At 34.7% G+C, this 144,179-nt stretch overlaps 6 protein-coding genes across 14 annotated transcripts; 4 read left to right on the top strand and 2 right to left on the bottom strand.

Annotated features, from left to right (window-relative positions):
* The first annotated feature begins 71,400 nt into the window (after nucleotides 1-71,400).
* Nucleotides 71,401-82,313, top strand: LOC113495763. Its single transcript, XM_026874683.1, has 6 exons — nucleotides 71,401-71,722; nucleotides 77,442-77,596; nucleotides 78,993-79,209; nucleotides 79,605-79,729; nucleotides 80,364-80,544; nucleotides 80,930-82,313. Exons 1-6 carry the CDS (start codon nucleotides 71,680-71,682, stop codon nucleotides 80,980-80,982), a joined length of 774 nt encoding a protein of 257 aa, XP_026730484.1. The 5' UTR covers nucleotides 71,401-71,679; the 3' UTR covers nucleotides 80,983-82,313.
* On the bottom strand, nucleotides 81,026-105,197 carry LOC113495761 (centrosomal protein of 164 kDa). Of its 2 annotated transcripts, XM_026874681.1 has the most exons (24): nucleotides 104,950-105,197; nucleotides 104,502-104,615; nucleotides 103,862-103,973; nucleotides 102,783-102,930; nucleotides 100,024-100,474; nucleotides 99,455-99,668; nucleotides 98,750-99,069; nucleotides 98,200-98,385; nucleotides 97,733-97,925; nucleotides 96,703-97,600; nucleotides 96,292-96,469; nucleotides 96,033-96,190; nucleotides 95,184-95,381; nucleotides 94,476-94,576; nucleotides 93,924-94,101; nucleotides 92,560-92,650; nucleotides 90,854-90,925; nucleotides 90,185-90,254; nucleotides 89,317-89,450; nucleotides 88,360-88,517; nucleotides 87,610-87,744; nucleotides 86,062-86,203; nucleotides 85,490-85,554; nucleotides 81,026-85,414 (listed from the first exon to the last, which is right to left on the bottom strand). In XM_026874681.1, exons 2-24 carry the CDS (start codon nucleotides 104,560-104,562, stop codon nucleotides 85,328-85,330), a joined length of 4,350 nt encoding a protein of 1,449 aa, XP_026730482.1. In that variant the 5' UTR covers nucleotides 104,563-104,615; nucleotides 104,950-105,197; the 3' UTR covers nucleotides 81,026-85,327. The 2 variants fall into 2 exon arrangements, with proteins under 2 accessions (XP_026730482.1, XP_026730483.1); XM_026874682.1 differs by lacking the exons at nucleotides 81,026-85,414; nucleotides 87,610-87,744; nucleotides 88,360-88,517 and having other exon boundaries at nucleotides 104,502-105,196.
* A 3,550-nt stretch (nucleotides 105,198-108,747) lies between these two features.
* LOC113495567 (26S proteasome non-ATPase regulatory subunit 8) lies at nucleotides 108,748-110,417 on the top strand. The gene is made up of 5 exons (XM_026874335.1): nucleotides 108,748-108,932; nucleotides 109,007-109,182; nucleotides 109,375-109,582; nucleotides 109,787-109,957; nucleotides 110,220-110,417. The coding sequence occupies exons 1-5, from the start codon at nucleotides 108,825-108,827 to the stop codon at nucleotides 110,361-110,363; spliced, it is 807 nt and encodes a 268-aa protein (XP_026730136.1). The 5' UTR covers nucleotides 108,748-108,824; the 3' UTR covers nucleotides 110,364-110,417.
* Nucleotides 110,418-110,653: 236 nt separating this feature from the next.
* Nucleotides 110,654-124,730, bottom strand: LOC113495565 (nuclear RNA export factor 2-like). Of its 3 annotated transcripts, none has more exons than XM_026874330.1 (20): nucleotides 124,498-124,730; nucleotides 123,742-124,055; nucleotides 123,568-123,647; nucleotides 123,048-123,170; nucleotides 122,506-122,679; nucleotides 122,207-122,224; nucleotides 121,862-121,924; nucleotides 119,747-119,965; nucleotides 119,073-119,217; nucleotides 118,421-118,592; nucleotides 118,175-118,246; nucleotides 117,911-118,006; nucleotides 117,224-117,464; nucleotides 116,685-116,808; nucleotides 116,249-116,465; nucleotides 115,808-116,006; nucleotides 115,256-115,428; nucleotides 114,699-114,899; nucleotides 110,902-111,017; nucleotides 110,654-110,820 (listed from the first exon to the last, which is right to left on the bottom strand). In XM_026874330.1, the coding sequence occupies exons 2-20, from the start codon at nucleotides 124,044-124,046 to the stop codon at nucleotides 110,712-110,714; spliced, it is 2,847 nt and encodes a 948-aa protein (XP_026730131.1). In that variant the 5' UTR covers nucleotides 124,047-124,055; nucleotides 124,498-124,730; the 3' UTR covers nucleotides 110,654-110,711. The 3 variants fall into 3 exon arrangements, with proteins under 3 accessions (XP_026730131.1, XP_026730132.1, XP_026730134.1); XM_026874331.1 differs by having other exon boundaries at nucleotides 123,742-123,901; nucleotides 124,498-124,729; XM_026874333.1 differs by having other exon boundaries at nucleotides 123,742-123,826; nucleotides 124,498-124,729.
* LOC113495566 (nuclear valosin-containing protein-like) lies at nucleotides 111,101-114,132 on the top strand. The gene has a single exon (XM_026874334.1). The coding sequence runs from the start codon at nucleotides 111,237-111,239 to the stop codon at nucleotides 113,835-113,837; it is 2,601 nt and encodes an 866-aa protein (XP_026730135.1). The 5' UTR covers nucleotides 111,101-111,236; the 3' UTR covers nucleotides 113,838-114,132.
* Nucleotides 124,731-126,913: 2,183 nt separating the features above from the next.
* LOC113496051 (insulin-like growth factor 1 receptor) lies at nucleotides 126,914-137,522 on the top strand. 6 transcript variants are annotated; one of them, XM_026875121.1, is made up of 8 exons: nucleotides 127,203-127,235; nucleotides 130,694-130,922; nucleotides 132,126-132,339; nucleotides 132,681-132,821; nucleotides 133,398-133,603; nucleotides 133,905-134,051; nucleotides 134,559-134,736; nucleotides 135,107-137,521. In XM_026875121.1, the coding sequence occupies exons 2-8, from the start codon at nucleotides 130,903-130,905 to the stop codon at nucleotides 136,940-136,942; spliced, it is 2,742 nt and encodes a 913-aa protein (XP_026730922.1). In that variant the 5' UTR covers nucleotides 127,203-127,235; nucleotides 130,694-130,902; the 3' UTR covers nucleotides 136,943-137,521. The 6 variants fall into 6 exon arrangements, with proteins under 6 accessions (XP_026730917.1, XP_026730922.1, XP_026730921.1 ...); XM_026875120.1 differs by lacking the exon at nucleotides 127,203-127,235 and adding an exon at nucleotides 127,249-127,391; XM_026875118.1 differs by lacking the exon at nucleotides 127,203-127,235 and adding an exon at nucleotides 127,249-127,649.
* The last annotated feature ends 6,657 nt before the right edge of the window (nucleotides 137,523-144,179 follow it).

Here is a 144,179-nt window from a genome sequence, read left to right as displayed (position 1 = left end):
ATATAATAGTGTAGAAACAAAAATTAGCCGTAATGTTTTTTTTTTAACGTCATCTGTCTAAAGATACTTGTGCTGCTGAGACTCTAATTATACTACAATTATGTGAATTATTTCATCAGTTCAAGAGAAATGTACTAAAGAATATTACATACATACTAGATTAAATAACATAACACAGAGTAGGTTCTTACTTCAACTATATTCCAGTGTAATAAGGTGTCAGTATTCAAAACATTTATACATTAAGAAAAGCTTCGCACTCTAAACAAAATGCTTTTTAGAAAAAATGTATGAAACACCCAAACATTTTACTAGTCAATACTGCAAAGCAGTAGTAGAGTGTATGCGCTAACACTAACGTGTGTCAGTTGCCATGCAGTTTCAGAACGCGCTCTTGTTTTCAAATCGATTCAGATCCGTGACAGATTTGATGCAAAATGCAGCGGCTTCGTAAAAATGTGTCAGAGAACCTTTTATCGGCGATACACTCTGACACTACCGCTTTTAGGCCAGATGACGTACTCGTAGTTTTAAACTTGATTGTGTATTTCGTTTAAAGGACTAAAACCGCGTAGTTGTCGATTTAAAATATAGTTCGTATACAAAAATCTTTCAAATTAAACTTTTTTTTTAATTCATGAAATCAAGGCCAGGAATTTGTTGTTGGTTTCATTAAACGTCTTTAAAAACAGCGGAAAATGACGCTCGCGTTTTAATATTAGTGTTTTTTTTTACTGATATAAAGGAGCTGATTTAATTAGACTTATTATTCGTACTCTTGCTTTACAAGTCAATTTTATTAGTTTCTTGTAAGAACAAGGCATATAATTAAATAATTTGAATACACGTATTATACGTGTCGCGGCAATCAACGTCCTTTAACCGCATTAGAGAATTTAACTAGCGTAAAACCGAAAATGTGGGAAATTAGGTCACGACTCATTTTCGCCCACTTTTCACAAGCTAAATGCTAAAGTGAAAATCTTGCTACAGTTTTCTTACAAGTTTTCTTTTTATTTTTTACTCTAAGTTTTTTCTTGGTCCTTTAGTGCATAATAGCATGCATTTACGTTGTTATAAAAATTTTATATTCTACATCGGAGCTAATAAAAAACTCGGTCTGTTTTGAGGTTGTATTTAGTTTACAAAGCTGGTAATCTAAAAACGAACTTTAGTTGTTTTGTTCAACAAAAAAAATGAGTAATACGTGGATTAACAATATAAAAATAGTACATAAAAATACTTACTACGTATTGTATTTGTAACTCAATAACTGAAAGATTTTTAAAAAAAACTCTGAATATATATTATTTTTATGAGTAAAACCAACGGAGTTAGCATGTATACTTATATATTAACTAGTCGCTATTTAATAAAACGTCCATGAAGCCGAACAGATAATAAGTTCTTGATTAAATTCTGTTCTAGACAAAAACCTTCATTACTCTAAGGCCGGCAACAAAATTAATCAAAAAAAGTATTTCATTTAGCCGGTATACAAATAGTAAGCTTATCGCGCTGTTTAAAATAAGAAACCGTTCCTCAATTTCTTTATCTGACCTAGAAAAGTAACCGTGACCTTGCCGATGTATTTCCACAAATGAGAAAGCGGAACGCAATGACGTGCTTTTGTTTATCAACCAATCGTAACGAGTTATTTTCGTTCAGATTTAGAATAACGGGTTTTACTAGTGATAATAATATGTTATATTAACAATAATAAATGGATTTTAAAAGTCTAAGAACCCACATCATTAAATGCCACTCCATTCAATTTTTATCAAAATCTGTCCAGCCGGTTCTATAGCCATAAACTACATTGTCATCGGGTTCGAAGCTACCCTGAAAATTTCAAGCCAGCTTATCGGAAAGACCCTCAAAATTAAAGAAAATGCCAAACCGGAACAGCGAACAAAACAACAATCAAGAAAACTCAGTGTATAAAACGTGGGAAAAATATAGTGGAACTGACTAATATCCAGTACTAGTTCAAATGTACCTCTGGTTTTGTCCAGAGGGACTACTATTAACTCTGGATCTATTCCGTGTACTGCACTATTTTGCTTCCAAACTCGAAATAATTAACCTTATAATCACGTGAAACATTATGTTCGACTAGCTTCGTACCCAACCGAAGTTCTTAATCATGAGCTGACGCAGCACAGTGGTAAATCGCGGAGGGTCGCGAGTCCAACAATGGATAACTTAATCTTTATGATACGAGCTAATGATACTATTCTTAGACTGGCAAGACTGTAACTTACCTAAGATATCTTGAAAAAGATACCCCTATATGTACATATATCCCTGTCCAATAGACTCTTGCATTACAAACAACGTCTATACATTTAGTACATAAACTACTCAAACACTGCTTGAATGTCACATTGAGAAACAAAAATCATTCTCAATTTGAGATACATTACATTTACAACAAATTCCAATTAGTTTTCTCACTTCGATATTTAACTTCTACACTCCACTCAAATACTAATTAACATGTCTAAACAACCTCTTTCGATATTAAAACACATCGGAAAATATTACAAGGTTTCGGAAAATTGAGAATCCTTAAAAATGTTCTCGTCTCATATGTTTAACGTGACTTTTCACCTTTAACAATGTAGCATGTAGTTTGTGTGTATTACACTATTATAGCTACCTTGAAAGATATCACGTACCAAATTATTGTGTGAGGGTGGATTCCACAGGTAACAGATCTCGAACTGTTAAAGATAATCTGGATTTTTTAAAACGTGTTTAAATGTTATTTTTTATTTTATCAAATAATTCAATACGATCTGCCCTTAGTTTATAGATTTAGTTTTATATGATAAAATACTATAAAGAAGTATAAAAAAACCAGCTAATGTTGTTGCGGTTTAACGACAAAAATATTACCATATACAATTTTACATTAAATGTCAATTTTGAACTTATTTTAACTAGGTTTAAGATCTTCTGTTTAAAAATTTGAATAAGTCATAATAAACTAGTAAAATCATCCATAAATTGCACGGAACCATCCGTGTGTAAACAGATGTATTGCGATGACCTAGTTACTAGGTTTTAAGCATAGGATTTCACGAATATAATGTAGGAGGCTTTGTGTAACCGAAGAAAAGATGGCCGTGATATTTAAGCTGTCTATGACAATGGTGTTGTGACGTCATGTGAAGCATTCAAGTGTGATATTTATACGATTTGAGCAACTTATGAAGGTTTTTGCTTGTCCTACTGTCGGTTTGAATACCCCAACCACAGCCATTGAAAGCGCCTCAGGAAGGTTTATTTGAAGTAAAAGTAAATTAGTAGATGTTGAAAAAATAATCATAAAGACCATTGAGGAAAAGCGTGAGAGAGAAGCTGAATGAGATTAACATTTCTTAGGTCAAAACTAGAGAAAAAATATGTGTAATCAAAATATATTATGTCTTCACCTGCAAGGTGAATAACGACATTAATATGTATTTTTAGGAACACCGGTTGATTTCGTTTGAAATTGTACATTGAAATCAATCTACATAAAAATAAGAATAAGGCACTCTTCGAGGAGACCTACTCTTAACAATTTACTAATTATAATTTTGGGAAACCAAAAAACTTTACAAATCACGGAGAAATAAAAAGTAACGAAAGCATGCAACAGAGTAATTTCAGACAAACAGCTCGAATATAAATTTGAATATCTCACCATCATATCTATTCGAACCAACTTCTCAGGCAGTAATTTCAGACATTTTCACCTCGTTCCTACGTTAGTCTACCTCTATCGTTACATAACATCGTGTAAGTACTCGTTTCATATTGAAACTTCAGTTTAATATAATATCCTTCGTATCTCTGAATTTTAACATGATTATCTTAACTTAGGTTACAAGTTAAGTACTCGCACACCTTCGTTGAATTATATTATAATAATAATAATAATAATAATATAAATTGTTTATTCAGATAACTAAGATCCATACAGTACAGTAAGCGACACATGTTAATATACAATAGTGAGCAGGGACTTAGTCCGCTGTACTAGTTTCCACATAAGGGGACAATCTATTCTATTAGCAATAGCACCCAAGACGCTGTGTCGACTTCCGCGCAGCCGACTAACAAATGATGCAGTCTTTTTGCGCCAAATGGCTGCAAAGCCATCCGTGTGTGCATCAGCAAACATTGCTGACGCACTACAGAAGCGTGGAAGCCGAAACAACGCCCTGAATGCATTGTTGAATTGGACCCGCAGAGCATTGTAAGCTCTTTGCGTATAGTTAACCCACAGACTTCCCGTGTACAGTGAGGTACAATAGGCTTTAAATAAAGTTAGTTTGACTGCATCTGTACATCGGGAGAATCTGCGAGCCAACATATTAGCCCGTACTGACAATGCCCTGCGTTCCCTCTCCATGTCCACATCGTCTTTTAAATCATCTGTGACCCAATGTCCGAGGTACTTGAACTGATGTACTCTTTTTAAGGACTCACCATTGAGGAATATTGGTTGAACCGGTGGACTTTTGGGTCCCGATTTAAAAACCATGTAAACAGACTTCTCGACATTATATAGGAGCCCGTGTGAGGCCACGTAAGACTCACAGACTGCAAGCAACTGACGAAGAGCACTAATCGAGGGGGCCAGCAGCACCATATCGTCTGCATAGCTGAAGTTGTTACAGCAAACACCATCAACATAGCAGCCGACACGCATGCCGCTGAGCTCCTCGATCAGCGCATTCACGTACAAGTTGAATAACAAGGGTGAACTCAAACCCCCCTGTCTCACGCCGCACTCCAACCCGCTCGCATCCGAAAGTTCACCCGCCCATTTCACACGGTTCTCCTGGTTAAGATACCAATATCTCAGGAGTGATGCCAACTCCGATGGCACCCCAGACTCTGCTAATTTCTGCCACAACACATCATAGGCCACTAGGTCAAATGCCTTACTCAGATCCAGGAAACAGGCATAGACAGGTGTACGCCTATCCGTATAATATTTGACAGTGTGTTTCAAGCTAAATATGGCCGTCTCTGTTGATAGCCCAGGTCGGAACCCGAACTGAGCATCATTCAACTTTACATGTTTGGTAAAATGTGAGTTGAGCACACTGTCAAGTACCTTGGCAACGATGGTAGCCAAGGAAATTGGTCTATAATTAGTCTTATTTGCCATGTCCCCTGTCCTGTTTTTAGCTATAGGTACCACCAGAGTCTGCATCAGTCCATGAGGAAGGTATGCATGGCCTATACATAAGTTAAATAACATGGCCAACACGCGAGGTAAATGGATACCAGCATATCTCAGATGTTCAACACTGAGACCGTCATGGCCAGGAGACTTACCTCCTGTCATCTTTTTAATGGCAAGTTTAACATCTTTTGCAAGAATGAGTGTTGAAATGTCAGTATGACAGGCATCAATCTCCCGACATGGCGACCCCAGCGGAGACTTAATTGAGTAATAATCTTTAAACATATTGGCTATTCCTTTCGGACACGAGATACCATCGATACTTACAGGAATACTAGGTTTAGTGTTAGCAATATTTGTACACTTCCAAAAATTCTTAAAATCGGTCTTTGCATGGTGCTTGGCCAGTATATCCATCTTAATCTGTTCCTGATTATTCTGACACCACTTTAATTTACTTTTAAACTCTTTACGAGCTTGTGACATTTCATTAAATGTATCTGTATGCATTGGTTTACCACTGGATACCCATATTCCGAACTTTAGCCGAGCATTCCTATAGGCATCGCTCACGTGTTTATTCCAACCCGCCAGCAGCTTCTTACGTCTAAATTTGTTGGTCACAAAGGAGGACCGCGCAGCCTCACATAAAATATCTATAATATTTATATACATCTTATCTATAATTTGTTTGTGCTTATATACATTACAATGTTTACTACTACAATACTGAAACTCTTCCGGAAAATCTACATATTTTAACTTAGAATTACATATATTACGATACATATTAATTTGAGATTCATTCCTATTTCCCCAGTATATTTTATTACTCGGCGGTGTTTTAATTTGCGTTTTATGCAACACTATATTTAAATTACATTTAATGACTAGTGGATAGTGATCAGACCAATATATATCATGTTTAACATAAATTTCTTTTATACAAACAGCTGCTGCCTGAGTAACTACACAATGGTCTAACCACCTCTTACAATTATGTGCCTCACTTATAAAAGTAAAAGTGCCTTGCAAATTTTGGTGATTGAGATCTGCGCAAATCCATCTTTGCTCGTGTGAAAAATTCAGGAGCTCATCACAGAATCGCTCACCTGGATGCGCGTTAAAGTCACCTAATATAAACACTGATTCTACATTACTGTCCTGTATTATTGCACTAATTGCGCCTAAGCAGTCTGTAAACTCGGGTAGGTTGTCACTACACTCTACGGGCATGTATACACTGAATACCAACACAGAGCGGTCATTCAACGTTACACGTATTGCCGCGATTCGCGGATTTGCACACGATATCATTGATACACTTTGAAACACTGATTTGCGCCACAGCAGCGCAACACCTCCATATGGCCTGCCTCTCAGTACGCCAGCTGTAGTGTCAATCGCCGATGTGCCGGTACTCCCAAAGTCTGCGTGAATTGTATCAAGGAAAGGTAAGTCGTGTGGCATCAGCCACGTCTCCTGTAAGGCTATAATATCCGCGGAATCGCATAGTTCCTTGACCCCTTCAAATGATCTTTTTACATTTTTGCAATTGAACGATATGAGATGTGAATCGTAAATATCCATAATGTAAGAGTTAATCTATTCGCCGTCTGGTACGGTAGTTCTGTATGGCCTAAAACGCCTACAAGTGACGCCTTCGGGCCAAATACTCTCATTATTTAAAAATATATCTAACGCATTTCTATTTACGGTTATTTTATAAGCGTTATAAGGTTTTTCCGTTTTCATCTTAATTTTTTGAAGAGATATCTGTTGTTTTGTTTTGGATAATATGTATTCGGCAATATCATTCTCAGAGGTGTCTTTATGAACGTTCGACAAAAACATGTATGTTTTTATTTCGGCTGGTTTAAATTTATCATCTGGCCCGACAACTGCCTTCCCCTTAACTCCATTCTGCCTATTTCGATGCTTGCGTCGATGAAACTCCTTCCATTCCTGATCAGGCTCTGTCGCTTTCCATTCTCCTCCTTGCCGAACTACGTCCGCCATAGAGATTTTATTCAAATTATAATTGTCCAAAGTTGTGTTCTGTTTACTATTTCCATTTTGTGACAAACATTTTTGTTCCTCAATACTAATAATTTCATTTATATTATGAATAACGGGATTTGCATGCGCAACAGTGCAAATTTGTTCTTCTGCGCATACACTTGCACGCATTCCTGCGCTTGGGGGCGGGGCCTCCTCGCTCAAGCGCCGTACGAAGTTCAAGGTCGTGTCACTCGAAGCGCGTGCGACGTCAAATTTATTTGTAAATATTTCATTTTGTAATTGCTGCGGAGACAAATGCGATATTTTATTTCCAGATTGTTGGCTTCCAGACTTTATGTGATCTATATCCTGTTTTATAATATCCAACTGCTCTGTTGTGGCACTGAATTCTTTAAGATATTTTACCTCAGACTTTAAAACAATAATATCTTTTAACAATGCAGTGACATCAATGTGATCAAAGGTGATCGGAGGCAATTTATCCAGTACTCTGGCCACAAATATAGGTGTTTGGTCAGGATCTGTGGTCTTGAACATCGTAATTATGTCTTCAATCTCCTTTTGTTCCTTGTTTTTACGCCGCGAAACATTACGGGTACTTGTAGAAATTGACTCGAATAATAAATTTTTCGCATTCGTTATTTCTGCCGTGGTATATGCACTCACGCACAACCTAATTAAACTCTCTTCATCCATAATGCATATTTTGTTTTGCACAAAACACAACAATTCATTTATTATAATATTGCACTGCGTGCACTTTAACTTTTCGGAAGTCATTTTTGTATCGACACCCGAACGCTTCCGAGTTCGCGCGCTGACTGACTGACTGATTATAATGTTTAACAAGTAATTTGGAAGTTTTCGTAATTTGCCTCTTAACTTAGCAATTAGGTAATTTGTGATAATGATATTATCCTTGCGCATTTTCTGCTACTTATTAAGTGTTTTTTGTAGTACATATCAGACGAATACAAAAACGTTTATTAGTTTGGATCTCTATAATGTCTTTATTGTGCTGTTTTTAACACATGAAACTATAAAGAAGACATACAAACATTAACACATATCTTGAAATTTTGGTATTTCGGTAAAGTCTCCCGTATTCGGTCGGTGTATGGCAATGCATAGCAATTAATTTTATAATTTTTCATTATTATGAAACTTGACCTGCCAAGCATCTCCCACTACCTGAAGCGTCGACTCATCAAATCCACAAGAAACTTTATTACATCACTGATACTGTTATATGTGGAGAAGTGTACTGGTATGGATATAATAATGTTAGTACTAGTTAACGCGATCGTAAACTTATCGGTGATCGGAACAAAAAATCCAATGACCTAAAATAAACCATGTGCTGCAAAAATTTACTGCATTGAGAAAGAGATTCTGTGAATATCAGTGACGTGAGATGATACCATGACATTCACAACAACCGGGTTCAGGATAAGTTTAAAACGACCTCAAAATAAAATCTACGGTGTTCAGCTTCATATATTTTCGTAGGCAGAAATGTGGAGCACACGTCGAACAGGTATTACAAAAAGAAGAAAGTGGTAGACTTTTCCAGATGTAGGTCAGAAAAAAAAGTTTTTAGTTATTTTTAGACACTAATGAAAGCCTCATGTAGAGTCCAGACATCTCTTTCTCTCTTTCTCTTATAGATATAGTCGATGATTCTGTCTTGCAGACACGTAGAATAAATGAAAGGTCCTATTAAGGTACTCTTTTGAAATAAATACCACTTTATCTTTACCCAAGTCTGAAAACTTCAATATTGGGATCATTAGTTCTTGAATTAATTTCCTAACAGTGTAATATGAGTAGGACTCGAACACTAATTTCGTTTCATGGTTAGTTAACACGCGTTGTGGTTTTAACTTAGTGAGCGTTTTCCAATATTGCCTAATACAATTTCCAATGTAGGTGTGTAAACCATTCGCTATTAGATTCGAATTTAGCGTTCTATTCTATGTTTAGTATTAGGACTATATTTCCCTGGAGGGGTGATAGAAATGTGGAATAGTATAATTAGGTATCATTAAAACCTATGTCATACTTGATAAAGGACTGGAATTTGTACGTATTGAGATAGTAATACAATCTGGTTAAGCACGAGATGAGCGAGCCTTGTGTGAGCTTTTGAAGCAGAATATTTGGTAGAGCTAAGCATTGCCATGCACCGACCAAATGTGGAAAAAGTAGAAAGTAGGCGGTTCAAATTTAGTAAATAAGAGTCTGACACGAGCCGCTGTAAGACTGTATCGTTTTAGTTAGTCTAAAAAAGTTATTAGAAATGACATAAAAGATTGGATCAATGCTGGCTCTATGTTAGTACTAAAAATAGGACTTTCGCCCAAAGGCGAATAGATATGATAGAATCGGATTTAGTTGCGGTTTGGGGTCGGCTTCTGGTCTTACCGGATTTAACTGGATATCGTATTTTACATAGAGTGGTTCTTCCTATATAACCTATTTTGCTGTAGCACAACAATCAAATTTAAATTCAATGGAAACTAATACCTGAATTATATCGACTCTACAATGTAAATCACGATACAGCTGTGTGACGCGATAGACAATTAAAATATTCAAGTTGACAGCGTGACGCCCATGAATATTCAATAGTCAACTGTCACGAATTATTTGCGACGATTTTACAGAACCACATGTAGAATTTAAATTTTGGTATAAATACCAAAAATCTAAATAAATTAGATAAATGGCAAATCAAAATGGGGTGATCAACATTAGTTTTGAAAGAAAAAAGTCTGTGTTCTATAAAGGTTTTCGAGTTATGACAACTAATCTTGGAGTCTATTCAACTAAAGCCAAACATACATTTAGTTTTAAAAATTATTCATTTGTTTTCTAAAACAAATAAGTAAACAAAACTTCAAACGCAAAAACCTCTTTTACTTACATTCTATTTTCAAAAGCTTCAAAAGGGTTCCTAAAAATATTTAAACTCTTGAATTAAGCCATGTTCAAAGGAAGCAAACAATATCTAGTCGACTAAATCGACCACTTTACCTGAACTCTACTTTACCCTGAAATTCCCTTTCAAATTTTCCCTTTTCTTAAAAGTATTAGTTTGGGTAGAGGTCATAGATATTGGAACGGAAACTTATGAACAATTTTTTAGAAAGCTTGGTCCATACTTTCCGTATTTTCCGTAGAAAGGGGATGTTTTCACACAACATTTCCTGAGTCATACTTAAATTACACAGCGGAATACTTACTAGTATTTATTGAAATCGTCTGACTAGTTTCGGACCCAACCAAGGCCCAAAGTTTTAAAATCCAGGATGTATCTCATTAACAGTGGGATGATATATTGTATAGTGTGTTAAGAAACAGTTGACGCAGTCATATGTATGTGTTTTTTTTGCATATAAGTGACTTGCACTTTACTGGTTTATTCATATATAGTCAAGATAGAGTCCAAATAGCAAAATGCGTTGACTACGTAGAAACGAACAATTTCTATCTCAGCAACAGAAAACAGGTATTTTTATTCCAGCTGAATTAAAGATTATATCACAAAGAATCTAGACGTGTAGACTGTAGGCTCATGAAAAGTTTCAGAAACGATGGCTTAGCACACTTCTAATACACTTTCAAAAAAGTCTTTCTTCTCAAAGGGATCATGGTAATGTAAGACTACTTAGAAGCTGCTCCTCGTTTATTTATTAAGCATTATGCCCACAAAATGGCAAGAAAATACTTTGAAAATATAATGTTTTTCGTCGCCATTCTATAATAACCTTGTGCTCTCCTTTTTATTAGTACGCACTTAAGGAGGAGATTATCGTCGTAAGTATTTCTTATTCAGTTGAATTCAATTATAAAAATGAAGTGAGAGTTGTAATAAAAACGAATACATGTTAAAATTTCTTAACATTGCGATATTATTAAAAAGAAAAGTGTAACTGAAAATGATTATGAAGAAAAATAAATGGAGCAATTTTCTTTGTATTTTTTTTTCGAGATACGAAATCCCGTCAAATGCGAGTTGGACTCGAACACTTTGCTTCGAACAAATAGGCTAAAGAAAACCAAATTGCAACAAGAATTAGCCACCCATCAAATCTATGGCAGTATTTTTTTTAGTAATAGCCATAACTGGAATACCTACTTGCCTAAAGTCTATAAACCAAACAGATAAAAAGGCTTAATGTTTCTAAAATTTCTATAATTTTTGTAATTTATAATTGTTCCTATTGAAACCTTGATTTCACCACTATCATTATAAAAGTCACATAACCACAGTCTGAATCTACGCATGACACCTCCATATAGAATCCACAAGCTACTTACATCTAAAACATGTCTATATGATGTCCAGTAACAGGTGGTGCCACCTGCCGACAATTTACAGGTTCATCGAAACTTTTACACGAAGCTACTTGGACGGGTTTCGGTATCCTTTAAAACAATTTTCTACATGACTTGTTTTTATCTTTAGCGGAGAGTATCAGTTCGGGTGAAGCAACGTCTCGTGTTTTAAAATAGCTTCATACAAGTTTGTCGTGATATAGTTATTGGAGAGTTCAAAAGAGTTAATATAAATTTAATTGATAGTTCGTAACTGTTTGTAATGAAGTCAAGTGAATAATACGCCAAATCTCAAAGTAATATCTTTGCGATTGTAGAGACGTAAGAGCTCTACATAGCATAGAGTGGCGTCCTTCTTCCACAACTGCAAGAATGGTGCTTTAAGACGTTGTGCTAGGCCAGTAGCAAGGCTTTTTAACTGCCTTTTTTTCATGAAACTAAGTTGGTTTTGTTTTCTGCTCATACCGGTACTCTATAATACTCTACATGCATTTAATATGTGTTGATATTAAAAACGTTGCAGTTTCATTTTCTATGCATCGTTAAGTTTATGTATTGCATTTTGATTCAATAACCATCAAACTTTTTTGTACTTCTATTTTATAATCGTGAATGTTTGTAAGGATGTAAATTATGTTTGTTATTCTTTTACGCAAAAGCTGATAAACGAATTTTGACTCACAGATAGATTAAAACCGAAATTATTTATAGAGGATAGGGTAAAAAGCAGGGTTATTCTCGGCTCTGACATTCCTAGAAAAATATATTTGTTAAAGTAAAGTAAAATTGTACTAAAAAAACACAACACAAATGTTTCCCATTCGTCGCTACTTAATTTCGCATTGACCTTGACCAGTAGTAGAACTGGAAAAACGTATTATCAAACCTCTTTCGTGCTACTAATCGTTTAGAATAACCCTATTTTCTTGCTTTCTAATTTGGTTAACTGCATAGCATTGTTGATATCAGCTGGTTCTATTTTGAATGTAACCCAATTTCGTTACTGTTTGTATTAAATTCTTGGTGGAGATAATAAAGTTCAGATACGTAAATAATAAATTTATTTAAATACATAAATTATCTTAAATTTTCCCTAAATTAATGATTAACACAAAGAGACACTACTACCTAAACTTAAATGTTTATTCTGGTTAAAAAAAGACTATATTTAAATTAGTGTCTCTATTCTATTGTCCCTGGGGTCTATTATCAAAGCATTTAGTTGTACGTTAACTGTAAGTGTTTTTCCCGGCTGGTGAAATTTCGATCGAACCCACTAAACACTCAAAGTGTTAAAATAAACCTTTCTTGTCAAAGGAAGTGGCTCACGACGACATCATTTTTCTAAGAATTCTTACAATAAAAACCTTTTTACCACATTTTGTTATTTGAGAAATATTTTTAATTTGAGATTATTTTTCTTTTGAGTTTACTGTACTATTTAAACTCTTAATTGTGTTCAGCGACAGTGGAACTTTCACTGTAATAAAAAAAATGTTAGCCTTTCATACTGTTTGCTTAATTTATTGTCCATTGCGTAGTTTAGCTTGAACCACTCTTAGGTAATCAATGACGTCTTTCAGGGTACTTGAAAAAAAACCTTAACTATGTTCTATGTTCTAACCAAAAAAAACCGAACAAACTTGCAACGAAAAAACTAGATTCATCGGTTTATATAGCAACGAAATTCTGACCTCCTCAAATCTTTAATCTACACAAGTACACAACTAATCACTCCTATCAAAGTATTAGTTAAAACTAGTTAGATCCAAACTGTTACATGGGCGAAGGCAAAAGTTTAGGCGCGCCAATTAGGCTCACTTTATTGACAGCTGTGCGGTACATACGATCTAATTAACCGCTCTAGGTTTACGTTAAATTAGCAAGTGTTAATTAAATGGGATTTTTAATTTGTTTCGTGACGTATATGGGAGTGCCTGGGAATGTAACGTATATGGGAAAATAAGAATGATACGATTGAAGAGAGAATGGAAATTCCGTTCCAATGTTGTGTCAGTAGTTCATTTGATGTAGGTAAATATATTTTTGTCGATTTTTACTTTGAAACCGAGCTTTTAGTCTAAAAATACTCACAGAGCAGAGTACCACTAGGTACTTTTTCCTAACTTATATTATTATTATTATTTATTTATCAGGAACAATATACATTGTGTTTGATACATTACATTACATACATCATCATTATTAATATTAAAATAAATTCTCAAGTGAGCATGCAGCAATAATATTAAATGAAAAAAGATTAATATAAACAATAACAAAATAAAATAAAATAAAGTGATGCGATCACAGGTTAAGCTATGCTTGACGCGGTTGGTCTGTAGATGGGTGACCATCTTTGTCATAGCGAGTTTCTCCGTGTTTCGGAAGGCACGTTAAATTGTGGGTCCCGGCTGTTATTCCTATATCTTTGACAGTCGTTACAGGTAGTCAGAAGCTTGAAAAGTCTGACAGCCAGTCTAACCAAGGGGTATCGTGTTGCCCAGGTAACTGGGTTGAAGAGGTCAGATAGGCAGTCGCTCCTTGTAAAACACTGGTACTTAGCTGAAACCGGTTGGACTGGTAGCGGACCCCAACATAGTTGGGAAAAGGCTAGGCCGATGAATAATGGTAAACAAAATACTTGAAAAGCAAAAGAATTCTTAAAGTAAAACTGTTTTTGCGTTTCTTAACCCTTTCTTTGAGACAAGTTCAAGTTTCAAAACAACGAATTAAACGCCGCTGGAGGTTGCAAGGAAATTAACTTGGAATTGATTTCGGGCCGTTAAGTGCCTTAACTTTAATTTAGCCTATTAATACTTTTGTTTGTTGCCACGTTATTCTGAGTACCATGACGAGTATTGCTTACTTTCTACTGAATTTGGTTATAAATAGGATCATCAAAATTTAATTATTGCCGTCTTAAAAATATCGTAAAAAATAAAAAGTGTAACTGCACAAGTTATTCGGTGACAGGTTAAACTACGCTTTGGTAGAGTCGGACCGTAGATGAAAGACCATCTATGTCATAGCGAGTTCCTCCAAGCTTCGGAAGGCACGTTAAAATATGATTCCCGGCTGTGATTCACACATCTTTGACTGACGTTACAGATAGTCAGAACCTGAGAAGTCTGACAACTGGTTTTACTAAAGGGTATCGTGTTGCCCAGTTAACTGGGTTGAAGAGGTCAGATAGGCAGTCGCTCCTTGTAAAATACTTGTGCTTCAACTCAGCTGCTGGGAAAAGGCTGATGATGAATATCTAAGATTCAGAATATTAAATCTGAGTCTTTTGCTAAAATTTATTTGAAGGCTAACGCCGACGAATTTCTTGAATGTATTGAAATGTAAAATCAAAGTCACGTTACTTGTGACGAGAAGGAATGTCATTCCGGTACATTTGATGTCTTCTATTCGTATTGTAATCAAATGCGTTGTTACATTTTAAAGTCCTCTGATGTCCTTATATCCCTAAAATAACCGACACTAAAGTTCTTCAATGATTATATAACATTTTACAGAAATAGAAATCCATGTTTCAAATCAGCGCTCGGGTGATTTTTTTTGCCCGTGTGCCCTTATTTTGTGTCAAACATTTTGTATATTATACCATATTAAAGTATCATATATTATACCAAAGTATATTATTTTAAGGTCTGAACGGTACCCTCTTCTAGTTGTATTAGTCATGTTACTTCGGCCTTGCTGTGCCTCTACGCCGAAAGTTTATTAGTCACTTTACATGCCCTTTAAATATGTATACATCAGTACTTGAAGTGGACGACCATACATATCAAATTAGTTTTTAAAACTTACGACGGGAGAGCCTTTACCAACTTGAGAAATTAAACACGAAAATGGACTTTAACTGTAAAGGAATAAAGCGCAATCAAATTATTGACATACTGAGATTTATCTGCCTAACAGAAAACTTCATATAAATTGTTAAGACTAAAAATAGTATGAATATCAGTAAACATTGTCAATATACTGTCAAATTAATAAAAAAAGTTAATACAAATTGAACTAGTAATTGAGTAAGGTCTGCCTTGACAGCTATTCCCATAAGTTGCCCCTAACTTTTTTATTTACGTCAAGCCCGGATACAATTGTTTATTGAACATAGTTTTTCTTATCGGCAAGATGCTGAGTAACTGTTATTATTTATTGAAAGACGTTTCAGAACTTTATTCATTATTTTTTGGGGAAGGGACCTTGAAATATATACGATTAATGGTGTATTGGTCCCGTTGTTGCTTTTACCTTGGAAATATGAAAGACTGATTGAACAAAGAAAAGAGTATTTGACAGAGACAAAGAAGTCAGACAGATTTTTAAAAATGAATACGAATTTTTCATTTTTCCCATCACTAAAAAGTATTAAAGATAACAAGCAGTTATGTTTGGTGGAGAGGGCTAGTCACTAGGCTTCTTTCCTAGGCTTTTCCCAAAACTATATTATCCGGTTTCAATCTTACGATAGGTACATGTTGTATGTTTTGTACATGAAGCGAATAACAAAGGTTTGGTGCACATCGACATCAAATCCATAATTTGAATTGATAAGTACTTTTACTTCAGACTTTTTGCCCTTTTCAACCTACTACCTAAATATTTATAATAATCGTCATCTTCTACATCTATAAAAGTGAAAGCCGGCACCCCGCAGCGCTGCGGCTTGCTTATTTATTACAACGTAACATCATTCCACACCGGGGCCATTCGTTTTAATGACCTATTTCTACCGAATAACTATAACGCACGCATTTTCCATGTATACACGAAGAATGAGGAATTTTTAATTTTTTTGTCAAGTATATTTTGGACGTGGTGTGAGACTGTTATTAAAAAACGTAATAGTTTTTAAATTTTAGTAGTTTGGTTATTTGGGGTTTCGTACCTGAAAGGTAAAATAGAACCTCCTTATTAAGGCCTAGAACATTGCCAACCCGTCCGACACCAGGCTAATACTTCATGGAGCGTGATAGCAGGAAAATTTTAAATTTTCCAAGATTTTGTATTTTTTTTTACTTCACTAAAAACATTTTTTTAAGCGGGGTTAAGACAAAGTTGTAAAACTAATTAATTTTAAAAGTGTATTTTTTATACACTAACGTCGGGAACTAAAATTAAACCGCGAAGAAATCCGTAAAAGTAGTTTCATTTCAATGTCTAACATTCGCGTAAACCTAAGAAACCACTATGTATTTTTTATGTTATTACATTATTTGTACGGAACCAATGCCACGAGTCTCACTCGTACTTGACTGGTTTTAAGTCAAATATAATGTTTAGGATGTGACCGATATACCTCCATTACAACAACAACGTAACATGTTTTAAAATGTTAGTAAAAGTGTGTGTTTCCTTATTGTGGGTGTGTTCGAAGATTTTTATCACGAAGTCACTACAATCCTCTGTGGGGTAAACACAGGTGTGGACTTTGTTTACCAAAAACATCGAGTTTTAAGATACAGCATACTGCTTCGAATTCAAAATTAAGTCAGGCATTAAATATTTTTTTAAATGAATTAAAATTACTGATTTTGAAAGTAAGATACTCGTATATCACAACATTCGCATGTCATTTTAATAGTTCGCTAGGGTCGGACTACCTTGAGAAGGAATATCAGAGTTTTTGAGGTAGGACGAATGGACTCAGTTTGGACTTCCCGCGCTCGGTTCATGCAGCTTACTGCCATATATCTAGCAAAAGCGACTGCGAACAGAGCATATAGGTATGATAGGTATAGACCATACCAATTACCTATTACAATCACCACGCAAAAACACACTAGGCCAGATGTGCCGCAAATCAGACCTCACTTATAACAAGCCTTGGCACTTATTCTAAGGTTGTGACTTAGACCTTATCATATTTATTGACTGCAACTCAACGAAAAATAAAAGCAAAAACATAATTTGATTATAAATTAAAAATAAATACTTACTGCTGGGTGTTTAAACGATTCAGCTGAATTTAAATAATTAATTATTTATCAACGGCGGATAAACTTGCAAAATTAATACACTACAAATAGGCAGAATGAAAATACGGTAACTTAATTACAATGCAATGAATTTCAGCCGAACAAAAGAACCTCAATACGAAACAGCACAAATGTCAAATTACATTTTGAATAATTAATTCTAATTGAGCACTGGTTATTATAACGATAATTACAAAAATATGTCAAAATTACATCCAATTATTTCATACTGGCCAGTAATAATATGTCAGAGAGCGGACGTATTGACAGCTGGTATCGACGTTCGTTTGTTCTATTCCTTTTTAAATGGCCGGCTTTATGGCTTCTTTTGTTTCGAAATTTGCGGCGGATTTAATTTGCTGAATGGGAACTTTGTGCAGCATTTCAATTACACTAATTATTGTGCTATAATGTTAATTTTGGAGTATTACTATTCAAGTATTTTTCATAATTCGACTACGTAGAATGGCAGTTTTACTAACGGCTTCCGAAGTATGGCTTTGTATCCTTTTGTCGCAGAGGGTTCCGCAAACACTCAAGCACAAGACAGCTAGACTCTCAACAAGCATTCGTCGATCACACATTATTGCTAAGCTGACACAGTTTACCTGGCTGTTCGTCAAACCTGCCATGATTCGTACATATAAACAAATTTCATAATTTCTGATTATCAGAAACCATATTTAAAATCGGACTCATACATCCCATATTCATCCGATATTTAATACGGCAACCAGTATCTAACCATAAAAAAACCTAAGTAAATAAAACCAACATAACTTATTACAATACTAGCTGTTGCCCGCGACTTCGTCCGCGTGGTTAGAAAATATAAGTTATCATTTATACCTGCCCTGTTTTTTCCACATTTTTCATTGTATCTTCGCTCCTATTAGTCGCAGCGTGATGGCTTATAGATTAAAACCTTCCTCGATGAATGGTCTATTCAACACAAAAAGAATTTTTCAACTTGGACCATTAGTTCCTGAGATTAGCGCGTTCAAACAAACAAACAAAGTCTTTAGCTTTATATATTAGTATATATAGATTTGTTCCGAGAGTTTTATATAAAAGCGTTCTGTAATCCGTATTACCAATGTTGCTATAAATAAAAATGGCTAAGTATAAGTGGTCGTCCAATGATAAATAATAAATGACAAAGTAAGTGCAAGTACCCACTTGTCTCTTATCCTAAGCTTTGCTAATTTAGAATGAGCTATTTTCGTTTCAATACCGAAATCTATTAGGTCCATAATAAGTTATAATTTTGTCTGATCAAATATTTTAACTTATATAGAAAGCACATAGTGAGTTAAAAAAAAGTAAGAAGACTAAAATTTTGAGGTAAATTACGGAAATAATAAACCTAGGGCGCTAAAAAAGGTAGGTATCCGTTAGGTAGATTTAAAAAGAATATTGTAAATTATATCATTAAAAATTACAAAGATAAAATTATATAATATATAATTATATATATTAATAATTATACTAATAAGTCGTCAACAACGACACACAAAGATTGAACTAAATGTTTTTAACTTTAATTTTTGTTACGATTTCTTTAGACAAATAACCAAATCTTCAGATTTCTTTAATTTGAATTTTGTTTAACGTCAACAAAAATATATCAGCAGCATCTTCAAACAATCTAACAAGAATCCAAAATCAACCACTGGACTTACTGAAAACAATACTGCCAATATTAAACCGAAATATCAGTTACATGGAAACAAGAGTTAGATATTAAATATCGATTAGATTATCGCCATTCATTCGAAACGATTGCTCTTTGAAGTCTTACTGTACGGTTCCCAGTAATAATTACTATGTTCCGTAGTATTTCATAGTTTACAATTAAAAAGTCTAATTGAACGTGGACTGGCTGAAATATTAACTATTTGGTACAATTTAAAAAACATTGATTGTAAGAAAAAAATATAAACTTATTTTTTTAACATTAACATTTGAAAATAGAATCAAATTGTTGTCTTAAGTACTTTATCGAATTTGGATACGTTCAAACAATTAAAAAATAAACTAAATGGTACAAATTAAAAACACTGGTTGAAAAATAAAAGAAAAGAATAATTTTCACATTTGAAAATAGAATCAAATTGTTGTCTTAAGTAATTCACGGACATTGGATAACGTTCAAACATTTTATTTTTTCTTTTCAAATGTTTTTCTCAAGTAATGTTCTTAGTGTTCTATTTATAGATCTTTGTTTATTGCTTTCCAAAATACTAAAAAAATAATTGTAAAAAATAATGCTACAAAAACTATAAAATGGTAAATAAGATGACGAAGACATTTGTTATGACTGTTATTTTCCGGTTTTTACACAAATATAATACTAAGACACATATTGACTGTCTAAAGACATTCTACCACTAAGACTGCAACAATTTTAGTTTTTCTCGACCCGTTGACACAGGTTAACTTCACAATACTTTGAAATGAAACTCGATAAGTATAAAATGAAACCGGGCTCAAAAGTGTAACAAGCGGCAAGAGACTAGCTTCCTCTTATATGGATGTATCGGTCAAAGTGTATGAAATAGTACACTTTTACTTGATCCCCAAGGGGATACAAGCATGTTAGACGGAGTATCTTTTCAATATGATATGTAAAGTGTGTGGTGTTTGTTTTAGTTGTTGTAAATTTAAGTGCGGAAGTAGTTTATTGGGTAAAATTGTTATTTTGATTTTAAAATGAAAATGCATGTAGAAAAATGTATGTCGAACTCGTGATACTGAGAATTCCGTAAATTTTCGAATAAAACTGGTCACGCTTCAAACTAGGGTACCAATAATTGATTATGAACTAATTGATATTGAGTAAATAAACAGATTATGTAAAGATTTCCACTTTCCGGCTATTACGGTTCTGAAGATAGTCTGGTTTCAGCGTTCCGTTTTTAGTGTTTTTACCGTTTGGATGCAGAACCCTAAAAAATACCGGCAATCTTAAAGATAAAGCTCTTGGTCAAAAACACAAAAAAGGCTGATTAAACCTCGTTAACCTAAAAAAGCTATTAATACCTTCTCTCTTCCGACTGTATTACGACATACCTACATAGATCGCAAACAAACTGTAAACATCATAATCATTTAACAGTACTATCCCCTAACATTTTAACAGCATAACTCCGTTGCCGTGCCAAATGTATACCGTTCCCATTTATTATTATTGTTGTCATAATGATTCAAATCATTGAATTAAACTGAATACCAGCTGTTACATTCGCTGGCGATAGGCCATTTGTAATGTATGCATCACTGGTACAGTTTGCAGTTTTGCATGTTTATATTTAATTTTATGGTGTAAATAGTAATTTTATGTATTGTTTATGCATGGTTTGCTTGATGACCCGTCGAATTTTGTATTGCCTGACAGTCGATGATAATAATATAGACAAGAATTAAAAAAAGGGACACTCATGTCCAAAAAGGCTGAAAAGTAAATAATTTGGATGAAGAATTTACTACCGTAGAAACAGTTACTTAGCTTTTGATAGCTGTAATAAAATACTCATTCGTAGAAATTCAAACTGTCTAAGTATCACGATTCATGAGATGAGGGCCTTGAGACGAAGGGACAGACAGAGACGATTAGTAATGTAAGAATTAAAAACACTTAGCTATCTAATAATATACAGAAAATGTCCAAAACACATACATAACAGAAAATATGGACTCTATAAAACCTACAAACGCGATAATACATGAATTGCGAATAAAAAGAACATTCAAAGCAGTTTTCAAAACATAAAAAAAAAACCATTATCTTCCTGATTAACGAATCCCTTTAGCAAATTGTAATGCAATAATTCCCTGCCATTAGATTACCCCATCATCTATAATTAATCAACCATCGACAATAAAACCCAACCTTTTTGCAAAACCATAAACAATTACAGACTAAGGTAACCTTTTAAAAGCAAACAAAGAATTGTCAAAGACAAAATTGCGCGGGAATAAACAGGTGAAAACAACTCTATAATTTAATTTACATTACCGAATCAAAGTGAATGAAGTTCTATTAATAAGTACCAAGGAATTTAGATCAAAGGATATTAAAATTATAGTGTTGACTGTACTAATTATAGGTGTAGTAAGAAACAATGACTTAAGTCGTAAACCTTTCTATTTTGGAATAGTCCCTAATTTTACAATTTAATTGATATTAAATTATATTCAATTGTCTCGAAAAATTACATTTTTTTTATTAGTAAGTGTCAAAATATTCAAAATATTCTTACTCCTGGCTAGGTGAGGCAGATAATTTTAGTAGATTTGTCAATTCCTAAATGTAAATTTATCAAAAGCTGCTCAAAATTCGTATGAAGAACGATTATTTATTTTATATATTATTTAACTTAATTTTTACCAGACAGATATCTATTTTCGTTCTCAAAAGGAGTATCCAAACTATAATCAAACTATTAGGTTTCGCTAAAACAGGTCCAAAATTTAAATTTAAATTCCGGCATTCAGGAATCAAACTCCTTTAATTCTCCAAAAGAGCAAGTAATACCATTTGGTATTACTTGCAATATATAACTATATAAAGCTGGAGAGTTTGTTTGTTGGTTTGAACGCGCTAATCTCAGGAACTACTGGTCCAAATTGAAAATATATTTTTGTGTTGAATAGACCATTCATCGAGGCAGGCTTTAGGCTATAAACCATCGCTATGCGAAAAAAACAGGGCAGGTATAAATCATAACTTATATTTTCTACCCACGGGGACGAAGTCGCGGGCAACAGCTAGTACAATACATGTAGATTGTTAAGTTAAGAAAACAAGGCAAGCTACTACGTTGTTTTATTTCACTCCTGAATTCAGTCGAATAAATAAATTAACACTCCAATACGGCTTTCTTGACCGTACGAAATTATCCTGCACTGAGAAGAATATACGAACTACATGGTCGATTCGATAGACCAACAAAAGATGTGAATGAATGTGAAAGGTGTGATACATCCACTCAAGTGTTAGTAACTACTCGCCGGAGCTGCTCCAACCACATTTATTATGTTAATTTTAAAGAATAAGAAAACAATAATAAGAGTTTTCTTTAAATTGATACTAGATACTAGATTTTAGTTATGGGCCGACTTGGAGCCTACGTGCGGAAAAGGTAGCCCATCACCAGTGACCAGTTGTATTAGTTAGCCGTCTCAAACTACATTTGAACGTTGATGCTGAAGTTTTCATGAAAAGTCTTAGATTTAAACTTACCAGGTGTTGCCAGAGTCTTCAAAAATATTGAAGATTACGTTTATTTGTATACCACCAAGAAATGCTTTTGATTTTTTAATTTATATTTTACTAAAATTATTTGTGCCCTAACTAGACTAGTATAAAGGTAACTGAAAAGTTAATTCAAGTTTCCATATTTCATCTAAGCATTACAATACGACAAGTGAAAGTTAGCTCAAAAATATGCTAACTATAATGGAACTGAACTATAACTGAAAAGCTTATTTAAAATGATCTTTTGCACAGGTAGTCAATCATATAAACCTTTTGCTACATCTAGTAGCTTTTTATAGGTATGTATTTATATTTGGACCTAACGACTATTTAATGCCATACCTGTTTATTTTAATAAATATGTACATCGAAAATTATACCTTTCGTTCCCGAAAATCAAATATAGCTTTACGTTTCACACAATCTGAGACATCAAATAATTGACGACTATTTTACGTCAAAATAGTAATTCAAAATTAATAACACATTATCCGACTAAAAACACACGTCGAAAATCAAATCAACAAACATTGTTAAGTACCACTAAAATACATCCAAAATTCCCGACTTCACCTTTTAAAAACAAAAATTAATCTTACTAAACATAAAACCATCACTAAATAGAGTGAAATCGGGTTTAATTATAATAAAAATAATAAATACTGTACCGATCGTAACTATTGTACACAACACGAGGTAACACAGACACCGGGGAATGCGACCGTCGGCCGCCGCGGTTTGGAACCAACTGAGGTTCTGTGGGCTGCGATGAAAGTTGTAGACCTGTGGTAGGTGTATCACGGCGATGGAAAAGGTAGGAACGTAGTTTAGGCAACTTTCAACCCACGTATTCAGATATTTCTACTATTTATATTCGATAATGTTGTAATAGAATCGTATTTCACAGATTGTTCGTCGTTTGTATCGAAATATTGGCGATAATAGTTTTAAAGGGCGTAGAATATCTACGTCTTGTGCCTGCAAGAAATATTTTATAAGAAAATTCATAAATAAAGGTATATTTTGTCTCATTAAACTTTACAACCGTAGATGAAGGCCTGAAACCACTCACAAAAACACACAGCAGATTGCCAATACGTTAAAGAAAACAGGATTTTAATGCAGGAAGTTTACTTATTAGAGAACTACGAACAGTGTTGTTGTATTACAATTTACAATTTAAATTAGTAATTATTTATACATTTATATAAGTAGATTTATTACCTACTATATTAATTTTCCTGATTTTTTTAGTGTATCATACAGAGTGTATATCATATAGAATTTTATTTATATCCATTAAATAAATTAATATAGGTTTTATTCACTTAACTGAAGCCATCATAGCTGAAAAAGATTAATCTCATAATAATTTCTAGGTATATTTTCCAGCAATGTATTTTTTCCGTTAGCAAATAATATAAAAAATATTCTTATACATCCGTGTAAAATATCAAATCAACAGTATGAATGTATCGTATTGCGGTAGCCGCTACTTATTACCTAAGTTCGTATCGCCCAACGATACAGCGCTCATTCGTGTTACCCGATGAAACTTCATTAACCGAGGATTTTTTATTATTACGTTTCCGCTACAGTAAAACCTCAACGGTAGGAAATAACATAATTGCTATACTTTGTTTTATTCTTTGCCGTAACAAAAATTGGAAGAATTAGGTGCAGTATAATAGCAGACCACGTATGAATATTTCATTCAGTGTTTAAATTAGTAAGACGGGAATAGCTCGTGAACGCCTACGATATTTTAAACGGAACTTTCATACGAACTGAGACTTTCGTAGCATATTTGATATTTGTATCGAATTGGATACTCGTAGCGATAATCGTAGCAAACTTAAATGCTGGCATTTGTACCTGTTAACAATTGGATATTCGTCAAATCGCAGAAATGGAACATTCGTAGTCAATTGAACATTTGTGGAGCATTCGTAGCAAACTTGACATTTCGATAACCGAGTGGTACCGCGTCAATGACCACTAAACGCGACGTACCGCAAGTTCGATCCACGCATGGAACTAGCATAATATGTAATCTGAAAATTTGGGTTTTAAATCTAGATGTATTTATGCATGAGGTTTGAATGTCAGTTAAGACCAGCGTTTCCAGACATCCCGTTTTTGGCGAGACGTCCCGATTTTTAAATCAAATTTTAATGTCCCGCGCGGGATAGGCTCGGTCCCGCTTTTCGGAGAGAACTTGACCGTACGCCTTTCGTAGGATTCACACAGACTATTATTTGAAACCAGTGGCGTAGCGTGGTCACCGTCATCCGGGGCGGATTCACTCCAAATACGAATCTAAAAAAAAAATGATAAATTTTTCGCGAGTTAAGTTACACTTGTTTGCTTTTGTTGTTCGCGCGCAGAACATCGAACATCAAACATCAACTTTACTATGTCACGCTTCTGACGTAAGAATCCCGCTATTTTCACTCAAAAAGTACCAAAGTCCCGACTTGTCTCTTGACTGCGTCGCCAGGATAAAATTCCTTAGTGCAGGTGCCTTTTCACAGTATTTTTCGTAATCGGGGCAAAAGAGAACATTTTTCATAGCTCTAAGTTCAATACTAGATTTTGCCTTATTTGAATACCAACTACATGAATGAACGATCACATTAATCACCGGCTTGGAGAAATGGCTCAAATATCAATAACTTGAGCTGAAATGTTCAGCTCAGTTCATTCGTTGCGGCCTGTTCGAGTTACCTGAGGCGTCCATTATACCGAATACTCGATGCATTCAAATCTATTTATACGGCGGAACTTAATTAATGAGACTGTAGTTCGTGGAAAAATATAGAATGTTTAATTTCCTACGTTTGGATACGGTAATGCAGACTTCGTGTTTTGTTAAAATAATGAAAAGTTTTACTCGTATTTCATTGAGTGGTTATGATCGAAATAACGTACGTTAAATAAATGGATATCGCACACACGGATACTCAAAATGTGAAAATTAAAATGAATAAACATGTTATTTATTGGCAGAAGCAAAAAATAATCATCCGTTTGCGAAAAATGGGTATGAAATAAGATTTTCAAACGTATGGAAAATATGTTTTTTTTTAGTCACGCAACTTACCCTGTGGATATGTATTTGAAGCAATTCGTTTAACGTTACCAAGCTTATAAAATATTCTCGTATAAGAATCAAATGCTAAATCTCTTACGATCATTATAATAGATAATGATCGTAAGAGACTGAATCGTTCACAGGTTAAGCTGCGCTTGACGCGGTTAGTTCATAGATGGGTGGCCATCTTTGTCATAACGAGTTACTCTGTGTTTCGGAAGGCACGTTAAATTGTGGGTCCCGGCTGTTATTTCTACATCTTTGACCGTCGTTACAGGTAGTCAGGAGCTTGAAAATCTGAAAACCAGTCTAACCAAGGCGTATCGTGTTACCCAAGTAACTGGGTTGAGGTCAGATAGGCAGTCGCTCCTTGTAAAACACTGGTACTTAGCTGAATGCGGTTAGACTGGAAGCCGACGCCAGCATAGTTGGGAAAAGGCTAGGCCGATGATTAATTACATTCCTTTTCTATAATTAAAAATATATTTTACAAAAAAATGATTCTTCTTTTATTTGATATAAAGTCAATTAAAAACTGCAACTTTGTACCCATTTTCATATCGGCAGTTAGTTAACGGACTCGTCAAACTCAGTTTCAGTGCATCGTGACAGTTTCCCGATCGGCGGCAATTAGACTTTTATTCCCATTTCACATCGTCCTAACTTACTATGTACTATACATCATCACGTTACATAAAATTGACTGATTGCCTGCAGTTCCTAAAAAAATATTCAGGTAATAAGGGTTGTCCACCCCTAACATATACTTATTTATATTTTTATTCTCTTTATACGTAATGTTCGTTCCACAACAGAACAGAATTTCCTCAGAAATAATGTATATGACAAAACAACGTTTTCCGGGTCAGGTATTCTTCGAATTTGGACAAAAACACATTTGGTCTTCATTATGGAGTAACACACTCACATTCTCCATTGGTACGGATAAACCAGCGATACCAAAAAAATACATGCAAAAGCAATATGATATTCAATTAATAAAGAACCAGCAAATAAACCCAATCACAAAAACTTATTGAAAACGCTACATTGAAACCGTTTAACATCCTCCTAATTGATACACAACTCTCATTTAATATGAATCGCGAAAACAAAGCCACAATCAACGAAACGTATATTATAGGAATTTGTTTTAAATAAAGCTGAATTGGCTTTTGTTCAGAAACTAGTTCGTTTCCATATTTCACTCGAGTGTGAAGCTGCATATTGAATTCGTTGGCTGAAAACTAAAAGCAATTACGTGTGAACTCATTTCGATATAATGATTTTAATTAAAATATTTCAAATTATTGGATATCGTTGGGGTGGTTGTTGCGTCAACGCAGAGATAAAAAGCCACAACGGTTTTTGCTGATAGTTTAAATGACTGTGCAGACACCTCAGCGTTGTGGGTCGAGATTATTTCATGAATTATTTGCAACACTGTTATGACTGGTTGTAATAAGAGCGACCGCAATGACATAAAATTTATATACTTTTAAGAATTATATTGAAATATTGTTATTAAATAAATTATTGAAACAATAAATAAATACCAAAATATTTTAAATTTCAAATAAATGAAATAAAAAAATTGATACCATACGAATCCTTAGTCACGTCATCAATGCAAGAAATTATTTCGATGATTTCCTCAATTATTTTATTTGCAAAATAAATGAAGAAGGTTATTGCGTTTATTTAATCGTAAAATTTAATATAAGTTTGAAACCTGAATGCGCGTGTAAAATGAAATTAAGGTGAAAGTAAAATTAAATAATATTTTTGAGGATTTTATTCAAGTTTATTATTTAATTTTAGTTTCTCATGAGTCGAGGTATATATTTCATATCTATAAATGATCAGCACGCCAATATTATCTAATAATATTATAAGATACGAAAAAAAACTTACAACATCGTTACACACACTGAATTCACATATTAATGGTCTGAAATAATTCGAGAAATCAATATAAATTTGTCAATAGACTAATGTTATACTATCAGTTTACTATTATGTCTATTATCTAGGATTTCACTTCATTTCATCTCGTACGTGGCTCACAAAGAAAACCAAACTGGCTCGATAGATGGCATTGATAGGTTCGTGAAACAAAAGCTAAAATCAAAAGACAGTATTTTGTTACAAAAGAGAGTATTAGGGCATTGTTAGTATAAATATGGTTGTAGAATACTATCTTCTTATAATAAATATACTATCTCTAATAATGTAGTTTTAAAAATATAAATACAACGTTCCAAAAGATGTATCCGATGTTTTAATAGTGAAAGCAGAATGGAAGTTCTGAATAAAAATCCCATTTTACGAATAAAATTATTCTAAGACAGTACAGTAAGTTTAATAAATAAGAAAACGTTGATGAAAAGGGGTCTCATCTGAATAAAGTTCATAAGGGCACTCAATAGATGGCGGTGCACGTCATTTTAGAAGTCGCAATGGTTTCGTTACACGCGCTAGTATATATACCCGGCGAAGAGTCAGAAAAGTCGTGTTTTTTGTCGACGAAGGCACGCTATAGTATCTTTATCGACAAAAAAAACAGCAATACCCTGTCTTAGTTTAAGTGAAAGCTTCTTGTATAAGGAGCTTTGTTTCGTCCTGCATAAGATATACATGTATATCTTGCTGTTCGAAATAGTTTTGAAATACTTAGCGTACGTTAAGTTCAGTCAAGAATTTAACGAATGCTAAGTACTTCGAATAATTACATACTATCTGCGATGTTATTTTATTCGTGTCTTTTTTCAGTCAGTAAGATGGTATTCACGATTTTTATGATTAAAGTGAGTTCATTTATGTAGAGCCAAGCTGTAAGCGCCTCTATCGGAAAATCGGTGAAACTATTTCGAGGGTTTTTATTGAAGAATGTTGACTTGTTTTACTTGAAGATTATATTTACTACTTAATATAACTTTTTCAGCATATTATTAAGGTAAAGTTAGTAAGTAAAAATAAGCAATACTCATGCTAAAGATAGATGCTTACAGAGTTAATTTACATAAGCATTCTAATTTCTAACAAATCTTTTACACAATTCATGTCCCCATCAAAACTCTCAATTACTCATAGACTTTGTCTAATGGGCTACGTACTATGTAACTTAACGGAAATAATATGAAACAGATGGAAAATAGGAAAAGCTAACTGAGTTTTTTTTCAAAGTTCATTTTGTTTAGCTCTACATACATATAATAAATAAATATAATAATGATAACATAATTGATAAATTATGAGTTTTTGTTTAGATACGTGCTCCAAATACAATTTTCAGCAAATTATATATTCAAATTAAAAAGACATTGTCAATGAAACCTAAGTTTTTTCATTTCCATTTTTTTTTTAAAAAACAAAACATTTCATGGAAATCCACAGAAATCATACCTCACCTTATGGTTCAGTTTTTTTTGCTGTTTAATAGTTAATGGCACTCTTCTACGATCTTCAAAGGCAATTGTAACAATAGTATATCGGCTCACGTATGTCGACTTGACCGAGTTACCTTTTAGCACCGGTGATGGATTCCACTACGTTTCTCACTGAACGACGACAGTTTAAAACGTTTTTAGTGCGAGCCTCGTGACTTACTGGTAGCACGTCGGACAATACAATACATATATCAATCGAACGGTTCGAATTCGTTTATAGAGAATAGGGGGTCAATCTTGGAAAAAATAGTAACATTCATTGTAACTAGATATTTTAAGGCATAAGAAGCGTCGGTCGTCCGGGAGCGAGATGGGTCGATGACATAATAAAGGTCTCGGGTCCAGTCTGGATGAGGCTAGCACAGGATCGTAGAAATTGGCACGAGAAAGGGGAGGCCTATGATGATGATGATCTTAAGGCCAACATGTTCGTAGTTTTCAGTATGAACAATTAACCTAAAAAACGACTCAGGGACTAACAAATCCCATCCTTGTGCCTCTTAGCTTTCGCGATTTCTGGCGACGTACACCACTCATAACTGACTAGATTATCACACAACCTTTGTAGATGACCTTGATCTCGAAGTCGTTTCCAATACGTACAAAATACATAAATACTATCAACTTTGTTTATAAATCATATGCCATGCGTATAATTATTATGAAGCAATGATGACATTACTTCCGAAACACGCCAACATAATATACACATATGTGCATGCATAAAACACAAAGAAAAAAGAAAAGTATCAAGTTTAAAAATAGAATGTAATAAGGGTAAGAGTTATCTTCGAGTCTTAGACAGTTTGGGATCGCCTCGAACCTTTTTAAAATGTTAACGTGAACACAATACGCTTCCGTATAATTATAAGTATATTATACGAAGAGCTTTCGAGATATTTATTATTCAACCAAAAATAAACGTTATCGAAATGATATTTTTTAAGATATAATACACAATGAAGTGAGTTATTTTTAGCTTTCAATTGAATGAGTATAGGTGTGAAATTGAGAACGAAAATGAAGATGGAATATTTTTTTAATCTAAACATTTGTAATGGGACAATTTTTGTTTATGAAAATGTTATTCATTCTCGGGATAAAATTTCAAAGTTTAGTATCTATGACATGTGAATACAGCTTTTCACGTGTTAAATATCTGTAACAGGATATATGGAGTGAAGGCTTTAAGACTTCACAACCAACACATGTATGACACGATGACTATAAAAAGGGGTATAAAAATTAAGTTTGTGAGATGGTTTTCTTTTTAATAATTTAAAAATTGGTCACTTATTTTCGCTTTTATCACAAGAATCAAAATTTGCGTGTGTTTAAGAAGGAATCTTGTGGTGATCCTAACGACTTCGCAAAAAACACTGCATTTAAACACTGACGTCATGCGCAAGTTTCATTATTTGTGTTTAATCAAACTATTCCTGTTCTTTTTTCTTTTTTTCCCGCAAAAGAAAAAAAGGACAAAAAGAGGAATTTTAGGCTATTTAAAAAATAATGAAATCTCTACATACACTAAACATTAATGGTTCGATGAAGTTGATGAAGTTTAGTTTATTACGGCTCAAGTTTTAACATAACCCCTCATAACCCCTTCTGTAACACACACAGAAATTTTACTTTATCTTACTTGCAATAGAACAAAGACTGAAGCTCTGCATCTATATCGTCTCACCGTCACGTAGCATCCACACCATTCATACTATCTCCCACAAATTAATTCGTTCATAATTCATCACTTGAAATGCATCTACTATTTATAGTAAACTGTAGATATTTGTCCAACTTACTCCGTCTTGGTAAAAATACATTTAATAATGGAGAGAATGATTACAAAAGAGTCACGGTGCTTGCCCCCACTCAATGTGTTCACGTTGGTAATATCTTAACATTTCATATTTGATCTCTAGAATGCCTACACAATAAAGACAGAAGTTTTACTTGGTTGCAACAGAAAATCGTTCTCTATTTTATTTATAACTTAGATTTCTGTAATGTTACAGTGTCACTGATTAAAGGATTAGGATTCGATATGTTATTTAAGTTTGACATTTCACTTCCATTCCATAATTTAAGAGTGACGCGATTATTAGCGATTGATGATATGTAACTTCTGTAGCGGGCAGAATGCAGTGGCAGCGGGTTAAAAAAATAGTTATTATGCAATTAGCCCTGTGACATGCGAAAACTTACACTTTGCTAAGTTTCGTCTTAGAAAAAGACCACTAGATTGAGAACGAAAGTTAAAAAAAAAACTAATTTTCCAGGTTGCAAAAAATAGTCCCCTTTAAAAAAAATCTGATAAAAGTAGCATATATATAAATCCATATTATCAGCTCCCTTCACAGGAAACTTCATCAAAATCAGTCCAGCTATTTTGAAGAGGTAACAAACATACACACATACATACAAACACACTCACAAACTTTCACATTTGTTGTGACAAGTCATAAATTTAAATCATCTTCACACGAATAGTTGGTCCTACTGCGTTATTTGTTGCAACACAACGAGACGAAAAACGTTTAGTTTTTGAATTTCAACAGCACTGTTGCACTGTTCAGTATTCTTGCAACAATCTCATGGAAGGATTGGCATTCATGGTGCGACTGTTTTAGTGCTGCATTCTTTATAAGTCACGACCGTAATAGTCCGGTAGACAGAAACATGAATGAACAATGTAACGTCTGAAGTTTCGTGGAAATTTTGATGTTTGTTTAAATGTAGAAGTGGAGAAGGAAAAGGGTAAAAAAGAAGGTAAGGCTTTGAAACTGCAGTGGAACTATCCATTGTTCATCGTTCTTGAATAAAATCCAGTCGATATGAAATTTCCTTCTCAATAAATGTATTCTTCTATTAGCTAAGGACTATACTCAAATGGAATTAGGTAATTCCTTAGCTAATACTAAAAATAAACTAAATTTATTAAAACTTAGTAATGAATAAATAATTCCGCATGATCAATGGTAATATAACTTCTTAAATGTGGACTTAGATATAACAGTAAATAATACCGCGTGAACTTAAAAATCATTCGGCAAACAAATTAGTGAAAATTAATTTTTAAAACAGTGTTAAAAAATCAAGAGCTACGAGTATAGTCAAGTATAAAAGAAGCTTATAGAAAGTGTTAACTTAGTCTTGTCATGAACAGGCAGCTTTAAACATCTTAGTTCCTGTTCGAAATAATGAAGGCGCGCCATACAAACCGTTTTCTTATAAACCCTGAGACAGACATTGTTGTGGGAAAATTGATTTTTTTTGCAATTACCCGCGTATAGCCGTCGTGATAAGATATTTATAAAATGAAAGCTCAAAGTGGAAACTAGATAGTTACTAGAAACTCATTAAATAAATAGACAGTCAAAGACTTTTATTCACTGTATTTTGTAAAATTGTGTCTATCAAAAGCGTAGAAAAGATTTCCATGAAGAAACCATTACGATATTGGCGCCCAACTTGGGGCAGGAAAAATCCAATGCTTCGTATATTTGTAGCGAAAAATAATCATCTAAAATATGAAAATAAGTAACGCAAGCGATATCAAATACTCATTAGTCAGTAATATCTGATATCCGTGTAATCTATTTGAGAAAAATAATTCTTGGAGGCGGTTTTTAGTGTATTAAAGGAAACAAAGAAAATGTCGAAACAATATTAGATTACTTCGTTACCAATATTGATTTATCACATAAACACAATTTACGTGAATAAAGTAACTTCTCGGAATTTTTTCATATAATATGTTCACCTGTAGCTTTACGATATTGAAATCTGGTTAAGTGCGAGTCGGACTCAAACCTGAGGGTTCCGCAAAACGATCAATAGAAAATAACCACCTATCAAATACGGTTTGGTACCATCTATATTAAGATTTTATCTATCTAGATTAAGAGGGAAAACTCTAACTATCTAGACAGTATGACAAACAGAGAAGCCTGAGTAATAGGGTTCCGGATTTACCCCTTGGTTTTGGAGTCTTAAAGAGAAAAAAAAAATATACGCATGTTTTATTCATGAAAATTATGTCTTAAAACTTCTCAGAATAACACATTATCACACCTACATATTAAAGTATTATACATTCTGAAGACAAGACACATCGATCGGATACGTACAGAAATAGCATCGTAAAAGTAACATTACCACGAACTCTTAAAAAAAGACACCTAAAATAATACTACTAAAAACACTGCATAGAAATTTTAAGCTGAAATTCTTTTTATTAAAAACTCATAAGGATATTACAGAAGAAAGCTTTTAATACACGAACAGTAAATATTAATTGTCATTTCAAACTTGATAGCAAAACTATTCTATTACTAGTTCTATAAGTCTAGGTTCGGTATCTGCCTGTCAACGTTGAGGTTGTTAGTTCTAACAATATAATCTGCTTACACAACCTGCTTAAAGGCTCTTTGGTAAGCCTTACATGCATTTATTTATGTCTCTTGTTTTAAGGGAAACCTTGAGTTTGCTTTTCGTCTAAAATATCGATTTAGACGATAAACGATTGGCGAATTGGCAATTTAATTTAAGTTTCTATTTTCATATTACCATCTGTCAATTGTTTTTTATCTCCTTATTATATCGTAACATCATTGTTATTGTGATATTATTTAACCTTTTCAATCTAAAATATTAGTCTTAAGGTAGCCTTTATAAAATAAATAGTCAATTATGAAAGCCGAATGGCACACATATTTACCGCAATAGCGGCGCAAAAATATTTGATTTACCAATGGTTTCAGGTATTAATCCCGTGTAATAGGAAAAGAGCATTCTCCCATTTACCGGTACATTTTGTAATTCTCGGAGTGCTACGGAAAATCCCCTAATAGAAAGATCCAATAATACGTTATTGAAGCCAAAATGAAAACGAAATTTTATGACTCTATCTTACCGAAGTATAAGAATATTTATTTTCCCTTACAAAAACACAAATACAGTATGTATCAACAGCGTAATAAATTAATGGTTGAATTTGAATAATAAACATGTGCTTTTAACTAAAAATGGAATTCTTTAGATTTCCATTGATATTTTCGTAATTAATAGGTATATCAAAATGCCTCAAGTAACAACCAAAAAAAATCTTACAACTCACGTTCAGGCCGGCACTACTAAAAAATACACAATATCGCATAGCGGAACTCGTTTACCACAAAATAATGCGACGACGATACAAATCTTTGATCAATACCTATTATAACAGGCCACTTCAAAATGAACTCCCCTTCTCTTCAACTCCCTTTAAAAGTTTGACCAAAAGGGGTATTTGGGTAGGCCGGAAGAGACCAAGATACATTGGCAAGGTATAAAAGCCAGATTTCCTTTTTCAGGGGGGCTTTAGATTGGGTACGAAATGTCCGGAACCAGATTTGACACTCACCCTACATCGTCACATTACACCCTTTCTACTTTTGAGGCTCTTTTGTATGAAGAGCACTTTTTCTTTAATGATGACATTATGACTGAAATTGCCTCACTGGTTTCTGGTCTTGTTAACAAGCGCAACAAAAGTTAATAGGAGCGCTTGCTTCCTGCATGCTTAGTTTATTTGGTCGAGATTTTTTGTGCTTTTCGGAAATATAAGTAGTAAGGCTCAATTAACAAATCTATATAAAATTAATTTTCCGAAAAACTGTTTAACTCGTATTTTCTAAGTAATCTCTGTTTTTTAAACTTCTTCTACGATCATCATATTCGCTACAACTTTTTCAATTTCGAGCGCACATTACCTGATTTCAGCAAATTAAGTCTATTGTTAATTGCAGCCAAATCTCAAACCAAAAACTACAGAACAAAAATGAATCGTACTAATAGGTTTCTCGCTTCGCAGAATCAAATTAGCCCTTCAAAAAGCTCTGCATTTTCCATTATATTTGTATGATTAGTCCTTCTTGAATGAGCAAGTACCCTTACTTCATCTATTATAATGCCTTCCGTGAAGTGACTGCAGGCTCTAAGCTCTAATTCCCGAGGGAAATCAGGTTTTTGCAATATTATTGTTTATTATTGTGGAATTGGATGCTGTTTGGATTCATTTCCTTCGATAAGAACTAGTCGTATTTAAATAAGAGAGGAAAATGTTATGACTTACAATTTGCAGCGCAGCCACTCATGCTTAGTCTGAGCATCCTAAAGTTTAAACTAAGTATATCAGTTGTATACTTTGAAAAGTACTTTTACAAGTAACCTAAAGCTTCAAGCTATAATGAGTATTAGATTAGATTAGATTAGAATATTCTTTATTGTACACCATGGAATTACAGCAGTGATTCTTAATACATACAATGTTAGAGGACAATGGCGGTCTTATCGCTAAAAGTGATATCTTCCAGACAACCTTTATTCGTTGGTAGAAGACTTTTTTATATTTGTTTATTTATTTTGTTAATGAGCGATTCATTCAGGTATGAAATAAGTCTGCTATTATCAAACAAAATTAAGTTATACCAAAGTTAACCCAATTTTAAGGCAGTATTTGGAGGCAGCTTGAAACAATTTTTAATTCCATCCATTCGTTGTTCCCCTTCACACATGATCCTAAACAACAAAATACCATCACAACTCAACTTCATTAAGAAAAGACTAGACTGATTACGAACAAGCTAAAACAGTATAACTTGAAGAGACATGGCGTGTACAAACGAAATTTAAAAGCTATTTAATTACCAAACAAGCAACGTTGTTAGTGAGACTCTTTGTGTGTATAATGGAACGTAGCGGACCATTGTGCTGGGTTGGACATGATTTATTTAGTTAACTACACGTCCTAGCGTTGACATCGAAAAAAGGGTGTATTACGATGTTTGTGATTCCATTTCGTGTTTTTTTTCTGGCTTTGTATTTTAAGTCTGAGCGAAGACTGTAGAGAAATGTTTTAGAGAGAAAGAATTGCAAAAAGATTGTTTTTAAGAATACATTTTGTCAGAACTTTATGTCCAAAGTCCGAAATTTTACGAAAAATTAATAAATGCCAATAATCCTCATGATAAATCATCTTTAGCAGAATAGTAAAAACTGAGATGTAGTAATTGGTACTATCACTTGACGATCGGATTTCCATAATATCCCATTATCCCATCATCAATTTCCCCACCTTTTTTTGTAGATGCTTACCACAAAAAATGGATTGAAAAGGCAATAGACCGGACAGAGCGGAAAAATGAGAGGGAGGGAGGAACAAAAAAAAAATCATAAAGCGAATCCTAGAACTCGCTTGATAGCGACATCAATGTTATACATCAATGCTCATTCAGTTCCCACTCGAGTATATTAGGAGAGACATTCGGTTATTTTTCCTTTTTTTCAACCCAGACAACTTAAAACGGCGCAACCAATTTTTATCAAACATGTCTAAAAACACACCTACATAATATCCCACTCAATAGAAATCGCTCAATCTGTTCGGGTGCTATGATGCCAGAGACAGACAGGTACTTTAAACTTATACTACTATATTAGTTTGTCTAGGTTCAGCTACAATAGAATCATATATTAAACTAGCTGTTGCCCGCGACTTCGTCCCCGTGGGTAGAAGATATAAGTTATGACTTATACCTGCCCTATTTTTTTTCACATTTTCCTTTGTATCTTCGCTCCTATTAGTCGCAGCGTGATGGTTTATACCCTAAAGCCTTCCTCGATTAATGCTCTATTCAACACAAAAATATTTTTTCAAATTGGACGAGTACCGTCAAACAAGCCAACTTTGCCAATCAAGGTATCTTTGCCCCAAAAGCAATTTATAAACAAATCTTCTTACATAAGAATCAATTTTAGGTTATGGTAACATTTGTAATCGACTTTCCACCCAAATAATAAATATTGCGAGATTGCGAGAGGATTTGCTTATAAATTGCTTTTGGGGCAAAGATACCTTGATTGGCAAAGTTGGCTTGTTTGACGGTACTCGTCCAATTTGAAAAAATATTTTTGTGTTGAATAGAGCATTAACATGATGAGATGACATCTCTGCATCACCCTATGGTTGACTGGTAGCATTTGCATATATTTTCATGTACAAGAAGTATCAATACAATAATTAACTACTCTTTACTCTAACGATACAATACGTGTCATCTACAAAAGCCTCTTCCACACACTGAACACCGAAGCTCTCGTTGAAAAATCGACAGGTGCATGTGATAGTATTCTGCCATCGCCATTCGCTTTATTTATCGGACCCTCCCAAGTCGGAGGCGAAAAAAGACAGACACATATTCGAGACCTTTTTACACCAATTATATCTCGGATCAAGTTGGATTTCTTTTTGAATTTACTGTGATATAGGTCAGATGATTCAGGGTTTGAGATGATATAGTTATTGGTCCGACTGATGCCACTTATGATGTTGAAATCCCTTTTTCCGTTTGGATTGTTAGCTTGTTTTTATGGAAGGTTTATTGAGGATATTTTATTTAAAGTTGTGTACTTTTTAATGGTTGATATACAAAATGGTTTTTGGGCCTCTTGTAGGCTTCTGACGTGGTTTTAAACATACCTTTGCATTAATCTCATGCGTGCTGATTTCTTCCTGATGTTTTCCTTCTGAACTTAAGCCGAATAAAAATTTGAAAGGACGTAAATGCACGCCGGTATTGAACTTATGAGTTTTGACTTGTCCAGTCTAACGGTCCAGTTAGTATTGATAGCCTACTTGAATTCTAATGTGGGAAAGAGGATTATTATATATTTATTGGGTAGTCGATATTTTGGATATGGGATGTATCTGATTAATGCTGTTTTGTAAAAAATATATTCCTATCTCATGATTTGTACTGATGTAACTTCTCTAGGGTCTCCTTTATCCAAACGTATACCATACCATTATCGAATTCACAGATTCCATATTAGAAGACAACTGCAAAATATTAATTTGGGGTTTGGGGAGAAGCGGAAAAGGGCAAACAAATACTTTTATATATTCTTTCCTTGTTTAACACATCTCCAAAAGCAAACGTATGCTACTTTTTCAATACCGACCTACATACCATATGGGTATGTAGGTCGTAAAGCAGTAAATAATTGAAATTGACAGTCAGGATAACTGCCATTTTTAATTAGAGGCGTCAATGAAAGCTCAGCGACATTCCGAAATCCGTGAAACGATGCTACGGAAATTGTTTATTTTGTTCGAAAATAAGCCCTAATTGTATAATTAATTTTATTTTAACTCAACAAAAAGGTTGTCCATATTTAACATCCTCGTAGGAGCTATTTCGCCAAACTGCATAACAGTGAGGATTTTGGCTGTCATTATAAATTTTTATCTGGGATTTAATTATCGCCAGCATATTTGTCTATAAGAGTTTCGGATACATAACTTTACGATGAAATCGGTAGTAACGGTTCATGACATAAAGCCTGGTGACAGACGGACGGAGAGATGGTCAGATAGCGAAGCTTTTATAATAAAGTTCCGTTTCCGAAACACAACATTACAAGTAAATATAGGTGAACAAATGAAACTGAACACAAACCTCAACAAACAAATGAAGATATTCAACAGACAAACACTGCGACCTTATCAAGCTAATACGAGTCAATAACCCACGCACGAACACGCAGTTTTCTCTCATTCGACCAGAAATTCAAATTAGAAACATTCGTTAATCAAGTGTATTGTTCAAATTGTTACTGGAAAGCGTATTTGGCGATAAATTCAAGGCTCAGACATGTACCTGTCAGTCTGTTGTCTTGTCAAGCTTGGAATAAGCGGCCATTGTGAGATGTGTATGTATAGCACCATCAATTATCCTGAGTGACTGGCACTGCGTTCTTACGTTTGCTGTTGAGATTTTGAATTACGAAGAAACTGTAATTTGAAGTTGCTTATACGTTTTCTCTGTTTAATTATCGAATTCGCGTCTCGTTTCTGTTGTTTTACGCTGGTATTGTTTCGATTGGAGCAATTGAATTGTTAGCAGTCGAGGAAATGTATCGTGATTATTTTCTTTTATTTTTCGGTGTGATGAGTGGAATCTCACGCGTTAGGATCGAATTTACAACAAAAGAAGAATATAATTGGATGACTCGTATTCTTTTTTTTGTATGGTTGATGTAAAATTTGGTGTTAGAACAGTGCTAGTAGGCCTCTGATGGAGATAAAAGCACCCATGAAAAATATCTCAATTCTGCTCATTTTTATTATTACTTTAAACTTGGAATTGTCATTTTTGGATTTTGTTTAATGTCTCTTTTAAAAATTTAATGATTTTTTCTAACGTCCTAAGGCAATTAATTCTTGTGTCGCGGGGGTTGCACCAACATTTAAGGCACATGCACTAAACACCTAGACTTGTGGATCACACAATTACTTGTCCTACGCAAGGAACGAATCCGCGACACGTCGCTCACAGTGGATTTGGCGTTGTGACCTCAACCACTCAGCTATCTGCGCAAGTGCATCTGTGTGAGTGAAATACTTTTCTTTATTATTTTAAAGCTTGATGTGATAAAGTAACCAACAAAATGACTTAACTTTTGAACCGCTCTAAGTATTCACCATCAATAACTTACCATGGTTACATACAACCTACTTCGTATGCATAACCCTACCCACCCAAATAATTTTCCCTAATATCATGCAAATATAAAACGCATACGATTCGCCCTCCAATAAATAAAGCCTTATCACTGAACTTTTAATCTTTATGTTTAATTATATTGTATGTGTTTAAAATGCCAATTTTATCAGTTGGATATCTATGGAAGTGGAATATTCATTGCAAAAGTAAATCCAGTGTGCAGTGCGCGAGATAAATCTTCATTAAATAACGCTTATCTTGGGTACGTGAGGGGCGACCATGTCAGCGCCAGTACTGATACTATTGGCTCCGAGGAAATAGATAAAGACCATCAAGCTTAAATAGGGGATGGTTATTTACGATAACAAGGAAATAGCAAATTTAAGCACACCTAAGTAGCGATGCTGATTAAAGAGAGAAAATAAAATGCTCTTTTCAGTTATTTATTTAATAAGGGTGTGCTCATGTCTATTTATCGGGATTGCCCGACTAGTTTCGGACCCAACCGAAGTCCAAATCAAGAGTTACCCCGATAAATACACGTGGGTGTCAGTGAAATGAAAAATAAAGCTTTTGCTTTGCAAAAGTTATTATAAAAGTAATATTGACACAAGGAATTTGAAATCGGCTGTCCATAAATAGTATTTCTTGTACTTTTATAATTATAAGCAGAATTTTTTTTAAGGTCGCTTTAATCTACAGACTTTTTCAAACTCGAGAACTCAAATTCAAGAACTCACGTGATCTTTTAATAGTCTTCGACCCTCGGATGGGGTTGGAAATTGATAATATTATACTACTAATAATAGTAGTATAATATTATCAATTTCCAACCAAACGATAAAACTCAACTCAACCAAACTATTGAAAACTTCATGTGAGTTTATACTCACATGAAGTTTTCAATAGTTTCATAGTTTACAACTTAGTTTACTTTTGAAGTTTAGGGATCGCACGTATGTATTTCTTAACCATGAGGTCATCATGCGTCTGTGTTGTACGACAAACTGATGATTTTCTTTTCCACCTTTCATGCATTACGAAAATTTACATAAATTTTACAATATTTTGGTATTTCAAATATTACTACTATTCTTATCCGATTAAAATTAACCATTCTAAACGCATTTTACTCCTATTTCATATTCCCAATCTTAGTAACAGTACTTTTTTCGAATATAAAATATGAATTAGACGAGCAAAGATGGCTACCCTACCCGGACACCCATATTGTAGCTCCCCCTTCACCCCTAACTGCTAATAGATTCTTACTAGAAGCAATTTAAGCAGTTTTATCGTTTTTAAATTCATACATTCTAGAAATAAACGATCGTTTAGGCGATACATCTAGATATATTGCAACATATTTAGGGTTCCCTACAAATATAAAATAATAAAATCGTTTCCCTGTTACTGAGGCTGCGCTATTTGTCCGTCCGTCACAAAGCTTTATCTCGTGAACAATTAACAGTTGGAATTTTACAAATGATGTATTTTTGGTACCCACAGGTGATATATTTAAAAATAACAATAATAAAATCGAATTGAAGATACGGTTGTTATCGCCATATAGAGGAGCGATGATTTTCTTAAAAAAATGAATTTGATTGAAAATGATTTTTCTTTATTATACTTGTACGGAACTCCCACTCATGCCACGTCACTTGACCGTTTTTATATCATTTGCATTACATTTCGGTGCAAGGGAACCTGACGCTCGTTATAGATTGAGGGGTGACAGTAATATATTCTTGAATTGATGTCGAACATGACAACTGATATTTTATCATAGATAATGCGAGATGATAAACTAAGAATTATTTGTATTGAAGGTCGTTTGTTACTGCTATTGCTAGGGGCTCGAGAATCTTGTTTATAAAGTGAGTGTTTGAAAGAAAAGGGGGCTTTTCAGGGTTCATCTAAGGGTAAAAATGTGAATCTCATTATTCCACCTCAACTCTAAAAGCTCAAATTGATGTGCAAACAGGAGTATTTTCGGCTCTTTACATCATTGCGAAATTATCGATGTAATACTAGACAAATATATGTATTTTGAAATGATGATAATCATGTCGCTACTGCAATGCTGCTTAAAAATATTTTAAATATGAAAGTACATTGCACTTCCTTTTAAAGTAAAAACCTCACATACATAAACAAAATAAACTGTCAATTAACTCCAACACAAATTTATCTAAACTGCTTACAATTTTTTTTCTAATTCAAGCCATAAAGCCATAATCTGTCTTCTACATTTTAAAATTAAAAATCGTTCCATGAAATTGAATTCTAGAATAGAAACAAAAGAAAAACACTTTTCGCAACTACCTTAAAATCTTCAATTAAATCTCAGTGAGCGCTAAAACAGGTGCTAGATAACTTCAACTTTTAAACGAACTCCAGAAAAAAGTTTTAAAAGAACGTTGTAACGAGGTTAGTGCGCCTGAATCGAGTTAGACTGGCGTCAAAGTAACAAGCACTGGGTTCTCGTATCTGTCGTGTCATATAGAAGAAACTAGGATAGGAAAATATGACACGAAGAAAAATATGAAATGCACGTCCTGCAAGAAAACGAGGTAAAATAAATAATTTTTTAAATGTCTGCTTATAGTAACTTGACTAACTCTGAGATTATTTATAATTTAAAGATGTTAAAATTTTTATTAGACACCTATTATTTGGAATTGCCGTACTTGTTGAACCCAAACGGAGTCCTTAATAATTAGGTGACGCGGCGGTGGAGTCGCGAGGCGAACTTCCTATAAATGTTGTTTATTCCTTTAGATAATTTTACTAACATTTCAGTGTGTGACAGCAAGAGCATAAAAACATTAAAAGATATATGATTGGAGTAACTTATGCACTTGTAAACTTCAAATGTGAAATTATATCACCATTGAAGCAAAATAAAAAACAAACCAACTATGACTTTGATCAACTGATTTGCAAGTAATTTATTCAAGAATTGGAGGAAAATAGCATTACGGAATTAGCAAACACTGAAGTGCTATTCCCGTTCAACATTTCTGTCCAAACATGTATCTGAAACGCAACATGGGAAATCAATCAGTGGAGAGGTGCATCTCCCAATTTACATCGACGAAAGAGACGATCTGAAGATATCTCTGAGATCGACGTTATCAACGTATCTATACTAGCTGTAAAAGCTTATCGTGACAATTGAAGTTCTAAATTTGATAATGTTCAATGAAATTATGAATCTGTGTACTGAAACATGAAAGTTTATTTTATGAGACAATGGGGTTTTTCACGTGCTTTGAAAGAGACTTCAGCTATGGACAGCGATAGGCTGACGCGAAGGTAACAGTAGAGGCAATAGAACGACAAAGACATTTTTTTAATTTAAATAGCCTATTTAAGTTCCCACTGCTGTACAAAAACTCTTCTCCATTCAAACCCTCACAACAAGATCGTCGCAAAACATCCTTGAATGACCTCAACGATGTTCTCCTTCCACAAGCCTCCAATGGACGATCTTTGCCAGTTTGTGTTATATTTTGGCATTTGATTTTGATTAGAAGCAACTGATCCTCGCAAGTCCAGCACCTGTCTTTTAATTTGCCCATTCAATGTGATACCCAGTGTGTATACAGAATAGATTTTTGGTTTCAAAAGGCGCAGGCGATTTGAAATAAGGAAAATGTAAACATATTCTAAAATGGCTGAAACCTATTCAAGTTGCTAACTTATTATATAATTGAGACAATGTTTACGAAACCATTTTTCATTCGAATAAAGCTATTTCTGTTTTTGTTAATGGTATTTACTTTTAACAAAGTCCATTACCTTCTAATTATAAAGTGGACATAAATGTAAATAATAATTATTTATCTATTTTAAACTTGTTACTAACAGTGACGATGTCCGAAAAAGAATTTCAAATTAGCACATCAATGAACCGGTTAAGAAGAAGAAGAAAGAAAAAAAATAAGCTTATTTCCAAAAAAAAATGATGTGATTAATATATAAAAACGCTGTCGATGTTGCCTTGAAGTATAATATACATATCAATGCGTTTGTATGAAGGTCAGCAGGCAAGTACCAATTGTAAGACACCATTGACCATGGTGAATAAAAATTTCGTTTGGAAATATGAATTTATAAAATTGGAATGATAAATCAGCAACCCGCAGTCAGCTAGCGTGGTGATCAATGCTTACAACCATGAGGCCTGTCCTTTTTTTTGGATGTAGATCAAATGAATCCTACCGCGGATGAGCGTAAGGGAGTGTCAGACTTGTATGTTCTTCTTTTACTCTTTGTATAGCGGGGCTCCACTGCTTGCTGATAGAATACACACATTTATACCTAGGTTGTTATTTAAATATATTGTCCTAACCTAAACCACGCCTTATAATTTCAACAATAAGTTCCAAAATTAGATAGCACTTCATCCAAAACTGTCTGCCACAGTACCACTATATATACTAGGTACACATATGCGATCTATAAATGTTCATCACTATTTGCATATACGGCGAATCACGTTATTGCCAGACATCCAACAAAATATTCAGCTGCAGTGCTATTTATAACTGGTCTATTAAAATTAGTTCATAGAGAGGAGATATGGACAGCCGATTGATTCGATACCAAATGGCCAACGCCCGGTTTTCGATTGGAATAAAACACAGTACGGCTTTTTAAGTTAAGCCACTTTTCAATTTTATCGGGTTTGGTTTATTGAATTACCAGAGACATACGTCATGGGACATTCGAATTTTGTTCCATCGATTTCATTTAAAAAGTTTCGGTCAGTTTTTTTCAATAGGATGATGATATTTGGATATAATTGCAAGACTCCAAACCTTTTAGCACTTGATATGATTGTGTCAAGCATGCGGTGTATGATTTGCATTGACGGTCATAGAAGAACTGAATAATGTAGAGAAATACAGTACAGTAAAGTACTACAGATTCAATCTCAACGCAGCAAAGTCCTTAACCATTTTATTTTCAGTTACATCTTCATAGTGCTCTTAGACACCACTGATAAAGGTCTTTCTTCATCAAATGGTGTGACTATTAAGTGAAGAAAAAGGAAATCGTAAGAAAACCTGATTATAAACATTATATGGGATATTTTTAGGCTGATATTATTAACATTGTATTTCGACATGTCACTAATACTTTGAGCAATGTGGTCAATGTTATCCCGCCGCGTCTGCTCATGATTAAGGACTCCGGTTGGGTCCGAAACTAGTCGGGCACCCCCGATAAATACGCGTGAGTAAACCGTTACATCATTTAATAATGTTATCTTTGGCAAAAGTGTTAAGTGTCTAGGGGGGAAGAAAACTACATATTTCCTTTTCGACAAGTCACGTGACCCACCACCACCGTATTATTAAGCAAATACCATCAGCATTAACGATTGTGAGAATGTTTCCTGAGGGGGGATAGAAATCAACGTCTTAAAGTAGAAGACTTTCGAAGTAACTTCAAAAACAACAAAAATACATAAGTGTATCACATTAATCTAACGATCAGGACATTAGCCCCACAAATTCCTTCACCTATTGCAAAGTAACACGTATTTCACGAAATTGGTCAACAATTACTTAATGCTTCTTTCGACAAATTACCGTTTAAATTCCCTCATGCTATTAGGGCGACGACATATACTAAATAATGTATTTAGGGCACGTTATCAATCTATAACATCGGCTTAATACATCACACACGCTTTCTAAGGACCTCAATAACTAAAACATAGTATTAAAACATTAGCTGATAAAAATGTTGTTGCACTGTACGTGGAAGTTTGAGAAGGACCATAATATTTTTTCAGTCATAAAATAATTAAAAATATATCTTAAAAAACAAAACAAAAATATTGGTCAGCTAAAATTAATTGTTTTCGAATAATATGTAACTAAGCAACAATTACAAAGTAGGTTACTAAAGTTAACGTGTAGTTAGAGCGGGTCATGTAGTACAATGGTTCGCAAAGTTACGAATCAGCGGAACCGGACTAGCACCGGCTACCGACATTAAGGCCTGCCTGTGTACTATAAGATCTTAATTCAAAACAAACGATATGGTGGAAGTGAGATGCCGCTATGTCTATTGTACACCTCGTCTTGCTTACACAGGATAAGCGGTCGCGCTTTAAGATCTTTTAGTACGAAGGTTCACTCGATAATACGAATTGAACAAAAGAACGGGAAAGGTTGCAATGTTCAACTTAAGGTATAACGAATATTATAATTCAAAGGAAATAAATAGGTTGGATACTAAAATTGAGAGGAAACCAGATTTGAAAATTGAGAGGTTTAATAACACAAGTTTGAAACTATTTGGATATTTGCATCGTTGTGCTATTTTTTTGCTTTTTGATCTTTGACAGTTGCTCTTACTATACGGGTAAATTTAGATAAAGCCTGTATTGAATTGGCGTTTTATTTTTGTTTGGAATTATTTTAAGAACTATGAAATGGTTTCTACTGTCTTTGCTGTTTATATATATTTTTTCTGTTACTTTCTTATTCAATAACTTTTGTGAATTGTATGATATTTGAAATTAAATAATAACAATCCCATAAAAATAACAAATACACTGATAGGACTCGAACCTGTGACTCCTGGCTATACGCGCCAACTTGACCAACTAAGCTACCGAGATCGTGACATTTAGTAAAATTATCCAGAACATCAACAGTTACTGATATTAGCTGCCTGAACGTAATCATCAGTCATTTCATCAAATCAAATTTAAGTGTTTGGTACCTGTCCATATTGCAACCATGTGTTTTTCTTATTTCTAGGTATTTTTCCTCTACCTAGCCATAAAGGCTTGGCTTCTGGCCCCAATTCCGCTGTTTGCGATGGCCGATGAATGAAAATAAGATTAAAGTGACAATATTCGTTTTCGTAAAAGCATTATTCCAACAAAATAATTTAAAATTCAGTACGGGGCGGAACACTCGCTGTCCAATTATTGTGTTGGCAAAATGCTAAGGAAGATACGAATAGTGTCTCATTTAATCCAATAGCCATTTTAAACAGCGGAATAAGGGCCCTGGTCTTATATATGGCTATTTTTTTTTCTCGCTTGTATCAAGTGCACCTTCTCAAATACTTTCGACACTGCCCAAAACTTCATGTCGCATGAAACGAGTCTCGGTCCGCGCTCTTTGATTTATTCCATACATTTGTCAGCGTTGATGTAGATATATATCATAATGTATGCATGTTAGTACATTTATTTTTTTGCGAAAGAAAAATGTTCATAGACTTCTTTATAGCTCTTCTGTAATAGAGGTCAAGTTGGAATGATTTTGTTGGAAAGATTTACTGCGGGCTATTACTTTTGTTTGCGGCCAATTACGAGAAAATGCAAGGGTAGGGCCGTACGAGCAGTTTGGAATTTCAATTTTATGTTTTGCTTTTTTGACTTGAATTTGAAATTAGATATTAACATAATATGAAATGTAAAAACGAAATTGGGAAAATTCGAAAGGTCGTCGTTACTAATGTTTGAATGTTTATATTTATTTTAGAAAAAAAACACATTGGTTTTACATACAATTTTAACAAGCCAGTTTATGAGAGAATGAGGAGGACAAAATAAATATATGAAATGAAATGAAAAGGATTAAACTTGATTGCCATCTGTAGCCTCTATTTTCTTAGCGAAACTTATTCATCTGTATTCCTACTTCGGCTATTAGTGGCATTAGACGTATTTTCAAGAGCCAATATAATTATTAACTAGATGATGCGTACCATAAACAGTGGATGGCAAAAGCAATAGACCGGACAGAGTGGAAGAATCTAAGGGAGGCCTTTGCCCTGCAATGGGAAAGTAACGGCTAAAAAAAATGTATAATATATAATTATTTCATCATCCGTGTCAAGGAAATAAAAACAGGATTATAAGCTCCTTAAGTGACACATCTTTGACAATGTTGCAAAAAATGTTGAAAGAATAAAAGGAAAAGACAAGAATTAAGTACACGTTTTACATAAAATTTTTGTAAATGTAAATTAATTAAGACTAAATCTTAATACTCTTCAAAAAACTTTATTGTAAATAAAATTCCAAAAAAAGGAGTAAACAAAAACTCAATACAAAAATCCGTAAAACGCATTCATTTAATATTAATTAAACATAATAATAGTTGACCCACATAGCAAAACAAAAGCGGATCGCTTTAAAATAACTTCCTTATCGAACACGTACACAAAAAATGCCATAAACTTAGATTACGTATAAAATGTAACAACATAAGTATATACTTCGGCCTTACGAAAAACAATTTACATTACTACCGTCTAATTAAGTAGATGTTAAAAAGTTTGGCGAAACTCAAGGGCTGGGGGGATACCACCCCATTCGAATAAGATTATAGTTCTTAGATAGAAAGAGACACCGCTATAGACCATGTAGAGCGCTTTCTCTTTCACTAAGCTGGCTGTGAGAGGTTTTGGTTTGGGTTCCGGGTGCCATTGGTTTGAGTCACGTCGGAAAAGCCGCGAGTGTCGTGAGAAAGTGACATTAGGCCGAAACAGCCTGTTTCCAGCGTTTTACACGCTAACAATATTCAATATGGAATAGCGCGGTGATTACTCATCTAATGTTTATGGAAGCGGCCTTTGAAAAGTTTTGCTTATCTGAGGTTTATTTTTGGATCTAAGCAGTTATTTCCTCTTTTGTTATTCGTATCATATCGTTTTGTCAGTCGATGAACCCCGCGAACATCTACTGTTTTGTTCTACAATAAATACCTACTTATCAGTAGGAGGCCAGATAGGCAATCGCTTCTTGAAAGAAAAGCATGAACAAAGAAAAATTCCAAAGCCATTTGTTCGTTTAAAACTAAATAAAATTTAATAAATTTCGGTCTCGCTAATAGTGAAAAAAAATACATTAAAACCTGCTTCCTTTTTCCAACGTACAAAAATTCTCGCAAAAAAACAGATAAAAAAATGTGTCCCGCTCTAAAGAATTAATTCTTGAATTTTCTCAAATATTTAAGTCACAATTCAGTGCACAAGGATACCCAGACTCAGTACAAACAATCGTAGATCACACAATGCTTATCCTACTAGGGGATCAAACTCGAGATGCTACTCGCATGGTGACCTATACCACTCCTCTATCCGTACAATTTGAAAAGGCACATCCAGCAATCTTTAACTCTACAAACACACATTCATATGGTAACCACAAATACTTTTTCACAATGAAGCCACAAGAAAAACATGCTGACTCACTTATGCAGACTCATGTTTGTAATTGCCCACAATTTTCTAGCTTTAATTGCCTAAAAAGCCATTATTAGAATCGGAATGGGAAATGAACAATCTGGAGGGTGCGTAGTTGTAAATTAGCTTAAGTTAATGACTGGAGAGACATGACATGAGGATTTTTTATCATTCGATAAGGTTTATTTAAGTGATATTTTTTTTTGTGAAGTAGCTTATAAGGCTGGTTTGAGGTGGTTATTTCCGGTTCTGGTTTATTTATTATTAGTGGTCTTAAAATAAATAAGAAATTTCACTTTTAAAAAGGTATATAAGTTTTTTGCATTTGGGATCGAACATGTACCTCGTGGATGGGAATAAAAGCATTGAACCTCAAGGCTACTACGACAACTTTCCAAGGTTGGAAAAATGTTGTAGAAATTGTAAGTCACGTATCCTAACTGCTTACTCACTTCAACCATACACAAAAACACAGACATTCAATGACAAAAAAACTAACCACAACCGCCAAACACCAGATAATACAAAACTAAGTAACCAGCTCTAATATAACAAAAGCATACAAAAAAAAATATCCAAAGAAACCATTTTCGCGTTGTTTTTATATCGTTTGTAAACAAGACGCTGGAAAACTGTTCATATTCGACACTATTTCCCTAAGGAGAGTGTTAGCTCGGTAAATATTGGCACTATGCCATCACACGGAATGTTTGCCAGTATTCTTTTATATTTTACGCACTTTTATCTCGGCTATTCCTTGCGGTATACAGTAATCGTATCTAGTTGCATTATTGCAGTTCCATTAAATATTTAAGCGAGTAAAGTGGGAGTTTTGGTGGAGCTTTCAGTGTCTGTTCGTACCGTTTCAGTTGTAAGTACGTTGTTTTATTGTAGCTGTATTGTGAAGGATTTAGTTGGGAATCGTTAAGCTTCATTTGTTATTTATTTTGAGTTTAAAATAAGGAAATAGTCGGTTGGTTTTGAATATAAATTTGTTTTGATACAGTTTAATAAAATGTTAACTTCAATTCTATTTAGTACAATGTATATCTAGTGCTTATTATTAGCTATGGTTTTAATTATACAAGTTGGTCGATCACAGGTTAAACTTCACTTGATACGGTTGGTCTGTGGATGGGTGACCAGCTATATCAAAATGAGTTCTTCAACATTTCGGAAGGCACCTTAAACTATTCCCCGTTAAGTTTTAGTTTTAACAAATACAAAGTTGTGAAATTTTCAACTTTCCAGCTATCACGGTTCCTTCGATATCTCCTGGTGACAGACGGGCAGACAGATAGACATTGGTGCCTTAGTAAAAGGGTTCTGTTTCTACCCTTAGAGTACGCAACCCTAATGACTCACTGTACTACCTACCCCCTAGAGACACATAAGCTTGATGGTACAAACCACCTTCATGTTCAACCCTAGCTTGCAGCTTGACACAGACCTAGTTAAGGGGTTATATCATCTAATGCGACGTAGTATTGCCTCCTGAATTCGTGATACATCGTATGAATTCTGTTAGTGAAAGCTGTGTTTATTCTATGCTTCAATGTGTATAATCAAGTATAATGTCAACCGGTAGAAATTCAATAAAGATTCAATTTATTATTTTGATTCAAATCAAATCTTTATTGCATACCATAATGATACATAGGTGGTAAATTAGAACTAGGTTCACTGCTCATTATGGACCCTGTCGGGCCCAGCAAAAGTAGGAGAGAAGGACAACGCTATTTATTAAGTTAAATTATATATTATGTATTATGATATATTTTAATATTATGCATTGCATATTTGTATATTAACTTCCTTTAATTAAAGGTTATATTAATTTTATCTATCCTAATTTATTTTGTAGTTTTTATTTTTTTAACTTATCTGAATTTGAAATGAGCTGTGATTAAAATACTCTTAAGAGGTTGAAATATAGCTTGTTTTACGGCTGGGAAATCATTAAATGACTCCTGCTGCCTTGGGTTGAGCGAAAGGGAGTATCAGACTCCTACTACCTCTCACTACTCTACTGCTCATGCCTACATGTATCGAGGCCACGGTAAGCCTTTCGGACAACCCCGCTGCCCCGACAATTAAACTGCAACCCGATGACAGAGTTTATGAACCTGTTAGCCTCTTACATGGCTTAACATGCCCTTCAAAAAATCTCAGGCATGCTGATTTCCTCACAATTTTCTCCCACGTCCTTTCTGAACAAATGATAATTACAATAAAATTCAAATGGTCAAATACTCTTATTTTCGAAAATATAAAATTGTGTTTCACGAAAAACAACAATGAATACTATTTTTAGCAAAAATATAAAAAACAAATCGCATTAACACGACCCTTTCCAATTAATCTATTCAACAAGCACTTAGAGCTACAACGCTTAAAAAGACATTAAAAATACGGTCACTTAACGAATCCGAACTTACATGGCTCCCCAAACATTGTACAGTCAACGACAAAATAAAATAATGAAAAAAGAGTACGTGTAAGCGTCAAGGCGTGATTGAAGTAAAATAATAAAAAACTATCTAGCGACAAATTAAAAAATTCTAAGAAAATAAAAACCGGATGGTACAGAAACTTGACGCTACATTGCCGTAAGGGACTTCCGTTACATGGTCGTAAAGTTACCTCCTAGCCGCGCCTAAAGAAATTTTACGTCCATAATAATTGCCCAATCCCCACTACTGGGCTCAGACTAGCTCAATTGCAATTTCTATAATCAAAATTTTTGGATTTGGAATCCATGTTTCCCATGCAAAGGTAGTATTAATTAAAGGCCGTAGTCGAATATTTTTTAAAATTATATTTATCGTGGACACCGCGCGTAAATAAATATGACAATGGGCAAATATGCTTTACTAGCTGTTGCCCGCGACTTCGTCCCCGTGGGTAGAAGAAATAAGTTATGATTTATACCTGCCCTGTTTTTTTCACATTTTCCATTATATCTTCGCTCCTATTAGTGGCAGCGTGATAGTTTATAGCCTAAAGCCTTCCTCGATGAAAGGTCTATTCAACACAAAAATATTATTCCATTTGGACCAGTAGTTCCTGAGATTAGCGCGTTCAAATAAACAAACAAACAAACTCTTCAGCTTTACATATTAGTATAGATAGAAGTATAGATTACAAAAAACTATTATTACATATTCAAGCAATAAAAAGTTTGATATTTAAAAACATCACCATATATTTGTGTTAAGGTATTGCGAAAATTTTATTGAAACCATCTTTTGTTACCGCCAGTACATTATATACTTAATTACGCACAAAAAGAGGTAGAAAGCCAAAACGTTTGTATATTAAGATTAGGACAATCTGTACGGATTACAATGACCTACAAGCCTGTGCATATATTAAAAGATTATCTTTTATAATTACAATTTGGGTTCGGATAATGATGTTCAAATTTCGTCGCGAGTTTTATGTGGGATAAGGGTTTTAAGGGTCAACTGAATTTGTAAGCATTTTTGTTTTAGTAAATTGTAGAATCTTTGTTTAGAAAAAAGTTTGTTTATATTCGAAGACAAATTGGTTTAAATAAATATTAAAAGGTGTTGATGTGGTGACCTTATAGTTATATGCATGGATTTATAAACACGTTTACACACACAAAGTACCAATAAGTTTTTTTTAAATGCATGTGTACTTTCTTAATTATTCAAGGACACCACTGACTAGCGGTGAAAGAAAAAATCATGAGGAAACCTAGATTCTAAATATATAATACTAGCTGTTGCCCGCGACTTCGTCCCCATGGGTAGAAGATATAAGTTATGATTTATACCTGCCTTGATTTTTCACATTTTCCATTGTATCTTCGCTCCTATTAGTCGCAGCGTGAATTATTGAAAATAATTTTAATACTTTTTATTATATTCAAAATGCATCAAGCTAGTAATCGCATGTAAAACTCTTATTTGTAAACAGTACACAGTATGCGACACATTCAAACAAAACAAAGGCAAGTCACAAAACACGACTAAAATACAAGTTGTACCGACAATTTTAATAACTACAATTAGTAAACAAAGAAAAAGAGGTACTAAGTTCCAGTCGGATTCACGAAACTCAGGGTCCCTTACAAATCGGTTAAAGAAACTAAAATTAAAAACAAAAATGTTTCCTTCCATCAAATTTATGACCGTACCTCAAAACTCACAACTCAATCTTTAAAATCAAAATCAAAGTCCATTTATTCAAACTAGGCAACAAATTAGCACTTTTTTAAGGTCATTTTTACATAGACAGCTCCCCGTATCGCGCACTCTTCACCGCTTAATAAGTGCTCTCTCTCTCTTATTGTCATGATTTGCTGTTACAGCAAATTATCTAGGTATTACTGTTCATAACATACAGCCTGGTGACAGCGGAACTACGGTAAAAAATATTCCGTTTATATCCTTTGAGTACTCAACCCTAAAAAACAAAAGAACACATAGGTAACATTTAAAAAGTCTTGAAAATAAATAACCCATTATCACAAACAATTACACGTATGTTGCGTGCGAATACAAATTGCACAATGTTATTCAAATAAGGACCTTATTTATTCCAGTTATGTGACATCAACGTATAAAGTAGAGCAAGTGTTAATGGGACAGGCAGAATGAAAGTTTAGGTAATAAAGTGGATAAGAAATATTCTGAAGCTAGAAGTAGAAAGGGTTTTTGAGTAAAAAAATCGAATAAGTCCGCAAAGTTATTTTTTTAATTATGAAACCTAAATCGAATCTAAGATATTTTAGAAAAATATATACTTGTTAATTGTTCTTATGGAATTTCTCTCTAGGATAATTATGCAAATCTAGTAAATAAAGACAATTTAATCCAATCCACAGGATCACAGTTGATTTTGCTCATTATAATAATTATGTACTTAAAGCTTTTTGTCACACAATTTTCTTAGGAATAAATAATTATTGTTTGAAACTAAATAATCAAGTAATCGGCTTCAATCTCAATCAATTCATCCTATCGGGGTCCACAGCTGGACATAGGCTTTTCCAAATAACACAAGATCAGTTATTTATAACAAGTCAAAATAATTCTCTTTCAGATTTGTCTTTGCTACATCAAATTGCAAAGAATGTATATTTATTGCATATTTATTGAGAGAAACTTAACAATTTGACGAAAAATGAATGCAGTAAGAAGGATTATTGAAGAAAGATTGAATTATACTATTTGTAAATGGGATAATTTATAGTGACGATAATATGGGATCATTCGTTTGGCACGCCCGAAAGCAATCCAATCCAAAAAAGCAGATTTCGACCTAGGTTCTGCACGTGGTAAATACAAATCTGGATCTTAACAATACCTATGCCTAGATTGAAAAAACGGTTTCATTAACTTGAGAAATGCTTCAAATAAACCTATTCACATAATTAGGTCAATTACTTATAACGTGCAGTTACATTTGCGTGTAAATGTTTTTTTTTTTGCTTTTATTCAAATGCAAACACGTAAAAATATCACTGATTTTAAATTAACACGTTTTCCAATAGTATGATCAACTTGATCCCATGGAAATCCCATGCAACCCCAAAATTGTCCTATAAATAACAACTGGGGGTTTTGCGGAAGAAAGACAATTTTTCAGGAGAACATTTTCGGCCTATAGGAATATTTGCACCCTTTAAAGCCATATAATAAATTCTTTAGGAAAAGAGGATTGACACCCTTGCCACGTATATTCGAGTCAAGTAGCAGTGAGATGTTAATACGTGCAGTCGAGCACAGAATGGAATTTAAAATGTATTTATTTGTAATAAACTTAATTCTAGAAAACTCCAGAAATATTACAAGGAAAAATGAATATCTAATTGACATTGACAAGAAAACTGAAACGTATATTATTTTTTTATCTATATTTATGATCCTTAATAAACTGCAAATCTGATAATATTTGCAATTCAATACCAATGAAATGAAAAAAATCAAACCCCAGATAGGACTCGAACCTACAACTCCTGGCTGTTATTTTTTACCGTCACATATTTGTTAGATGTCAATGGCAGGCATTATAGAGGCCTATGCCCAGCAGTGGACGAATATGGACTGATGAAAATGATGATTTGCTGCTTATTCACATTTTTAATAGTTCAACAAAACAGTGACTGTAGCACAATACCACGGAAGCTAACAGCAACATACCAAGACAAACAAAATTACCGAACAGAACTGAATCTACAACCAAAGACCCAAAATTAGTTACACCACTTAAATATTAAAGGGAGCACAGTTCACGACGCTCCCTTGATAATTGATAATTATTGCATCGGTTAATAATAGGTGGGAGGTGGAAACCTTTCATCCCAAGAGAATGCTTCTGTAGCTTTACGATGACGTGAGGTTTGGCAGTATACCTGAGTTTTGTATCATTGAATGTTCGTGGAGTCCCTCAAGGCACTCTGGATCTTAGGTAAGCATTTATAAAAAGTAATTACATAGTTATAATACTTTTGTTGCCGCTTATTGATAATCTATTACAATAAATTCCGACTGAATCCGACTTTTGGCCCAATTTACACTTTAACGCTAATTGTCCCAGTAAAGATTACTGGGACAATTATTTTTATCTCAAGTTTTTAACATAAGCAAACCATCATTAGCTCATCGTCGATCATGATCATGCATTAGGATCAGAAAGACTTTGAAAAGAAAACAATAACAATTTTAATTGGACCACCACTAAAAGTAACAAATTTTTATTAAAGTAGAAATGACATCACATATGAAAACGCCATCAACGATTTGTCGTTGCGACAGTACATTGTACAGTCGCACGGATTTATGGGCGCACGCCCCTCAGTCTGCAGTTACATTTTCATTTTGTTTTTGCCGAGTAAAATAATGCTAGTTATACGTGTTAACCGTTAATGCCTCATTGACACGAGAACTGCGGTGAAGTTTTGTTTTTTGTTGGTTTACTCAATCCTTTGTCTTGTATTGTGGTTTAAGATATTCCGTTTTTAGTGTCTGCTCCCGTTTAGCTTGCGGTGGGCTGATTTTGTCGTAAGAAGGATTGTTTACGTCGCTGTGTAAGGCGGCGGTTAAGAGGACTTGAATATGTTCGAGATAATTAACCAAACTGCTTAGTGAAAATGCTAATTATACATTTTCAGTAAACATAATAAACGGGAATAGCTGAGTGGTTAAGGTTACTTTGTCAAACATAATACGTGACGTGTCCCATGTTCGATCCTCGCTAGGACAAGTGTTTATGTGATTCACAAAAGCTTTTTCTTATTCTGTGTGTCTTTACGTATAACTTGAATGTTTTTGAAAAGCCCCCGCAATGCAAGGTTACCCTAGTGCGGGATTCGTCTTCTTTTAATTACAAGAACGGTAAATTTATTTAGAGCTATTTAGGAATTAAGTAATTCTTAAAAATGATAAATGTACTCCACCGTGATTTCTTTTACCCAAATTATGTATTGAAATAACAATTCAGCTAATTATTATTTCAATACATAAAGCATAGGCACTAAACCACGAGACCATTCTCTCAATCGAGGCTGCATTATTCCCAAGAACACTTAAGATAACCAACACAAATTACGAGTTAAAAACGTTTCCATTAAAACTTGGTACGTCGACCAGGAAATATAGTAAAAACATGCAGTATCTGAGCTAGTTATCAGACTGCGCTAAACGTACGAGACTCGAGAGAACTAGGTTACTAGCGTAGACGTAAAATAACTAGCCATTACCATCCGTTGTCTGCTATTAAATATATTAGTCCCAGGATTTAATGAATTCATTATTGGAGAAGATGCTTCGTTGTGGGCGATGTTGTGTTCATTATGCATTATTTTGAAGTTATAGTTGGTTGGGATGTTATGGCTGTTGCCAGACAATTTTGTGATGACCATATTATACACAAGCATAATAATGTGCTATAGTTGGATTTATATTGGTATATTTCACTTAATCTTAATTTACCTTAAGCAAAACAAAATAATAGAACAAGGAACCTCATAAGAAAACCCTCACCGTAAGTTAGATCATAATCAAATTAAAAATTATATTACCGACATGACCTACATACGTAACGACCTTTTAATGGACGAAAAAATTAATTCAGTTACCAAAAAGCGATCATAATTTCAAAATTATCATCTTTGACGCAATTGTTAACTCAAAATTCGCATTCAGACTTCGAGACACCGCAAAACTGAAAATCCATTCACGGTCGCTGTTTATCTCTATTTTTCAAGATAAAATAATAAAGGGAAGAAATAAATGAAGCTCTAGGTGCCGATAAACGGACAAAAGTAAATGCCGAGTTAATTTTCCGGTTTGGGGATAGCAGGGCCTTTCAGACTGAGAACGGCACCCTTCGCCTTTCACACTTTCACGTCTCATATACTTCTTTGACCAGAACTACGCTGATTTATCCCTAAAGTATTGGGAATAAATTCGTTCGGATTAAGACGTGGTCTTTTATATTTTCGTCGAATTCAGAGAGGTGATTTGGAGAAATGTTTCGTTTTTTTTGTGTAACCTAATGACCTTGCCCCGAATCTTTTTTCCTTTAAATTGATCGTCGTGACCTTTCTGATTGTTGCAGGTTCATTGAATTGCAGATGTGTTTAAATACATTCTGTGGTTTCTTTGTTCTTGCAGTATCTACGTTACGTTACGTTAGATTTAAGTGTGATAAGGTTTTATTGGAGGTTCCCGTTTCATGACGGTTATCGATACGAGTATCTTATGATTACGTTACTAAATCCATGTTGTTATTCTCCTTTGTTAATTCATGTTAGGTAGTTTCATGTTCTCCTGCGTGAAAAGGATTATTCTCAATTAGAATCAATCACATTAATTAATCACTATAAATCGATATATCGTTACTGAACAACCAATAACTTTACGTAGTTCATCATTTACGACATATGGGGAAACTAAATTAAGAAAAGTACAGTTACTTGCATCGTGTGCATTTTTTCTACATCTGCATCTATACACTCACACAACATTAATTATAATTGAAGTTAGGCTATTTTTTTTCTGCATTTCTCATACATTTGTTGGACTAACGTGACCTAAAAACATTGTCGTAAACACGATTATTTACGTAATCTAATATAAAAGAATTCTCAAGGTGAACATTAGCGGAACGGAGAATAGCCAAGTCGGCACTATTGATTTTGTTTCTGGAACAATGTTTTTGCTTCTTGAATAGTGACATATGGTACCATATAACATATTGGAAAAACAGGGTCAGATGTCAAAGCCATTAAATTTCTACAAAGAATTCCCTCTTAGTAAGTTTTTAGTAACCCCTCTAATAGGCATAGTATTATACGTGCGGTGATGCCAAAGATGCTATTGGTACCCAAACAAAAGATTCTGAAATAAAATGACGGTCTATCGAGAACATCACACCGCAAAGCACACCCCCTGTCACACTAACAAAAACACAAAATAAGTCAATGTTCTAAAGTCCCAAACAAAAACTCCATTCAAATTTCCTCGTTAACAATCTCGAAACTCGTCAAAATGGGGGATAATATGGAAAAAACAGGAATTTGAACATTCGAAGTCAGTTTAAAACACGACTCATCCCGGTAACAATCCAAGTTCCGGGCCTACCTCCGGGCTACGTTATGAAGTTGAACGTGCAAAGATCTCATTACCGTGCTTTGTTCATTACTGTGCACATGATAGCACGAGTTAGGAGTTAGGGGAATGATGGAGCGTGTCTTGTATCGAATTTGCCAAAGGTTTTTGGTTTAGAAATTATTGTTTGACTTGATTAGGTACTTGGTGTGCTGTGATTTATTATTTGATATCTATTTCATATTTTGCACATTTTTTATATCAATACACGAACAGAAGTCGTTATGTGTTTGTGCCATATTCAATTTTGACTTTAAATGTTGAAAAACATTACGTATCGTATAAATAAATTATTGGTTTATAATCATTAAATAGACGTCGCTGCTCAAAAAACGGCATAAGAAATACTATATAGCGAATTAAACTTAACTAGACCACCTTTGTAAAAGCAAACTAATGCAAAGATTGAATGTTAACCACATTCTTCATACATAAAAGTCTACATACATCACTAGTACTTCACCTACCATCCTGCTTCAAATAGATCTACCAAAACGCAACAAAATTATATTAAAACGTACCAGATAACATACTTAAAACTCCACATCAAAGTAATCCGAAAGCAGTCATCCCAAAACTCACACGTAACAAAAAAATATGGCGCTTTAATTTTTTTAATACTACAAAGTTTCCTCGCAAAGGGGATCCTGTTCGGAAATCTCCTTATTCGAGTAAGGAGCTTACAGCTTACCGGTAAGTCTTTGACAATCGAAAACGACAGGAGTTGGTCGTAGCCGGCTGAGTGGCGCAGTAAAATTTAAATTTCCTCCCGAAAATACTGTAGGTGAACGAATTAAAATGAGGCTATGGTAATCTGACACCTTCGGAGCTTGTGCTCCGCCATTTGTTGCCTAATTGTATTTGTAAATTTCTAACTCTAAACTGGTTTTAGAATTATAGGTATTAACAGATATGGTAATATAAAGGCGTCACCTTTATTTCGCCTACCTATCCCTCCTGTATCTGTAGTTACCTACTTATTTAGTTTCAGTTTTTTATTCAAGTATTCTTTCTTGTAAGCGTCAAATTGAATCCTTGGTAAAACTGATTTACTCCTATAGATCTTTTACTGACTCTTTTGTCCAAATGTATTGAGTACATTAAATGTAAATTTTTCACTGTTATGATAACTTGAATGAGGTGGTTTAATAGTACTCATTAGGTATAGTTATACTCACGCGTATTTGTCTGGATCGCACGACTAGTTTCGGACCCAACCGGAGTTTTAATTATGAACTATCGCAGCGGCTTTTCGTTTTTACAGCGGTAATACTTCTCACTCTCTACTCACGTAACAAACAAAACATTTAACCCATATTAATTACAGATTCAAATTAACATTCTATATCATTTTCAATAAATAAAATATGTTCACGATATTAAGTAATTCAATACGTAAATAATTATCGTCACTTCCAGATAATAGAGTAATTGAATCTACTAAAATAAATGAGTGCCGCAAATAATGTATTACAATTTATTTAAATGAGCAATTATAATATTCCCAATAAACTGACAAAGTTTGCAGTTTTATAAAAAACTTCAGAAAGTTTAATTTATTTATTACCTACTGACAATATAAAAATAATGAAGTATTTCTTGTGCTGCCTTATGCCAAATCTATGTACTATACTACTATATATTAACCGTTTTAAACCTTATTTTACTCATGAATTTCACTAAACTCTGTTGGGGTCAGCTACCAGTCTTACTGAATTCAGCTAAGTACCAGTGTTTTACAAGGAGCGACTGCCTATTTAATCTCTTCAACCCAGTTACATGGGCAACACGATACCCCTTGGTTAGACTGGTTACCAGACTTTCAAGTTTCTGACTACCTGTAACGACTGTCGAAGATGTAGGAATAACAGTCGGGACCCACAATTTAACATGGCTTCCGAAATACGAAGGAACTCGTTATGACAAAGATGGTCACCCACCTACGGACTAACCGCGTCAAGTGTAGCTTAACCTGTGATCGATTCACTAATGCAGTTTAAGCTTAGTCACTACTATTATTAACTATTAAAAAACAAGCACTTTAAATATAATACAAACCATTGATTGACAATTTCCTTGAATTTAAGTATGATTCAGAGCACCTAGTTAGCTTTGTAGTGACAATGGAAGCCATGTTGTGAATGTCAAAGTCTTACAAAGAAACTCTAGACACGCACTTCCCGTTAGTCTATAAAATATTGTTTGTTAATAACTGACGTGAAACTATGTCTGTTTGAAGAAATGTCTCTTTGAATGAAGAATTGTTTTTAAGCATTGAATTTAATCGAAAAAAGATTAAGACAATTGATTTCGTACAGCAATCGTTCTATATTCAGTGATCTGAAATGTGAAGCATTATGAGACCATGACAGCCCGGAAATAATTATACCAGAACATTTTATACAAAAAAAATATCGAAGTAATCGAAAACCAAAGAAAACTTATTTATCAGTTTCAAAGCAACCAAGAGCCATAAATCTGAAACTCATAGCAAAGCTAAAACTGCCGAAGTTGATCGATCACTGGCTAAGCTACGCTTGTTACTGTCCGTCCGTGGATGGGTCACCATCTATATTACAACGAGTTAAACTGTGTTGTTTATACATCTTTGACAGTCGTTACAGGTAGCTTAATGCTAGAAAATCCGATAACCAGTCTACGGCGTACTAAGGGGTATCGTGTTGACTGGGAAACTGGGTTGAGGAGGTTAGATAGGCAGTCGCTGTTAAACAGTGGTATTGAGCTGCAATCGGTTGTATTGAAAGCCACAACATAGTTGGGAAAGCCTAGCACAGCTAAAGACAAATAACACACATATCTAGAAGGTTGTCATAGTAAAATAATTATAAGTACCACCATATCTATAGACATACGGAAATATACCAGTAAACTGTCAGACGGAACGTTAAAAGTTGTCCTTATAAGATTCGGTCCCCTGCCACTCACAACACGTGAGCTCAGTTTCGGGTAAAAATAATCCAATATTGAATTACAGTTGCCTGTGTTTAGATAAACTGTATCCGTATTATTTACATTTTGATATGGGGTAAGGGTAAAGGACATAAAGATATGTAGGTTTCTTTTAATACTTGACGCGATATATTCGTACACGTGTGAAAGTTTAGAAAGAGGTCCGGAGGGCAGATAAAGATGAATTTAAAGTTAATTTGTAATGACGCCATGCGAGGAAATTTTACCAAAACCAAATTTATGTCAAAAAGCACAACAGAATCAATGATTTTCGAAGGTACTTTATGGCTCAAACTAAATAAAGTAGCCTTACTTAAGGAAAGATATTCCTGACTGTTCGAATTAATTAAAATTTTAAGATTAAATAGGACAACTTGGAAAACAAAATATCTTTATGTTCACAAAGTAATTTAAAAAAAATGTTTTGCCCCTAGAACTGGCAACAGTAAACAGGATTTATAAGTAAATAGTTACAGTAAGATTAAGACTTGCAGTCCATTCACCTCTGAATAGACGAGAACTGCGACACTTACCTTTTATTAATAGCCTTCATTTATCCTTCACTCATGACTTCACCCCATTCTAACCCGACTTTCTCACACTAACTTCAAAGTTTGAATTTCTTGCATTTCAACATGCAATTACAGTCTCCCAAAATGCTTCGGCGAAAACTGTTTCACGTTCAAAATGAAAAATCACAATTTACAAGTACAGCATATTTTCGCAAAGGAATTTGATGGCAACGTTTTTCTTTAAAAGGAACCTTTCAATAATTTCGGAGTTCCAATTTCGAACTCGATTCGAAAATTCCTCATTTTTTTCATAACACATCTCTTTGTTGTTTTCTGGAAAATGACAATTAAGGTATTGTATATTTGAATTTTTATTTATTTCTTCTTAAAACCTGATAAAAATTACGTAGCTGTTATTTTTTTCTGGCACACAATATCTTTAGAAGCTGGTTTGAAATGCCATCCAGTTTAAAGTCATCAAAGCCCGTACCTTGAGGTTATCACTACAAAGTAGGCACCTTTTAGCATTCCAAGTGAAAGAGACTGAAGAATTGAAAGTTATTAGGACGTCAAAGACCTAAGAGACCTATGGCTCTGCAGCTAATCTCCTATAGGAATTTTCTTACTTGGCTCTGGACTGCTAGATGTGACTTACATTAAAGTCTTTGTTCTTATGATACGATGATATGAGAATACTAAACCAACTAACAAATCTTGATAAATGACAGATTCGATCGGTGAGAAAACAAACAAAAAGTTTTAATATAATTGATTATAATTATACTGAACTATGGAAAAATAATACTATTCAAAATCATTATTTGACAATCAACAATCAAGTTGACCCTAAATTAAATGAATTCGACTGAAACAAAATAAAAATAAAATGACAAAATACACGGACACTGAAAATATATGGAGATGCATTAAGACTGCTCATAGGGTAAGTTAAGAGAAAAAAGGGCAGATTTTTAAGCCAAAATTTGGATGCGGCTTCTTTTGCGTGCTTATCAGTAAATGTAGCAAAATATCCTATTATCCCATCCTTTACTCAAAACATGTCTCGTTATAGTAACAAAAGCGAATCTATAGAAACGACAAAAAGTATTCTGAAAGCGCAAGTACCAAGGCTCATCCAGTAGCACTATTACCGTGATCCCTCTACATACGTTCCACAAAGATTTTTCAATCGACGTCGGATTTCCTTGGACTCTGAAGCATGAGGAATCTATTTTACCTTTTGCCTAGCTCCAGATGGAAATTGAGATTTCTATGAAATAAACGGGTTGAGTGAACAACTTGGTCTGTATTAGTGATAGATTCCCTATGCGAATTCCATTTGATATGATTTTGTGGACTAGTAAGATCGTTTTGTTCGAAGAATGAGTATCTAAACAATATTATCTGTTATTTTATTAGAATATTATTTAATTATTTTCTCATGCTCGGTTACAGAATCAAATTGACTCGTTTGTAAACAACGGTGACAAACAACTAAAAGGTGCAGTCATGAGATGAAAAAGGAATATCGATAAAATATCACACGGCTCCGTTCGCTCATGTACAACTTATCATAGCGACAAATATGCATTAATTGGATAAAGAAAGATGGGTTTTAAGGTATGCGTCATTCTAAGTCTAGTCTAATTATGAGCATGTGATTAGAAGTTTGTGAAACCCGCCACAACACAAGGATCAAATTCAAGAGTGTAATAATCATTTGTTAAGAAAAAATATGTTAGTAATCTACACAAACTGTGGTTAAGTCTCAAAATCAGTGCCTTTAGATGTATTCATCATGTAGCAAACGACAATGTATACCTACTGATTACAAAATATCATCAGTAAACATTCCATGAACAAACCGATCACCTTCTCATAAAGATGTTAATGTACTCTTTTCGACATAAGAAGCTTATGGTCGGCCAGAATGGGTGGGCTTAAAAACATTTATGTAAATCTGCGTTCATTAAACCTAACGAACGTAACGCCAGTCGGGGATTACGTCTGGATTCATACAGCTTCATCCCTTTGCCGGTTACTTTTTTTTTTCGTGCCTGCATGTTGTGTTGGCATCCCTGTTGCCAAAAGAATTAATGGAGTTTCGATCGGTTTATTCGTTTGAGATCGCTGTTGTTCGATTCTCGTTACCTTTATGTAGTGATATTGAATGTTTATTTCTTTATTTCTTGAGGATGTTACAGTATGTCTTAATTATAATATGATCCCCAAAAAGAACGTGATTTGTGTTACAGATGTATGTTGCTTGCTGAATCTGCATGTTTTGCCATACAAATGATATCTTGGGAAATTTTAGTGTTCAAAAACTTAGTTATGATAGGAATATTAAATAATAAATAAAGTTACGTTTGGACCCCTATAACTTTGGGGCCGTTTTAGAGAAGTATAGTTACTAAAATTGTTCCACAAGAATTTTATTGTGCGTACGTATTAGGTCATGTTTTACTCTTTTTATAGGTTCAAACTAGCCTCCTTAAATATCTGAGGTTCGCAAACTCTACACGAAATGCGATGATCTCATATACCTACTGACATTCAGCAACTACGACAGGTCAGCTCATTATTTGGAAGTCGACCGCCACTCCTTAAAGTAAGACTTTTGCAGTTGTGTAAGCTAGACGATGCTACACGCCGTGTAGTGCCATCTCGCTTCCACATACTTCAACTTCGACTTTAAGATGTGTTAGTAGAACTCCTGTAATGATAAATTTCCGGCAGTTAAGTCTTATAATTCGCGAGACGCCAGCTGAAAAACTGTTAGAGATCCGTTCTAAATAGAACAACGTTTAGATCGCTTTGTTTTGCTCGCATATAAATATTGGTTGCTACTTCACAATTCTTGATACCAGTGTTTAATTGTTACTGTACTCTATTAAATCCTCCCATAAAAAAACTTTGAAAAAGAAAACACGATTTTGGAGTTTCGCTCTCTTGGATTTTTTATCTTAAACTATTCAGGCGGTCTCGATAAATACGCGTTAATGAACTTTTATTCAATAAAAACCATGAACTTGCCTCACAAATCTTATGATTCTGATATGATTATTGCAATCTTATGATTATTGCAATAAAATTCCAATTCAAAACAAATACGGAACTCTTATATTACAACTCCGATACACGCTCTCGTTTTGCTTTTATTTCTTTTGTTCTCATATCATCTAATCAAGTTATTGCTAATTGAATCTCCAATTAGTGTTTATTAGGAAATGCCTTATTGATTACCATTTCTCTCTAATTAAGTTTACAGCAATCAGAATCTAGATAGACAAAAACACTTGAAATTTGAAGATTATGAGTTTATTGTTCTCCCGATATTTTTATTACGATGCTTGCATGTGTGAAAAATACACATTGACATTCATAAAAGAGATATATGTATACTGCCTGATCTTCTTTTAAATGTATCATAGGTTTCATCATAATATGACAATTTATTTTTATAGTACCAAGTAATAATATTGTTACGACACAATTTTCATTTGCATTATCTTATATTGACAGTGGTTGTTTATTAAAAATCCGTAAAAAATAATTCGACTAAAAAATAATAACATAATGTGCTTGAAAAACTTTTCTTTTGCAGTCCGGTAAAAAGGAAATTAATGACAGTAAAATTGTGCTATATAATACAACATTCATTTACCTAGTTACACTTAAAACATAATTTAGAAGGAACCTCCATAAGAACTTTAAATTAAAAACTCATGTATGTTTGTAAACAGAACAGCTTGTGCAGATGGTAATGTGAGCACTTTAAACTCTTTAATATATTCTTAGGAACGTTCATAACGATTTTATAAAACATACTATTTTACGCCTGCATTTTAGTCGACTAAAAGAACTTTCCATTATTTTCTACTAGCTGTTGCCCGCGGACCCGCACGTTATAAATCGAAAATGATCCCACGGGAACATAAAATCGGGATAAAAACTATCCTTTGTGTTAATCCTGGTTGTAAGCTATCGGTGTACCAAGTTTCGTCTCAATCCGTTTAGAGGTTTTTGCGTGAAAGAGGAACACACATATGTACATACATCCATACATACAAACTTTTTAAGGAAAGATAATTATGGTATACTTACACATGTTCCTTGAAATCGCTGAACTAGTTTTAGTGCGAATAGGTATCGCTATAGAAACATGAAAAACGCTCTTCTTTCTTAAAAAATATGGTCGTCTGCAATTCTTAGCCACGCAGTCAGGATTCCCAACGAACATCTATAGAACGGACAAAAACAAATGACGACTAGGTTAAAAAAAACAACTAAAGTTTTTGAATAAAATAAATCAACCTTGTTTTTGTGAAAGTTGTCCATTCGTTGAGATAACCAGTTTGTCGTCGGATAGATAAACTCATAAAACACAAAAACAGCTGCCTACATTATTTCATTTTTGGGTTTGTTTGTAGTATTACAAAAGAGGTTTTGTGTAGATATTTCGGGGAACAGATCAATTTGTTTGTAAGTCCGTCAAAAGGTTGTCTGGACGTCGCTATGTATGACAAAACTATTGTCCACTTGAAAAACATAACATCTCTTTGCCTATTTTCTTATTTGCTCAAAGAGTTTTCTGACGTGATCGTCCTAGGATTTTCCTGGAAAACTGTTTGGGTACTCGTCTTAAAGTGAATAAAAGGTATTGGTGAAAGGTTATCAGCTACAATCGAAACTATGGGTACTATGTGTTCGATCACGAGTTCAAGGAGAGCTGTGTTCCTTAGGGGACAAGTTTTGGTACATAATCACTCAATCACACAATGATTCACACCAAAATCGGATGCAAAGTTAACCTCCTAACGACAATTTAAAATTATAAAAAAATCGGATTTTCATCAAAAACAAAAAATATGATAGTACACTAAGTTACGACCTTGTAATGTCATTTATCTACCGCCAAGTGACGTTCTTAGATTTTAACACCTTTGATGCACTCTATCTTCGTAGCTTTTTATTAATTAAAGAAAAAAATCTGTAAAATTATTACTTTTTTAAGTCCAAACCCTCCCTCGCAATCATTTAAAACGCAACAACAAATATCACACACATAAGATAAATATCCCAACCGCAAACAACCTGATATACCCTTGAAGTCATACGTAATTTAGAATACAAAAATCTTAAACATCAATATGAACCCTCAACCCGCTACAGTCCCATTGGGTAATGTTACCCCGTCACTCACGAGCATGATTTCACATGTGATAAAGTACTACACGAATGTTTCCTTCACATTGACCCCCAGCGGGGTAAAAAAGGTCACCAAATGGTAATTGTGGCTTTGTCTCCACTCGAGGGATTACCCACCCGACAATGGGACAATGACGCTTCATTCGTTACATATCTCGACGCTTCATAATGTGTTGTTATTTTTCGTGTTTAATGTAATTTAAGGGGAGGAAAAAACTATGTGGCTTTCTCATTACAGGAGAGAATAAGAAGTTTCAACTCCTCACAGTTGCAACACGAATTGAAAACTTGATTTTTGCAATTGATAGCTGATCAGAGGGCGTATCGCCACGTCTTAAAATAGGTATGAAAGAGAGACACCGCTCTACATCTAGACCTTTTGGTTACCCGTCCAAGGACTTACATGTCTTTTAATAGACCTTATGAATAAATGTTCCATAAGATGCTGTTACCATCCATGTTACAAAGGCGTATTCCTAAACATAGTACGAATAATACGAATAATTTTATAAAGCTTTCGACCATCATAGAGTAGATATTAAAAAGGCTTTGAAAACGCTTTTTTCCACAAGAGAAGATAAGATTAAACCTTTTTACCCACTTCAAAGCGGGGTCATGAGCTTACATTTCCATAATAACCACGCATATAACTTTATTAGGACCACAAAGAAAAAACTTTCTTCACTAATATTCCACTTCGCCCGAAGTACGCCACTTCCGAAACAAAAGACTGAAGTAGCATTAAAATTAAAATGTTCAAAGCAATTCCTGTACTAATGGACCACAGTGATTAATGCTGCCGACGACATTATTTTAATGAGGATAAATTGCATATTTGAGTCTCTCCGCTAATAGCTTTCTTAATTCTTTCCCGTCTTCTTTAAAACGGGATTAACTATCGAGCCATTGGGGTTTCCATTAGATTTTTATTGTTATTGAGTTTTGTGGATGTTTTCTAGTTTATACACTTTTGTTTTCGCAGTAGCTAAGTAATTTTCCTCATTCCCAAAGAAAGTGCTCATACAGCTTTCTTCACTAATACCACTACTTTTTGCGCACCTTCCAATCTTATAACGAGGGATCGGGAATCCATTTTTGAATCAAAGTTTAACAGCAGGATATCGTAATTTTAAGAAAAGATTACTTAAAATGTTATTTCAATTGTTTAATTAAAACTATTATACTTAAAAATAGGTCAAATTATTTTGGACCAGAAAATGTAGATTATCTCTTTTAACTTAATTTTAGATGTTTTTTTCTCATTTCAGCGAGAGTCATAATTATATAAAGCAATGGAACACTAAAAAAACAAATTTTGTTCAAGTTTGTGTGACACGACATCAAAGTCACAAAGTCTAGTCTAGAAAAGAAAACGTTTAAAACAAAATGGCTGCAAGACATAATACTTTGCAAACAAGAACTCCCACAAAGCAGGGAAGTTGAAGCGTAAAAAGTGACAAATTACAAGTTATTTAAAAAGTAAGTTTAACGAAGAATGTCGGAACTTAATCACGGGGTCGATTAAAACTTCGTGATGTTGTTCAAACACCATGGGGACACTCGGAAGTTTTATTACTTATTGATTAACAAGAATACTTTGCAGTTAATATCGATACAGCTTGAGGTCTTGTGGTGTAAGGCTGCGTTTCCACCAGAGATGAGCGATGGAAATATGTCGTTCGAGGATGTCCGCTGAGCTGTTACCGCCAGAGATGTGCTGACTGAGGCGAGGTAAATGAAGCGATTCTATTGGTTCTTTACAAACACATCCCTCGCTACGCATCCACGCACATCTCTGATGGAAACGCAGAATAAGCAAGAATTGGGCCGACAGTTCTGGTATGCTTCCCTTAAGCAATGATTTCTTTTTATGCCCTAAAATCTAATACCAATAGTTTTCATTGGGCGACTGCCTATTTTTAAGTAATCATCTCTGACTAGTGTTGTAGACCCTCAAAGTTTGAATCGAAGATGGTTCGTAATTTATTGCTCAGTACATAATTATTGTATATCAAAATGAATTCATAATAAATTTTTGTTCTTGCTATGACTTAATCTCTAAAAAGTACTTACAAAGTAGTTTGACCTAAATCCCATCTTCAAAAACCAATGCGTCATACGATCTAAGACTCTCAACTTATTACTATTGCACTTTGTTAGCTACATTGAAGGAACTATTTCACATATTTTCACTTCAGCTACAAAATCAACTTAGCATTAGCCATTTACAGATCAAGCTAAACTAAGCACACTAATCAAACCAGAAACAAAAGCTATTCAACTTCGAATTTCCAAATATTATATTCGTTCTCGTTTCGTACCTTCAAATCCTATCATTCTACATTGCTTAACATAATTATAGTTTAATTTATGTACGGCAAATCTGTACTTATTCCGGAGTTCTGTAAAACCGTACCGGTTCCGGACACGGGATATTTAAATGCTGTTTTATAATTGTAATACCGGAGGCTGGATGAATTCAGTCTGCGAATATTGAGCGTAAAAATATACGTTCTACCAATTTTCATATTCAGGACGAATACAATGTTTCAAAATTGAAATTCTTTTTTAATTGGTCGGTATTTTTGGTACTATGTTAAAAAGTTAAGCTCATTTCCATTATACGTATTTCAGGGCCTTTGGATAGCTAAAATGTATAAAACTAAAAACTGAAATGTATAAAACTGGTATAGGTCCCCACGCCAAACCCATTTGTACAAGTTGTGTCGCTGATTCGATCGTAGGACAAGCATTGCTGTTTTCCATAGTGTCTTTATGCATGTGCCTTGAATGTTTATAAAACCCCCATGGTTAAATTCATTAATGTGGAACTCGCCATTAAAAACCGTTTCATATTTAAATCTATCGAAACACTCCTTAAAGCCAGTACAAATTAAATTACTTTATTGAACTTTTAATCAAAATTGCCATTGATTACGTAACATGACCTTAAAAAAAGAAACAAAACACGAAAATAAAAAATGCACAACAAAGCTAAATGCATGCATACAATTAAAATCAATGAGTTGTAAATGGTTTTGTTATAGCATGAAAGAAATCTATTAGAACTCAAATCATGAACGAGTACTTGATTACTGCACGTTCATTCAATTAGTGAGCGTCTATTACAGCTATTAAGTTAAAAGCATCGTACACTGTAACTCATGTTCGAAGTTGAATTTTAAATTTCCTCAGTAACGTATGTAAATTTGAAATTCATTGGCTTCGTGAACAAGGAGGGGTTTTCGTCCTTTTATTGAGCAAGCCATTTTGTAGCTATGAAATTATACGTATAATTATTTTAATTACTGAGAAATGATTAATATAGAGCAAAAACATAGAGTTTGTTATAAAAGAACTTTTAACTATTTTTTCTAGGGTATAATGTACTGCACGGCAAATTAGCTGCACATGGTCAGTGTAGTAAATTGTTTGAAAAATTAAAAGATTTGTAGTCAACACATTCGTCATTTCTTAACACAATAATCAACCAAATTGGGTGTTAAGTATCACTTAAGTTGATTTGAGTTCACTTAAGATTTAAGTTTTTAGTTCCTGTTACTCAACGAATCACACTAATTTTCTTATTCACGTTCTACCGTTGAATTAAAGCAAATTTGTTTTTAGTCTACATAAATGTTTACCTACCAAGTCTTTATTTGATTGCACAGATGACCGAGTAATATTATGCCAATGTTATCAACGGTAGGTGCTTAATCAATCCCCGCTGCCAATACCATATTGGCAGTTGAGAGATAAACATATGGCTCTTGAAAAAATAATATATCTCTCTTTACATATAGGATGATGTGCGTTACAGTTTTGTTTCGATTCGAATGGGAAACTAGAGCTGAAATAAATACAAAAAAAAACTAAAGGTATATTTAACAATTAGAAGGCAAAAAAGATGGCAACTTTATTTAGACTTTTCGAATATCATAGGTACGGATTACTTCAATACATTGACATTGTCAAAAACTAGTACATAACAAATTATTCAATCAAAACGCGCTCCTCATTTCGTCGTATCAACAATTGCGAGTCACAGTGCGCGCGCATCTCTTTAGTGAACAGTACGGTCGAAACTATCGACTCATGCGCACCTAAGTAATGCTCTATTATGTTTAGTAGCTTTATTAACACAATAGTAGCTTTTAGTGGCTTTTTATAATAGGTAGTGTTTTAGTGTATTGTTTATGAGTACTTAGTGTATCAAAATGGAATGGAAATTGACAGTTTTGTGCGTTTGCGCTTGTTTGGGTAAGTTTTTTATAATTACTTTTGTGTTTTTTTTTAATAAAGAGGCATTGACTAACATTGAGAGGAGATTCATAATTTTTCGGATTAATTCTTGTTTAGTAAATAAAGAAAAATTTATAGTCAAATATTAATAAAACAAAATCTCATGCATTCTATTTTCAAAGCTTAATGTATCCTAATAAATATTTTTTTATAAATAAATAATATAAATGAAAAATTGATATGATTGTTTTTAAAAATAATTTTGATAGTGTTATCTGAATACTTTGTCCAACAAAATAATAGTAATGAATAAAGAATGCTATCTATTTATTTAAAGTTTATGAAGCTAACAATGACCCCGAAATGTTTTAAATTTGATAACTAACCTTTACTGGAACTCTGCATGGAGATAAAGAAGACTCTGCTTCAAATTCTTCGTTCAAGAAATAATTGAATTGGAATTTTGAAATTCAAAATTAGGTACACTCGATAACTCCATAATTGATCCACCTTTCAACCCTGAGAAGAACCATTTGGTATACAAATAGTTTATAACCTGGGCCCCGATTCTGCTATTTTACAATGGCCAATGAACGAATGGCACCATGCTGCACTGAATTTAAAATTATTGTATAGAAAAATGCTTAAGAGAATGCGAAAATTGTCATTTTAAGCCAAATTTCATTCATTCATCGGCCGTTGGAAATAGCAGCATTGGAGCCCTGGATTATCACTATACAGATACTTCTTATCTTATCTGGATTTTATTTTCCCGTCGATTGTTTCGAATAGGAGCTGCTGGATAGAGCTCACTGTTTAAGAATCACCATTTCCAGTAATAGCCCTAAGTATTTTATCGAACATCGATTCCTATTTATTGATCACATTCATAATACCCAACTTTCCATCAAAAAACTATAAAGTAACTGATACTCTCTAAAGTAAAACTGTCGAGCATTTCCAAACTGATATTGGAAACGGAAAATTAAGTAGTGTTGTCCCGTCAGTCGTTAAACGAAAAAGGGTTACCTACATATAAATAACGGAAAAAGAAACTATCACTTGGGTATAAATCTTTAACAATATATGTTCGATAGATGTGTTGAACTTTGGCTTTTTATATGTTAGTATTGCTGGTGAAGCTTGACTGTGGTTAAAACACGTAAGACTGCACGGATAGCTGAGTATCGGTAACCATACTATATCTACTGATTGCAACGTGTTGTGGGTTCGATGTCCGCCGAGGACAAGCATTTGTGTGATCCATGGTACTGAGTCAGTTTGTGCATGTGACTTGAATGATAGTGATACCCCCGCCACCTAAAGTTTTTTTTTCCTAAAAGTCGCATAGGAATGTTACGTTTTATTTTTACGTTTTAAACTGGAATTACAATTATGAAGAAACAAAGTTTTAAGTAACTGTTGCTTAACATCGATTTATGGTTATATCAGCAACTAACAATTACTTAAGTCTAGATACAACGGTTCAAAAGATACCTGGTGACAGACAGACCATTTATACCTTAAAAACTTTATTAACACACGATATTTCACTGATATATCAATCTTTCGAATAAATGGTACCGTTACTTGGTCCTTATTGGCTGTTTTATAGCATCTTGAAGCAGAATTTACCAGATCGCATATAGAAGTTGACGCTTGCATTTAATTAATTTGCCCACGTTATACGGTTCATATTTCAATTGTTTAACTGTTGGTCCTTAGAGACTTTAGATGCAGATTGCATGTCTGCTCGCTAGACATTAAAATCAATTAACACTTTGAATGTAAGAGCATCCAAAGAGTAGCTACAATGGCAGTAAATCTTCTTCTTCTTCTATTATTTAAATAAAAATTACTACACTAATCGATGTGAAAAGAAATTAGTAAAAATATTTTAATAACGCACTGAAAAAGTTACCTACATAGCAAAGACAACATTACGGGTTCAATCCCCGCATGAACATTAACCAAAAAAATGTATTTATAGCATTATTACCCGCTTGAATAATAAAAGCAACATCGCTTGCAAAACGAACATATTTGTAAAACCTACAAATTCACGAGCCGCAGATTTTTCCATGCCTAACTCTTCTACAAAGCTAGCATCACTTGCTACTTTCCGTCATCCATCATGGCCTACATAAGCCGGTATAACAAGTGACAGTTGCACATTTTTCCCATCATCACACACTTGTTTAATCATCGCCAATTAAAATCAATTATTTGTCATCATGCTGGTAGAGCACGAAGGGACGTTATGACCGTTTTATGGCAAACATTAATAAATTCTAATGAAAAGATAAATATAAGCTGTTTATTTATAATGAGTACGTCGTTTTTTAGGGTATCATACCCAAGGGGTAAAAATGGAACCCTATTGCTAAGGCACCGCTTACTATCCAATCGTCTGTTGTCGCCAAAATGTATCTCATGAAATGTTTGAGCACCGTTTTTTTTTTGCAGAAGTCGTACATAATGTATGTTGACACTATATCATGAAATGCTAAAAATATAATTCTAAGTTACTCTTAGTACTGTTGGCAAAGTTTTTTTTTTTCATTTTTTTTTCTTTTGCCTATTGGTACGGATCCCTCAAAGTTGTAAGCCTAACTTGCACGATATTTTTTGTCTTTTGATGTTACACTATAGTCAGAATACCAAATATTAAACTTCAGTTTTGTTTTAGACTATTTCTAGATAAGTACCTATTTGTTAAAAAATATGATTATTTTTATTTGTTTTATTTTTTCAAGCAAATATTTGCCACAATTCAAAACAAACTAACAATCAAACAAACCAAAACTATTTCTATTGTCTTGCAAATTATAATACAAGATGAACACATCAGAAAAAGTCAACAAATTTTCCCTATGAAATAATTATCGCCATTACGTCACATCAGCAGAAATAAAAATCCGCCATCAGCATCACCTCAAAAATTTCAATTTCAATGTCGCTTTTCTAACGACATATCTCATCCACGCATATCATGTTCATTGTCCCAAATATGGTACATTACGCATTAAGGAACACACAACCGGCCAATTGAGCAAATTAAGCCTCTCTTAAGACAACCGACGTATGTATGCCCCTTTATTTACGTCGCGTCGTTCCTTCGCAATTAGATTCATGTATTTTTAAATGATTCGGACCGCCTCTTTTTACTGTAAGAGTTGTAAAAGGAAAACGTCGACTTTACGTGGTAACTGTCCGTAAAATGTGTTAAAGTGACTTTAAGGTGATGTTTTTTACGGTTTTTAAGTGCTTGTTTTGTATAGCTTCTAAGAAATAAAAGTGAAATTATAAATGGAAAGGAGATAGTAGATATTCCATAGCATGGCTTGTAAGCTGTTATACGCTGACTTAAGACACAAATCCTGGATGTCAGTTAAGGCCTCGGAAACATTACTAATGATCATTAATAAAGTAGCCAAGGTGTCGGCTACCTGCGTACCAAATTTCATTAAAATCGGTCCATTCATTTCTGCATAAAGAGGTGTCAAACCTAGAAATATACCCAAATTCATAGAAACTCTCATTTATAATAATTTGATCATAATTCAGCAAAATTAATTCTCGTTAATTTTATGATGGGTACCTCACAAGTTTGCTCAAACATACGACTCATATCAAACAACCTTTAACATCCATACATAAGAGGGTACCATCAATCACAGTAGTAAATAAAAATCAATGAACGTTGAACAAGCGCCAACATTGGTCATTGTGATTAACAACGGACCACCAATATTCCAATATTATACTACAACACAAAAGCCCATTAAAGTAAGAATGACGGGAGGCCGACACTGATGTAGTCAAGTAATAGTAAAGTTAATGAGATATTTTGTCCGCCCCTCGACTTCAATAATTTGTCTAATTTAAAAATATAAAAACATAACAGGGAATGTCATTTGATCTGTTATAAATTATGTTCATATTGTAAGTTGTATTAAGCTTCTTATAGGGGCTAGTTTTGTAATGTAGTTGCTTTGAGTTTGTGTGAAATTAAATCGAAGAAATACTTCCATATTTTTTTTGTGAATTAGATTGAAAATTGTACATCGCCGAAAATGCTTGTGTCTAACAAGGGTCGTACCCACTGACCTTTCTGTTAATTTCTTCTTCTATAGGAACCTCTCCACCTAGTGAAGGTTAGCCATCAGCTTGTTGTAGTCATCCTTATCAGTCTATTACATTGTCTAGTACATTTTCCTGCTTTTTCCCTCGCTTCTCGATTCAATAACCATGATTTGAAAGTGTGAAAGTAAATTAACTGACAAAAAAAACAATAATCATTAAAGTTATATTAATTATCACTCAGGTATGTCTACTATAGTTCAACACTCGTCTTTAATGCTATCGACAAAAGGTTCCAATTGCAAAACAACCTCCAATTGGAACAGCAGGAAAAATTCCCACAATACGATATAATGAGCATTGATAACCTAGTCACATGACTTTGACGTTTTTAGGTCTGAGATACCATCTGATTTATGTCTAGGTATAATTACTCACTATTGCCAATAGTCGAGGAATTTATAAATCAACTAATCATTGTAGATGACAGTCGTCATCAGACTGACCACATTTAGTGTGGGATGATAAAAAATAAACTTAATTTCTAGGATAAAAAGTTTCCACAACTACATATTATTTAAGAGCATTTATCGATATTCATCTCTTTGATTCCTTGGTATGTGTCCATGACTATACTTTTTTATCTAATTTAAACGCATTATTTTTGGCCCTTCTTGTTCAAAATTGTTCATTTAAAAATTAAAAGTATGCAAAACAATTCTTGCAAAAAAAATATTACAGAGATGAAGTAGAGCTTGTCACAGCAAAGAAACAACAAACAGTTCCTGATTCACAACAGACGGGACTACAAATAAACAAATGATAAACAAAAATTCAATACACATTAAAATAACATACAAAAATGTATTCGTTAAACGCATTCAACGCAGGTACGTTGGTACAGGATTAGGTCCGCATAGCAATTCAACACATCAAAAATCACGATCATATTTAAAAATAGCTGACACGTTAAATACCTCAGGGCTGCATGACTATAAATATTTAACTTTCGTAGAAACACTAACATATTTGTTTGGTTCACAAACTGAATTTAGTCACAGTACTAACGGCATTATCACGTGTTCGATCGTGCATTTAAATGGCGGCTCTGCGTGACTTTACACTTTAAAATTGTAGACCATGCACGTTCTGATTAATTGTTTAATTTAGTTCGAAATATGGAATAATTAAGCTTACCAGGAAAATACAAAAATAGGAACGGAATTAAAAAGTTTTAAAATAGCGGAATCCTCATAAAAAAACTTTAGGTAATGTCACGTGTAGAGCATACTATTTTTGATTCCAATATTTCGGTTGGATTAGCCAAGTCGTAAAACCCTCGCTTACGTCGCAATCACACTACGCGCCCATCAGGGATGTTTAGTGAAGCACCGGTTTACGAAAACCATTAAGATGGATGTGTTTACTCAGGCTTGCATTGATACACAAATGGTCCCGCATCCTCAGCGATAACGCAGCCATTTCTTTTTAACTTTCCGCACTAATGAATTTTAACTCTTGTGCCATGAACTACAACCGTACGCTCGGCTTCCGTATATTCAAAATTGTCTACCCACGTTAACTCCCTGTTTATTCCAGAATCCTCAGTTCCTTCATATAAATCTCATACTAACTTCGCCATTTGTTTCTACAGGTACTATCACCGCTATGCAAGTAACCGTCACAAGTGAATGGAAGCCGGACATCGGTTGGGAGCTGTCGTGTTCCTGGCAACTGTTCTCCAATGACTCCTTGCAATCAGTTAGGATGTACTACAACGAGCAGCAGTTCTTGATATATAGGCCTGAGGTTAGCTCTTGAATTTGAAGATATTTTCTATATTTCTGAATTTACAAACATTCAAGTCGGTTGCACTAAGATGTGAAACTGCCAGGAACACAGGAAATTAATTGCTTAGCGCGGGATTCGTTTCATTAAAGGAAAGAAACAGGGATAGAAGTGTCGATTTCCAACTCGCTTCTTAAAAAATGATAGCCTTATTAAAATGCATCTCGTTGATCGACCAACAAGTGTCCTAATCAATGCGTAGGTAATGACTGTTAATTGTTTTGAGATCCATTTTTCGGCTAATGACTTCAAAACAAAACGGTAAATAATTACGATAGCGGCAACGGTAAATGTTTTTTTTTTACTTTTTAACCCTTGAACCACGTATCGCAATATCATATTAATAAAAGACAATTTCTTTGCAAAAAAATTACATTTAATGCCTTTCGCCTGCTTTGAAAGATAATCAGTAACCAAGCTCGAGGATCACGTTTCTATAGTTATATTAAAATCCATAGTTACGCAGTGAATAACCAAGTCTCCGCTCTTAAATGTCGGCATTAATAATAGTCAAAGCAAATGCTAAATAATTTAATACTCCGTCCATTGTTCTTGCTTCGAACGCCCACGTTGGGACTTTCATGATCAAGGACAGAATTAAGATAAGCAACAATAGCAACAAATTGGTGAAATACATTAAATTATTACGCAGAGTTTCGTGTATACAAGCAGGTAGCCCATTATCTCATCCTTCCGGCCCTAAGCGGATCAAAATGATTAAATTTTTGTTGACAAAAGGTCAGTGACCAAACATCCTGTGACGAGTACCTACTCTAAATTAGGCAATCCTCTCTTTGCCCGATGTTTTTCAATTACAGAGGATTATAATGTTTTGCGGCGTTTCGGGGGATAATCTTTGTGAATACGGTACCTACCTACTAATAATGTATTTACGTGATGTCCCTGAAACATGAAAAGTCCTTCTCGGAATTGTGTGCCTGAAATAAACCGGTATAAAGAATTCTGTTTCTAAAAACGGTAAATGCATAGATGCTGTTTATTTTATTGTTTAACTGGAACTTCGAATATAAAATGGGAACAAAAACTATCCTGTGTTAATAATATATTATAATTATTATATGTCCCAGATTATAAAATTTCGTAGTTTCGCGGTTTGTGATATTAGTAGATAGCATTTTAACTTGTATTTTAAAATAACTGGTTATGTTGAAATTGAATCCAAAATTTATCGGATCCAATTGATACCTTACAATACTAAAATGGTCAGAAAATAAAAACTACTGGGGTAAAATTATTTTTTTTGTTAGTCCTTACCGCAGGGAAAAAGTAGGTAACATAAATTAGATCAGAAATCTTAGCATAATCCTCAATAAAGTGAAATATTTTACCTTTTCAGGAAGATGGCGACAAACGCAGCGGAATTTACCGAAGGCCAGAGGATATGATGACCATCAACTGCGAGGAGACATCCGATCGAGGAGTGACTGGTACTTGTGAGCTGACGATGGAACTGTACCAACCACAGAAGAACAGCTTCACGTTCGCCTGCGAGGCGTCTGGCGAAAGACCGACGTTCCGGATAGAGAGGAAGGCTATTGTTATTGAAGCTTTTGGTAAGATATCAATAAAAAGCATCAGGTGTCGCGTTTAAGGGACATTTCGTAAAGCGTTAACTATAGTGCTGGTAGTGCAATTTACTTCGATAGGTCACGTGATTGAGGATAAAAGGAGCAAATTGAACATCCTTAACATTAAAATAAAGTTGAAAGTGCAAGTCCTTTTATTCAAGGCTATGTAGGACTTTTTGTACGTCCAAATATATAGACAGCATCCTGTATCAAATACCCTTCACCGCTTTCTAAGTACTGCAACTGCAAAGACGAAATAACGCCATAAAGTCCACATCACAACATTTACAGCATTCTTTTATCATAATATTTTCGTACCAAATAAGAAGTCTCAGTATCAGTCTCTATTCATGAATTAAAATATTATTTCTTGCTTTCAGTACCCCCCACGGACGCTGTAGTAGAAGTAGGGTCAGTGAATGCGGAGTCGGGTCGAGTGATGCTAAACTGTACGTCTAGTGGAGTACCAGCACCAAATTTAGTGTGGACAGTTGGTGAACAAAAGGTAGGTACTACCTACGGTTATTTAAGTGGCGTTTATCGGCCTAACCAACTTACTTTCAATATACACCGTGTTTTTTTTGTCGTCTTACAAAAGCAGCACAGTTCATGTATCCAATGACTAGAACACGTTCATGATAAAAAAAATAGGTATTTATGAGATTTGAAAAAAAATGCAATTTTTATTCAATGTTATGATGCAATTCGTAGTTTTTTAGAAACACAGCTCTGTTGCGAGCGCGGTCCGAGCCTTGTAACAAGGGCGCGAGCGGCGGCAATTTTAACATTTTTAAGAGTATATTTCAGATTTCTCTTGTTTAATTTTCTTCGTACTTATTATCTTAGTTGATGATAAAAAAAAATCGCGTCTAGGGGTATTTTACGTCGGATACAAGAACTGGGCTGCTTTTGTAAGACGACTAAAAAATCACCGTGTATATAAAAATATTGATACAGGTATTTTGCAAAGAATTAGACAGATAGAGACATATAGTCATCATAAAACACATGAACCTGTGTAACCTCCTTCGAGGAATTCAGAATATTGACTCTGTCGTAACAAAATGAGGTACAAAATGTTGGTGTCCCAGAAAACTGATTTAAAAATTAAATCCAATTTAAAACTAATTTATCTCCAGGTCCCTCGAGATTTCTCCGGTAGTTTTTGGAACGCGACATCAAAGTTGTGGCATGTTTGGTCCGTCCTCTCGTACACACATTCCAATGAACACCCGGCTGTCTGCACGCCAGAGACTAGTAAAGGAAGCAAAGTCGTCCAGGGGGAACCAGCTGAATATAATTCAGCGGGTGATGTTAAAGGTAATTTTACTTTACAAGCGCATTTAATCTGTCCCAGATTCTCTTTGACGGCCTATAATCCTAAGCCTAAATCTTGCAAGTTGAATTTGATCCACTTCCCGCTCTCCGATTGAGCTGAAATTTTGTCAACATATGCATATTGCTTGGCAATGCACTGTTATGATATGACATAGACCAGATCTGGTGCTAGAGTTGGCATGTGGCCAAAGAAGCTCCGCGGTAAACACCGTCGAGTATAGATTGGTTACATTAAATTTACCCCATTTTCTCAATCTCGGTCACTTCACACCGATCCATAAAGAAGATCAATGATATAGATATAGATAACCCGAATATACATAGTAAATTAATATATGTTATAAAAGTTAAATTTCTTATGTTACAGATATTAAAAGTATACTCTTCGCAGTTTTGACCTCACTGTTACTGTTGAGCTGAGAGAAGCTGAAAACAAGGGCGAATACTTAAATGAAACAAAATGTTGATTTGTTCAAATTTATTTCGGCAGAGTATCGTTGTGAACGACTGATTATATGGAGCTGTAGTTGCATTAAAAAGGTTTTGTAAGAAACGTTGAAGATTGCGTAAATTTCATAATAATAAAAGTATTTTAATTTCAAACATTATTTGACCAAAATGTAATATTTTTTTACATAGAGGAAAATGAAATTTTTCAGTTTATTTATATTATCTCTAAAGACTGAAACCCATGTTAATGTAACTATAGCTTATATTTTTATACAATTTATATTTTTGGCTCATTTTAGAGATTCTTATTCGTTTTACATTTTAACTTGTAGGTTACCATAATATTATTATTTTTGCTATTATAATAATTGAAATTTATACTTATTATGCACTTAAAAAACCTACTTATTAAATGAGAGGAAGACCTTTGCCATTTTTTTAAAGTTACATTTATTTATGACAAAGAATAAAATGGAAAATGTCCCCCACAAAAGGATGTGCATTTTAAAATACATATTATCGATTTTTTATTAAAAATTCGTGACTATACAATTGTAAATAAATTTTGGACGTAACATTTTTTATAGAAGAAAATTTTCAAGTTAAATAAAACTAAGCACCTCACAGGTACTAGAAAAATACGTAAATAAATTTATAAAAACATTGTGACTAGGTCAAAGTATTGGACTTGCTTGCAAAACACTGCAAATTACGAACGTGCTATTAAACATTTTTTCATATTTCAACTTTAAATCCTTCTAAATTGGCATTAAACCGGTTTTTGCGTACAACTAGAAAATTATGGCTGACAACTTTTGCAAGCAAGTTGCAGAGATACTGAAAAATATTTTTATATGAAAAATCTGTATCTGATAGGAACGTAATCTAGTTAGTAATAGCTTTTGTTTCTAATTTAAATATATGAATGAAGCTTTATTTAACAGATTTATACTAAATGTTGTCTTAAATATACTTGGTTGTTAAGTAAAGTGAAAAAGCCAGTTGTTACCGCCCACCTAAGATAGTATGTAGTTTCTTAATTTGTAAGATTTCGTCAACAAAAATGTAGTTTGATATATTTTTTAACCCCAAATATGTTATGGAATAGGCACCAGGATTTAATTTCATTTGCAACATTAATGTTGAATTCTAAATTTTATTATAATATTATTTTCCTATACTTTTTTGTTGACCATATCCTATAAAACACGGAATTTTGCGGAACTACACAATAATATTCCGTGTTTTATAGAAAACCAATGACACTTGAACAGACTACAAAATAAATGATACAAAATCAAGTACATCTCTATTATTACACCTTTAAGTGATCTACAACAATATTGTCTGTTGGTAGAGGTAGCATTTGGCAATGTGCAATTTAAAATCAAACAGGCTTAGGACCAACAACTTGTGCTTTCACACGAACGAATTTAATGGAATGAATTATAACGACCATATCACCTAACAATGATAATTATCACAGTGCCTTCATACCAGGTCTTGTTTAATTCACTACAGTGGTACACGTAGATTTTTTACAAAACAAAATGCGTAGAAGTAACAATATTTACTTTTGACTATCAAGTCCAAGTTTTTTTCCACACTAAATTACAGTACAAGTTAAAAGAATCATGTCCTGAGTTTATCGAGAAAAATCTTCCGTACTGTTAAAATGGATGCTTTATTTAACCCTTTTTCTTTTATGAGCTCATAGTAGGTTTAGTTTAGTTAGGCTTCGTGGAGGCTACAAGAATGTTACTATAACTTAGAAATGCCAAGTGTTCTACTCTGAAACATGACACCAGCGCCAAATTGTTTTATCCTTGAGTGAACATTGGAAGGAACTAATTGAGGACTGTTACATGCATGATGTTCTAAACTTTAATATTATTTTTAGATGACTCCAGAGCAAATGTTGGTCTTATCGATGAAGTTATTTCTTTTATTCTCTTTTCTCGTGACATGTATCCATCTGCAGTGAATCCACCAGACCATACAAACACATGGGTGTCTCTCAGTCGTCCCGCCTAGCGAGGGTATACAATACCTACCTAAGTACGAAGTTATAATGGAGGCCAAGATAAGACACTACATATTTATTTAATATTTTCTTTTCAAATTATATGTAATAAACGCTCATATTTTGAAAAGAAGTTTGAAGGAAAAACGATTCAAATTCAAAATAAAAGTTAAGTAATGTAAAAGTTATTTCAACAGGTGGGTTTCTTACCTCTATTAATACATACATTATAATTAAACAAAAACACAACTATTATCTAATAAATGCATTGAAAACCTTAGATAAAAAAACGTATTATATAAGTTTAAATCTATATAATTATATATAATTACTTGTATTATAATAAATATAATTAAACTACTCTCACTTGGCCTGGAATGTATTGTGCGAAAAAGGACAGGATTTACCGATCACAAATTATAATAAGGGCACTCTTAATAACCTGTGTTGCTATAATAAAACGGTTTAACCCGAGTGTTTACTAGAGCAAGTATACTATTAACGTAATTCCAGAGCGACGCTTTTAAGTGACGCTTGCTGTCTCTGCATTCGATATTTTTTATGTTTCTACAATGACTGAATGGTCAAATACATTATATTTGATCTAGTTATTCAACTGCTTTCTGAAGCATTTCAAATTAGCTGTCGGGAGAAGCGCGACGTACAAAGGGCTTCGGCGGAGGGCCAGAATGGCAAGAGCAGTACTCTGTTCCATCAAGATCAATGGCAATTGACAGATATAAAGCATGAGAGTACTATCAAGATAATTATGAATCAGGTTATACATTAAAAAAATAAAGCACAGACGATGGCGTTTCAACGTTATACGATAAGACTCAAAAAAGGTCGGATATTAATACATTTTACACACAAGCTAAACCGTTTTCGTAACATTTGCCAGTTAATTAATTAATCGACAAAATCAAAGCATAATATTGTCAATAATAAGAAATTATCAAATAGTAGTTATCTTATTATTTATATTATTCAACTTGAATATTTATGACCGGTAAATATACTTTCTATTGATTAATACGTTGACGTTTAGGTCATAACTAGCACATTTCAACACGTCTATGAGTGATATTGACTAGGAGTAACTACTTACATCTAAAAATGTATCATTTGGCTAAGAATTACTCATCAAAATCACACTACAATTCAGATCACACAAATTTGATATAACATATTGTGTTTATAAGAGAATTCTTATTTTATTATTGTATACCTTTTCATGGCCAAAAGTGTATCAATACGATTTACTAAAAGCTAAACATTTAGAAACCATTTTTTTAATAGTTTATTTATTACTTTCGTTTTAATACGTATATTTTGTCTTTATTATCATTTTTAATACAATTTTAAATAATCACATGGCTACAATGATATTGGATGGAAAAGTAAGTAATATTCAACATTAAAGTTGATAATTTAGGTAAATTCAAAATTTGTGCGAATATCTTAATGTCAGGGGGATTCCCGTCCGTGAACATTTTAAATTCATGGATCTTAATATTACATTAAACGTTTTGGACAGCTAAGGGATCATTTTACTCTAAAATTACAACTTTTTACCCAAAGGGCCTTAGGAATACCACATTTTTTGCCAATGAATAAATATCATTATTTATTAAACTCAAGATCTGTGGATGTGCATGGTACGTTATAACGATCATGAGGCAAAAGATAATTATAAATAAAAGAATTTACGTTTTACGTACACTTTCCGAACCCCGACTAGTTTCACATCGCTTGACTAGTTAAGAGGACTTACTAGCTTCTTAATCTCTGGCTATGAGTAAACCGTGAAATTCTTTAAAGTACTATTACCAGACAACAAACTACCAAGATTCAACATGTCTCATACGGTACACAAATAATGAGCTTTAAGGCAAAAGCGCCCTCTGACGATTGTTTTAACTTAATATTACGTTTATCGTGAAAATCAAATGATTTAACATACTAAACTTAGTAAACAAAAAGTTCCTTATTGAATAAGGTTTCAAACAGGTACTTTTCTGAATGCTTTCGTTATCATTTCGTTATACAATTATATTTTCGATATTTTTTGTACGTGGAATTTTAGGCCATGACAGCGATGATAAACCGATACCGATAAAGCAACATAACACGTTGGCATTTGTTTTATTTTGGTGTCAATTCTTTCTTCGAACCATTGACTGATAAGATTTCTTTCCAAATGACCTCACGAACAAGCATCTCAAATGTTACCCGTCACGAAGGCTATGACGTCATTATCCGATAGAATCATTTCGTAGCCCGTACCTTTGTTTACGGAGCGGTTTGAAGCCATGCCCTTAATCCGCGAGCTCTTTCAGCGACGCCGCCGTCTGAATTGTCTTGTACTGCGGGTTCCGGCTGGTAATTAAAACATACATTTTAATAGGTATTTGGATGGTATAGTATAATGAAGTGTAGTGTTATAATACTTACAGCGGACATTGTCATGCGAGTCTGCGATGTTGTTGCCGCGTTACATGAACTAGTCTCCGGTGAAGCTGTAAAATTAAATACAAACATATTTTATTCAGGGGCGGGGTGTAATTTATTTATAATATTTATGTATGTACGTTTTTCTAGAATATGTATTACCTCATACAAGCCTATAGTCATAATACAAGTTTTGCTTAGTTTAGGATTAGATGGTGTTGTGCGAAAGTTGTTGATGTATAATGTTCTTACATGTTTCACGGACATGTGGAGCCCATTAGAGCTGACACCTGCCAGGAAGTCCGAGAGAGTTCACAATGTCAAAGGAAGGGATATGCGTGGGTTTAAAAAACTAAAAGTCTGTCTATCTTATATGCAACCTAAAGAGGGAGTAATTTAATCGAATACCAATTAATCGAATAGAAGAACATATACCAGTTGCATGAAGGATTGCAACGCATTGCCGTCCATCGACACTAAAACGCGGATGACGTAGTATGGCGGTTCAGATTTAGTCAGTAAAAGCCTGACACTACCCATTTCCTCCCGCCTTAACAAAATAAAAGGGCATATACCAGTGTGTGGTCGTCGCGCGTCGAGTGCCCGCCATATATCCCGTACATCAGCGTGTAACGCCCGCAGGGACCGCAGTACCGCGCCGCCAGCCTCCGCCGGCGCTCCTGAACTGCCCGACGACGCTTCGCTCGTTGTTGCTTCCTAATACCAATAAATAATAATAATATAGCAAGTTTCTTGAAAGTATTTCAATCTTTGATGATACAATTATGAGCTAAAGATGAAGGGGCGCTGAACCCACTACCGCATCGGCTCATAATTGAGGTCTTGTGTCAGAAACTAATGACCCTCTGATAAGTTTAAATATTAGGTAGTTTAAAATTGTGTAATTTAAGTCACAAAAGATAAAATTTGAATTGTAGAAGACTTTGCAAAATATTAAGAAAGTAATTAATTTTACAACGCAATAAGATGGTTTAAATAACATTTTGTCCTTAACGTTAGCCTATTCACGATCACATGAGAAGTTATGTTTTAATTTATGATGTAAATAATTTTTTTGTTTAATCTAAGAGTAAAGATCACCAATTGAGATAACGAAAACATTTTTTTTAATATGTTTTGAGTATCCCTGTTTCCTTCGATTTCATATTTTCTCATGCTCAACATGAATATACCATAAATACAATCATTAAGTTCGTTAATAATAGTTTACAATACATCTTCACGCCACAACTCAAATGTGTTGTTTGGCAATAATCATCTATTACTACTACTACAAAAAGAAAGGAGTAAAAATATTAAGAGTAACGAGAACGATAAACACAGAACAGTTACTAAAACGATGCAACAACGTAAATACGACAGCTTCAAACAATAAAATACATTACACATAAAGAAAAAAAATCGTAAATTCACATTCAACACTTCACAAGCAAGATGCTCGAGCGGCGACATAATTATACAATCAGATGAAATAATCGGAGGTTGTAATGATATTTAAAAAAAAATGTACGAACGGCAGCACGTCCAAAATAACCAAAAACAGACTTAAATCGAGCGAGAAAAAGATTAAGAGATAGCTTCTAGTAAAAAAAAATAACCAAAAATGAACTTTGAAACAGCGAGCATGAAATCGAAATTACCCTGCAGTTTCTAGCAAAAAAATATGAGCTTCGGTGACAAAAAATAACCAAAAATGAACTTTACGCAGCGAAAATGTGATCGAATTGACCCTAAAGCTTCTAGTAAAAAGTATGAGCGTCGGCAGCATGACAAAAAATAACCAAAAATGAACTTAGAAAAAGCGAGCATGAGGTCGAATATATCCTGCAGTTTCTAGTAAAAAGTATGAGCGTCGGCAGCATGATAAAAAATGACCAAAGCTTAACTTAGATACAGCGAGCATGAGGTCGAATATATCCTGCAGTTTCTAGTAAAAAGTATGAGCGTCGGCAGCATGATAAAAAATGACCAAAGCTTAACTTAGATACAGCGAGCATGGAGTCGAATTTATCCTGCTGTTAAAGAAGTATGAGCGTCGGCAGCATGACAAAAAATAACGAAAAATGAACTTGGAAAGATAAGGTCGCATATCATCTATCAACCTGGATGAGCGGCGGGTGGGCATCAGCCAGCCGTTTGAGCGCGCGCTCGATGTGCCGCAGCCTTATTTCCTTCTCCCCGAGCAAAGCTCGCGCTCGGTGTAATGCCACCTCGAGCTCTGTCACTTCACGTTCCTCCTGTTTTCATTTACAACTATAAACGATTCTATACAAAAACAGAGAGGTTCTATGGAAGGTTAAATGAATGATTAAGTATTACGTGCTGCACGTACTAAGTTTACGAACGTTATTCTTAGTCGGGTCATATTTTTTTTCGTTTGTAAATGTTATTAAAATAAAGAGAATTTTAACATTACTTATATTTTATAACACACCATATTATGAATCCGCGTCAATTTTTTTTAATAAAATTGGCGCCTCTTCCAATTCAAGATACTCGTATATTACACTTTTTTTAATGATCAGTTTATTTTTAATCGAACGAACGGTTTTAGCCTATTTTTGCCTGTAGACAGTAGAAGTCTGAAACTCCTTTTTGCTTAACCCAAAGCGGAAGTAGTTATTTGACGATTTTACATCATATTTTTCATCACCCTAAGTGATAAGGGTTGTCCACCCTTAATATTTTGTCTCCACTGTGATCATCGACAACGTACGGCGGTACGTAGTTCGCTGGGACAGCTAGTTTTATAGAAAGTCCCTCTTCATCTTTATAAGCTATATGTAGTAGGTCGCGTTCATCTTCTTTAGGAGCTAGCTATATATATTATTATTTAGTAGTGTATTACATACATCGGGCGGCGGCAGCGCGGCGCCGTGTTCCCTGGCCTGGCGCAGCGCGGCGGAGCGGCGCTTGAGCGCCTGGCGCGCGCGCCGCATGCCCTCGCGCTCCACCAGCGCGCGGTGGCGGACGAACTCCAGCTCGGGGCTGTCCGCGCCGCCCACCGCGCCTGGCCCGGCGGGTACAGTACGCATATTGTAATAGGGAACTTAATGTAGCTTGGAACACAGTACGCATATTATATGCGGACAACATCACATACATTATTCTGAACTCAAAGTAAGTTGCTAAAGCACTAGTGTTATGGAATTCAGATACAACGAAGGCACCACAAACACCCAGACCCGAGACAATGTATAGTAAAGCCAACGAGATGAGATAAAAAAACGTAAACAAACGGACCGATACTGAGTTACATTGCGATAGCGAGGGATTATTATCCTTCGATCCTTTTAACTGATCCGCGCAGTTATGGCGTCAGTTGATCGATGATAGCTATCGTTATGTTTCGTGGTACAAGAAAGCAGTCAGCACGTCAGTTGTCTACATTAGGTCCGCCATGTTGTGTACAAGTTCATTCCTTAATTTTTGTCAAAATTCGAACTTTATAATAGTTTATGCAAATGAAAATGTTATGAATCCCTGCAAATTTGTTAACATTCTTTATCTCGTCGGATTGGCCTTACTATAGCTTCTCATTCTATTGAAAAGTTACATCAAAAATGCTTGACTTGCGTTGAAGTCAGAAATTATTTTTATGACAATGAAAAGATTGAGATTATGATTGTGAGATTACTATCCTGGGGAAAAGTTCGCCATTTTGTTTTGATTTACTATTTGTTATTTTGCGTCGGGCTCTGTGGGTTTGGCGTGGTAACCTTAACCACTCGGTTACCCGTGCAGTCAATGAGTATTATTAAACCTTACGTAACCAACCATGTTACACAATATATCAATTTAATCGTTACCTATTTCAGAGAACGGGTAACGGAGACTATAAGCCGGTTGACAAGCCAAATCTGGGAACTGATCTTCTAAATCGTCGAGTTTTCTTAGTTGCTGCCGAAGAGATTCTAACGGACTCGACCAGCCTTCACCGCGCCTGAGGAAAAACAAACATTACGATTGCAAATGCAAGTTAATATTTTGTACAAAAAACAAACATTATTAAATGATGCAGCAGTTTACCCAGGCATGTTTAACGAGATTGCCCGACTAGACACTGCCGTCGCATCAGCTCATGATAAGGGAGTCTTGTTGAGTCTGAAACTAGTCGGGCAATCTCGATAAGTACGCGTGAGAAAGTAGTTATATCATTTAATAATGAATAATCCTCAGGATAGTAGTAGTAGGACAACTTTGAAAAAAAATCTCCGAATAGTCGACATAATTGAATAAAATATACCGGCGGTACTGAAAACCTAATTTTTGAAGTATTTAAATAACTCAAAAGATCACCTCGCACTACCGAAAATCACGTCAACAGTGAGCATCAAAATAAATAAGTCAAAGATACTTTGGGCGTATGCATTTTGAAGTCACCGTCTCTATAGCAAATTTCCTAAAAAATATTTTGAAATCTAGTTTGGTAACATATTTTATCAAAGTGCCTTTACCATTACTGATCTACATACCAGGTATGCAGCATAAATGTACTTCGGCTCCACATATTTAAGGTTCTGTACTTTTCCTCTTTATAGCTAAAGTTTGGCGAAATCAAGAATATACCGTCTGCGTCAAGGGTTAGACTCTTCATATTTTTGGAGCATACGATATAAAAATTTGATGTTTGTGGTCGGTACAGAAAAAAATCAGAAGTTATTTTCTATCACTTACTTTGGTGAATAATTCAATCGTGACGTTGAAGCTGATTTTAATCTTGTGAAACATCTGCGTCTTCCATGGCCTGAAACAAAAACGTAAGATATTAGTCATTTTTGTATGTACGATATTTTTGACTTGATTACTTATCATGAAACGAACTGAATACATAAATAATAAAAACTATATTTTTAAGGGCTGAATTTTCAATCGCCAGATAACTTCTATCTGAGGAATAAATATGGCCGTTTGACATATTATTTCCTATACAAAAGCTGTCAAAACGTCAAACATATTCGTCAGATAAAAGTTTTCTGGCTATTGAAAAATCGGCCCTTAGGATTCTAAAATTGAATAAGGCGCTCATTTTCCCACGTTTTTATACTCTCACTTTTCTTGTTTGTTGGTTGTTCCGATTGCATTTTTGCAACTTAATTTGAAGCACTTCCTGATAAGCTAGTAGGCTGAAATTTTCGGGGTAGCTTCGAACTCAATGACTGCAATTTTAAAACTATAAAAATGGCTGGACCGATTGTGATAAAATTTGTATCGAGTGGCATTTAAAAACGTGTTTTTTTTTTTAATTTTTTACTCCCTAATTTCAGAGACACATAATTACATCCTCTCAATGAAACAATTCATTTAAACACTAGATTAACTTATATTTCAGTGTAAAATATTCACCGTTTATGTTTTCTTTAGGTTTTTCATCGGCTGTCGTGGCGTCTGATGAATCTTGGCAGTCTGTTGTGGCACCTAAAAACAAACTAATTGTATTTTTTTGGCTTTAGGCGATAACTCTTTCCTTAAATGGTGATAAGATCGTTAGATTAAATCAACTTACATTTGAGCGCGTACTTACATATTTAACTCATACGAGAAAATTTCTAGATACTTTGACTTAGGCAGATTAGGGACAAAATTAAACGGTTTTTAAGATTGATTGCGCATAATCATAAAAGCCATCGACATTAAGCTTCTAAATAAAAAAAAACACGAAATTTAATGTAAAACGATTCTACTGTATAAATTAATTTGATAATAGAACCACATTTAATTAAAACTAGATTTTTTTTATACCAGGATATCTGATCGGTCGTTCAGTAGGCGTTGAAAGAAATATCGCAACTTAAGCTATTCTTGTATACACCGTGATTTTTTAGTCGTCTTACAAAAGCAGCCCAGTTCATGTATCTAATGACTAGAACACGTTCATGATAAAAAAATAGGTATTTATGAGATTTGAATAAATTTAAAATGCAATTTTTATTCAATATTATAATGCAATTCGTAGTTTTAGAAACACAGCTCTGTTGCGATCGCGGTCTGAGCCTTGTAACAATGGTGAGGGGCGCGGGCGGCGGCGTTTTTTATCATTTTTAAGAGTATGTTTCAGATTTCTCTTGTTTCATTTTTCTTCGTACCTATTACCTTAGTTGATCATAAAAAAAATCGCGCCTAGGAGTATTTTACGTCGGATGCATTAACTGGGCTGCTTTTGTACGAGGACTAAAAAATCACCGTGTATAACATTTTCAATTTTAACTCAAAGCAATAAAGCCTGCATTTCATTGATATTGGCTTTGGCTATTTTCTATACTTTAGTAACAAATGAAAAATTGCTATTATCCATTTTTAATCAAACAATATTTAATTATAATTAAGATTTTCTAATAACTAAGTTCTAATTAATAATTAGGTATATCATAACAAAATATCTAGTAACCAGACATGAAATTTAACCATTCCAAAATAGGCCAATCTGTGGTGCCAATGGATCACTACACTAGGCGTGCCATAAAAAAGAATTAATAATTTTCAGTTCTATTTATTAGTTGTTTAGGTCGCGTTCACTCTAAACGTATAGTCAGCCACCAATTGTAACCGAGAGTTACGCAGTGGAATGTATTTCCATACATAAATTTTTCTACACACTATATGAAGTTGAATGAGTCTATATGAAGCTACGCTTATTCGTTATGCCACGTATAGTAAGGCCAACCAGACGAGATAAAGAATGTAAACAAATTTTCAGGGGTTCATAACATTTTTATTTGAATAAAACTATTATGAATTTTGTCAAAAATGAAAGAGTGAATTAATTCACAACATGGCGGACATGTTGACAACTACCGTACTGACTGCTTTCTTGTACCACAAAACACATAACGACAGCTGTCATCGACCATCTGACGCCATAACTGAGCGTACGAATGATAAGGTCCGCTTGTTTACGTTTTTTATCTCGTCTGGTTGCCTTACTTTAGTAATTTGCGCTACGCGGGCAGCCGACTATAGGTTTAGTTTGCACGCGCTTACAGTTCCCGTTAAGAAAAGCGTGTAGTAGTAGAGAATACAAGTATAGCTCCGTACTTATAGCATGTTGTCACCTGTATCAGTGTGGCGCTCGCGGCGGCGCGGCGGCGAGCGGAACGCCACGCCCGCGCGCCGCGGACCCAGCCCCGCGCCAGGCGGCTGGCTCTGGACCACACAGGACAATATGACGTAAGTATTCATTTGCAATATTTTTTATATATTATTATCGAGAAACAGTTTAAAATAATTTACTGTAAAATGTAAACCTGGTATAATTCGAAATACTACTAGATTTAAAAAAGGGATGACTACATATCGCGATTGCTGTTGCTTCAATGCCCACATGAAACAGGCATAAACATCTATAGTCCGATTTTTAATTCGAGGCAGTAAAATGACAATTGCATCTCTCATTTATACAAAAAAGGGTGACCCGCTACAATAGTGATGTTTGGAAATCTTACTACGACGATGACATTTAGTCATGCTTTATTTTATTATGTGTGAAAAATTTACTATTTCTATTAATTGAGCTTTTATAATTGTAAGTTGATATTAAATTATTTTTTTCATCCAACCACTGCATAATGTCAGAATTCATCCAGTTTGGAGTTGGATGCGCTCGACTTTTCTTGCATGGTAAGGTGCTTCGTCTTATACCAGCACCGCATTTGGCTTTAATTTTATAAATTTAAATTAATATTATTATTTTTTTACATTTAAAAACAGTCACCGTGCATGTCTTTTGATTAATTGTCGTAAATATATTTTGTTTATACAGAGCTAATTTGATATCTGAATAAAAATATGTAAGCTCGACTAACTTTTGATTGTAATAAGTCGATTCTAACACATAACTATTTATTTGGAATTAAAAACCTGCCACACTGAAAATGTCATTTTACTGCCTCGAATTAAAAATCGGACTATAGGAGAAATTTCTGCGTTTGCCATAGTGGCGGAGGGCATGCGTGAACGATACCGTGACTCTAGCGTAGGCAGATGTAGGGGAATCTTTATAGTTAGGGAGAGTCCGACATACCCCAGATAAAGCGCCGTGCCCTCGGCATGAGTTGAAGTCATTACCTATTCATCCCAGAGAAATAGAAAGGAAAAATTTCTGCGTCGACTAAATTTTGTTCGACGATCGACTCGATACTAATAAGTTCCCTCCCCCCGAAGAAGCGGGTGTCCATGCTAATTGACTGGCCCGTTGGTTTAGTGGTTGGTGGCCCTGACTGCTATATCGAAGGTCGTGAGTTCGATTTCCACCAGGGACCAATTTCGTGTATTATTTATTTAGAATAAGTATGTATTTAGAAAAAAGTAAGTTTATCAGTTGTCTAGTAGTACTCATAATACTCATGCATAGTTTGAGACTAGATGGCGTTGTGAGAGAGTTGTGGAATATTATTATTATTACCTATACGATACTTACATTATCTCTCCTAAGTTTGTAGTCCTCATTATTATTGTCCATAGGTTTGTGAGCGTTGCTATCGGAGAATGATGTTTCGTTATCATTGTACTTAACGCTGATATTGTTGTTGATGCGAGCGCGAGGCGGCTCTGGCTCGACTACTGCACTGACTGAAGTCTCGTTTAATTCTTTACATCTGCAATTAAGATATTGCTATAAACAGGTGTCATTCATAAATTACAATTAAAAGGTTTTTATATAATTTCGAAAAGGCATGAATTAATGACACAATTGTCAAAGTTCCAGAATGTTTAGAAGAAGAACAGTAAAGATGTTCCGTAAATATATTTTATTGATAACTTTTGGACTTGCAAGTGTGCGAAACTCCTCGCGGCATAGTGATTAAATTACCTAGTGCAAGAGTTTTGTTTCATAAAAAGTCTGTCTAGGTATGTAGGTATTTTCACTAATCATCGCCATTTTTCACAACTCACAATACATATGTGTCGAATTTGTCTTACAAGCTTAACACTAACGACTGTTATTGCTTCTTTGGCTACTTAAACTTACCTCTCTAAAGACTGGTTCGCTTTGTGTGAATTCGATTTCTCTGTTTCCGATCCTGTAGTCATGCTCATTTCACGTCTTTTGTTTCGGCGTTCTATTGACATCTGTAAAACCAGCTTCGTTAGTTCTTATTTTTTTTAATAAGTCTTCCATTAAGTTTCGGAGTATAAATTAAAGACTAATGACTGGTTGCTACCGTGTAAAAGATTTAGGGATACGTCGACTTTACACAGGTTAAAATCAAACAAAAGCTTTGCTTTTCAATCAAATGTGCTTTAGCCAACTTGTACATAAAATTTGAAGTGAATGAATGCATATTTTTAGAGTACGAATAGAGGGCTTGTCACCCTCGAACGCCGAAACCACTGAGCGCAACGTGTCCTCGCGTAGAGCATTTGTTTGATTCATGAAAGCTTTTCCTGAGTTTGGGTGTCTCAGGTATGTGACTGGAATATTTGTGAAACCCCCGTGACACAAGAATTAAATACGTAAATGGGGATGTCGTATTTAAAAAAAAGTTTGTGGGGTTCTTCCAAGCGAAAGAGGTGAAATATCGTAATGTGGAAATGAATTCCGGTGCCATGCATTCATTCTCGTTCTATCTATATTCCCAGGAGCGATGAACGTTTAAGGAAACAAAACCCCCATATGGGAGTTTTTGAGGGTCGCACAGGAGGAGTCTCTCGTATAATGCATATGAGTATTGCTTACCTTGACGTCATGCTTGAGGCGCACGTACTTCTCCTTGAGACAGCGGTACTTGTCGCTGAGCGCGCGGGCGTCGCGGAGGTCGCGCGGGTCGCGCGTGTCGCGCGGGTCCCGCTGGCGCGCCGCGGCCGCGCGCTCGCCCGCCAGCCGCGCGCGCACCTCCTCCACGTGGCACGCCTGCTGCCGCCGCAGCCGCTCGATCTGGCCAGCATCAGAGCAACGAGCCGTGAGAAAACTAGGGCTTAACCTCATATGAGAGTCAGGATACGTTTGCAGGGATTTACCGACGAGCTTCGTGAATACTATAGGTAGTATCATACATTTTAATATAACCAGTTTCAAACCTGGAGTCCTTACTCATGAGCGTGGAGTCGGGCTATCCCGTTAAATGTGCGTGAGAAAACAGTTATACAAATAGATAATCACCTTAGCATAAATAACAAGTAACTCTATCCCAAATAGATACATATTTCTTTCCCTTCTTATACCTCTTTGGGCACACATTTTTTTAATTTCATCAATTTGACAAGCTAAAAAAAGGAAAAAGTATGGAATAGTATCATAAACAATACATACTGTCAAACGCGTCAACAAAGCGACTTTAATAAAGTACCTTTTCCTCTAGACCGCAATCACAGAGCCAAGGGCTTGTAAGTCAGCAGTTACTGACACACTTTACCTACTTAACCTAACAAATATTATTACCTACTACATGATATAACGATTTACTCAAGGGTATTTATTTATCGTAAGTGCCCGTTGTATCATTTATGAATGACTTATTCTCACGATAGTTACTATAAAAATAAACGATAAACGTTAAAATCGACATAATAATGTATAGGTACAAACCTCAGCCCTGTAATCGTGTCTCAAATCTGTAACTCTAGTAGTGTGTTCTTCTCTTAACGTTTCTATTGTAGCTCTGTTCTCTTCTATCATACGCCCTCGTTCCTTGTTCAAATTGGCTTGCAGTTGGTCCCTTAACTCAGATAAGGCGCGTTCGTTTTCTGTAAGATACATACGTTTTATTTTGGAATTCTATCTAAAAGTTTATGGGTAAAAAAATAAACTGTGGCTGTCAGTCAGCTAAGCAAATATATTTTTATACCTATTTCCAGTTGGCGCTGTTGTTCCAACAGTTTCTCTCTGTTCTGTAGATGCAACTTGTTCATATTTTCGATATGCTGCCTCTCAGCGAACTCGAGATCATGTTTACACCGAGCTTCTAATTCTGAAGTAGCTTTCTCTAAAGTCTCTCTGTGATTCTGTTCGGCTTTTGCTAAAGACTGAAATCAAAATAAATGTAATGAAAGTCGGTTATTGCGTTTGAATAGAATATTCTTTATTGTACACCATGGAATTACAGCAGTGATTCTTAATACATACAATGTAATACATAATTATAAGCCAAGCTTTGACAGATTTTAGTTGTTACACTTCGACTTTCTAAGGCAATATATTATGACCTACTTTCTCATATCGAAGTTAAGAGCTATATGTAAGTGTGTCTAAGTATTACCTCCTCCATTTCCCTCCTATGTCGTTCAGCCTGCTCACTCAATCTCATTCTCTTCTCGGCTATAAACTTATCTTCTGCTTCCCTTAACTCTTCATTTAACTCAGCCCTTAACTTTCTCTCTCTAACCGACCACTCAACTCTTATACTCTCCAACTCCTTCTGTAAAGCTAACTCCAGTCTTCTTCTCTCATCGGCTTTGTTTCTTTCTATTAAGTCTCTTGTACCCATATCAGGTATTAAAGGTGACTTGATTGGCTTTGGGAAAGACTCCTCTTGAGTCTCGAATTGATACACAACAACAACATTATCAGAACTGGATTTCCCTTGTGATATTATCACTCCATCCAACCTTGGACTTGTCAGTCCTTTGCCTAAACTCGAAGCGGAATCCGATGGTTTAATCTGTGGCGATACTGACTTATTCAACGGCTTGAAAGTAGATAATGGACTCCAAGGCTTGGCATAGTCTAATCTCGGGGACCTTATATCTGATCCTATGCTAGAAGTTGGTGAAACTTTAATTTGTGGAGATTTTATAATGGGTGTGTCATGAGATTTTGATTTGGATTCATCGTCCCGAATCGACGTTTTCTTCGAATCATCTGAATCTGAAACTTTTGTGAAATCTAGGGTAGGAACTTTTATCTGGGGTATTTGAATGTTATCTGCTAAGCGAGGTTTGTCCGCACTTGACTTCTTTTCAGACGTATCCTCAGATTTAGAAATCTCTTTCTCAAATTCTTTTTCGTTAATTTGCTTATCTTTTTCATTGGAATCATCCAAGTCATTTAAATCTAAGTTGGCAAACTCCCTATCAGGGGAATCTATTGATGTTTCAGACTCTATACTCTCCATTAGATTGATTGATATTTTACTCTTTTGTGGTATCATTGGAGACCTGAAAAAAGGGAAGTCTTTAATAATGTATTTTTATGTCTTGGGTGATAACGTTTCGCTAAATGAAGATGTAATTTCTGGGTGCGCTGCCGTTTCACGACATTCAGAATCTTCTAAAATATTTTTCACATACCTGGGCCGAGCCTCCTTTTCCGAAAACACAGGTTCCTCCAAACTAACAGGCACTGTTTCTATATCACCCGGTCTGACCAGATCCGATATCTTTTGAAAGTTTTTCTGGAACAAGTCTGGCTTTATATAATCACCGGGCGGTGGCCTGAGGATACGGCGACGTGGTGATGTTCCTCTAGTGTGGCTATCGCTATCTGTAAGTCATTTTATGTATTATACGATTAATCTCAATTTATTACACAGTACCAATTTTCGTAAAGATGGTGTAGCAAATTACTGGATATTGGATGTCAAAGCATCAATTGAAGGAAAAATACAACTACAAGGAAATAAGGTGTAACACTCGGCAAGTTTTAATCGATATAAGCCTAACACATACTTTACTCGAATGTATTTTATATAATAAATTGTGGGTAAGACAACCTACTATTAACTACGGGTAAATTATAAAACTTATTCCGCACATACCGTCCGAATCACTTTCAGAATTGGACGAGCTTTGCTTATTAAACAATGGCAGTGGAGTAGGTCTCGGTACAAGAGGGGTTAGGAATCTTGGTTTGACGGGCTGTTGTATCGGAGTAGGGGACACAACTGGTGATAACGGGACTTCGGGAAGCAGGAGATTTTGAGGCGGTGATGGGATCTCTTGGTCTGTTTGCGGTTATTATAGTAACTTGTTAGGTAAATTAATATGTAAAGCATGATAACACAGTACAGAGCAGTAGGATTTGAACTAAATATTAGTTAGACAGCTATTTAGACGGAATTTTGAGGTATCTATCTTAGAGGCATCATAATGGTTTAACCTATATTTAGACACATGGCTAAAGTTAATATTGGCTGCAACAATAGGTTTCAAAAATTTCATATTTATCATTATTTTCAAAATTAATGTGTACATTCATACAAATTACAGTGTTAAAATAACTAACACAGCAGAGTTTTCGATAAAGTCTTCAAAACTGAGTCATTAGCTTACCCTAAATACAGAATAAACTAATCAAAAAGTACTTACCAATAGAATCACCAATAGACCTTTCAGATCCAGACAAGCTCTTCACTTCCCTTGGACTGTCCATCGGTCGCGGAGGTAACGGGGGCCTTGCAGCCAAAGGATTCAACACAATCTGATTTAACGGAACTTGTGGCGGAGATAATACCGGTGATGGGATAAGTGGTGATGACGGAACTAATGGTGATGATGGTATTATAGGTGATAGGATTTGCGGGACTGTCGGAGCTGCTGATATTATTGAACTTTGACCGTCGTTCTGTTCCGATGAACTGTTCGATCCCGGACTAACTGTGGGTTCAGGCAGATTCTCCAGTTTAAACCTAAAAGCAAATATTAAGTTATGTGAGACGATATGTTTTTAAGTTCCGGGATAATGGTACAGGTTCATGTGATGTTAGACTTAACAACAAAGCCAGATTGTTTTTTGAACAGTGCTGCCATATTATTAAAACAACTTTTGTGAGGCAGATTCATAAATATTTTACTTTGGTTTAGTCACACGTATTTATCGCGAATGGAACTCACGACTCGCTTTGGACAGCTAACCCAATGCCGGTGGATCCGAAACGAGTCGAGCTGTTCCGACAAATACGCGTGAGTAAACCATTATTAAACAAATATGTAATCACTGCCGTTTTATCCGGATGACAAGAAATGTATGCTCACATTTATATAAAATGTTAATAAATATAAAATGTCTCTTACCTGACACTTTTTCGATCCTCTTCGAAGCTAGAAGGCTGTTTGTGTCTTCCAATAATAATACTGTCTACTTTTTTATGTAATGTTTCTGATAATTTCTCCCTCAGTATCCCTTTAGGCGGATCACTCTTAGTAACGGAATCTAAAGGAAACGATTTGTCCGTTTCAGGACTGGGTAGGTCGGATTTTGATATTTTGAGAAACATGTTGCCTTTGCCTGGAATCATACAGATACAGATCATAGAAAATTTCTAATCGGACATTAAGTTTATCTGCTAAATCTATGTACTTGTCAATGTTTGATTACCATAATAAGTTAAAATTAAAACACTGCAAAACTTTGCAAGGTAATAAACGCTTTGTAAAAAGAAACTTAAATAAAAGTCCAGGCATAAAACACGAAGCGAGCAGTGTAATGAGCGACAAGGCAAAATTTAACGAGATAAGATTCTTGGTGTGTATTTATATGAATCATAACGAAATTTCACAAGATTGGATTGGAAAAAAATGTTTGGATTTAAAAACTGTTATCATGTGAGTGATATAATATACGAAATTTATTGATATTTTACCTGTCAATGGAAACCCCCTATCTATTTTACTGGTTTTTAATAACGGACTGAAATTTTCTTCTTCGGGACTATTCAAAACATGCATTTTCAGGTCAATAATTTCTGATTGTTGTTTAAACAATAGTTTGGGTCTTTCTGCTCCAAAGGCCGGGCGACTCAGTAAGTCTCTGTCCGAAGTATTTCTCATGAGGTTTGGTTTTCCCGATAGTGATCCGTCTACGCTTCGTCTTAAGGGTGATATTCGCGTGTCACTTAGTTTCTTGTCAAGTCTGGAGAGAGGGGATGGTGGGGGCCTGCCTAATGGTGTCAGCCTTCTTGGTCCCGTGAGCGTGGCGTTTTCCCTGACGTCTGAAGCATGGTTCTCACTGTCTGTGCTAAGCTCTTCATCGCTTTCGACTTTTGTTTCAACTCGCTCTAAGTTTTTGGTGTTCTCTTCGGATGTGAGTAGTTCCTGTAGATATTATTGTAGTATGTTAAAAATTACTTAATTTCAACCATCAATAGAAGGTAGGTAGAAGAAATACGTCTTGAACTTATAATACTACAATCCAGTTTAGTTTACACATTTTTGCCCAAAATCTGACCGACTATTTCTTGCAAAACAAAAAATAGAGGATGTTTACCCCAACAAACATTATCTTTGTAATATTTAGACAAATAAGTTAAACAGATAAGTCATAATGTTTAAAAAAAAAGACATCGACATTGTACCTACAGACGAAACATAAGGTAACATCACTTAGCAAGAAACATCAAACGAAAACCACTCAAGTACACGTAAGTCTTAAAAATCCATGCTTTGTTTCACTCCACACACACAAAGGTAATTATTATTCACAGGCGCGTCCAATTCGCTCAATTAAAAGGTTAATAGGGTTTAACAATGTTATCACGCAATAAAAGCGGCATCCGGAGGTGTCAATTGGGGACAACCTTGGACATGCAACGGTAGCGACATACCTAAAGTAATGAACAAATAATCAATATTTCTATGTGGTTAAGTTATCAAAGACTTTGAGTCGTCGGTACTAAGACCATAAAGTGTTTATTTATTTATACATGGTAGCGTCGAGCCGGTAGCAACGTTTCAGTCATTATGTTACAAAATATTTTTTATTCATTTTAAATTAGGTTTTCTTCAGTAGAGGTGAATACTGCTGAAAATTGTCATACAATCACATACGAATTTATAAAAACGTAAGTGAGTTGTTGTAGAGTGTTTGTTTTTAGGTCTTCGAGGTTTAACGGTTAAACTAATTTTGCTATAATTTTGTATGGGGGTAAAGGATACCTTTAATTTACAGATCACTGTTAAGCGATAATCGACAGTCATACAGGTTAAGCCGCGGATAGCTAGTTGACAAATAAATCGGTGAAAAAAAGAAAAGGCTTTAGGCCTAGGTGCTATCTAAAGGCGTCTAATATCTGACCATTACGAGAAAGGTAACGTTATTGCGAAGGCAGTTAATGGAATACCTGTAAATATTAATAACTACAACATTTCAACATAGCAACGCGGCGCATGAGTAAATCATATTGACGGAATTACTATTCAGAAATCGTGAATAATTCACATTATTTATAGAACTTAATTCGTATTTTACTATTTCAGTATATTGTAGTCACGAAGGTCCTACTTCAATAGGTATTTACAGTATACACTAGAAACAGCAAGTGGAGCTAGAGGAGGTCGTGGCTCAGCTAGAAAGGCGGAAGATTTTCAACCGTGCCGTTAAACAGGTATAAAAACTATAACCTTCACAAAACAAATTAAAGATAAAAAAGAGAGTGACTAGCTATGACACTAATCGCATCGCTACATATTGTAGCGGATCATTTATTAGGTCGTTCGAAATTACAAATTATTGAGTTCTTGATGTTTGTGTTTCTTGGAAAGCAAAGTTATAAAAAAACCTATCCGTAATGCGACAGACGTTAACTATCAACAAATCGATTGCAACTCAACCACTTATCCTATGTTAGGCTAACATGTCTAGAACTTTGATTTCCCAAGGCTCTTTACCAATTACATTTGACTTATATCAAAGAAAGTATGTCTGTGCAACAGCAGAGCTGTTACTCTAGGGAAACATTGATGTAATACGTCAGCAATTTCCCGTTTAGTCTCACGAGGTTTTCTTCTTTTAATAAATGAGGATATTTATTTGCTAAGTACTGTACTAAAATCTTTAAATAGGCCGCAATCGAATTTTAAAATGTGTTTATAGTAGAAGAAAAAAATAATACAATTAGAGTACAATTAATATCATTAAATGATGAGAAAAAGGGTTTCATATTTACGAAAGCGTTGAAGTTGATTTATTTTTAATTTCATTAAAGATTACATTCAAACACGGCGGCCTGCGCCATAGAGACCGGCTACGAAAAAGGTGGCGAGACGGCCTCGACAAATACCGCAACTTGCAACGACTGGGCGAAAGCCATTTATGAAAGAATTTGGGAGGAGGACCGTGTCAAGCAGAACAGAGCAGTACAAATTAAGGAGTTCTCGATATTTTTATTGAGATCATCACTATTTTTATTATCATGAGAAATATTCATTATCAATTGATGCAACGGTTCACTCACGAGTATTTATCGGGACTACCCGACTAGTACGGACCCAACCAGAGTCCTTAATCATGAGCTGACGCGGCGGGGTTGCGATTCGAACTCGACTCTACGAAACTAGTTGGGCAATCCTGATTAGTACTCGTGAGTAAACCATTGTATTGTCTAATAGTTTATGATAATGTTACCTGAACAGATGCGCAGGTGTCATCTTGCATAGAAGCGTCGCGCGCCTTTTTCACAAGCTCCCTGTATACATTGTCCAGCGGGTGCTCCCACTGTGTGCTCTTAGTGTCCTCGTTGTAGTAGTAGTGTGATTGTATCTTTTCGTCATAACTGTATAAGTCAGAGAAGTTTATGTTTAAAATAGAACATATTACAATATACAATATAAAAAAGCCATTTGCAAAAGGCCATTTTAAATCATTCTGCCTAAATTCCTAAATGATACACTACAGAATACGATACTGAACCTAAAAATAATACTAATTAGCCGTATCTTAAAATATCATAAAATAGAACAAAGAAGTGTAACATAAATTTTCTATTGTGTGTGGACATAAATCTGTAGCCATTGGTTTAGGTAGGCAAACAATGGGGTAAGCCTATTTATACAAATTACAAACACATATTGAATAAATGTAAGATTGTTATATTTAACTAAGAATTATTTAGACATTTGAAACACATTACCATTGTAAAAAAAGGTACCAAACCTTTTTTACAATGGTAATGTATTTTGGTTCAAAAAATCAATTGCATATAGATTTTGGCTAATTGTAGTATATAGAGAAAAGTATAAAAAGCTTATATATGATGTTTATGAGTACAATGCTCTTGCTGTTATTTTTCCATGAAAACAAAATGTTATCAAAATCTGTTGTGCCTTATCTGTATCTATGGATACTGTTTGTACATTATCCTAGTGCCATAAGGCCAATTGTATGCTTTTCAGTTCAACAATCTGATATTATTAATGTTAAAACTTATTACATCTCCCTATTAAACTTGAATTCACATAACAGAGTGAAATTTTATTATAAATAATAAAATAGTTCATTACTTTATTAAGCGATTTAGGTAATCTTTTGGGAAAAATAAATGTATTTTCTGCCTAACTGCTTTTTTTTGTAAAAGTACTAAAGAATTGTCTTTAGAATGCTACATAGAGGTATAAACACCAGAAGCAAGTCAAAAAGCTCTGATGTACAGATTTAAAATGACCATAAAATTATACACAACAATTAAAACACAAACAAGAACTTACTAAGCTTTCCATGGTGCTGGGAGGGCCTGCATGAGCCCATCTTTAGCCAGAGGAAGGAGATGGCTCTCACTCTCCGGATCAATGCCCAGTTGGTGAGCATAGTCAGAGATTTCTAAAAAATTAAGCTTATGTAATTCTTGAATGTACCTTACAAACTTTTGATTGTGCTGCTGTAATATAATTATCACTTATAAGATATTTTCTTGGTAGTCAGGATTTCAATGAATTTGTGTTGTGAGTTCATATCATTTTATTACAGGTAGTCACTAATAATTTTTATTTTTACATTTTAACAACTATTTGACCAAAAACCGAATCTAGGTCCTAACTAAACAAAACTACTCTCAGCAGATAATATATTTTCCCTTCCCCATTCAATTTATAATATTATTAAGCAGCCAGTGCAAAATTATTGCGGCATAAATGATTTTTATTTTATTTTTTGCATTCAAAACATTAACAACGACGAAAAATAAAATCAATACAAAGTCAATTGATTACACAAACAAGGTTTAAAAACTCGTAATAAAGAAATTATTATACTCCCAATCTTTACGGGCATTGTAAAAACAGATAGGATCTTACGTAGAACACAAAAGTTTTATTCAGAATTAAAAAAAAAACTGCACAAACTACAAACCCTCGGCCGATGGTTGACTGTTTTCATCAAAAATCTCACGGCACACCACAGGCGAAGACATTCTGCCACCATATTATTATTTCATTCTAATTACACCTTGCTCGCTGCAACATTCTGTTAAAATGTTTTGTTTTAAATAAGGCATATTTAAATTTAATTTCGAGTCGGCTAACGTTACACCTTCCGCACACAGGAAAATTCTGTCAAATTTTACGAGTTTTCTTTTTGACAAACTCAATACTTGCAATCACAGACTGCAATAAAATAAACCATGATATACAGAATAAAAACTAAGTTGTATATAATGTGAGTATTGTCGTTAGTGAGCGATTTACCAAAAAAAAGATAAATGATGAAGGAATATTCGCATGGGTTACGTTGAAAGCATTCTAATTTGAAAATGAAATAATTTTCTTTTATTAGAAGGGAGAAGACTTGTTTTTCTTACGAGTTTTTTAGTTTTATGCTCTTCGTTCCGATCCGTTCCGAATAGTGTGTAGATATAGTTTTGGCCCGTCCCTGTTTTAGTTGGAACTCAAAAATTCCTTATATTTTCTTAACTTCTATCCTCATAAAATACAGACAGACCGTTTACTTCATTGGTCCGTTATATTACTATAAAGTTAAATGTAATTAAACAAAATGAGGTTTATGGAAGATGTATTCTAGTAAACAGCTCGGAGTGCAAAACTACATACTTTAAAATAGTAAAACTACTGAGCTTCTTACAGGTCTTGATTTCAACCATGGGGGTGACAGTACAGTACTTTGAGGACAAGAAAACAAAATGTATGGAAAGTGGTGCCATCTATGCCACAGGGCAAGTCAACTAAGGCATAATATTCCCTTAAATATTACTAGATGCCGCTACAGTAACTGCTTTCTTCAAAATGTTATTCTTTTAATAATTTAATAAATATTATTAAATAAAAAGTAAACTAAAAAAAATTAAAAAAAAACTGAATCGCCTTTTCGGTCTTCAATTAATCTTATACGCAATTTTTATTTTGCTAATGACATGACAGCACTGATATGTTTTGAAAACTTTTCACTCAACGTTCGTTTCTTGTGCCGTGAGTTTACCAAGTTTTATTTTCGACTTATTTGCCTATTATTGACCATCGCGTGTTTTCTGGACCTCGAAACTGCTTCCTACGTATTTACTTGGCTTCTCGTGAACGGATACCGACGAATATATTTATTTCTCTTGACCCTGGCATCGTTTAATGGACTACGACGTGTGTTTACATTACTTGATTTAAAAATTTGGCTGCGTTTTTTACGGATTACGATGGCGAGATTACCGAAATACTCTCGCACTCATTGCTATTTTGGATGTGAAGAAGGAGGTAAGATGATTATTGATGATAGAATAAGTGATCTTATTGTAGGAACGATCCGATCGAAGTTTGTACTATTATATATCACTATATTTTTAAAACATAAATTTCACAACCTGCAATTAACTCATTCTTTCTAATTTCAGGTACATTACATCATTTTCCTAAGCCAGACTGTTATAATGAAAGGTTTGAGATCTGGAAACAAGTTTTAGACGATGATATTATAATGAAAGGAGATACATACATCTACAACCAAATAAGACTATAAACATTTTGAGAAATACTACATAGGTAAAGGAACGGTATTAACGAGAAATGCAGTGCCAACCTTTTACACCAGCCTTATCCCATCAGGTAAATAAATATATTTGCATATTATAACATCCAATTTACATGTAAACAAATATGCAATTAACATTTTGGCAGATGTCTATTAAATGTATGAAATAACTGTGAAATCTGCCCCTAAGATGAACCACAGACCAACAAGTGCTGTTTCAATTTTATTTTCTGTCACCTAATCATCGCAAATGAAGTGCATTAACTGTCCTGTTGGTCTAGTGGCTAGTGTCTTTTAGTGCTATGCCAGAGGTTTTTGGTTTGATTCCCAATCAGGAGAAATATTTGTGTGATGAGCATCATCATTTTGTTCTGTGTCTGGGTATAAATTATTTCTATATTTAGAAAGTATGTTTATCAGCTGTCTAGTATCCATAACACAAGTTCTGCTTAGCTTGGGACGAGACAACATTGTTTGATAGTTGTGAAATGTTATAATTATGTTAAAATACTTCTAAGTAGTCTTTTGTAGAATTGCACAATTATATTAATAGGTTTTAAAGTATGTGCTTAGTCTTTTCTAACAAGATTATTGCTACTTTCTAGATACCACCAGCTCATCTGCAGTTGCAGAAGTATCAGTTGAACCAGTCGCTTCAGTTTCAATGTTGGAAGATAAGGAAAAGGACAGGGAGCAAACATTTGTAGAAGGTATGTTGCAACTCATAATGAAAATCAGTTAAATGTTTTGATTATAAGTATTTTTTATCCATATAAATCATACATATATACTTTTTCTTGTGAATACATATATATACATATATATATATTTTGAAATTGATTATATATATATTTTGCATAGGAACATAAATAACCACAAACATTAATGATGTATAATTATATATATTTTTTTGTTTCAGAATGCAACATATTACTAGCTGAGTGTGAAGAAACTGTAGATTTATTGCTGATTTTTGATAAATTATTTGATTCATTTAATGGCCACTCACACCGTGATACAGCAAAAATACTCAAGGGATGTCTTAAAAACAAATCACCACATTTCCCGTTCCGGGCAGAAATTAAACCTGTTTTTAAATCAAGAGGAATTTGAAAAAATTGTAAAAAGTCAAGATGGGTCTCAAACAGTTAAATATGATGATTTATAAAATCTGATGATTTAGATTCTGATTTTGCAGTTGATTCCTTAATTTCAACAATGAGTCAAATTATTTTTAGTAATTTGATTTTGCATTCGGAAGCGAAGAAATATGTACCCTGGATATATAATAAAAAAAACTAAATCTAATATATTTAAAAATTGTAATTGTATTGTTGATTTACTTCAACAAGAAATTGAACCTAATGCATTTAATTGATGCATGATTGATTATACAAAAAAATCACATGTGATTCATTTATTAAATTACTTAATGAAATATATTTTATGATTGAGACTTCGCCCGAAATAATAAACTTAAAAAAATAATAATTGTGTTTTTTATAAATTGCAGATGTGATTTTTCAATTATTCAATGCGATGAACATAAATTGATTTTAACTAATTATATAATTAATTTGTTCATCAACTTAATTGTAAATAGTTGGTGTACGGGTGTAAATAGAATTTTAACAGGAAAAATTGCTGATTTTGATAATAACGATACTTAAATTACAAGCATACAATTTCTATAAAATTCATAAAAAAAGGAAATAATGTGAATGATATTTAAAACCTTATTGTTAATTAAATGATTTGATTGATTTAAATCATGTGATTTTTGATGGGTGGCCATTTCCAACCATCTACTTTATTTACATCGATAAATAAAATAGAAGGTTCTCAATTATACCCTAAAAATTTAAAAATGGTTTCTATTAATGTGAATTAATTGGTGATTGTAATATACCATAAGTGTATTATGAATGTTAGCCAATGAAATTAAACCATATTACGATTTTATTAGAGAATAATTTTTCTACAGAAAATCATATTACTTAGTAAATTATAATAGTAAAAATGTGTCAAAGTAAAAGTGGTTTAATTTCAATACGTTGTAGACGTTAATTAATAAATTGTATAAATTATCCGTATTTATAAATAAAGAAAAATCTTTATATTTTTGTTGTATTCTTTTTTCTCTTTAGTACATTTTATACACGGCAAAAATGCTGTACTATGCGTAACTACCTATAGCAACCTATAGATATTATGTAGATGAGTGCATACATACATATAGCTATAGATCGCTTCACAGACGCTAGCGCCATCTAGTTTACAGGGCAAGTAGTGAAAAAAAGAACTGATCTGTCAGTGTCTCATCTATACCAGTATTATATGTATTATCTATGATTTCAACAAGTTAGTTTAATTTTAACGACATGACAACACTAAATGCTTTTTATACTGTCATTGTGGTGTGTTCAAAATCTAGAAAAATAAACTTCGTCTCTGAAATCGTACTATGCCAAGCCAATACTAACAATGTCATGCAAAAATTAATATTGATATCCTGAAACTTTCTTTTTGGAACACCTGTGTTGACAAAGAATTAAATACTAAATTAAGCTTGTTTTTATAAAAATACTTGAATCGTTCATGAATGTTTTGTTGGTAATACTTCTGAACGGATAGTAGACAAAACAACCTCAACTCAGTCGAGTCAGTGAAATTATAGTTTATCATTAAACATTAATAAAAATGGCTTCAGTCAAAGACGTCGCGACTCTATATCAAAATCTTAAAACTGAGTGGGCCAAGAAACCCCGTAAACTAGATAAATGTGGCGAGTTATTGAACAAAATAAAGGTAAGTTGCGATACCGAATGATGACTTGACACTAATCATTGTTCAAATCTTTACAAATGCATCATTTTTCACAGATTGCTCTGACTCAACTAACTTTCCTCCCAAGCAATCACACTGCTGCTAATCAGAAAGAATTGATATTGGCAAGAGATGTATTGGAAATTGGAGCACAATGGGCGGTTGCGGCTAAGGACGTCAAAGCCTTCGAACGATTCATGTCACAGCTGAAATGCTATTACTTTGACTACAAGTAAGTGTAGCAATTAAAATAAAAAGTATTGCTATCTTCTTTAGATGCGAAATGTCAACTGCCTATTTATATCAACGAAATTGTTCAGTTTCGATCTAAAAATGGGCACATCCATTGTTCAGTACATGTCTATGAACAAATGGAAACAGTAAATTCTTAACACAGACTAATAATACTCCTCTTATTTTCCAGAGACCATCTCCCAGAATCAGCCTTCATGTACCAGCTTCTTGGTCTGAACCTGCTCTTCCTCCTCTCTCAGAACAGAGTAGCTGAATTCCATACAGAGCTTGAACGACTCTCTGTTGATGTAATCAGGGCTGACCCGTACATCAGACATCCCTTGGCTTTGGAGCAGTATTTAATGGAAGGAAGCTATAATAAAATATTTTTAGCTAAGGTATAAAAACTCTTTTTCCTTTAACAATAGCAACAGGCATACATACAAATACAACTAAAAAATGTATTGAAATCCTGCCAAGCACATTTTAGTTGTCTATGCTTCCAGAATGAATCTTTGTAGTACTTCTTATTATCACTACTCTATTACTTGTCTATACTAACTACTGTATTGTCTACATTGAGAATTTTGTATGTCTCTCAGGACAATGTCCCTGCAGAAAGCTACACCTTGTTCATGGATACATTACTGGACACTGTGAGGGGAGAGATAGCAGCTTGTATTGAGAAGGCATACCTATGCATTTCCTGTGCCGAAGCTGCACGAAGACTGAACCTGCCATCTCAGCAAGCTGTGCATGAATATGGCAAGAAGGTAAAACTGGATTTAAAAATGATCTTCAGGAATCATAATGTTAACACTAAAAATTCTGAATTAACATAAGCAAGGATATGGAGGGAGGATAGGAGACTTTCTATTCCCATAGACCTTTTCTAGTTTTTTTTTTTCACAAAAATAAGCATGATTTGAAATAGATTTCTTTCTTTTTCTTATGAGTTGCATCTGAACTTAACTGATTACTGAATTCCACTATTTTAATATTGACTAATCAATTTAAATGTATTTTTTTATTCAGCGTAACTGGGTACTTGGCCCCGACAACTGCTACCACTTCAATGCGGCTGAAGAGACTTGCGCCGCTGCCGCTGGTGTCCTGCCGTCTCCAGAACTCGCGGGACAGATTATCGAATACGCCAGACATCTTGAGATGATTGTGTAGATTAGTTTAGATTTTCTTATATATTTGTCGCAATTAAATTTTTCGAGTAATTATTTGTTATGGTTTTTCCTTTTAAATCCTTTTATAATATTGACCATTTAATAAATGGTCAATAATTATAAATGGCATTTACAATTATATTCCAGTACCTCAAATAGGTGCTTAGATCGACCTATTATTTGCTTAGGGAAAAAGCAGCGGCAGAGTCTAGGCCCAGTGCCAGTTGTGTCTGAAAGTCACATAACCAAATACTATTTAACTTCCAAGAAGTAAGGGTAATGAAATCGAAATTTGAAACTGAAGAAAGCTTTATTTATCTCCAACCTTTAAAATTCAACCAAAAATACATTATACTGTGTATATTTCTTTAGTTAAAGAGTTCAAGTTGTTGTCTTTCCATAACTTGGTGAAATGTTCTAAAGCCAATTTAAAGTTCCAGCTGTTAATTTCCAAACACCTGAAACAAAATTTTTGTTAAGATAGAAATTTCAAAAATAATATATTATGTACATTTACAAACTCATATGAAAATGTATACCTTTTACTTGTTTTCTTATCCATTGTAGTTAGTTTCATGAAAACTTTTAACAATTTTTCTTGAAGATCTTCATCTGTTGTTGAATCAATTTTCAGAGTAGTATTCTTTTGAGAAACCTGCAATAAAAGAAACGAATTATTTTATTGAAACGAGTATCTTTATCCGTGAATAGGTTGCTTTATGCAACGAAAGGAAAACACTTTATTATCTGTGGAACCTAAAGCTTTCCATCGATTCAGGCAGCGACGCTGCTGTCAAACATTGCATTTTACGAAGTAGTTTATTGAATATAACTTCTAAGACGAAATTATAAGGCAAATTCCGTAACGAACAAAATGAAGAAACATCAAACGCGACAAAAAACTATTAACGATCCAGTAATAGTATCGCGTGTAAAGAATTATCTCGCGGAAAATGTGGATAAAACGTTTGTCGATGTTAGCCAAATGGCGCGTTCATTGAAAGAGCGCTACCGCGAGTACAACAACAGGAGCGACAACGCCTTCTGTCAGATGGTGGAAAGTGCTTACAAAGTCGTATTACAGAGTTACGGACTGGACGGAGCGTCTACATCCGACGGATCTGAAGAAGAATCCGATTTAGAACTATTAGACGAGAATAATAGTGCATTAAACGACCGCCTGCTCGCCATGTATAAGATGCAAGAGAAAAAACGGCCCGCAACGAGCCGTCGTAATACAGATAAAACGGGGGAACCTATCGACATCCTGAGCAGCGACGAAGACGGCAGTGCGGCTCCGAAACTACCAAAAATCAATGACCAAATTACCATAACCCCTCACATACCGAACAGAAATGCAAATAGTACAACAATTGAGAGCACACCATCGAAACCTCAACAGAATCAACATACAAATGAGAAAAAGAAAAAGATCGAATCAAATAAGAATGCACAACCAAAGAAAAAGGCTGACATTGGTACTGTCAAAAATGTAAAGGTTAGTTTCGATGACATAGGCGGCATATCCGAAATCATAACACAGATATGTGATTTAATACTGCACATGAAACATCCAGAGTTGTACAGCCAGTTGGGCATTAAAGCTCCTAGAGGAGCATTGTTGCATGGCCCCCCAGGGACTGGAAAAACATTGTTGGCACATGCTATTGCTGGCAAACTACAGTTGCCTTTGATTGCTATCACAGGCACTGAATTAGTTGGTGGCATGTCTGGGGAATCAGAGGAAAGGATCAGAGAATTATTTGAGAGGGCTACATCTGTTTCTCCATGTGTGTTGTTCATTGATGAGATTGATGCAGTGTGTGGTAACAGAGTCCATGCTCAAAAAGATATGGAAAAGAGAATGGTGGCACAATTATTAGCAAGTTTGGACGCTTTGAGTGATAATAGTGCTTCTGTACTCATACTTGCAGCAACGGACAATCCAGATGCCTTAGATCCTGCTTTAAGAAGAGCTGGACGCCTCGAACAGGAAATCACATTAGGTATACCATCATTTAAAGCTAGAAAAGAAATACTTTCAATACTTTGTAAGGATATAAGTTTAGATGAAGATGTTAACATGAACGTCTTAGCTCAAATAACTCCTGGCTTTGTTGGTGCTGATTTACAAGCACTGGTTAACAAAGCTAGTACTTATGCTGTGAAGAGAATCTTTAGAGAAATACGAGAATCTAAAGTTAAAATTCAGGAGGTGCCTACTGAGGCTCCTCCTACTGATGAAATCGCAATTATACCAAATGGAGACAAGGAAAGTGAAGAAACACCCACGGATGCAGGAGAACCCCCCGCAACCGTACCAGAACCACAAATACCTACAGAAACACCTGAAATACCAGTTGAAGAATTGGTTGAAACAAATGTAATTACGGAAACAAATCATATAAATGAGCCAGTTGAAGTACAGTTGGATCCGGTAGACGAAGTCATGAATCTTCTCAAAGACATGCCCTACACTCGAGACGAACTGAAAGGGCTTGCTATCAGACATGATGACTTTGTAAAAGCTCTTAAGACTACTAAACCCTGTGCAGTACGAGAGGGTATCGTAACTGTTCCTGATGTCACTTGGGATGATGTTGGATCACTACGTCAAGTACGTAAAGATTTACAATTGGCAGTTTTAGCCCCAGTAAAGTATCCTGAGCAGCTAGCAAAACTAGGTTTATCTGCACCAAGTGGAGTGTTGTTATGTGGTCCCCCTGGTTGTGGTAAAACATTGCTGGCAAAAGCTGTAGCAAATGAAGCAGGTGTGAACTTTATTTCTGTAAAGGGCCCTGAATTGCTGAATATGTATGTGGGCGAAAGTGAACGCGCCGTCCGCACCTGTTTTAGGCGCGCGCGTAATTCAGCGCCTTGTGTTATATTCTTCGATGAATTTGACGCCTTGTGTCCGCGCCGTACATCACAAGATAATAACGGGGCCGCTCGTGTTGTGAATCAGTTGCTCACCGAAATGGACGGCATAGAAAGTCGTGAAGGAGTTTTCGTATTAGCAGCTTCGAATAGACCAGACATTATTGACCCTGCGGTGTTACGACCCGGTCGCTTGGACCGCGTCATGTACGTCGGTATGCCTGACACCGAGGATCGGTATGACATATTACAAAAACTTACCAAGGGTGGTACCAGGCCGCAGTTGGGACCTGATGCGATACTACAAGATGTAGCCACAGCTACAGAATATTACACAGGCGCTGACCTCGCTGGACTGGTCAGGGCCGCAGCTACTAATGCCTTAACGCATCATATTGCCAATGGTACACTGAATGGTGACGTTTTTGTAACAAGGGAGGACTTCCGAATAGCACTCGAGAAATGTAAACCATCGGTGTCGCAAAAAGAGCGAATTCATTATGAGAAGCTTAGAATGAAATACACTTCAGGAGCTGAAGAAAGGTATATGGAAATGGAGACTGAGCCGCTTAATGAGGAATCTATGGATACAGTGTGAAAATCAATACAAAGCTGAAAGACTCGACCTTTTATTTAGATTATTGTGGCCCTTATGTTAAGAGAGTATCTAATACCAATAGTGCCAAGTTGTTCCTTTTAAGCAATTTAAATGTCTACTTTTGTATGTCCATTCTGCAATAAATAGATATAATGGGCAATAAGTTAACAATCAATGTGTAATAAGTAATAACCATATTTTTTGTGAATAATCATCCATGATAAACTCATGAAGCCATTTATAAACACCACATTTTAAATTCAAGGGTATGAATAAAGATACTTATTTTCTCGTACTATTGTTTTTCTTCATTTCTTTAGTCAAAAGGAATAATTTAAGTAATAATATTATATTAAACTATAAATCGATGTATAAAGACGACGTATTGACGTTAGGCTTATGCCCAATGGAGGGCATAAAGAGAAGTGATGCTATTGCAATCAATTCTCGTTGTTTATTCTTTTTGAAGTTTATATTTGAACGAATTAGGTTAATAATTTTCACAAAAAGGGTATATTCTCTACTGCGATGTTAACCTTTGTTTATTTTTTCCGGGGTGATAATCTAATATTTATGTTGGGCTTCTACTGATTAAAAACACTCCTAGCACAGCCTACACCAGAAACGGGATCGCTAGGAGTGCGATGATACCCTGCATTTCAAGCATTTGACTGGACAGTCTCATAATTATTAGTATATACATAGGTATCACGTTTAAACAGCTGTAGCGATTTCGATGAAATTTGGTATTTTGGTATTTTGGTTGCAAGTGCTCGAATTAACACGGTACGATTAACCGATCAGTGAGCGAAACCGCGAGTCACAGCTAGTTATAAAAAAATATAAGTGCAAAAGGCTTACCGACGTAACTCGGAACGCGGCCCTGGCTTGAGACGCGGTCGGCTCTGACCAGTAGACCATTTCATTCAGTATCTTGTACTCGTAGCCGTCTCTCGAATGCAGTACTACTGTTCGGGAAAATGTTAGTAGGTGTTCATCTTCGGCTAACGACTCCGCTGTTAGTTTTAATATGCCGGTCATACGCAGTATTGTAGTCCTCTCCTGTATAAACATACAGATAATTTCACACAAATCATGAATTATTTAATAGGCATAAAATTTCATCAAAATGATTTAATACATATGTACAATAAAATTGTTTATAAGCTTTCTGTTTTAATAACTTTTTGAAAGGCACAAAAATGGACCAAAAAGTAACCGCAAAATGATACTGATTTGATTTTAGAATAATTAAATTATACGCTGCAACATTTTTAAATTTACCATACGATACGTAATTTGTTAGCTTTAATTTCACATTTCTTTTTTTTTAATACCCATCGCCCTAGTTTTGAAAGATCCTTTAGTAAGATCTTATATCAATGCCCATAGATAATTAATTCCTTGACGTCACTTACACTATGAAACATGACATCAACTACAAACGTTGAAGGATCGTGTTCAGTGCGCGGCCACCTGTTTATGAGTCTGGTGATGGCCATCGCACCGACCACGGAGTCCGTCTCCCCTTCGTCCAAAAACCTGGCGTATAGGAATAAGTTCCTAAAGTTCCTGTATATAGGACCGTAACCTGAAAGAAAAAAAGAAAGTTTAATAATCGGTATTTAGTTCGTTATCAGACAAACATGTTATACGGTTATCCGATACCTGATATTCTATTTAGTCGTTGTTTTGTTGTAAAAAAAACGACTTCCACATTCAGGAATTCAATCCTTGTGGCATAAACATTCATAAACATTCAAGTTACATGCACACAGACACTCAAACTCAGGACTCTGTGGGATTTCCGTTGTGACCTTAAGCGTGCAGTCCATTGTTGGCCATAGTAGAACTGACTACAGTGACGACGTTTTAGAAATATATCTTAAGCTCTAACCAGACGAATCTCATTTCTGCTGCAATCCAATCACAAATTGCAGAGCCTATCATAGCAACTGAAATACACTCACGCAATTTATAACAGTAGGTGACTGTCAGTGCAGCATTATCTGCATACATCCCTTCTATCAAAAAGCGTTGTTCCGAAGCACAGTCTAGTAAGGGGAAAAATGTTTCTAGAAACTTCTCTGCGACTTGCATCGCGTCTTCTGGGCAGTAGATACGTTTTGAATCAGGTAGATCACCTTTTAATAAGATCTTCACGCCGTCCTGCAAAATTGTGAAGTTATTTAGCAATAAGTTAATCATGCATAAAGTATTTTTTAAGGATAAATATATTTCTAGAAATATTAGATCGCATTTTACTAGTACGTTAGAAAGTAGCAGTTCACTGTAGACTTTGAGCGCAATTACACTTTTTGTGTGTATAACAATTAATGTAGTATTACATTAGTAATTGAACACGATTGGTTTGTCACTTACTACAAATAATGAGTCTGAGAAATACTTACAATTTCCACAAGCGCAGGAAACATCATTTTCAGAACCTTAATGTAATGATCGGTCTGAATATAATCATGGCATAAGGGATTTCCTTCTAGATTTATAGATTTTAAAGGCAGGTCTCTAAATACTAAGAGCGCAGTAACTTTCGCTAAATAATTGTGTGAAAGATTTAAATGTTCCAGTTTTGGTGTTGTGCTGATTAGATCTAAGCCGCTTAAATTACTGAAAAAAAGAACAAGTTATGCGTGTTTATTAAATTAACTAATGATAATAAATATTTATTTTTCACATGCCTTTCAGCCTCGAAGCTTGAATGATGAGTACTTTCTAGAGAACTGTTAAACATACTTAGGCATGTATTTATAAATACACACATGTTGTCTACAACAAAGGCTTAGTCTAACCATGTTTATGTTCACAGAAAATTTAATATATACTTACGATAGTCTGTTGTGTGAAAGATCTAGAGTAGTGAGACTGTCCCAAGCGATGACGCTTTGCAACTGTATTAATTCACTTTGGTTGCTAACTCGAGATAAGGGGAAGTAGATGAAGTGGCTTATATCTGTAAACAGAAATGAGTCCTTGTTGTAACAAGGCCTATACGTATAATTTGTTAAAGTATATAACCAACTTCAAATAAAATTCCATATCTCAAAAAGTACTGAACCGATTTCGATAAAAACTTGCAGTATTCTTTAAGTTGGATAATACAGTGGATAATAAAAAATAATTGCTTAAATCGGACTTCTAGTTCTGCAGATACGTGAGCACAAACATAACTATATACAGTTTCGAAATAAGGCAGATATGCTCAGACGCTGATATTGACTACATACATGAATGCTGATTTGAAACCACGATTTACCAAGTGGATAACCGTTCTTTGTTGATTTTACGTAAAGTACTTTTACATACAACTAAGCGATATACACATAACATAACATAAAATAGCAAATAAAACTAATGAGAAATCTTACCTTCTTGCAAAGTGAAGGAGCTTAAATTCAACGTGTGTTTAACTCCATCATATCCCATAGCAATCCTTTGTCTCAAAATGATTCTTGGTATAAAGTCAATCTGGTTAAGCGTCAAATTCGCTGGAGCTATCGTGATGGTAAGCTCTACACCGTCTTTATGTATGTAAAAACCTGTTTTATGTAATATTATGAGGGCTGACCTATTACGTAGGACGAGGAACTTGCATTCGTTTTCGTAGAACTGCAAATACAAACATGCTTATAGGTTTAAAAGGTAATAATTTTATAAGCCATATGTTAAAATATTTCAAGTTCCTTTTTTTTTCGTACTAATAAACAGTGCAATCGAGCTTCTTGGCCTACAGCGAAATCCACCCATGTTTGCATCCACCCCACCTCATTTAGCATTATAATGACAAGTAACACTTTTTGAAGGTCGCTAAAAAACATGTAAAAGACATCACGCCCAATTGCCTGCATCCCACAATATTACAATGACTCTTTTACTGGCTGAAGATTGTTACGGCTTCATTAATGGAACACTAGTAAGAAATGCCAAGTCCTCAAATCGTGATTCCATGTATCTGTTCAAACCGGGCATCGAAAATTCTAAACTGTTTCTCTTTCTGTCAAAGTTCTCTCTCTCACTCTGACTTTCAATTTTTGCGGTATACCTCTTTCCCTTACCTCAGTAAAACAAGGTATAAGACTGTAGTCTTTGACGCTGTCCAGTATAGCATCAAGTACTCGTTCTTTGGTCCACGATGCCGGGTAGCCTTTCACCTGAAATCAATTGTTTATTTTTAATATGTTTTTATTTATTAAATGGCAAACGAGCAGACGGGTCAAATGAGACGAGAAAACGCAACACTACAGGGAGTCACAAGTGTGTTGCCAGCCTTTGTGCGTTGTTGGTTTTCTTTTACAGTACCTTAACAGAACATTACTTACCGAAATATTAATGAATAAGTTTTCTTTCTCGTAGGCCTCTTCCATTAGCTCTTGTTCGATTATCATGACCGACTGTAAACAAAAGGACTCGTTTGTATTTTTATCACGTTTTTAGGAACAGAAGGACGACCTGGCTCTTAAAAAGTTTTTACAATTGTGGACGTCACTCAACTCTGTATGGTCCGGCAGTTCACAATGCTCACATTCACAACTGCACTTTCAATCACCAAGTTACTACTATCTTACCTTAGAAGCCCTGGCCGTAGCACTCCTTTTACCTAAAATGCCTACATTCTTCTTCCACGGCCAATGCGGCAGGTATTTCTTCACCGTCTCGTCCGTACTGTTGATGATGTTCTGACGAAGGTGTACGGGAGTGTAACGTTCTAGGTCAACATCTGTATCGTCTACCACTTCCCTGGAATAAGGAGGATAAGGGTTATTTATATACAGTGGGTTGCTACAATGGTGATATTAATGATGTCACTATTGTGCCACATGAAGACGGTCGGAAGAGAATAGATCAGGATATTATTATTATTTTTGAATGAGGCAGGCCTAAGTCACCTTATATACGTATATAAAAAGTACCCTTTTTTAATATCAATAAAATGAAACTGAATAAAAAAAAATACTGCCCACAAATTCTTACATCATCATTCGTTGTTCTTGTTTAAAATATTTATTTCACCGTGGGTATTACTGTTTAAAATGACATACCGAATTGGCTTAAAAGTTAGTTAGGACTGGGCAATACATTGTCTGGTCAAGAAGTCAATGCCTGCGTTCAAATAAATAGAATCTACATAATTATATACCTATACATATATCTAGACGTTGTCATTCTTTTTGAGATGAATTGTTATAAAAATAGCATAGATGATTTAAAAACACATACCTAACAGGTTGTTCCTTATGCAGCGTTAAATTAATTGTGAGTTTAGGCTTCTTTGGCTGTGATAGAGGCCCCAGTCTCTGGAAGGCGCTAAGACGCTTTTGTCCTGTTTGGTTCGTGTCAGATAATTCATCTTCTTCGGCAGGTTCTGAAAAACATTTTCAATTGATTATACATCGCGTCTGTGCATGATCAACTGTCTTCGAGATAGCCATATAATTATTCTACTAATATTATAATTCGGAAGTTTGTATGTATGGATGATGAATTTGACAAAACTTGGTACATGATAGTTTATAACCTTGATTAACACATAGGATAGCTTTTATCTAGTTTTTATGGTGTTGTGGAATTATTTTCAATTTGTAGCAGGCGGGCCCGAGTGCTACAGCTAGTTTAATTTATACAAGATAGCTGGGATTACATTATTTATATTAAAAAAAAAACTGGTTTATACCCAGGGTGTCTACCATACAAGTATTACGGCGGTTCAGGTTTAGTCAGTAAGAGTCTGACACTACACATTTCCTCCCCCGAGGGAGTGGCTGTCCAAGAGGATTCCCTCGCATACCAAAAAAAAAGTACTTCTTTAAGTGGTTTTGATTGACTAATAAAAACATTCGATCATTACGACAAAAAAACTTTTTTGTCGTAATGATCGTCCTTTTATTACTTACCAAGATTCCCAGACTCTGAATAAATGTCGGACGGCGAGTAAGGTTGTTGGACGTCAGTCGTGAAGTCTGTATTAACAGATATTGGCCCAGTTGCATCGTTCACAATAGTCATAGTAGAACTATGGTCGAATGTTGCCTGTACCGTATTGGCCATATGTTGGTACATCTGGTGATTAGGAATCTTCGGTTGTCCCATAGGATATATTGGCGAATTGGTCACTGAAATTGGAAAACAAATCTTGGAATTATTTCTTACATAGTACACAAGAAAATATATCTTCATGACAATATGTTACCACACGAATGTGACTTAGAATTTCCTATACAGAAAACATTGAGGACCAGAATCATAGAAATCTAAATAACAAGGTAATAGAAATGGCATACACCGCGGCGATCTACCGAAACGCATGTCGCCGGTGGGCGGGTCTACAACACATTCACAGCAAATAACTACGCAATCACGCACACATTAGCATCGAGAAGACCAAGGAAACAACACTAGGCCGCACGTCTATTGCAATAAGGTTGACTTTGTCGTTGTATGGATTCATTAACTCACACAGTCATTGCATTTTTTTGCATTAGTCGTAGTGATTACGTAAACTACACTAGGGATTGACTACGGGTCCGAAATATAATATAAAAAGACGAAATTATGAGTGACAATGTTTTTTATTGTACACTTTTATGGATTACATTATAATATGTAATTACAAAAAAAAAACTTATTCGCTAATTGTCTGTTGACAAAAAAATATATTATTAGAAAATACTTTGGTAGGTAGGTAAGACTTTTGTAGGTATACAAAAGCAGCCCAGTTCATGTATCCAATGACTAGTAAACGTTCATAATAATAAAATAGGTGTTTATGAGATTTGTATAAATTTAAAATGCAATTTTTATTCAATGCTATAATTCAAGGTGTACTTTTCTAAACACTCAGTTGCGAGTGCGGTCCGAGCCGTAACAATGGAGAGGGGCGCGTGCGGCGGCGGGCGGCAAGTTATCAAGCATGCAGCTAATTTCATAGTGTAGATTCGGCCTAAGTTGTAGGGTACCAAATTCGTTTACCCGTGGGAAACGAATCCGCATCCTGTGGGAATCTGAAATAAAAATATATTCAATAATATGTTCACAAAAACAAACGACTTTTAAAAATGTTTCTTTTCGTATACAATGTGCATTTTGGATAATTTATCTGCACATCACTATTTTCGACAGTTTTGTGCGGCCGTACCACTACAAATACGATCGCATGGATAAATATTATTTTTCTTTATACATTTCTCTTTTACAACAGTGCATTTCCGTAAGTCTCTTACTGCAGACGCAATGATTAGTATAGAATGCGATTTTTGCAAGATGTCGCGATATTCATATGGTTTATAATGAAGGTTATGTTTTAAATTTAATTTTGCAATAACATCAATATTACTGCAATAATTTACTTACCGATAAAATGTTATCTATTTATTTATGTTATTACACGATGCAGATGAATTTCCAGCCTGAGAAACGCCGCAAAACAGCATATTTAGTGGTTCTTGCTGTGACAACGTTCCGCGAGCGACTGCGCGTAAGTTCGCGCGCTGGTGTCGTCCGAGACACCAGTGTGGCGACAAGGTCACGCGGCGTTGGCACTTCTATTACCTTATTATTTAGATTTCTATGACTAGAATATATTATGAGGATGAAAATATGTATGTACTTGTGTAGTCAATTCATGTTTGTACATGTACAACACATATTTACAGTAACGTCATGTGGTAAAATAGCTTTTATCTGTGTCATTGTCACACACATTAAATGTGCATAAACATAAACTAATGCTGTGCTGCTGGGTGTAATGCTGCACCTATAGCGCCGCGGGCACTGACACGTGGAATAAGTCGAATGGAACTATTTATACCTCATTTTAATTCTTCATCATCATCAATACATTTGAATGATCCACACTTTCTTTGTCCCATTCTTCTATGTCCCGTGCCTTTCGCATCCATCATAGTCCTGTTATTTTCTATATTTTTTGCCCATCATTCTCGGAGTACTGGGATTTAGCCCGATTTTTAATTTTAAATATAGTACAGTTAAAATAAAACGATAATACTTACTACTTTGCTGAATGCCAGCCTCTTGACAAAGCTTTTGCTGTATGATGAAACTTCTGGGTATACCTGAAATTGTGACAAGAATATTAGAAATTGCTCTACTTCAAAGTCGAAATTCGAAGGGTCGCAATAGAAAAATATAAATAAACTAGCTGATTCGGCAAACTTCGTTAGGCTGATTTGTAAAACGACATCATCCATGGCACCATTCAAACGCATAAAAATACATTAAATTCGGCTCAGGCATTTAGAATATGTTCAGTGGTATACATACATACAGTATTTATAGAATAATAAATAAAGGTATTGAAGAGAATTATTAGTACAAACCGAAAAAAAATAACATACCTTTTGGATAATTGTACTCTGAAACAAAAAATTAAAACCGTTAAATATCATAGACTATATGTAAGATTGGGTTTTTAAATACCTTTTTTTAAGAAGTATTCGTTTTTTTTTCTATGCCGTTCTCTTTCTTCGTCTTACCAGTCAGCACTCGGTAACATAACTATAATTAATGATGACTGTGGAGTTTGTGACCTATTCTTTTCCATGGAAATGAAATATTGGAACCGCGCTCAGAGTTTTTGTAATCTAACTTGTTTTAGACCAACTAGAAATAAATTTAAAAATTCATTATGTATTACCATATTCTCCTCGCTTCCTCCGTTTCTGTTGATTATGCTGTTGCTTTAAATACATTGGCTTATTTTGGGTCGGAACCGTAGGATGCACTTGTACCACTTGGTGTACTATTGGTGCGACAACTGGTGTGACAACTGGTACTTGCGGTGTATCCGCTACTATTGGAACTGGTTCAACTGTAAAATATATAGATTTGTTTGAATAATTTATTGCATCTTACTGTAATATTATAGGTACATATTACACCTATAATATTTGCTTGATCTCAGATTGTTTTGCTTGATATCAGCTTGTTTTCATTTGTTTTTTTGATGATTCTGGTTAGAAACCCCTATCTTGTTAATATTTTTTGTTGATAAACGATGGAAGTCGATATCAGTTAGAAAATTATGGAAACTTGCCATGATGAAATTTATATTGGACCTAATGACAGGTATTTCTCATTAATTGAAAAGGAATCAACAAAACCGGATCACCCAGAACGAGTCACGTTTTCAGTCAATTCTCAACTCTATCAGGTATAATCTTGCCATGATACACCTACCATGTTGTTGATTTGGATCAGCCATTACTGGAGTTGTTTCTTGTGTCTCAGACACTTGTGATGTTGCCTCTGTTGCCGGAGTAGCTTCACTTGACGCTTTCTTACTAGCGGCTTCTGCTTTCACTGTAAAATTAAATACATTTTTAAGAGATTTTCTTTCAATTGATGTAATTGTTTGATGTTTCTTAAGCTTTTACTATCTGACAAATGAGTTCTAAGGAATAAAACAACAGGGCTATGAAAAATTGATGTTGTAATGTTCTCAGATCAAGTAAACATACACTAAATTTCTTGAGAATTGGTCGAGCAGTTTCGGAGGAATTCAATTTCGTACACCTTGACACGAGAATTTCATATATTACAGAATTTCACACAGCACCCTACTAAATCTACTAATGAGCAAAGACTGCTGAATTTTGTGGAATTTGATGGGTGTTATGCTTGAGTAAGTTGTCAAGTTTCATTTATAAAAACTATACCATAAATGTAAATGTAACAGAGAATGAAATATATACTTTACATGCTTTTTTAGCTGCTTTCTTGGCCTCTTTTAGAGCTTGACGTCTTTCAAGCAACTTCTTATTGCGCTCAATTCGTTTTCTACAATATAAAGAATTTATGAATAAGATAATTATTAAAAATCTATTGGAAAAAGAAAGACAAAACGTCAATGTAATAATAAATAAGGACCTACTTTATAGAGTTTGGTAATGGGAATACTTTTCGCTTTGTATTCTTTTTCCGAGGTTGACACATCAATGGGTTGGAAGACGCGGCACCTGGAGGGTTGACAGAAGTACTAGGTTCTATAGACGTACTAGCTGCTACTGTAGTTGTGCCAGCAACTCCATCTACTACAGTAACATAAGCTTCAGTGCTATTCAAAGACTGTTCACTCGTATTTCGCGTTAAAGCATCAAGATGATTATGGATTATAAATATGGTTTGGGTCAATTTTTTTTTTTCTTTCCCTTTCCCCCCTTTTTGCCAACAATGCATTTGAGATTGCTGAAACATGTAAAAAATTTAGTATAGTGTTTTGGAAAAGAATTCTTTAAAAAGCAAGCCAGTAAGTAAAACATGTTTCTTTTCTACACATTTACTAGAATTTAAGGGTTTATACCCATGGGAAGGTGGTGAAAAATCTGCCTAGTGGCTTAGTATAGCCCAAGCTATGTTGGGACCGACCTGGAGTCAAGAAATTACATGAAAAGCTGATAGCTCAAAGTGATGAAAATAAAGAATGAGAACTTATTTGGGTTTGAGTTATTATTTCAAAATTATCAATCCTGCCTAAATTTAAAAAGTACTGTTTTATAAATCTATAGCCTTAAAAATATTATTGTTATTTTTGATAAGTATACAAATGGTAGGGCTAAAGGAAGGTTGACTTTCTGTAATCTCGTTTTTCATCATACATTTTAATTTGTGGATATATTGATGTACTTACGGATTAGGCATGGGATCTGTACCAAAAAGGATGCTTTGTATTTTATAATTTTTTATACCGTACTGGAACGGTATTAATCCAATGTGTTGTTACATACAGTTTTATCCTTAAGTAAAGTACTTTAACATAAACTAAAAATGAATGAGATAAAACGAAATTGTTTATATCTTAAGCGATATTCAATGATTGTGTTTATACATTAAACAACGCATTAGTGAAAAAGAGGTAAAATAGGTTTAATGCGTTTTAAACGTGAGTGAGTGAAACAAAAACATTTGCAATGCTCACGATACGACAACAAAAATGTTTTGGTTGTTTTGACATTGACAACAGTGAATAACAGTCATATGACATTTGAGTGTTTTCCATTTATTACGTTCAAAAATATAGGGCTTGTGTAAGCTTTGAAAAGATGCTGACAATTTAAAAAAGATTCAATGCAAGTTTTTTGATGCTAATAATTTTATGAATCAAAAATAATATTTGAATGGTCATAGCACAACGAGGTACACACGAAGCATCAAGACGTACTTGAAGAACTTAGATAGACAAGAGTTCAGACAGCTTTCTGGTTATTGGAGATGTAACAAATTTGAATTCACATAAATAAAGTTTACCTGGACTTGCATCTATGACGTATATTTTTTCGCACATGTAAAAAAGAAACCATTGATTTGGCTTTGTGACCTACGGCTATGGTCGTGATACCGTTTGGCTATAAGTGCCACAAAAAATGATTTATTGGGTAAACCGTGAGAGAGAATAAAAACGAAGTATTTTTCAGACTTCCTAAAACTACTCCCAACCATTCAATGCACCTAATCAAAAATTCTGTTATTTCGTTTTTTGCCGTTTTCCGTTCGCTATGCAATATACACGAAAACAACGAATTACCTCGTTTTCTTATCAATGTGCCCGTTTTCATTTACATGCACACTTCAAATATTATATTTAATTTTATTGAATTCAAGAACAAGTTCAGTTCTCCTTAATACTTCTTATATAAGTCTAGTTGAGTTGTCACTTACCGAAAAGGATGAAAAGCTAAAAAGGGGAGAAAAACTAAACTTAATTTTAATAAGCTTTATTGACAAAGAGTTTAAGGACTTTTAATAACGTCCCTGCTCAGCTCAGCATCAGATACATACATTTAATAGCAATAAACGTTAACGAAGTAACTAATAAGCCCCGTCATATCACCATAGAAACAACGGGCCACCTTTGTCGTCAAACATGAACAATACAAGAGCTTCTAATTTTATTTTATAAGAAGATTTATTCTCGCAATATCGTACACATAAGTACGTAAAGCAATATCATAGTGCATGCACCCGGTCTGAGCGTTACAAAATGCAATATTGCTCGTTAAACCCACTTGACCTGCAGGTCCCCGTATACAGGGTGTTTCATTACTCCAACCTCTGTTATGAACGACGACTTGGAAAAATGTTGCGTTTTAAAACATTACAAAAAAAAGTAGAAAAGTTGTTAGCGCGTTGAGTGGCTCGGATTAATTTTGCGTTTCGAAATTAATGGTTTTAATTTGTAGGCACGAGTTTTGAATTATAATTAGGAAGAGAAAAGTTTTTAATCCCACCACAGTAATAGGAACAGGGGAATTGTATACTAGGTTTGCAATTTAAACTGACAAAATAAGTCAATTATTCAAGCTTCTTGTAACAATGTGCTGATTTTTAAATACGTAGTCTCGCGAGCTTATGAGCTCGCCTTGTTTTTAAACTCTTCAGCAGTTTCTTTTTGTTTCGCACTTGACAAGTGTTAAACTTAACATTGAAATAAGTGAAGGTTTGGCAGGATCTACAACTAAATGCATAAATAAACCTTCGAAGTTTTTAACATACCTACCGGGCCGCCAATTCGAACTGAAGTGATTGACAGATTTTTACGATAATGAAGACTTTTTTTTAATCCATCAATGTTCCTGCCTTCTTGGAATATGCGGGGATTATCGTGGTGTAGCTAGGTATTACTACTAGGTATTCATGTTCAATAATTCATTCCCATATGGTTCACTTAATTATTGAACATGTCATTAATGACAGAAACATAATAATAAAGCTCTATTTAATGTTAATCGCTATTGACTTATTGTATGGAATGTATTATTTAAAATATTCAAGCCTGATTCAGAGAGGGATTTAACTACGCAATGAGACCAAAATTCGGTATTTCATTTTATGAAATAGAAGCTTTACTAGTGCCTTTCGTTTAACTTTAAGTTTTTTATTCTAATGCTCTGACTATATGAAGGAACTGCGTAGATAGAAAAATGCGTAAGAAGTTAATATATATTTTAGTGAGCATTTGCCAACTTAGTGATGTAATTGACTCTAAGAATCCTATACTATCAAATAAGCAGTCTCTCGCTTTTTAAAAACGACTCCGGCATTTAGGAATCCAATCCTTGTTTCACGGGGTTTCCCAAACATCAGATACATAAGTCTTCTGTATTTGGAAGTGCCACATTAGGCACTTTATTTATTATTATAATATTTTTCATAAATATTGCGTCAATAACTTGTCTGTGAATTGAACCCCACTGTATAAAGGTGCCCTCTGTAAAGGTCGTGATCAAATACGTTTACATTTATTACCTCTCATCGAATTCATCGTTGTAATAATTAGACAATTTGTCAACAATTCGGAATTATAACGTAGCGTCATGGGCCCAGTCGCAGCCGACGCGTGTATTATACCAGACTTTATCGTGTTCCCGAGTGCGCTTTTCCTCATATATTTATTATTCTCTAACATAACAGTTGCATTTCAGTGCATTTTAGTGTTTACTGCTCAAACTATAAGGTTGATAATGGCGTGTGTATTTAGAAATTTTGGTGGTTAAAAATTTACGTTTTCGGGATAATTCGTGTAGAGTATGTAACTGTCATTACCGGGCATTAATTAATCATTTGGCGTTTAATTTGGGGGCTATTTCGGGATGCTATTTGTAAAATTAGTAAGGAATGCATTGTACATATATTTAATTGTTCGCGTTGGTCCGTGAAATTCAATGGAAATCGTGTGTTTACTGTAAATTAAGTTAGTCAATATTATTGTTGCCAGCCAAACAATTTGCCGTGGATGTTCGTGTATCTAGTGATCATGTATAACAGCAACAACTTTTTGTTTGAGTAAGGTTATTTCTCGATTAGGTTTTAGACCAAACCGTATAAAAAAATAATTAAAAGTTACTTGAGTAAAATTGTAGGTTCACTTTCCTGTTGTTAAAGTTAGTCATCTGTCTGTGAATGATCAATCAATCAATCAATCTCTTCAGCTTTTTACTATCTATGATCACAGCGTCCTCATCTCATGATGTCCCTTGCTGTCCACTTAATTTCTCTTCGAAAAGGTATTCGTTTACAACTTTCTCTTCTTAGGATTTAATTATTCCAGATCTTCCGTAACTATCTCGACATTCCTAGTACTTATCCTAACACTTATGTACATAGGTAGGTACCTATAAGATGATTCTCGTCCGTGACACACTCCGAGAATACACATTTCTCTAACAATGCTCCTTGATACCGTGTCGTCCAGTTTCTATGCTAACAGAATTGTTGGGACGCCGCTTACATGAGTCATTACATCTTATACTGTACCTTGACTTCATACCTACTTGAATAACTTTTAGTTTGAGATTAGATATATTTCTCAAGAAATGTATGCATTTTATAAAAGTTTGATTTTTTGGGGTTGTCTATAATAGCGTTCGATTCTAATTCAGACTTTTAGATATCATAATGAACTATGAGAGTACGAAGTTAAGTTAGGTCTATTGTGTACTCTGCGGAAGAATTTGGACTCCCGCATCCACGCGCGCGCACAGTTGGATATCTCCGCGCTTACTTCTTACCAGCTTAGGAGACCGGCAATTCATCCGCCTTTCCCCAGGCTGAAAGCCATGAGGATTTCCCCCCGTTAAAAAAAAATCTAAGGTTTACTAATACATGATAGTATACCCTCTTTCAGATTCGTTACTTAGACCTGGGTAGTGAGAATTTGATTTGTCGGACTAAATAGATTAATGGTTTTCTCAATAACTCCGCTATTTCGCTTTTGACTCCGATTCCACGCTTTCTATACATATAGATGACCATCTTTTGTTCCATGGCATATTGCGCTATTTGCGATATGTAATGCCCTAATGGGTCGCAGTTCATGATCGATCGTTTTGTTTTCTATTTCCTTGAGATATAGTCGTAATTCAAGTTTGTTTTGTAGTCTGCTTTATAATGATGTTTTGTTTTTAATAAGATAGTGATATATCACAGTTCAGAATATTAGATAAGCTTAGTCATTGAATAATATCTATAAATCTCTTGTCTCAGTAGTCTTCATTTGAAGAAACCTTTGCAGTTATTTTGAGCGCTGGTTTTTTATTGTGTAGGCACGAGCTGTTGCCCGCGGGCTTGCAAGCTACAAATCGAAAAATGATCCCTCAGGATCATACAATCGGGATATTAAAAAACTATCCTATGTGTTAATCCTGGTTCTAAACTATCTGTGTACCAAGTTTCGTCCAAATCCGTTTAGTGGTTTTTGAATTAAAGAGGGACAAACACAAACTTTCGCGTTTATAATATTAGTAAGAAGGAACCTCTCAGTAACCTGTACATTACACTACCAAAACGACACATATGTCCTTTGACCTCTCTTCATGTCGTGATGTAATACTGAGTCATTGATTAATGTTTATTGAGTCCTTGAACTTGACATAAAAGAATATTGATTTAATAAATGAACAATTGAGCAATAACCAGCTAAATGAGGTCCTGTTATGTTTAATAATATATTTTTGAGTGCAGGATTTAAATGATTCATTGGAGGATTAAATTATGGGCATGAGTTTGTTAGGCTCATTCTTTCCAAAAAATTTTGAATTGATGAATTTGGATTATCCAGTGTTACGTAATGTATTCCTCATTATTCTGACTCTATCTAATAGTCAGACAAGTAAAGCTGTTATAATGAGTAATATACATAGTGGTTTCTTAAGTTTATGCGAATGTTAGAAATTGAAATGAAACTACTTTTACGGATTTTATATTTAACGTCGGGAACTAAAATCTAAAATTAAACCGCGATAAAATCCGTAAAAGTAGTTTCATTTCGAGTAATAAACATTAAAAAAAAATACTTAGAGCCAGAACAAATATTTGTGTCCATAACACAAGCATGAAAATCGAACTCCGGTATAGCAATCGGACTCACTTACCACTTGTCCAACAGGCCAATTTAGTCTAATCTAGTCTTTATAGTTTTCGATTAACTGGCAGCAGAACAATTTTTTGTTGCCATTTCCCTCTGAAAATTTTTGAACTGGGAACTAGTTCCAAATTTAAACAGAGTCCTCAATTAATATCATTGCCAGTTACAATTCATTTTTTCGATATTTTAAATCTGAATGACCTTCGATTGTCGTCATTACTAGACTGTAATTTATCTTCCAGGGCCCCAATTCTGCTATTTACAATGGCCTTTGAATGAATAGCAATTGGATTAAATTGAAATTATTCTTATTTTCTTAAGTATTTTGCCCACAAAATAAATGGAATTTGTATTGTATTGACCTTGAGTATACCGTCCCGTACTGAATTTCCAATTACTGCGTATGAATTTTTTTCAAGAGAATACAAAAAGTGTCATTTTAAGGCAATTTTCATGCATTCATCGGCCATTGTAAATAGCAGAATTGGGGCCCAGAGTTTTGGTATGAACGTATCATATAGTTACAAAGTACTGACATAAGTTCGTATTACATGTTCATGTTCTCGAAGCGTTCATTGCTAATTCAGTTCCGCTAAACAATACTGCTATAAAACTCGTTGCGTCTTCATCAATTGATTGTTGTTAGGTTTTTGTTCCGATTTACTTTTTGGGAGGTCCTGTTTTACGGCTGGTATCAAAATCTGTAGATCTAAAATAGTTGTATTAAATAGTGATTTTAGAACTAAAAGTAATATTTTTATTGCCTCGAATATAATTTCTATACTGTGTTTGATAAGTTATTATATGTATGTATGCAGTTTTATATAAATTCATTTAAACAATCTACTATCAACATGCACCAGACATTACCTTACAATCTATCTTTGTCTCACACAGGCGTCTCACTTCAAACAAAAAAGAGACAGAAATATATCATTACATGCGTTTACTTTTTATTTAACAGAGTCAGTGGTTAACACTTTAGAAATTTATCCAGACAATAGTTAAAATCCCATGATCAATATAGGGCCATGGGAAAATCAACACAATGTGTTTTCCCATAAATGTAAGATATTTACACTTAAGGCTACTCAGTCGTTTCGTACTGAGGAGGCGGTTAGCTGCGCGTAGACAGAAAAAGTATAAAAAGTTCGGAAGCAAACTCAAGGTGTCATGGCGGAAACGTTAATATGGTAATTCCACTTTTGAATTTTTATATTTTAATAACTGTCAATTTATATATTTTTTAATTTTATAGCTTTTTTGCATGCCTGTGTTTTATACGGTTTATTATGTTGCATTTCAGAACTTGTTTGAAAGGAGAATGTTTGTATGTGTGTCTCTTTCGCACAGTTTAGTTGTTGCAGGGTAAGTCAGCGAAGGATGCATCTAGAGTTCTGTACGTGTTCATGTTTTATAGGATCTATTTTTAACTATGGACCTTTATATTAAAGTCTGTTGTTTGGGTGAACAATTCGAAAATTGATAACTCGTTTTTTGATTAATTACGTTTTTTTCTCTAATGTAACTGTTTCCTTGTGTGTAATGACTGTAATAAAATTCTACGTCTAGTAAATAGATAATTATTAAAAAACATCGCATTAGAATTTAATCTTTTACATTGAATTCGAATTAGGAGAATAGGAAAAAAAGTTTTTTTAGATTATTTATTCCTATCAATGGTTCCCGACCCCTTGGTCTGCGTATTGACCCGTAGTAAACTAACAGCTCTAATGACTAACTTAGTAATAATATTTACCATAACATTCATCTAATTAGTCTTATCGATTTATTCACTTAGCTTAGTGCTCATATTTTCCTCATTTAAGTCCTATAGTTGTTTATCAAAACACTTTGGACATAAGACCTTCTTGCTCGATTATGTTTTCGTTTCATTGCCGCTTTTGTTCATATTAGCTATAGATGAAATGTATGCGTGCATTTACAATGTAATTTACAAAAAGTATTCAATATTAAACTTAATTAAAATAAATATTTATGTTCATACATATGGTTCATTTTTTCTGGTTTTGTTTTCTTATACTGATAAGTCATTCTTTTGAAAGACAGAGTTAATTAATGACACTGCGCAAAATATCGGTATTAAGTGTACATAATGCTGTAGTTTTTTCTGACAAGAAGAATAACAAGCTCGAGAAAGACTCGCGACTCTGAGGGTTCTCTACAACTTAACTTAAAAGAAAGTAAATTTGCAAAACACAACGGTCAGATCAAGGTTGATGAACCTTGGCAATAGAAATAAATCACCAATGACAATTTCAACTAGCTATCTGATCATGAGTTCTAGTGACAGAGGGACTGCCAACAAAAGTATAAAGATCATCAAGATTTATTTTTTTAATTCAAGATACTTAAACAGCTTGTTCTTTTAACAGGTTACTTATTTACCTCCTCAGCGGTGTGACGTGCCAAAGATTAGATCTCACATATCCAAACCGCACGGGAATATGTAAAGGAGGACTCTTCACAAGCATTCCGCATCTGAGGGACCTGGATGGGTGCGTCGTTATCATAGGCAGCCTAGAAATATTCATTGAAAGATCTGAAGTTGAAGGATTTAGGAATGTGACGTTCCGGGAGCTAAGAGAGGTAATTTATATTGTAATCGATAAAATAATGGCATGTCCAGCAACGGACAGCGATAAGCTAAGTTGATTGATTGGTAAAATAAAATACCAGCTTGTAAAGGCTCTAGGCAAAAATCTTTTCGTAAATGGAAAAGGGTTGAGCATTGATCACCATTCTCACTCGTAAATGATTCAAGATCCTTATTTTTAAATTCAGGTTTGTTTACGATGATTGTCTTCACTGTTTGTTAGTGGTATGTTAACATAATTAAGAAGGAATAAATTTCTTTGAAAAAGTCACGTTCAAAACTAACTATTGCATAAACGCATGGCATGTTTTAAAATAGTATAGTCGTATTTCAGATAACAGAATACCTGGTGATATATCGAGTGAGGGGATTGAAATCAGTTGGAAACCTCTTTCCCAACCTGACGAGGATAAGAGGTGCAAAGTTGTTGAACAATTTCGCATTGATTGTTTACGACAATGGGAACCTGATTGAGGTAAATAGAGTTCCATTTGTTTGACGTTAAAATTAAGATTTCAGTGACACAGTGTGTGGCAAAGTTTCTGCTAGAGACACTGATATCTCACACTCAATATTTTAAAAATAGTTTTATATAGAAACAATTGAATGTCACACAAAATATCACCTTGCCAACAATAGTTGATAAAATAAAAAAGCAATTGAATTTTCATACTGAAAAGTAACACACATTGAAGTTCACATTCAATCACCGTTTGGAAAAAATGTTACCGGTTGAAAAGTTTTTTCATACCTCAATAAATAAAAATACATCAGTAAAAATGACACTAACAAACACATCCACATTGAAGTCTACAAAGTCGTACTTTCTTTTAGAAATGTGCTTTAAGATAGTTTTGATGTAGAGCCATACTTAAAAGCCTTTTAAAATGTACTGGCACCCATTTATTTGTTGACCTTCTTGATGCAATTCACCCAACCGTAACGATATGTTATATTTTCTCTCGAACAAATTTTGCTAAAATAAAATTCTTAGAATTGGTACATGTAGGGCATCTTTCATTCCAGTTCAAAGCTGTATTTAATTTTTCAGATTGGTTTGTATCGGCTTTTGAAGATCGATAGAGGTGGGGTGACGATGTGGTCTTTGCCTCAAGCTTGCTTTGTGGATACTATAGACTGGAAGGTCTTGGCTCCAAGATACCGTCACGTGATCAGTCCGCCTGATGTGAAGACTGCATGTAATGTAGCTTGTTCGTGCACAAGAAATGTCTCAACCAATCATTGTTGGAATAACATGTAAGTAGCTTAACTGCAATATAGTTACTAGGGAACCCCACTGGTTTTATATCTTCTTCACTTATCCAGTAATAGCTTAGCCACCAGCTCATGCCTATGTCACTTACAAATAACTTTGTTTTCTATACCTAACATAATTTTAGAAATTCGTTGAGTCTTTTCTGAAATAGATTAAAAAAAAGGTTTCAGTTAATTAAGATTTTTAACCAGTTTTTGATTTAAAGTACAATTTTAAAAGATGGATTTGTGGTTGGTGTGAATGTATCCAGATCTAAACTCGTGTATATCTTCGCTTCGATAGGAAATGTCAGCTATATCTCGAGGGACCCGAAGCTGATAAATGCAACGACCAGTGTCTTGGATGTCGTAAAACAAATAAGGATGTGTGTTTTGTTTGCCGTCATTACACTTACAGAGGGAAGTGTGTGGCTGAATGCCCACCGGATTCGTAAGTACTTCGATTTACTATTTCTAATACTACACCTGAAGACCGTCAGGTCTTCTACTACTATACTTACTACTTTAAGTGTATAGGAAATGTTCGTATAAATGTAATAATGTTAGACAAAGACAAAAGGCACCTGCGTGCGACATATTATGGTACACAAACGTGTACACTAACATAGGTGAACTCTCTGTTCATTACTCTCATAGCCCGATGGTACGACCATCTAACACCACCTGGGAGAGATCAGAATAGGACTTACATTGTTTTCATCATATTTTTACTTGCTCTCTGAAACACGGCGCTGTGGTATTTTTTTACCAAACGCAAACGTGCCTCTGTGATCCGTTTCGGGATTTCTGACTTGGCATTTCCGTGGTCTTTATAGAGAGAGAGATGTCGCTCTAGAAGGTGTAATATGATATGTTTCAAAGCTATGATAGCAATAATCTCATTAGCGCTCGGAAAAATGTAACATGATTATTTGTACTATAATTTTGTTTGTTACAGAATTCTTCTTCCAGATAGCCAGTATTGTATAACAGAGGAAGAATGTCTTGAAATCGACCGATGGGTGTGGAATAACACTTGTGTTTCACAATGCCCTGTGGATTACATAGAGAAGTACGAAACTCATGATAACATAACCAGAGTCGTCTCATGCAAACCCTGCACACATTGTGAAATTGTAAGTTTTTACTCATTGTGTTCAAACTGGCCCCCATCATATTAGAATGTCGCTTTTGTGCAAGTAAGCAAGCACCTTTATAATAAGAAGCAAAATTCTATTTCGAAATAAAAATATTTGCAAGGTTATACGTTACGACGTGCTTTAAAGACCTTCTTGGCGAGACTTTTAAGCCTCTAGCCAGAGCAATGACAAAAGTACTATACGGTGCCCAATTTTTGTTTAGTATTGATCGGTTTATTTAACAAAGTTGTTTATTTTCTCACACATAAGCAATGACGGGGTTCTGTTGTACGTTGTATACTTAATTTATTGCCAGTTAATTTTGTGGAATTTATACCTAATCATTTGAATACCGTCTTAATTTCAGACCTGCGGGAATCTAAGGATACAGTCACTGAGCTCAATTCAGAATGCTGAACGATGTGTTTATGTAAAGGGATACTTGATTATCCACGTAAGATCTATTCCAGGAGCAATAAGTGATCTAAAGACATACCTCGGTCAAATTGAAGAAGTTTCACAGTACGTAGCTATAGAAGGCTCTGACATAACCTCTTTAGATTTCCTGTCATCACTTCGAACTATTAAAGGAGAAAAACTCCGGGATGACCAATATAGTCTCGATGTAAATTACAATTACAATCTTCAATCATTGTTTACGGACAATGTTCTAAAGAACTTACAAATTAAAAAAGGATCGGCTCGATTTGAGAACAATCCAGTCCTTTGCATGAGTAAAATTGATGAAATTATAAGTCGTTTGCCAATCGCACCAACACCCATTGATATACCTGAAGGCTCAAATGGGTACAAAGGGGCGTGCAAAGAAGTGGCTTTCCAATTTAATATAACAACTACTAGCGAATCATCAGTATTGATCACGTTTTCTCCAGTTCTCGATCACAATATACATTACTCTGCATTATATGTGCGATTACCACCTGGAGTCCATACTACGGTAGTTCCTGAAACATGCAGCGAATTTGAATGGCACGCCACTGATGTGCCAACTGATGATAAAAACTACGGAGTTGTGGAATTAAAATCATTGCATCCAGCGTCGACTTATGCACTGTGCATAGAAATATACCACCCTGAAAAGAGACGACTGATGAGAAGCAATATATTCAACTTTACAACACCTGTAGGAATACCAGAGCCGCCATTTATTGTAGAATTAGTAGCATCATCTTCAGACGTCGTGGTGTTACATTGGGTTGACCATAAATACTACCTAAGTCACATTGATCGCTATGAATTAGATGTAGTCATGATCGAAATGAACTCGAGGGAGTCTCCTGCAGTTGATTATTGTAAATCCAAAGAAGATAATCTTGACGTAGACTATACTGAACATGCGGTGGTGAGAAGACCACCTCCGGAGTATGCAAGAGGCTGTGAGTCCATGTGTGGTGTGCTTTCTACCGTCACTCTTGGAGCCATGGTAGAAGAGTACTTCGATGTCTGCGATGATAGTATTTTCATGTGCAATAATGAAGAAAGTATTATTTCAACAAACTCCACTTATGGAAATTATGTACGTACACTTGTTTTAAACATAAGCAGCCCGAAACCGAAAAATGGTTTCCAAGTAGGTGGTCTGGCTCCGTATAGTGACTACAAATTTAGGTTAAGAGCTTGTTCTGGCAACCATTGCAGTAGATCAGCTAAAGGGGTCGTCAGAACCTTTAGTTTGAAGAACGCTGATATTCCTACTATAACCTACACTCATGCGAACCAATTCGGTCACATTTTCTTGAAGTGGAATCCTCCGAATGTAACGAATGGTCCAATATTGGCTTATTCCATAGAAGTAATGCCACGAAATAATATAAATAATCTGATGCCGCAAACATGGTGCGTATTAGCTGAAGAAACCAGGACTTTCGTACAATCTGTGATAATACCCATATATTTAGTTAGGGTGTGTGCTAAGACACTCGCCTCGAGTAAATCTTGCAGTGATTGGACCAAAATCACAGTCGATAATAAGTCGAAGATGGTCATGTTATGGACGGGGGTGGTATGCGGCATTTTAATATACATTGGTTCGTGTGCAGTCGGATGGCTTAAGAGAAGATTAAGACATCGCAGCGATGTAGTGCCCTTAGTCGATAGTTCATCTTCGTCACGTGTCGAGAGCGATCCGCCGGGGCTGATTCTATCAGATTTCATGCCATTTCATACGATACCTTTGGACTAATATAACATCTACGTGTGTACGAGTGAAAATTGCAATAATGATGTATTAATTTACATTTCAAGGAAACATCATCAATAATAAACTGATCAACTGGAAAATTCTCAGTTGAGCAAATTATTAACATTTAGATTGAATATTTATTTCGTTGGCACGCGAAACAGTTGAGCTGAAATGTCTGTTTTTAATTAAATTGGTTCGTTGTTACGTACGGAACACTTGTTTCTGTAACTTTACTTCAAAGCCTTTACGAAATGTAAAATTTTAAAAGCTTGATAAAGCTTTTGTTTTTTTTTTGCAATGAAATGTGCTTCAAGTATTTTATGTACTTTGTGTACGTGCCAGGGTTGTCATTGAAAATAAATGTACTATTTCCTGTATTTTTTTTTATTTTATTAAATGATGCAAGGCCTTCTCGTGAGTTAGACGCATTTGGCGAGATATTTTTTGGGTATGGGTGACTTGCGGACCCTCGATTATGAAGGACCTCACCACAAGGTCACAACGACGACGACAGTCAATTAATTCCATCGAACTTCAGCTATGAGTTATTGTATGGTATTCGTAAATAGGTAAAGAAATCTGGAGTTAATAAAACTGAGACTTATATTCTAAAATTGCGTCAAAAACTCCTAAAATAGTAGCGAGTTACTTACTTGAGAGCGTCTCTTTTCCTAAGTACCGATGTTCAGTTGTTTAGGACCAGTCAAATACAATCTTAATAATACCTCAAGGACTGCTAGAATTGACGAGTGGACTTGTCAGGTACAGATATTAAATATTCAACCACTTAATGGATATTCACTGTATTTTAACTAGTAATGTTATTGGCAAATTCACGAGAAACGAGGGATAGTAATAACTGGAATCGAGTGTAATTAACTTACTCCTAACATTACATTTATTAGTTTTGTTACCAGATTCCGAGTATTTAGATCCAGCAGTATTTGATCGCTCCTATTTATCTCTTTGATTTTTAATTTATGCACCGTGACTTTTTAGTCGGCTTACAAAAGTGGCCCAACTCATGAAATACCTCTAGAAGCGTTTTTATTATTAATTAAGATAATAGGTGAAATATGAAACATCCTGTTAAAAATGTTTAGGTACCTAACTGCAGAGTAGAGTAGAGTACCTACACAGAGCACGAGTCGAGCAGATCATTCCATACAACGCGATTTCTGCGTTTGATACCACAGGTCAAATTCTGAATCAAGCCAAAAGGAGTAGAGTCAAAAATAAGCAGAAAAGCTGCTTTAAAAAGTATATCATTCCCTTCCTGATTGTCATACCTACATTGATGACAGTAATTAAGTAATTACAGTTATTCAACATGTCTTGCAATATAACGCCTATTATATACTTAAATGGAACAAGCATACAAAAGTTCCAGACCAGAAAAAATAAGGTCGCAAAGCAATTACATAGTTCTTGTCATAAAAACGTTTTCTTGTAAAGTTGTTTGACATACGTAGTCTCAACGGTTTTCGTGTTGTTTGGTACAAGAAAAATAGCTTGATAAACTGAATTCAAGGAATTCATTTTTTCTCACTTAACGTGAAATAACTGTCGCGAATGTCGTTTAAAATGTAGATACATTAAATGTATGTAAGGTTTTACAGAAGTTTTCTTAGGGTTACACAGCAACATATAGGTAGGTATTACATAATGTACTCGCAAATGAAATATACAAAGCAATGAGTAAATTCAGTCCGAAAAGATGCAAATGTAATAATTCACAAATGTCGACGTTTTGCGGGTCAGTAGCAATTTATTAACTCGTTTTACTTAATTGATGAGGGCGCGGAAATAAAAGTTATTCAATAAATCCCTTTCAACGTTGGCGGTGTGAACGATGTGATTTTAGGTTAAAAATAAATGTGTAGTCTTTGTAGCACCGTTTATCAGGAAGAGGTGTTTTTTGACAGTACCTATAGTTTTTACGGTTTCTAAGCCTCAGGGTTAAAATGGAACCCTATTACAAAGGTTCCGCGATCTCTTTCTGTCTGTCTGTTCTGTCAATGTCTTTAGAGAACAAAATTTTCACTGTGTACTGTATTATTGCTGAGGTTATTATAATAATACTAGCCTGTATACGTCCCATTGCTGGGTACAGGCCTCTACCCGTATACATAAGGTTTTGAGCATTGATCACGGTAGCTCAATACGGGTTGGCGATTTCAGATTACAATATTTGGAATCAATTATAAAATGAAAGTGATTGCTAAAAACTGGTTACATTTGGTCAGGCGGTTGAAAACGTTTTGCAAACGGTTTTTGAAAACGGTTGCGACGCAAAAAAAGTCAACCTTCTCCAAATCGTGGTAAATAGAAATAATAAATCTCACTTCACGTCCAGAGTTTTCAATCCCTCAAAAATCTCAATTTTCATTCGTTCTTAACAAGGTGACAAAAAAACAAACAATAACATACCACATGATATACAATAGTAAAAAATAAAACATTACATTCAAGTTAATGAGTAAACAAAATCCACATTATCATTAGCGCAGTGCGTGGAAAATCATTATCGGATCGAATGCGGTCGCTATAAAATACCAATCCCCTACTTTATAATGAAACAGCATACATTTTTCAAGATTATGCTTGTATTTTGTTTAAAGCTGTTGTTGAACTCATGTTGGATATAGTAATCTGGTGTATGGAAATTATAATCACGAGTTGGTATTTACGAATACATAGATTTTTGGTACAAACTGTGTGGTTCTTTTTTAGAGATACGATCTGCTTTAGGGGAATTAATAAGAACGGGGATTGTGGGATTCTAACTTGATTCGACACTGACACAACACTTAGTCATCATCCAGGGCCCCGATTCTGCTATTTTACAATGGTTGATGAATGAATCGCAATTGGATTAAACTTGAAATTATTCCTATTCTCTTAAGCATTTTGCCAATACAATAATTGGAAGTTAATTGTATTGATCTGAGTGTACCGTCCCGTACTGAATTTTCTATTGTGTTAAAAAATGCTTAAGAGAATACGAAAATTGTCATTTTAAGCCAAATTTCATTCATTCATTGGCTGTTGTAAATAGCAGAATTGAGGCGTTAGGGATTGTGGTAGCTTTTAAAAGAACAGCCCTATATTTTTTTTTTCATTATCAGACTTTTCCGATTCATATGATACTGAATTGTTATGATCTTAGATTACAAATTTTTAATTTAAATCTTAATATTAAACGCAATTATGCGTTACTAGTACAATAAAACCAGGAACATTTAACATTCTCACGTAAAGAGAGAATTATTGCATATTAAAGCATCCTGACTAAAGTAAGTTTATATCTCGGGGGTTGGAATATTCTGAATAGCCAAATATTGTTGGGCCAACAGAGGCAATGCTTTGAGGTTTAATTAGTCCCACAGAAGATCTGTCGGGTTGAGATAAGCAATTTTACGTTTATTTGTCAAACGGGATGGGTCTGGTCAAATATCCTTCGTATTATTTACAAGTAGATGTATCCGTGGTCCTGTCGGATCTCCATGATTATTTTGGATTTATATAACGTACTTGTAACTACGTATGTGCCTTACGATTGGGAATTTCATATTTTTGTTTTTGTTTCCGCATTTTGTTGTTTGTATTTTTGTGTGTAAAGCCCAAAATAGTGCGATGCGTGTTACCTTCCTTTTTCATTGATTTTAATAATATAAAACTGAAGTATGGAGTATATCAAAGCTTCATTCACTAGTATATTTGTTCTAAACTTAATTCTTCCAGTACAGTTCGAGGTCTCTCATTTCAAATCCCTCTTTTCGTTTCGTCACATATAAACGTTTTTGTTTTAATAAATGGCTTGTGAGAAGGTTTCCCTTTCTATTGGGTCCTATCGTCAAATATCGGCGTGTTCCGTTGATACCAAACGTCACATGTCGAGAAGTGTCACTTTATTCGTCTCATTTTATTCCGTTGGAATCGCATAGAATAGTAGGTACATAAGGATTTATGAGAATTGGTAGATTTTCTCCCTTTTCGAGATTTTTTTTTGGAGTTCTTGCGAATGTAGGTCATAATGCGAATTTGAGGTGGTGGGCAAATATATTCTATTGAAAAAGTTTTGTATGTATGGACTTAATGCAGAACGGGGATCAAAATGGTTACGTGACTTGGAAAGACTTTTGGTTAGCAGTAAACTGAAAAAATAGAAAATGGTCATTCATAGGTCGTCATTGAGGGAAAAATATAATAATATCATTAACATAATTATAAAAAGGGCTAAATTGACAGTCTTCTTAGAAATAATTTAACTTATAAGAGCCGTCTTTCATATTAAGCCAACTGAGCAATACGAACATTGCTCCAAAGACGTTTCTGTAACTGTTACAGATCATAGAAAAGCTGGACTTGGCGTGCTGTATTTACTGAGAATTATTTTATGGAGAAAAACTTATTTTAATAGGTAATAACAAAGGAATAAAGGTAACCTACGAGTGACATGTTATGGCAACGTAAAAATAAAATTAATTATGAAATAAGTCCTGACCTGAATAAGACGTGTGATGTGATCAAGTGCGGGCTAATTGTGAGAACCTTATAAACAGCTAAAAGATATACAAATAAATTTGTTGTTGTTTACCCACCCTACAATACATCATCTGTTATAATTTGAACAACATACCATAGCTTATCATGATTCATGTGATACAGTTTGGTGACGTACAGTTAACAAAGCCGCGGTTATAGAGGTCCGATTTACTCGTTGGGTACTGAACTCTACAAAACAAATACATTATTATGAGCATCTTCAACTTTGACGATAGTAAAAAACTAGTTTAACAGGAGGCTGCATAAGCCCAATTTGGGCATATCGCGAGAACAAAACTCTTATTAATCAACGTCACTTCGGTTTCCTAGTAATTCGGACATTTCAATGTAAAAGTCCACATCAAAGGATTATTCAGAATGGATACTTCTTGGGGATTACCTTCATTCATGGAAGGTGAATGACGATGCTAAACCTTACTGATTTTGTTTATCTTTTGATTAAAATGCTTGAAGACCATTTGATACTCGGTTTAGTTTTAAGAGTTTCTCGTTTATCAATTTGAGTAAGTAGCTTGGGTTAAAAGAAGTTACAGATATGTACTTATTTTTCTATCTCTAAAGGGGTTCTCTTAATAAGGTCTCGTTGTCTGTTAGGAACCATTATCATTACGAGTCTGACTTATACTTCACCGTAATCTTCAGGATAATTTCGAAAAAAAATATAATAATAGTTATCTTTTATGACTTTTAACGCTTTTGACTGCTAAACTACTCAACCAATTTTAGAAAAAAAACTATTATAAATATATCTTTAATAACCAAATATACGTAATGAATAAAGAATACAGTCGTCAAGTCTAATTTAGTTTTTCGGACCTTAAAAACTGTTACCTAAAAGCGTTTTATCAAATCGGAATGAGTTCCCGTAAAAAGGAGGTCGAATTTTAATATCAAAAGAATTGGGTGACACTAATAAAACTGGTTTATATAAAAGTTATAAAAAATTAAGCTCTATTTAACTACGATTTCTTAGTTATACGTTGGTAATATCTTTATAGCATTTGTTTCAATGTCAAGAAATGACGACTAGAAGAAAAAAGGGAATTCCAGTCCAGTGATTTTTTCGAGACCCACGCTCAGCAAAAATTGCTTTTATATGTCATGTTGCCTTTGCCACTGGGATATTAAACATAGAACCAAATTAACGTTTTTAAACGCCACTAACCTAATGCATACACAAGTTAAACACTACACAGAGTAATTTGGGAAACAAACTGCATTCATCTCAGCCTATCGCCGTCCACTGCTGAACGTAGGCCTCCCCCAAAGAGCGCCAACCATCCCGGTCCTGGGCAGCCCGCATCCATCCGCTGCCAGCCACCTTCTTCAAATCATCGGTCCATCGTGCCGCAGGACGTCCTACACTACGTTTGCCTAAACGTGGTCTCCACTCTAACACGTGTCTGCTCCATCGACCGTCTGTCCGTCTGCAGACATGGCCGGCCCATTTCCACTTCAGCGTGCTGATTCTGCGAGCAATATCGGTAACTTTGGTTCTCTGGCGGATGACTTCGTTACGAATTTTATCCACCAGAGATACCCCGAGCATCGCTCTCTCCATCGCACGCTGAGCAACCTTGAATTTATGGACCAGGCCCACGGTGAGTGTCCACGTTTCAGCTCCATACGTCATTACGGGTAGGACGCACTGGTTAAAGACCCTGGTCTTAAGGGATTGTGGTATCGACGATTCAAAGATATGACGTAGCTTCCCGAATGCTGCCCAGCCCAAACGTATTCTTCTGCTCGCTTCCTTCTCGAAGTTGTGTCGCCCCAGTTGGATGGTTTGGCCAAGATATATGTATTCTTGCACAACCTCGAGAGCAGCGCCATTTACGACCACGGGTCTCGGAAGAACAAGGCCATTGTACATGACTTTAGTTTTATTTAGGTTCATTCCGAGACCCACACGTCGCGAAGAATCGCTTAGGCCGTTAAGCATCAGCTCCAACTCCTGCAGAGATTCCGCCATGATGACTATGTCATCTGCAAATCGCAGGTGTGAGATGTACTGACCGTTGATGTTCAATCCCCGTCCTTTCCAATCAAGCGTTTTAAAAACGTCCTCCAATGCGTTTGTAAACAGTTTCGGAGAGATTACGTCTCCCTGTCTTACTCCTCGACGCAATTGGATTGGTTTTGTGCTCTGTTCTTGTACTTGAACGGTCATTGTCGCGGCCTTGTACAAACACCTCAGCACCTCGACATATCGGCAGTCCACGAGACATCTCTGCATGGATTCCATCACAGCCCAGGTCTCGACGGTGTCGAAGGCTTTTTCGTAGTCCACATACGCTAGGCATAGAGGTTGATTATACTCCTCTGTCTTCTGTATAATTTGCCTTAGCGTATGTATGTGGTCCACGGTGCTGTAGCCTTTTCGAAACCCGGCCTGCTCCGGTGGCTGGAAGTCATCGAACTTTTGGGCGAGACGATTCGAGATAACCCTCGAGAACAGCTTATACACATGGCTCAGAAGTGAAATGGGGCGGTAATTTTCAAGCCGCGTATTATCGCCTTTTTTGAAAAATAATACCACCACGCTTCTGCTCCATGCCTCCGGTGTTATGCCAGTATGGATGACGGAATTGAAGAGCTTAACAAGCTCTGTCAAGACAGGTGTTCCACCTGCCTTGAGCAGCTCAGTGGTTATTCCGTCATCTCCCGG

Source organism: Trichoplusia ni, chromosome 7 (genome assembly GCF_003590095.1).
Source record: "Trichoplusia ni isolate ovarian cell line Hi5 chromosome 7, tn1, whole genome shotgun sequence".
NCBI classification, from domain to species: domain Eukaryota; kingdom Metazoa; phylum Arthropoda; class Insecta; order Lepidoptera; family Noctuidae; genus Trichoplusia; species Trichoplusia ni.
The sequence above is the reverse complement of the archived record's forward strand: the minus strand, read 5'-3'. Positions and strand labels throughout refer to the sequence as shown.

What these genes read in the sequence shown, in the direction of transcription:
- LOC113495763 (XM_026874683.1), top strand. Translation starts at nt 71,680, where the DNA reads ATGGAATGGAAATTGACAGTTTTGTGCGTTTGCGCTTGTTTGG. An exon ending in GTGCGTTTGCGCTTGTTTGG is followed by an intron (nt 71,723 to 77,441) that starts GTAAGTTTTTTA and finishes TTGTTTCTACAG; the next exon opens with GTACTATCACCGCTATGCAA. An exon ending in TATTGTTATTGAAGCTTTTG is followed by an intron (nt 79,210 to 79,604) that starts GTAAGATATCAA and finishes TCTTGCTTTCAG; the next exon opens with TACCCCCCACGGACGCTGTA.
- LOC113495761 (XM_026874681.1), bottom strand. Translation starts at nt 104,562, where the DNA reads ATGTCTTCGCCTGTGGTGTGCCGTGAGATTTTTGATGAAAACAGTCAA. An exon ending in TAGGGGGTTTCCATTGACAG is followed by an intron (nt 99,669 to 100,023) that starts GTAAAATATCAA and finishes GTATGATTCCAG; the next exon opens with GCAAAGGCAACATGTTTCTC. An exon ending in GTCTATTGGTGATTCTATTG is followed by an intron (nt 98,386 to 98,749) that starts GTAAGTACTTTT and finishes AACCGCAAACAG; the next exon opens with ACCAAGAGATCCCATCACCG.
- LOC113495567 (XM_026874335.1), top strand. Translation starts at nt 108,825, where the DNA reads ATGGCTTCAGTCAAAGACGTCGCGACTCTATATCAAAATCTTAAAACT. An exon ending in AGTTATTGAACAAAATAAAG is followed by an intron (nt 108,933 to 109,006) that starts GTAAGTTGCGAT and finishes CATTTTTCACAG; the next exon opens with ATTGCTCTGACTCAACTAAC. An exon ending in TGCATGAATATGGCAAGAAG is followed by an intron (nt 109,958 to 110,219) that starts GTAAAACTGGAT and finishes TTTTTTATTCAG; the next exon opens with CGTAACTGGGTACTTGGCCC.
- LOC113495566 (XM_026874334.1), top strand. Translation starts at nt 111,237, where the DNA reads ATGAAGAAACATCAAACGCGACAAAAAACTATTAACGATCCAGTAATA.
- LOC113495565 (XM_026874330.1), bottom strand. Translation starts at nt 124,046, where the DNA reads ATGCATTGTTGGCAAAAAGGGGGGAAAGGGAAAGAAAAAAAAAAATTG. An exon ending in CCATTACCAAACTCTATAAA is followed by an intron (nt 123,648 to 123,741) that starts GTAGGTCCTTAT and finishes TTTATATTGTAG; the next exon opens with AAAACGAATTGAGCGCAATA. An exon ending in CCGCGTTCCGAGTTACGTCG is followed by an intron (nt 111,018 to 114,698) that starts GTAAGCCTTTTG and finishes CTTTTATTGCAG; the next exon opens with GTTTCTCAAAAGAATACTAC.
- LOC113496051 (XM_026875116.1), top strand. Translation starts at nt 127,181, where the DNA reads ATGGGCCCAGTCGCAGCCGACGCGTGTATTATACCAGACTTTATCGTG. An exon ending in TTTACTGCTCAAACTATAAG is followed by an intron (nt 127,321 to 132,125) that starts GTTGATAATGGC and finishes TTCTTTTAACAG; the next exon opens with GTTACTTATTTACCTCCTCA. An exon ending in ACAATGGGAACCTGATTGAG is followed by an intron (nt 132,822 to 133,397) that starts GTAAATAGAGTT and finishes TTAATTTTTCAG; the next exon opens with ATTGGTTTGTATCGGCTTTT.